Source organism: Borostomias antarcticus, assembly GCF_949987555.1.
Source record: "Borostomias antarcticus genome assembly, chromosome: 9".
NCBI lineage: Eukaryota > Metazoa > Chordata > Actinopteri > Stomiiformes > Stomiidae > Borostomias > Borostomias antarcticus.
The window spans coordinates 26,918,869-27,063,047 of NC_140242.1; the positions used below are offsets into that span (position 1 = coordinate 26,918,869).

The 144,179-nt window shown below is 44.8% G+C and overlaps 9 protein-coding genes and 1 long non-coding RNA gene across 10 annotated transcripts in view; 6 read left to right on the forward strand and 4 right to left on the reverse strand.

The window, feature by feature from the left end:
* Nucleotides 1–22,430: 22,430 nt before the first annotated feature.
* On the forward strand, nt 22,431–31,309 carry LOC311312953 (thioredoxin domain-containing protein 6-like; the record flags this gene model as incomplete). The annotated part of the gene is made up of 17 exons (XM_084442961.1): nt 22,431–22,470; nt 22,692–22,795; nt 22,962–23,033; nt 23,710–23,826; nt 24,051–24,129; nt 24,271–24,353; nt 24,559–24,651; nt 25,341–25,495; nt 25,872–26,068; nt 26,326–26,470; nt 28,086–28,193; nt 28,329–28,480; nt 29,091–29,235; nt 29,864–30,120; nt 30,225–30,323; nt 31,019–31,153; nt 31,260–31,309. The coding sequence occupies exons 1-17, from the start codon at nt 22,446–22,448 to the stop codon at nt 31,307–31,309; spliced, it is 2,016 nt and encodes a 671-aa protein (XP_084299087.1). The 5' UTR covers nt 22,431–22,445.
* A 1,045-nt stretch (nt 31,310–32,354) lies between these two features.
* Nucleotides 32,355–46,757, reverse strand: LOC311313134 (SWI/SNF-related matrix-associated actin-dependent regulator of chromatin subfamily A-like protein 1). Its single transcript, XM_084443189.1, has 17 exons — nt 46,113–46,757; nt 45,553–45,919; nt 45,378–45,428; nt 44,735–44,995; nt 44,548–44,598; nt 43,953–44,136; nt 43,071–43,221; nt 41,238–41,399; nt 40,372–40,437; nt 39,780–39,920; nt 37,510–37,728; nt 37,234–37,304; nt 36,393–36,492; nt 35,331–35,513; nt 34,782–34,882; nt 32,897–32,993; nt 32,355–32,745 (listed from the first exon to the last, which is right to left on the reverse strand). The coding sequence occupies exons 1-17, from the start codon at nt 46,431–46,433 to the stop codon at nt 32,566–32,568; spliced, it is 2,706 nt and encodes a 901-aa protein (XP_084299315.1). The 5' UTR covers nt 46,434–46,757; the 3' UTR covers nt 32,355–32,565.
* A 1,473-nt stretch (nt 46,758–48,230) lies between these two features.
* Nucleotides 48,231–56,735, forward strand: LOC311313566 (E3 ubiquitin-protein ligase MARCHF4-like; the record flags this gene model as incomplete). The annotated part of the gene is made up of 4 exons (XM_084443721.1): nt 48,231–48,674; nt 54,123–54,278; nt 54,779–54,971; nt 56,350–56,735. 4 exons carry the CDS (start codon nt 48,231–48,233, stop codon nt 56,733–56,735), a joined length of 1,179 nt encoding a protein of 392 aa, XP_084299847.1.
* Nucleotides 56,736–61,021: 4,286 nt separating this feature from the next.
* LOC311312954 (collagen alpha-2(VI) chain-like) lies at nt 61,022–75,973 on the forward strand (the record flags this gene model as incomplete). The annotated part of the gene is made up of 24 exons (XM_084442962.1): nt 61,022–61,193; nt 61,423–62,039; nt 62,174–62,194; nt 62,298–62,363; nt 62,463–62,516; nt 64,346–64,390; nt 64,502–64,528; nt 64,628–64,654; nt 64,846–64,890; nt 65,002–65,055; nt 65,174–65,236; nt 65,530–65,592; nt 65,727–65,780; nt 66,281–66,343; nt 66,889–66,951; nt 67,082–67,132; nt 67,328–67,426; nt 71,480–71,542; nt 71,834–71,869; nt 72,007–72,052; nt 73,362–73,514; nt 74,182–74,634; nt 74,726–74,764; nt 75,375–75,973. The coding sequence occupies 24 exons, from the start codon at nt 61,022–61,024 to the stop codon at nt 75,971–75,973; spliced, it is 2,973 nt and encodes a 990-aa protein (XP_084299088.1).
* A 917-nt stretch (nt 75,974–76,890) lies between these two features.
* LOC311313558 (X-ray repair cross-complementing protein 5-like) lies at nt 76,891–92,755 on the reverse strand. The gene is made up of 21 exons (XM_084443706.1): nt 92,718–92,755; nt 92,228–92,341; nt 91,940–92,123; nt 91,751–91,799; nt 91,077–91,199; nt 90,398–90,586; nt 88,683–88,797; nt 87,875–88,013; nt 87,504–87,616; nt 87,321–87,383; nt 86,256–86,393; nt 84,723–84,813; nt 84,106–84,236; nt 83,442–83,638; nt 82,501–82,588; nt 80,172–80,241; nt 79,882–79,991; nt 79,598–79,694; nt 77,829–77,896; nt 77,400–77,477; nt 76,891–77,011 (listed from the first exon to the last, which is right to left on the reverse strand). The coding sequence occupies exons 1-21, from the start codon at nt 92,733–92,735 to the stop codon at nt 76,997–76,999; spliced, it is 2,190 nt and encodes a 729-aa protein (XP_084299832.1). The 5' UTR covers nt 92,736–92,755; the 3' UTR covers nt 76,891–76,996.
* A 1,936-nt stretch (nt 92,756–94,691) lies between these two features.
* On the reverse strand, nt 94,692–95,914 carry tmem169b (transmembrane protein 169b; the record flags this gene model as incomplete). The annotated part of the gene is made up of 2 exons (XM_084443167.1): nt 94,692–95,323; nt 95,641–95,914. 2 exons carry the CDS (start codon nt 95,912–95,914, stop codon nt 94,692–94,694), a joined length of 906 nt encoding a protein of 301 aa, XP_084299293.1.
* A 6,073-nt stretch (nt 95,915–101,987) lies between these two features.
* Nucleotides 101,988–109,603, reverse strand: fkbp7 (FKBP prolyl isomerase 7; the record flags this gene model as incomplete). Its single annotated transcript, XM_084443637.1, has 4 exons — nt 109,491–109,603; nt 103,896–104,047; nt 102,662–102,789; nt 101,988–102,149 (listed from the first exon to the last, which is right to left on the reverse strand). Exons 1-4 carry the CDS (start codon nt 109,586–109,588, stop codon nt 101,988–101,990), a joined length of 540 nt encoding a protein of 179 aa, XP_084299763.1. The 5' UTR covers nt 109,589–109,603.
* Nucleotides 109,604–118,381: 8,778 nt separating this feature from the next.
* On the forward strand, nt 118,382–120,611 carry LOC311313219. Its single transcript, XR_014630606.1, has 3 exons — nt 118,382–118,398; nt 118,577–118,668; nt 120,483–120,611. It is a non-coding gene; the product is annotated as an uncharacterized lncRNA (long non-coding RNA).
* A 3,388-nt stretch (nt 120,612–123,999) lies between these two features.
* itgb2 (integrin, beta 2) lies at nt 124,000–132,979 on the forward strand (the record flags this gene model as incomplete). The annotated part of the gene is made up of 13 exons (XM_084442963.1): nt 124,000–124,069; nt 124,820–124,990; nt 125,091–125,329; nt 125,428–125,586; nt 125,719–125,814; nt 126,468–126,557; nt 127,876–128,016; nt 128,311–128,495; nt 129,418–129,650; nt 129,867–130,044; nt 130,671–130,879; nt 131,072–131,238; nt 132,378–132,979. The coding sequence occupies 13 exons, from the start codon at nt 124,000–124,002 to the stop codon at nt 132,441–132,443; spliced, it is 2,004 nt and encodes a 667-aa protein (XP_084299089.1). The 3' UTR covers nt 132,444–132,979.
* Nucleotides 132,980–142,729: 9,750 nt separating this feature from the next.
* Nucleotides 142,730–144,179, forward strand: part of vil1 (villin 1) — a gene marked incomplete at both ends in the record, with an annotated part of 18,029 nt that continues 16,579 nt past the window's right edge. Inside the window, 2 exons of the mRNA XM_084442768.1 lie at nt 142,730–142,810; nt 143,170–143,244. Of these exons, the coding sequence (XP_084298894.1) occupies nt 142,730–142,810; nt 143,170–143,244 (156 nt within the window). The remainder of the gene's footprint in view (nt 142,811–143,169; nt 143,245–144,179) is intronic.

A 144,179-nucleotide genomic window follows, 5' to 3' on the forward strand; every position in this document is an offset into this window, starting at 1 on the left:
CAACAATCCATGATCGTTCAAAAACAATTTTGAGGCTGTTTCGCTCCTCTGAATACAGTAGCTTCCGCTATGTATCTATGTGGTCCGTAGCATGCGTACGGGAAGGGGGGATTTAATGGCACCCAGAAAGAAAGACATTTCTGAGGGCATACTGTAGTGTTCTGTGATCCTAAACGTCCCTGCAGAGTCAACTTGCAACTGTCAGCACACACAGCGTCAAGCTGCTTCACGTTGAGTGATGACATCACACACGATGGTTACACGTTAACGACATGACAAAATGTCAGGGTCATCTGTGTGGGTTGACGGGAAAAACAACACGCATCTCATACAGGCAACATTTCTTTCGTTCTTTTTTCACTCAGAGACATGCGTAGGCCTATACGGCACGCTGTAAGCCTGCACTGTTATTAAAGTGTCATGTCTGTCCGCACTTTGCTTCCTCAGTGATAGACAGCTAGCCTGCTTGGAAGTGTAGCTAGGTGTCTACCGCACACAGTCAAATCAACACAGCTTGACCTTTGTTGGGAGGCTGTCTAATCAAGAGTTCATTCTCTTCCGTGGCGGAGGGTAACGGCTCGGAGACAGAGAACGAGCGTCGCTTCTCCATAGCCACAGGAGTTCGCTCTGGAAATGGAGATTTCCTGTCTGAGAATGATGGCTTCTCAGAACTCTAATGGAACATTGGGCTACCGACAGCGTCACCGAGTTCATCCAAATCTCTGGGTGAACAACAACAATTGGCCTGAATGACTGTATACCAGGCTACAGCTCTTAGACAAGAGATGAGCAGGAATACTATCCACCCACACACACACACACACACACACACACACACACATATAAAAATCTGTTTATATATATATAAACTGGATGAAGATTTTTTTTTTCCTATATTATATATATATATATATACATACATACATACATACATACATACATACATACATACATACATACATACACACACACACACACACACACACACACACACACACACACACACACACATATATATATATTCTATTATAATATAGGAAACATTTTTTTCTTCATCCAGTTTCAATCTCTAACAGCCTCACAGCCTCAGTACTCAGGGAGGCTGGTGACTGTCACTATTATCAACGTCTTGCACAAAGCCGGGTTATCCTGCCTGCCTCAGGTGGGAGTGAGTGATTGGCTTTCTGAAACAGCCTCTAAGATGGGGGGGATCAGAGCACAGACGCTTTGTACGCCAACACCGTGAGCCTCAAAGCCTTACTATACTGGATGCCTGCTATATATTCTCTTTCTTTGAAATTCTACACATCCAACATGACAAAGAAAAAGGTTTCCAGCGGTATACAGGATTTGACAGCTGGAGGTATGGAGACTGCACACTTATATTAGTAGACATAGAGTTGTGTAGTAAGTAAGTAAGTAAGTAAAATGTATATTTTTATACAGCACCTTTCACAGAGCAGGGTCACAAAGGGCTTCACATGTACAAAATAGAATGAAGTGACAGAGAGACTACAGAAGCCTCATCCCACTATAGCACACACATTCATCCCACTATAGCACACACAGTCATCCCACTGTAGCACAAACAGTCATCCCACTATAGCACAAACATTCATCCCACTATAGCACAAACATTCATTCCACTATAGCACACACAGTCATCCTACTATAGCACAAACATTCATCCCACTATAGCTCAAACTGTCATCCCACTATAGCACAAACAGTCATCCCACTATAGCACACATTCATCCCACTATAGCACACATTCATCCCACTATAGCACACATTCATCCCACTATAGCTCAAACTGTCATCCCACTATAGCACAAACAGTCATCCCACTATAGCACACACATTCATCCTACTATAGCACAAACAGTCATCCCACTGTAGCACACACATTCATCCCACTATAGCACACACAGTCATCCCACTGTAGCACAAACAGTCATCCCACTATAGCACAAACATTCATCCCACTATAGCACAAACAGTCATCCCACTATAGCACACACATTCATCCTACTATAGCACAAACAGTCATCCCACTGTAGCACACACATTCATCCCACTATAGCACACACAGTCATCCCACTGTAGCACAAAGTCATCCCACTATAGCACAAACATTCATCCCACTATAGCACAAACATTCATACCACTATAGCACACACATTCATCCTACTATAGCACACACAGTCATCCCACTATAGCACAAACATTCATCCCACTATAGCACAAACATTCATCCTACTATAGCACACACAGTCATCCCACTATAGCACACACAGTCATCCCACTATAGCACACACAGTCATCCTACTATAGCACACACAGTCATCCTACTATAGCACACAGACAGAGCCATCCCACCACTAAAGCACACACACACAGGCAGAGTAAACCTATTAAACTGTGTTACCTACAGCTTCTACACCTCTGGTCAGAAACAGAGGGTGGGCTAAGGACAGTGTGAAGGTGACGGGTAGTGTGATGTAAGTCTCGTCAGGTGTCTCCTGTCTGTCCTGACCAGATGGGGTGCTGGAACACTACCTTCAGACCGGCTGCTAATATCCCATCTGCTGGTCTTTTTCAGCACACTAACAAGTACCTTGTAGACATAAGCTGTATTTTTTAAAGGTGGCGTTCAGATCACAACGGCGAGCTGTGGCATATGGCGTCCTGGGATGAAAACGAGGAGAGAATTTATGGGTGGTGCATCTATTTGGGTGTAGGCGTGTTGCATCTATTTGGGTGTAGGCTAATTGTGTAATTGCCTCTGGACACAATTGGATAGACTTACAGCCAATCAGAGCAACAAAACGTGGGTTAGTTGTCGTATCATCCAATCAAAGGGGTAAAGTCGTTTTTATTAAACCCACCCCCATATTAGATAAATGGTTGTGATTGGCCCGGCAAATACAGTATCTGTCGGGTGGAACTCGATCTGAATAGGACCGTGACCAGACTGATCTGAATATGAGCTCACGTGATCAGGATGGCGAAGCCAGGCTAATTGTGGAATTGGATGAGAAAGTTTGAACACAAACACGAAACGTTCACTGGCGAATCTACGATGTCGTAAAGAGTCATGAAGCATCTGTCCAGGAAATTGGCCTAAGCAGTAGCTTACATGCGTGCATTTGAAAACAACAGATGCGACAATTAGCCTACATCGCAAGGTTGCCACCGCTTAATGAATTTGGAATTTGTGCCCTGAGACGGGTTTAATTAGCTGTACGCACACACACGGACGTACGCACACACACAGACACACCGATTAGTCCTGGCGATGTTCTTCATAGATCTCCCACCTATCAGGAGTCAGCGGCTTCTCTCAGCCCGCGTCGACAGGTTCAGAGGTCGTCCAGCCTCTCCCCGCGGGGGGCTGTCCTGTAACAGCAATTGTAACAATTAGCAATATTAAAAACATGCAGAAGATCAGATGCTCTTCAGTCCTGTCCCTGACCAGGACCTGGACTGAGCACTTGAACTTGGTCCCTGGCTGGTTGCCCACTGCTCCTGGCTGCCGCTGCAGGAGGACAGCTTGGGTGGGAGAAATAGAGAGGATAAATTCCACCAGCGACCACTGCATGTGAATCATCCAGTAATTATTATTATTATAAAAGTTGCTCGGTTGTTTAGTAGGGCTGGCGTCATGGCGAATCTCAAGGAGGAATCTATAATACACCCCAGTAAAGTGAATCAGCGGGTAATTGGGCAAATTTTAAAGATTGATTTTAAAGGTCTGAAAATTGAAATAAATAATGGGAGAGATGTATAGTAAATGTGTGGATAGTGCAGAGAGAGCCTCCCCCCGCAGGCATGAATGTATTGTGCGAAAACGTCAGAACGTTAACTAGCAACATGTGCCACTGAGCTAACTTAGCTGTGTAACGTTATGGGCTAGCTAAAGCTGCCTTGCAAAATGGACACATTTGGGGGGTTGGGGGGGGGGGGGGTGCAGGTGTGTCACTGTTTTCAGAGGGTGGGCCAACATTGATGGAGTTTGGGAACCCATGCTGTAGGGAAAGTGCTACCAAAAAACAATTAACTCTTTGGCCTTCATTGGGATAGGCTAATTACCTAATTCTAAGTGAAATTCATATGCATAAAGGCCTAACCCCCCCCTCCCCGCCTGCACCAGCCTCCCAGCCCCCTTGAAGACCAGCTGGGGAGCGTTTAAGAGTGAGTGAAGTTCCTCCACTGCTCTAATGAGGCCTGGCAGGCCTGTGTTTGATTACTGGAATAGAGGCGGGGGTCCTCAGAAAGGTGACTTAAACACACGCACGCACACACACACACACACACACACACACACCACCACCACCACCACACAGGCTTTGAAGGTCGTACTGTTAAACCTCCACACACTACATGACTTTAATTACATTTTTCCCCCATTAAAATATTCCCAGCAGGTACTTTTCTTGATTAGTGGATTTTTATGAAATAAGTTCCATGTTAACATGTTGATGTGGTGCACAAGGTAAATCAAAAGCTCTGTCTATTACAGACTGCTCTGCGTTTCTCATTGAAACAGTCTTTCACTACAGAGCTCCCACTGTTGCTAAAAAACGGTCAACTCCGTTGGTCCGGGCACGCTCTCTTGAAACCTGTCAACTCTGTTGGTCCAGGCACGTTCTCTTGAATCCTGTCAACTCTGTTGGTCCGGGCACGTTCTCTTAAATCCTGTCAACTCTGTTGGTCCAGGCACGCTCTCTTGAAACCCGTCAACTCTGTTGGTCCGGGCACGTTCTCTTAAATCCTGTCAACTCTGTTGGTCCAGGCACGTTCTCTTAAATCCTGTCAACTCTGTTGGTCCAGGCACGTTCTCTTAAATCCTGTCAACTCTGTTGGTCCAGGCAAGTTCTCTTGAAACCCGTCAACTCTGTTGGTCCGGGCACGTTCTCTTGAAACCTGTCAACTCTGTTGGTCCGGGCACGTTCTCTTAAATCCTGTCAACTCTGTTGGTCCAGGCACGTTCTCTTGAAACCTGTCAACTCTGTTGGTCCAGGCAAGTTCTCTTGAAACCTGTCAACTCTGTTGGTCCGGGCACGTTCTCTTGAAACCCGTCAACTCTGTTGGTCCAGGCACGTTCTCTTGAAACCTGTCAACTCTGTTGGTCCAGGCACGTTCTCTTGAAACCTGTCAACCCTGTTGGTCCAGGCACGTTCTCGTGAAACCCGTCAACCCTGTTGGTCCGGGCACGTTCTCTTGAATCCTGTCAACTCTGTTGGTCCGGGCACGTTCTCTTGAAACCCGTCAACTCTGTTGGTCCAGGCACGTTCTCTTGAAACCCATCAACTCTGTTGGTCCAGGCACGTTCTCTTAAATCCTGTCAACTCTGTTGGTCCAGGCACGTTCTCTTAAATCCTGTCAACTCTGTTGGTCCAGGCACGCTCTCTTGAATCCTGTCAACTCTGTTGGTCCAGGCAAGTTCTCTTGAAACCCATCAACTCTGTTGGTCCAGGCAAGTTCTCTTGAATCCTGTCAACTCCGTTGGTCCAGGCACGTTCTCTTGAAACCCATCAACTCTGTTGGTCCAGGCACGTTCTCTTGAAACCCATCAACTCTGTTGGTCCAGGCACGTTCTCTTAAATCCTGTCAACTCTGTTGGTCCAGGCACGTTCTCTTGAAACCTGTCAACTCTGTTGGTCCAGGCACTTTCTCTTGAAGCCAGCCCTTTCACCCATCAGTGACTTTGATCATTGCACTGTGCACACGGACAAGAGGCTTTGAAGGGCCTGACATTATTGAGCCCCCACAGGCTCTTTAAAAGGAGAACTCTTCTGCATTTACTAGTCCGATGGAGATGATTTGCATGCAGGATTTTAATTGCGGTGGGAGATGTTCGAGGGGATAAGCCGCCCCACAGAGGTTGCACATCTCATCTGCATATCTGACTGATGAAGAATGATTTCCCCTTCCGAAGGCCTCCCGAGTTCAGAGGAAAGTAGTTGGGGGGTGAGGGTTTGGGTGGGGGTGGGTGGGTGGCAGCTCACCAGGCTAGAGGTACTGTAGGGTGCACTCTTGAGGTTTCAAGCGCTTCAGTCGGACCACATTCAAAGCTGTAAGAGAGCCTGTTTAAAATCACGACTTGATTCGCTGGACAGTTCGCGTTCATTAGCGATGAACGCAGGACTTGACAAATTTATTGCCGATTTAATGCAATTGCAAGGGGATATTTATTTTATTTTATTTAACCTTTATTTATACAGGTAAAAAAAACACGTTGAGTTCAGAGGACTCATTTTCAAGTGTGACCTGTTCACAATCATTCAGCACTCGTTACACTTATCAATCAATCAATCAAAGCTTTATTTGTATAGCGTATTTCATACCCAGAGGCAACACAATGCGCTTTACAGAGAACAAGGGAGGTGGGCATACGACCCACCCCTACATATTCCAGAGGGAAGCAAAAAAAACAGTAATCACCCGGGGGCCAGATAAGTGAGCTGTAAAAATTATTCCCTGACCCCTCTCAACAAGGCGATCGAGCAAGCTCCTGGAGTATGTTTGTCTACCGGCTAAGAACATTTATGAAGCAATACATTGCATTGAATTACATTTCAGAGTGAGAGAGGCTAAAAGCATCATAGGAGAAAGAATATTCTATGGACATGCTACATCATCCACAGCAGACACAGGGGTATCTATCGGACTTCGTGAGGTCTGCTGGTGACAGTGGGGCATCCACTGGACCTGGTTAGAAGATAGGAGGGAGAGAGAGAGGCACTAGGGAGAGGGAAGGCAGAGGGAACGCAGAGCAGGGTTAGTAGCACATAGAGCCATTCAGACCACACAGATATTGAAACAGGCAACCTGGGGCAGGCTCCTGGAATATATTTGTCTAATGGCTAAGAACATTTAAAGAACAATAAATAATATTAAATTAGGTTTAAATTAAGTTTTCGGAGCAAGAAAGGCTAAGAGCATCAGGTCCAGGCCTAAGCCGGATGTGGACTGATGTGTGTCTTGTGTGTACGTGTGTGTGTACTAACTACTACGATATCCACAGCTCCGCAGCTGACACTGGACCTGGTTAGCGGATAGGAGGGAGAGAGAGAGACACTAGGGGAGACAGAAAAACGGTTAGTAGCACACTGAGTCATTGAAGCAACACACTACTTGATATACATACATTAGATAGCAGGACAAGTATCAATGTATACAGAGGATTCACAGGTAGGTTTGAGGCTGCCTTTCTGTATCTCAAGGTCCTAGCTAGTGATTGTAGGCTAGGTCGAAAAGGTACGTCTTGAGGTCTCGCTTGAAGACCTCCGTTGTTTCAGCCCTTCTTAAGCACTCCGGTAGGGTGTTCCAGAGGTTGGGGGCATAGAAACTAAAAGCTGCCTCATGTTTCTTGGTCCTGGCTTTTGGAACTGTTAAAAGTTCAGTGCCTGAGGATCTAAGTGGTCTGTTTGACATGTACTTAACAAGCATGTTTGAAATATATTCTGGTGAGTGACTGTGGAGAGATTTATAGACTAGTAATAGTATTTTAAAGTCTATTCTAGAGTTGACTGGTAACCAGTGTAGTGATTTTAAGTTACAAACAACAGGACAGAATAACATAAAACATACAGGACTATGTGTAACAATAACAACAATAAACGTCGGAAGTCTAAAAGTGCAAAGTGCATGGGGGATGAGAACAGGGGAGAGTTATCTTAGAGTGCAAGAACATGACATTGGCACACTCACTAAATCAGACAATAGTCGCTTAAACCTTGTGAGAGAGATCAAATTGGACAACTTAAAACTCAGCTGTAAGGAGTTCCAAGAGGAAGGGGCTGCATATGAGAATGCTCTTTTGCCTCTCTCAGTACGGACCAGGGGGATGGAGTACGTTATGATGTCCTGAGAACGAAGGCCGTAGGTGGAGTGTTTGCGCGAAAGGAGAGTGGATAACACAGGGCTTGAAATAAGCACTGGCCTGGTGATGTCTTGAACACCTCTGGGCCAGTAAATAAAACGTTTGTTTTACTATGCTTTCCAGGTTGAACGGCTCAATCAGCAGTGTTCCAACACACCACCGTTTAACGTTTGCTACATTTTGTCGGGGCTGAAGTTCAACTCGCCCCAGCTGTAAGCTTCGCGTGACCAAAAAACAAACCTCCGAGCCTTTACTCTGATTGGCCGTGGACCGCGAGAACTTGAGCCAGCCGAATACCTACCTTGTACATAGCCGCTAATCAATAGCTGCTAATAAAATCTTTCTCAAGGCACCTGCTGACGGCCAAAAACCTGGCAAAAAAACAGCTGAACCAGGCCAGGTCCAGCCTGGCTTATGTGCGTGGCTGGGTTGTTTCTGTTCAGGACTGGTAGGACGGAAGCTAGTCATCTCACTGAAATAGCTGTGAATTGAAATTACATGAAATAATGTCTATTAAATTAAGATAGGTCTTGTCGCCTGGACACATCAACGGGTTGATTTTGGTGTCCTTCTTCCAGTCCCTAGTATGGGTTGGGGTTAGAATAAGGGTTGGTGTTGGGCCGGGATCTGACCTATAAGGTAAGGGGTAAAGGTCAGAGTGAAAGGATGAACATGTGGAGGTTTGGGGTATAGTCCCATAAAATCCTCCCCACTGGGGCCTTGAATCCTGATCTCCCGCGTGGGAGTCCATTGCTTTCACTGCTACTCTACTTGTGCAGTGAAGGTCGGCGGGATGAATTTGGTGTCCTTCTTTATTTTGGTGTGCTGGGACTACTGCCTCTTGTGGTACCAACAGAGAAATGCAGGTCAACATTCAACAGAGGGAGGGGGTGATAACCTGACAAATGCTATACTAGGTGCGCTGGCTTACTGCCACGCACAAAAAAGAAACCACCTTTCACCAGAAGCACTGCGCGATAATGACAGGAAGTAGGCCTATGGAAAAAAAAAACGAAAGAGAGTTTTCCAGCCTCACTGCCAGATCGCTGGCCTTGGCTAGGGTATGATGAGGAGAAGGGAGAAGTATTTCGCAAGCTTTGCCGACAAGTGAGTGAAAACATTAGCCAGCTCTTAAGTGAAATAGCTAGCTAACTAGCTAATATGCTTGAAGGGCATCACATTTTACAGTGCAACTTTCCACAAAACTCAAAAAAGGGGTTTAAGATGCATCATCATATCTAATGTGAAGCTACCGTTGGCAGAACGTTCCTCGGGTGCCTGCGGTGACACTGTTCTGGAGAGTATCTTGAACTGCATCTAGTCTCTGAATAATGTATGCTGGGCAACCGCACGTAGCAGCACAGCCCTCTCTGCCCTCTCCCCTCACAGCAGGACTGCCGGCTCCCCATCAGCACCGCACTCCTCCATGCAGGGCTGAGAGGCCAGCATGGCGCAGCGAGAAAACTCTGCAACCACGATACAAGTACTGTAGTTATGCGAAGGAAACCATCTGCATGTTCTTTGGGAAAAACAGAACATCTGATCCACCTGATCCAGATGCGTACTGTATGTTGCTTGTGGGAGGCTCTGTCAGGCCAAAATCTGTCCGGGGGCCAAAATCTGTCCGGGTGACGTAATTGCTTATCGTTGCTGTGGAAACGCATGACGCGATCGCATTCCTGAGTTGCCTGCGGTCGCTGTTGACTATGGAGCTGCTGCTGTCCTTGTAAAAAATATTTTTCTCAGAGATATCTTAGTTAATACATGATTGAACAAACAAGCTAATTTTATTTATATTATATTCAAACTAGCTAGCTAAATTAGACGTTAGCTAGTGCTAGTCCGAGGATTTATTTTCATATTTTATTACAAATACATTAGAAACACAAGCTCGCGAAAGAAGTCAGGAATGTGATCGCGTCACGTTTCCACAGCAACGATAAGCAATTACGTCACCCGGACACATTTTGGCCCCCGGACAGATTTTGGCATGACAGCTCCATGTGGCGACAGATTTTAAATATCTTGGAATCATCTCAGACTCTAATCTCACTTTTTTTCTTTTTTGTTTAAACACATGAAGGTCACACAAACAGTCAAGTTCAACTTGGCCAATTTTAAATACATCTGAAGTTGTCTGAGCACTAAAACTGTAAAATTCTACTTCAATGCAATGATAATATCTCATTTCACATATTGCCTCACCAGCTGGACCCAGACCTGCAAAACAACTTTAAAACCAATTCACTTAGTTTACAAACAGGCTCTGAAGGTTCTGGATATGAAACCCATTCGCTACCACTAGTGCAGTATCCTAGACAAGCAAGTCTTTTTAAGCTGATACATTATAAAGCTCAGTGATGCCAGCCTGGTGTTTTTTAACTCCTCCAGGTTCCGGCTACACCACCACTCTCTTCTTTCTGAGCAGCAGATTCACCAGATCAGCAGGTGATTTTATCAGCAGCAGCAGATTCACCAGATCTGTTGTAGCAGGTGATTTTATCGTACCACTGAGGAAAAGCTCATTTAGCCAGTCAAGTCGTCGCAGTGAGAGTTGCCAAGTCCTAGAACTTCATACCGCCACACATCCGCAATATTGAAACACACAGATCATTTAAACACATTTTCAAAGCATGGCTGAAAGATCAGGCATGTGAACATAACAATTAGCCACTGTCACATAACCCTGTCTGCCTGCTTGCTTGCCCGTGAGCTGCCTGGATGTCTGCTTGCTTGCATGTCTGCATTTTGCTTGATCGCATTTTGTCTTACATTGTCCTTGCACGTTGTCTTGTATTGTCCTCTCCCCCTGCCAATATCTACTGTAACCTCATAGCCTTTATGTTTTTATCTGGCACTTTTTATCCGGAACCACAAACTCTGTCTGTCTGTCTGTCTGTCTGTCTGTCTGTCTGTCTGTCTGTCTGTCTATTGTAATGGAAATTCTGTATTCTGTATTACCATGACCCTGCCATACCAATTCTCTCTGTCAACAAAACAGGAATGCATCTGGGGTGGGGGTAGAAGGGGGGGGGGGGCTGGAAGCGACTCAGACACCAAGATTGCTCCTCTTGACAGTACAGTATGTTTACTGTAACTCATAATTGGGCCGCCGCTTCTCACAGTGTGAACTGCCGTGTGCACGTAGCAAACTGAGTTGGACAGTCCCCTACTGCAGTTGGGTTTTGTACTATACTGTTCTTTGGTATTGAACTTTGTCAAACTTAGAATGTTGGCATTGAATCTCTCCTGAACAATACTTTATCACTGAAAACTCCACAACACTGTCTGTCTGTCTGGGGCACGATTATCTCGAGAACCGGGCAATGTATGAAGTTGACATTCGGGCGGGTTTATTGCTCGGGACCGTAGGACATGCCATGGCACTTGTGAAGTTGTTTAGATCAGCGTTTTTTGAGAAATTGGTGGTTGCCGAGGAGGTTGGGTGGTGGACTAGATGGTTGTTGAGGAGGTTGGGTGGTGGAGTAGGTGGTTGTTGAGGAGGTTGGGTGGTGGACGAGATGGTTGTTGAGAAGGTTGGGTGGTGGACTAGATGGTTGTTGAGGAGGTTGGGTGGTGGACTAGGTGGTTGTTGAGGAGGTTGGGTGGTGGACTAGATGGTTGTTGAGGAGGTTGTGTGGTGGACTAGATGGTTGTTGAGGAGGTTGTGTGGTGGACTAGATGGTTGTTGAGGAGGTTGTGTGGTGGACTAGATGGTTGTTGAGGAGGTTGGGTGGTGGACGAGATGGTTGTTGAGGAGGTTGTGTGGTGGACTAGATGGTTGTTGAGGAGGTTGGGTGGTGGACTAGATGGTTGTTGAGGAGGTTGGGTGGTGGACTAGACGGTTGTTGAGGAGGTTGTGTGGTGGACTAGATGGTTGTTGAGGAGGTTGTGTAGTGGACTAGGTGGTTGTTGAGGAGGTTGGGTGGTGGACTAGACGGTTGTTGAGGAGGTTGGGATGTGGACTAGATGGTTGTTGAGGAGGTTGTGTGGTGGAGTAGGTGGTTGTTGAGGAGGTTGGGATGTGGACTAGGTGGTTGTTGAGGAGGTTGTGTGGTGGAGTAGGTGGTTGTTGAGGAGGTTGTGTGGTGGACTAGATGGTTGTTGAGGAGGTTGTGTGGTGGACTAGATGGTTGTTGAGGAGGTTGGGTGGTGGACTAGACGGTTGTTGAGGAGGTTGTGTGGTGGAGTAGGTGGTTGTTGAGGAGGTTGGGGTGTGGACTGGACGGTTGTTGAGGAGGCTGCGTGGTGGACTATAGTTGAGGTGGTTGTTGAGGAGGCTGCGTGGTGGACTATAGTTGAGGTGGTTGTTGAGGAGGACTGGATTCTGGGGTTGGATTCGGGTGCTGTAAACTGTGCTTCAGCCTTGCCGTCTAGGAATTTCTTTTTGAACCAAAGTTTCTATTTTAGTCTTAGTTAAGATTAGGTTGGTATTGAAAAACACACAGTGATGGTCAGAAATAGCCGTTTTGAGTGCTAATACATTATTCATGTTTACTGTAGCCCTGTTATTACTCAGTCCAGAGTGTTGCCATGCTGATGAGTGGCTTCATTTACATGTTGGGTAAACCTGTTCAGTAGATTAATAAGTTCCATAGCTTTGGAGTCATCTTTCTTATTAATATGCATGTCCAGGTCTCCATTAGAGATTAATCTATAATATCTAGTGATATCAATTGAGATCAGCTCTGATAATTACTTTAGAAATACTGATGGATATCTTGGTGGCAGATAATAATGTACTGTAATCATGAGCACTGATAATTATGTTTTCAGCTCAAGAGCAAGATTTTAAAACGATGTAGATTCATTCAGGTCAATGTCATTGCAAACTGAGTAGAGAAAATAGCTGCAATTCATCCTTTCTTGTTTTGTCTGACTGACTGATAAAAATGATAGTTTGGAGGACAAGTCTCTATCAGTGTTGCTACGCCGGTAGAGTTGTTTAGCCAGGTCTCGACTAAAAACATGCAATGCAAATTATTTTCAGTTATCGGATCATTAACCAAAAAGGATATGTTAGACAGAGATCTGACATTAAAAAGAGCTCATTTCAACTGGAGAGATTCTGTGACAGGACAGGGGACTGGCTGTGGTTTAACATTGGCACATTTAAGATTACTGAGACAGACACCAGGTGGTGTGATGATGTGTCTGACCATGCCACCGGCTGCTTAAGATCACATAACCACCACTCTCAGTCTAACGGACAGAGGTCTCACCTGGAGTCTTCTCACTGGTCTCATTTGGAGTATTTTGTAGTCTCACTCTGATTGTCCTGCAGTTGTCCTTCAGTCTCAATTTCTTCCAGTGAGTGAGCTTCTTTCAGCTCTTAGTGTTGTGGGCCCGGCTCGGTCTTCGGGTCCAGTCCGGGAGTCGAGTCGTAGGGGCAGTGAGGCGCACGCTTCGAGGACGCGGACTCCACCCCTTGCCGGAGAGGCCGGCTCCGCCCGGCAGCAGCAGCAGCAATCACCGACCAACTCGTTGCAGCTGTTGCCTGTTAGCGGAGCCACTACAAGAGGACGCTGGAACCATCGCTCGGGGCTCAGACGTTCCTAGCCCTCATAGGGTAATCAGACGAGCCGGCTATCGCCCTAATCTATTTTCGAAGTTTGCGATTCGTCTAACCATTTGTTTCCCCTGTGTTCTGTTCCCTCCTTTGTTCCCCCCGGAAGGTCCAGCGTCCTCGCGCCTCTCCGGCCCCCGCGTCCTCCCGGCCTCCGCGCCGCGTTTCCCTATCGCCTCCTGCCCTCGACTCTCCCCTCCCGGACTCCGCTCCCCGCACGCCTCCTGGACCTCCCTCGCTCCGCAGGCCTGCCGCCGCTCCGCCTCCTCTCGCCACCAGAGACCGCCAGTGTTCCCGGACCCTTCCCGCCACCTCTCGTAGGCCCTCGCAGCACATTCACATACACATTCCGGCTGATACCCATACCACACACACCGCACCCACACACCCCTCTTTGTTTCCCCATCTCATGTACATACCACACACACGCATCCATACATACCCCCCATTGGTTTGCACCTCCCCCATTTTGTTGTGGCACCAGTTCTTCCCCATTTTATTATTTATTAAACGGCCTAGTGCCAACCACTCCCCTCTGTCTGTCTGTTCTGTCCGGGGGTCTCACTACACGGGTCCAGGGTCCGCGTTCCGGCCCCTGACACTTAGAGTGTTGTCTTCTTTAGTTTGTCTTGACTAAGAACAGCTGCTAACTTTAGATTTGTGGGTGTTGGTTGGCGTTGGTTGGGGTAGTGTGTTTGGTTGGTTGGTTGCTTTGTTAACAGGATTACACAAAAACTACCAGACCGATTTTCATGAAACTTGGTGTAGAGGTGTAGCATGGGCCAACTTAAAACCCATTAAATTTCAGAGTCATCCGAATCAAGGGGCGGTCCACAAGCTGCCCAAACACGGCCGGCCATTCACCTCCATTCATTTTTTTGACTTTCCCCCATTCATTGTCAATGCAGGGGGATTGAAACGGCCAAACTGTATCTCAATATGGGAAGGTCACAGAGACACAGGGTTTGGACTGGCATAAAGCTCTAGACCTAATGAATGCAGCAATACCAAACATGTCCTGCTTGCACGCATGTGTGCACGCAAAGTCTTCATGAAGTACTACCACGATCCTCCCGCTTAAGCACCTATTTTATAGTGTTCTTGCACTTTGCCTTCAGCACAAGATTATGCTCTTAGTCACGTGTTTAAGAAAGGAGATGCACTTGTGAGTTCTGGCAAGTAGTAGTACATTGGCTTTTCCTACGTTAAATGCAATTATTGTAAGTCGCTTTGAATAAAAGCCTCAGCTAAATGACTATAATGTAATGAAAAGAGACACAAAATGCATTGATGGGCGGAGGTCTGTGTTCTCCAAGCACCAATTCTAGTTTTATGATTAGTGTACACTGATATCTTGACTATTATACCTTTAATCATTGGGTTTCTTCAACGCCCTCTTGTGCAAAAAGCATATAAAATCCTAGAAAGTGTGACCAGCCACCATGTTAGTCCTTAAATGCTGGGCGAGGGGCTGGAGGAGGCTGCTGGGACGGGTTCTCGGAGACCGATGCTACTTGTCAAACTCATGAGCATTGGTTATGGTAGGAAAGCTCCTCTGTGCTGAAGAGGAGAGCACTAAGGGATAGTATAGTGTAACATACACATTCAGGTAGAAACAAATTTCAATTTCAAGAATTTAAATGGATGATGACAAATGTGTAGAGTTGCATAGATGTCTGGCTCCTAAACAACTTGCTGAGAAAGGATAGTGGAATAGTTTGTTGTTTTTTTTACTAGCAGGGGATTTAGAGCTGATAACTAAACTACAACCGACAGCAGGGGAAAAACAACCATTATGTGTAATCATTTTGGAGGCAATCTCAGACGGGACCTTTAAAGAACAATCCTGCAATTCTCTGCCGACTGTCTCCGCGATAAGATTGGTTTTCAATTAGAGCCTATCTGACAGTGAAAAAACGATAATACTAAAACCAATTACACGGCGTCCTGTGTAGATAACTCTTAATCCACTTTATAACTTTTCTTCGACTCTGCTGTCTGCTACTGACAAATATTTTTTCTCTGTTTTTAAGGTATGTTGAATTATTAATATTGGGGGTACATTCCTAGGAGGTTCAGTAATGTCTTTGACTTTTCCAGTGTCAACATCATCCTTCCCCTCCGGCTCGCGGAGAAGCTCCAGGCTATGCAGGTAGACCACGACACGGTGGCCTGGGTCACAGACTACTTCAAAGGCAGGACACAGTAAGTCTGTCCTGTCATGGGCGCCCTCAAGGAACTGTCCTGTCACTTTTCCTGTTCACCCTCTACACCTCCGACTTCAGCCACAAAAGAGTGTGCCACCTCCAGAAGTTCTCTGACGACTCCTCTATTGTGGGCTGCATCAGGGCAGACGATGAGGAGTACAAGGACGTGGTCAGGAGATTTGTTGTATGGTCTGAGGAGAACCAACTCTGACTCAACATCAGCAAGATCAAGGACCTGGTGGTGGACTTCAGAACCAACAAGAGGCCTTCAACCCCCATCACCATCCAGGGGGAAGAAGTTGAGATGGTGGACTCACACAAGTTCCTGGGAGTGCAACTGGACAACAAACTGGCCTGGACTGACAACACTGAGGCCCTCTACAGGAAAGGACAGAGCAGACTGTTCTTCCTCAGGAGGCTCAGGTCCTTCGATGTGTGTAGCAGGCTGCTGCGGATGTTCTACCAGTCTGTGGGAGCAGCACACTGTTCTTTGCCATCGCCAGCTGGGGAGGCAGCATCAAGTCTGGGGAGTAAATCAAGCTGAACAAGCTGTTGAGGACGGCCGGCTCTGTTGTGGGGTAACAACTGGACAGCCTGGAGTCTGTGGTGGAGAGGAGGATGAGTGACAAACTGAAGTCTATTCTAGACAATCCCTCCCATCCCCTCTATGATGAGCTGTGGCAGATGGGGAGAGGTTCAGACATTCTTTTATGCCAGCAGCCATCAGTCTGTATAACAGTGCCTGAGCGGACATGCTGTACATATTTTATAGATACTACATACTACTTTGTATCTAGTGTTTTTTTTTCCAGCCTTGCTTGCCTGCCTATCTATCTATCTATCTATCTATCTATCTATCTATCTATCTATCTATCTATCTATCTATCTATCTACAGTATATATCTACAGTATCTATCTATCCATCAATCCATCCATCCATCTATCTATCTATCTATCTATCTATCTATCTATCTATCTATCTATCTATCTATCTATCTATCTATCTATCTATCTATCTATCTATCTATCTATCTATCTATCTACAGTATCCATCCATCCATCCATCCATCCATCCATCCATCCATCCATCCATCCATCCATCCATCCATCCATCCATCCATCCATCCATCCATCCATCCATCCATCCATCTATCTATCTATCTATCTATCTATCTATCTATCTATCTATCTATCTATCTATCTATCTATCTATCTATCTATCTATCTATCTATCTATCTATCTATCTATCTATCTATCTATCTATCTATCTATCTATCTATCTATCTATCTATCTATCTATCTATCTATCTAGTCAGGGTTTTGTATTTCTGTGTTGAAGGCCGGGTCAGAGGCTAAGCTGTCATCAATAGCCCCAGGAGTTCACACGTTGTTTACAGTTCAGCTTTCCACCTCCTATACTTCACATCACATACTCTTATCATCTTAATGAGCACGGTTCACTGGGTTCATGTTAGATTGCAGTATGGCCTTCCCTTTGTCGCTCAAGTGAAGTGGTTCATGCAAACTATTCACATAAATCCAGGGCGCTGGAGCTGAATAATGCAAGGACTGTCATGGCCGTGGCCTGGCTAACATGATTAATCAGCTGTCTCAGTCCCGGCAGCAGACCTAACCTCCAGTCTCACCACATGGTCACTTTTACATTGATTATGGAAGACGGAGAGAGTTTGAGGCTTTGATGAATCCCTGCCATGACAGCATTAGGGGTTTGGTGCAGTAACTTGTCATGGTCTTGTGCAATGTCCCCCCAGGGATTAATACAGTATCTACATACCTATTGCATCTACCTACCTACCTACCTACTGTGTCTACCTACCTACCTACCTACCTACCTATCTACCTACTGCCCACCCTCCCATTGCTCTCTGTAAAGCGCATTGTGTTGCCTCTGTGTATGAAATGTGCTATACCAATAAAGTTTGATTTAATTTGATACTGTACCATTCTACAGTATCTACCTACCGACTGTGTCTACCAACCTACCCACCTACCTACTGTAGGCCTACATATAGTAGCCTAAATATGGTACACCATTTTGCACCATTTGCCACTCATGCTGTAAGAGCCATTCAGATTAATCATGAAGTACTTGGAGGTAATCCAAGTATTCCATGATTAATCAAAATGACTACATCCTGACATGGTTTTTGACAAAAGCCATTATCTGAAATGAAATATATAACAATATATGCTTTAATATTTTCTATTTTCCAAATCCTCTGAACAGGATGTTTCGAAACAAAATCCTTTGTTTCGCAACATATCTTCCTGCAAAAAATACTTCTCTAAAAGAAAAACACCCATCTAGCTTGAGACTGGTTTGTTCGAATGAATGAAAATGAAAGAAGCAATGGGTGCATTTATCAAATTTGGCAATTTGCTTAATGGTGTCTGACAAAGCCGGCGGCTGTCTTTATTTAGATGCAGATGACTTCCTTCATAGCGGGCTTCTCTGCTGCTGCCCGCGGGCGCAAAGAGAGCTCCGTCTACGTCTGGGGAGAGACAGTCCATCACTGTGTCTCGCTGTTTCTCCTCTCTCTTTCATCTGTGGTCTTTCAACCACCCTCACCCTCTCTCTCTCACTCTCCCTGCCTATCTAAAGGGGCTCTTTTCTCCAATGATGCGAAAACAGATGGACAAATCATCTCATTTCTGAATTACTGACAGTGGGGTGGTTGAGCATGGCACTCAGAGCTGGGAGTGATTGAAAGTACAGAGCTGAATAGAGACGGCTTTCACCGTGGCAGTTGGCAAACAAAATGAAAATCTCTAGGCAGATAGACATCATGAGTCAACTGACAGGTATCTTTTAGTCAGGCGTCAGTCAAGCCTCGTGTCACTCGACGGTGCATCTGCCTGTAGATGCACCAGCCCGCTGAAACTTCTCAGGCCTCCATGAGATAATGTTGTGTTTTATTTGAACTAATGGTCAGTTATGGTCTGCAGGGGATGGCGGCATGGACAGCTCAGAGAACAGGGCTTTCTCTGTGTTACCATGTGAAATGCTGCAACACTGCCCTCTTGTAGAGAAGTACAGAAGAGGTTACTGCTACTCTCTGCAAGCTGAAGACAAGCTTTCTGTGTGTTTTGCACTACCCAGAGAAACGAAATTCAGACCTGTGATAATAGCAAGCTGTAGGGGGTGTTGTCTTCATGGACAGCATGTACTGCTTATGAATAGTCTATAAAGATGTCCCAATGTAAGTTATCATCGACAAATGGATCACACAGTGTGACACAGACTTGGGAGATTACCCAGCGTCCTCAACTCCAGTAGAGATGTTAAGTGTTCCCTCTCATCCCCTTGGGGACACAGGCCATGCTAAGAGGCTGTTCCTATAGCAACAGAGCAGTTTGCATAAACTAACTAGCTACAAGCCTAACAAATGAGCCACGACCAATAGCCATAAATATCACATTATTTCTCTTTGTCTATTTGGAATAAACTAATGTTTGGAGCCAGGATCTGTGCTGACTGCGATAATAAGCACTTACAGTAATGCAAGCACTCAACCAGCAAGTTTAAAAACGTTGAATGGTTTGAACTTTCAAGCATCAAGCAATAGAAATTATCTACTGGATAAGAGAAAATGTAGCTGCTGGTTGGAACAGGATGACACAACATGTGAGGTGTCCACCCATTCATCATCTCAACATGTGTGAAGGATCGACTTATTGATCTGGTCAACAACACAGGTCTGCATGGCATGGTATCTCATTATGACTTCGGGTTTTAGATGCTGAACTGGTCCGTCCTGTACTGTACATTCTCATAGGAGAGGATGACCATGCTCTTTCGTCTGCAGGAGCTCTCTGCTGCCCTGGAGTTTGCATAATACAGTAGATTAGTCCAGGCACAGGTGGGGTGAACAGATACTGATGATACAGAGAGGGAAAGGCATAGAATTAAGTTTCTCCTTCGAATCAATTGATTTTCTGTGCCCTCCAAATGGCAGCTGTTCTATGCAGGCCCTATTGGCAAAACCAGCCATATCTGGGCATTCATTCTGCAATCTGATTGTATGGATGAGTCACAGTGGCAGTGCCCTCACGACAACGCTGCTGGAGGCTGCCGACCCCAGCTGGCTGGCTAATGAGCACAGTCACACAGGAGCACACCCAAAGGGACAGGTCAACTAGGGGCTGAAAAACAAATGACATGCTTGTTTCAACGGCACAAGGGCCCATCCATCACCGAGCCTCTCTAAATCCCTACTCGCCCCGGTCTCAGCATGCTGAGTTTGATTAAAATGGCCCATTTGAAAATGACTTTAATTGTGCAATTTGTTGGACTTGGAGCCATATTCTTTTGTGAAGTTCGACAGCTGAAGTAGCTACTGCAGATTTCAGCTTATTGAAATTCATGTGTGGTTTCAATGAGCGGATGGGATGAATTGGCTGCCGTGACAGCTTTACTCTCAAGTTACTCTCTATTTCACAGTAAATCTACTATAGGCTATTTGTGAATTTTGAATATGGGTGCAGCTGTTAATCTACAGCAACGTTACACCGAGACACAGAATGTAGGTTTTTAAAGGATAAATTCACTATTTTGGAATTTAGGGCCTATTCACAAGTGTTCGAGTGTACAGTGGTGCATAGTCAGTTGTCTATTGTATAGACAAGGTGCAAGGTGTCACGTGTTCACTTGTTGGTCCAGGGGGTGAGGGCCTATGTATAGTACAACCAGAGTACTATAAACAACTGACTCTGCACCACTGTACACTCGAACCAACACCTGACAACACTTGAGCAATTGAACACCTTGTCTATACAATAGAGAACTTACTCTGCACTACTGTATACTACTGTACAGTATACTTGACATGTTATGTAATTGCACTGCCTGTATCATGGACACAGTCACAGCGATCCATGATCAGATACTGCTGTCTGGCCATGTCCTGTCCAGGTGGGGCTTGCACCTGAAGACCATCTTTGGGGGTGCTGGACATAAGCATTTGTTAAAATAGACACTTTTGCTTAGTTAAGTGAAGTTTCATGTTTATCTGACACTTGTAAATATGAGCGCCTCTCCTAACTAGGCCGACACCGATTTATTTTGACGGCAAAGTGAATGGACCAGCAGAGGACTGTTGTCTGGCATGAGCGAGCGGAATGTGACAACGGGACTGAGAAGGGCTACATTTCAACCAGACATTCCAGTGAAACTAGGTAGTCAAAATAACTTACCTGATATAAAATGGGCACCGCAAATGCGGGCATTTTTGATGATGTCCTCAGTGAGTCCGTACGCTTAATAATGGCGATTTCGTCTGTCTTCCTCTGCTACTGTTTCAAGAATGCGCACGTATACCTGTGCTGACTAGGCTGTAAAAGGGTCTATAATTAACAAATATGACCCACGCTCGTTACATAACTTCTATAACATCCAGTGACAAAATATGTCATGGTACCTTGGTATATCCACACCAAGGATTGAACTCACAACCTTCGCAGTGATAGGCAGCAATAGGCAGCGCACTATCCACTCAGCCACCGCTGACCTGGGAAATCTGTGGAGTCTTTTTCTTTTGATGTTCTGGGACCACTGCCTCTTGTGGTAGCAACATAGAACTGCAGGTCAACAACGCCAACAGGGACGGAGGAAGGGAGGAAGGGAGCGACAAAAAGGATTCCCTCTTCTTGGTATGTCGGCTTACAGCCAACACACAAAAACTGTAGCCATGAACATGTTAAACAAACAATTGCCTGTCAGAATCTTTGGGGAACCGGTGAAAGGCAAGCTCTGGACATGTACTCTGATAGTTCAGACACTTTATTGCGGAACACTGTTTTCGTTTTTCCAGAGTTTTTTTTCGGCAGCTGATTATGGTCTTCATGTTGACCTCACTGGATGAACTTGGCAGCAGATGACAGTCCATATTGGCGGAAACGCTACATGAGCACCCTCTGCAGGCGGGTGCCAAAAATTCACATAAGTGCCCCCTCTTGGCATTCCATAGCCTACTCTTTGGTATAACTACTCTGTAATTTCGAGGATAAATAGCACTAAAGCTTGAATGAATAAGCCTACCGACTTAACACCACTAATGTAAAAACTGTTCTGCTACAGTAGCCTATACCCACTTCGTTAGTCACCACTACAACCCGTTGGTAATGAACGTAGAAAGGAAATAACGCAATTCAGACCTGGAAAGATTTAGATTGTGATTCTTGCACTTTGCCTTCAGCACTAGATTATGCTCTTAGTCACTTGTTTTAGAAAGAAGATGCACTTGTGAGTTCTGGCAAGTAGTAGTACATTGGCTCTTCCTACGTTAAATGCAATTATTGTTAGTCGCTTTGGATAAAAGCGTCTGCTAAATGACTGTAATGTAATGTAATGTAATGGAAAGTGCACAGGGCCAGTGATGACGGAGGAGGCGGGAACAGCGACATCCACAGGTGAGCGGATGGAACTAGCGTTGCTTAGCAACGAGGAGACAAAACAAGCTCGCGCTAGAGTAGAGTTGTGCAAAGAGGTGAGCGAGAGTTTTCCACATTTCCTCCAAGTTAGAGATTAATTGTCAGTACTGCATTCTGAAGATTTACTTTCCTACCCACCCAATAAGTTCTCTGAACTCATATCCTCCTCAAATGGCCGGTAAAAAGAAAGAAGTGACCCTACAGGTTGGTCATGCATAGGTCTACTCTACAGCATTCATTTGTGTAAGAGGTAGGTGCAAACATAAACCATGATTTTAAAAAAAAGTTTGCTTTGCCCAGGTGTCTGTTACAAACCAGGAGCAATGGGAGGAGATGCTTGCAACTAAAGGGTTAACAGGTAAGAATAATTTACTGATTTATACGGATCTAATAAATTCACTGATGAATAACCTCAAATACCTCACATTCAACATATCACTAGTTAGTTGTCGGTCGAATCCACTGTATTCTACTGCCTCACTGTGGCCGTATTAATTACTGCTGGGTATCTGAAGCACTTGCAGTGCCGGATTCAGTAGTATAAATATAAAACCTGTTGTTTTCATTCAACTCCGCCAGTTGTGGACGTGTATCAGCAGTGGTGTGGTCCCTGTCGGGCGGTCGTCAGTCTCCTCAGAAAAATAAAGAACGAATTGGGAGATGACCTGTTACATTTCGCCGTGGTATGGACCCAGGGGAAACAATACAGTACAGTAGCATGTCAGAGAATATGTGTGTGTGTGAGTGTGTGTGTGTGTGTGTGTGTGTGTGTGTGTGTGTGTGTGTGTGTGTGTATTAATAAAAGTGTGTGTTGTTAGTGAGCAACATTCCACCGGTTTTCCCATGCAGGCAGAAGCAGACAGCATCGACGCCCTGGAGAGATATCGAGGAAGATGTGAGCCTACCTTCCTGCTCTATGGGGTATGTGTGCTAACCTAATGAGTGTGTGTGTGTGCGTGTGTGTGTGTGTGTGTGTGCGTGTGTGTGTGTGTGCATGTTTGTGTGTGTGTGTGAGAGTGTGTGTGAGTGTGTGAGTGTGTGTGAGAGAGAGTGTGTGTGTGAGTGTGTGTGTGTGTGTGTGTGTGTGTGTGTGTGTGTGTGTGTGTGTGTGTGTGTGTGTGTGTGTGAGAGAGAGAGAGAGAGAGAGAGTGTGTGTTTGTCCGTGCATTGACATGTTAATGCTGCAGAACATCCAGTCCATACAGTCTGCTGTGTGTGGGCAGGGGGGAGCACTGGTGGCCGTGCTGAGGGGGTCAGTCTGCTGTGTGTGGGCAGGGGGGAGCGATGGTGGCCGTGCTGAGGGGGTCAGTCTGCTGTGTGTGGGCAGGGGGGAGCGATGATGGCCGTGCTGAGGGGGTCAGTCTGCTGTGTGTGGGCAGGGGGGAGCGATGGTGGCCGTGCTGAGGGGGTCAGTCTGCTGTGTGTGGGCAGGGGGGAGCGATGATGGCCGTGCTGAGGGGGTCAGTCTGCTGTGTGTGGGCAGGGGGGAGAGCTGGTGTCCGTGCTGAGGGGGTCCATACAGTCTGCTGTGTGTGGGCAGGGGGGAGAGCTGGTGGCCGTGCTGAGGGGGTCCATACAGTCTGCTGTGTGTGGGCAGGGGGGAGCGATGGTGGCCGTGCTGAGGGGGGCGAACGCGCCGCTCCTACAGAGAACCATTCTGGAGGAACTGGCCAAGGAGAAGATGGTGCTAGAGCAAGGAGGAGAACGCAGGGTGGTGAGTCACACACACACACACACACACACACACACACACATAACTCACCCCCCCCTCTCTCTCTCTCTCTCACACACACACACACACACACAGAACTCACCCCCCTCTCTCTCTCTCTCTCTCTCTCACACACACACATACACACGCAGACCCCCCCCCTCCCCCCCAGACACACTGATTAGATCTCTGCTTATTGAATAATTCAGAATTACTTTGACCGACAGGTAGAAGATGAGGGCCTAATAGACGAGGAAGAGGAGGATGAGCTCTCCGACCAGAACCAGAGTGATGAAGATATACTTGGTAGCCCCTGTAGGCTGAAAGCAGACCACTTTAACTCCTGTTGTCTGAAAGCAGACCATTATAACTCTGTTTTTTAACTATCCTTCTAATTATCAGTTTAGTTCCAGATGGTTGACACACATGACTCTTGTCTCCTGCCAGTTCCTGCCAGGAAGTCCTACACGGTGGCTATCATCAAACCAGATGCCGTTGCACACGGCAAAGCCAGTGAGATCATAATGAAGGTACAGTCGTGAATGTCGCCATCGCCGTTCGCTCTCAGTCAAGATAATAGCATACGACATCATCTGCCTTGCGCACAATTCAATTCATCAACAGTTCTCGAGCGATCAGAGATGCTATCCTCATAGTATTGTTAACAGCAGGCTTTCGGTTTATGTCTTTTTGCTTGCGTTTATTATTGTCACAAGTTTCTCTTCCCTGGGTCAGATTCAGGAGGCTGGCTTTGAGATCCTGGCCCATGAGGAGCGTACCTTGAGCAAGTCTGAAGCCAGAGATTTCTACCAGCACAAAGCAGAGGAGGTAAACAGAGCCAGGTGGCGTAGAGCTCAGTGCACGGGTGCAGACAGATGGAAGTCAATTATCAGCCCACAGTGTCGTAGTCAAGATCGCAGGCAGGCATCACCTGCAGTAGAACAGGCCTGACGACGGGCCAATCCACTCAGCGTACTCAATGTCACTCTTTCAGATGTCATTCAGTGCACGTCTAAAAATAGAAATGCAAACAAGTGTTGTTTATTTTGTTGCTTACCTTGCAGTCAGTGATGATAACAGTTAATACACAGTAAGGTTCAGAAATACCAATTAGAAAAGGAGTTTATATACAGAAGGAGCAAATGAAATAATTGCAGTATACAGTATCTACAGTCTACAATGGACTTTCAAGATAGATAGATAGATAGAATACTTTAATTATGCCCAATGGGGAAATCCCCCCCCCCTGTTGTAGTACATGAACAACATGAACAACACAAGACACACAATGCACAATAAAACAGTAAAAAGATATCACACAAGAACATTAAAAGGCAATCAACTATCACTATCAAAATAAAAAAGTGAGGTAGAATATAATAAAACTAAAAGGATTGATGGTCATATATCTCGATTTTGTGTGTGCGCGTGTGTGTGCACACGCATGTCTGTGTGTGTGTGTGTGTGTGTGTGTGTGTGTGTGTGTGTGTGTGTGTGTGTGTGGGTATTGATGGCAGGACTGCTATGAGGAGCTAGTCCAGTTCATGTCCAGTGGCCCCTCCCACATCCTGGTGTTGTCTCAGGGGGAGGGCTCAGCCAACGTCGTCACCGCCTGGCGGGAGTTCATTGGTCCGGCAGACATAGAGGAAGCCAAGCGGGAAAAGCCAGAGAGGTGCTGTAGCACACTGACAACATGACACACACACACAGACGCAGCACAAAAGCAACACAGTACACAACTTTCATCAGTAAACAAACAGTATAGCATTTTTGGAAGACTCTTTTCAGATGTCTAAAAAGCCTTTTCCTTGATTTACTTTACATACACCTCAGATGAATCTGTGTCTCTCATTAATGCTTTGTGTTCTGTCGATGTATTCCGTCGCGGTAACAAAGCACGAGCGGCTAACATATTGTAGCGCCATCAGACGGCGTTCGGCTCCGCTCCCACCAGACCCCAGCTGAGTCACCATCTGGCCCCGCTCCCACCAGACCCCAGCTGAGTCACCATCTGGCCCTCTCCTCCCCCCCCCCGTGGCTCCCTGCAGCTTGCGGGCTCAGTACGGCACGCAGACGCTGCTGAACGCGGTGCACGGCAGCGAGGACGGTGACCGCGCCGGCAGGGAGCTCGCCTTCCTCTTCCCCGGCTTCAGAAGCGCCTCGGCGGCGGAGCAGGATGGGGAGGAAGGTCGTGTGGAGAGGACGCTGGCTCTCATCCGGCCCGCCGCCGCCAGGGAGAGCCGAGGTAGCGCTGCCAGTTACACGCACGCACGCACATGCATAACACAGATTCACATACTGTATGGTACGGGTACACAGGTACACAAACACACATTCACACAGACTCACGTACCATTCACACACACACACACACACACACACGTGTGCGCGCACACACGTCTATGTCATAATTCATCAAAACAAGCCTACATAAATCTCTTGACCAAACACTGAGAGCAAAAAAACAAACAACTAATAACTGAAACTTGTCTTATTTCTCAGACGAGATCCTGTCTAGAATACAGGAAGCTGGCTTTAGGGTCGCCCTCCAGAGAGGGATGGTGTTGTCAGAGGACCAGGTGAGACTGTTCTACAGCCAGCACGCTGAAGAGGACTGCTTCCCCGCTCTGCTACGAAACATGACCAGGTGACTGAAACATGACGGGTGACTGAAACATGACCAGGTGACTGACTGAAACATGACGGGTGACTGAAACATGACGGGTGACTGAAACATGACGGGTGACTGAAACATGACGGGTGACTGAAACATGACCAGGTGACTGAAACATGACCAGGTGACTGAAACATGACCAGGTGACTGACTGAAACATGACCAGGTGACTGAAACATGACCAGGTGACTGACTGAAACATGACCAGGTGACCGAAACATGACCAGGTGACTGAAACATGACCAGGTGACTGAAACATGACCAGGTGATTGAAACATGACCAGGTGACTGAAACATGACCAGGTGACTGACTGAAACATGACCAGGTGACCGAAACATGACCAGGTGACTGAAACATGACCAGGTGACCGAAATATGACCAGGTGACCGAAACATGACCAGGTGACTGAAACATGACCAGACTGAAACATGACCAGGTGACTGAAACATGACCAGGTGACTGAAACATGACCAGACTGAAACATGACCAGGTGACTGAAACATGACCAGGTGACTGAAACATGACCAGACTGAAACATGACCAGGTGACTGAAACATGACCAGGTGACCGAAACATGACCAGGTGACTGAAACGTGACCAGGTGACTGAAACGTGACCAGGTGACTGAAACGTGACCAGGTGATTGAAACGTGACCAGGTGACTGAAACGTGACCAGGTGACTGTCCTTCCAGAGAACTGCTGCATGTGTCCATACGAGATCACAAGTACACATGAGGATACACACATGGCTGTACCTACAGAGTAGATATACTGTATACTACATATGATCACAAGTACACATGAGGATACACACATGCTTGTACCTACAGAGTAGATATACTACTACATATGATCACAAGTACACATAAAAATACACACATGCCTGTACCTACAGAGTAGATATACTATATACTACATATGATCACAAGTACTCATGTGGATATAGATTCATAATGGGTGCAGATTCAAACCATAAAGAATCAAAAATGGGGGAAATGTAAATGCTGACGAAGGTCAGAGGGCTGAAATGTTCTCTGCTATGCATTAGAAAAAAAAACAGAATTCAAACTTATTTTGTGAGTGCGGACGTTCCCCTTCATTCATTTTGAGTTATACTGTATATTATACACTCATACCTATCATACGCACACACACACACACACACACACACACATACAGGTACAACCCTCTGGGGTCTTTGAACTCCGGTCTGTCTTCCCTGAGGCAACCACACCGACCACAGTCCCAAGAGACACCCCTGTCTAGGAAGCGCTAGCGTCACTAGTTGAATACAAAGGCTGCACAGTAGTGCTCAGTATACTGGTGTGTGTACTGTACTCAGTATACTGGTGTGTGTACTATACTCAGTATACTGGTATGTGTATTATACTCAGTGTACTGGTGTGTGTACTATACTCAGTATACTGGTGTGTGTACCTGTACTCAGTATACTGGTGTGTGTATTATACTCAGTGTACTGGTGTGTGTACTGTACTCAGTTTACTGGTGTGTGTGTAACTGTACTCAGTGTACTGGTACAGTATGTGTACCTGTACTCAGTGTACTGGTGTGTGTTCTGTACCCAGCGGGCCGGTTCTGGCTCTGGTTCTGTCCAGGATAGGAGCTGTGGATCAGTGGAGGAGCATGCTGGGACCCGCAGACGTCAGCCGGGCCAAAGAGGAGAACCCTGACTGGTGCGTCGGTCTCCACCAGACAAACTCATAGTAGGACTCTTCAGTCACAGCCAACGAGTCGTGCACTTGGTGCTGTACCGGTACCGCTAACACGGAGTACGTCTCCCCCCCCCCCCCCCCGTCCCGTCCTCTCAGCCTCAGAGCCCGTTTCGCGGTGGAGAACGAGCCCCTCAACCAGCTCCATGGCAGCGGGAGCGCCGAGGAGGCGGAGAGAGAGATCAGCTTCTTCTTCCCCCGCCAGCGGACCCTGGCTGTCATAAAACCCGACGCCATGGAGGAACACAGAGGTGCACTCCTACAGCCCTGGTCCATTCTGAGGACATGTCCTAGCCGTTGGAGCTGGCGCTGTTTAAAGTCGCACAGAAACGGACGTTTGAGATCATCTAACTTCCGTAGTTTGACGTATTTCCAACGCAAACAGGAAATACGGAAATAGAGGAATTTGATTGGAACATTGACAAGTGGACGGGTTTTAAGAACTTAGAAGAGACAGATTCGATAGAAGGATAGCGTTGATTGACGGGTGGATGTCGTGAGATTATCGGCCTAAAATCGAAGGTACCTGTTGTCATCATTGCACGTGACCTACCGTTTTCCAGGAAGTAAAAAATTATATACTTTGATATAAGATTACAACTAAAGTAGAATTTTGTAATTTTTTTGGCATACATCGTTGAATAGGTGAACACTATGACCAATTATGTGAACCAAAATGGGACAGAATGCTTTTTACATTTCAGTGCGACTTTAATTTCCAGCACCACATTGCGACAGTTTGTGTTTTTTACACAGGTCCTCATTGGAAACCTGTGATCTACTGTATAAAGCATAACGGTTTCTGTTCAGCATCCTTGACACTAGTCACGCCCCCCTCCCCTCCCCCCCCCCTCCCGTCAGATGACATCCTGGAGGAGATCCGGCAGGGAGGGTTCTCCATCACCCAGCAGAGGGAGACCATTCTGTCCAGGGAGACGGCCGAGGAGTTCTACAAGGAGCACCAGGACAAGCACTTCTTCGGTCAGCTGGTGGAGTCGATGTGCCGGTCAGTCTTGTCTTCGGAGCTTTCCCGGCTGACCTCGCTGACCTCTCGGCAGGCCGGCCGCCCCACACTTCTTCCCTAACGCCACCTCGCTCTGCCGCAGCTGACCTTTCAGCTCACGCTAATCTAATTGCGGGCGGCCTCGCATTAAAGGCAGTCTCAGGCAAAGGGCGGAGAAGTCCATCTCAATTTCCAGTCTTATCCTCGTTTGTCATCTGTGGTTTTGGACATGTCTTCCACTCAGATTAGATCCTCCATTGAGTTTTTGCATTAGTGAGCGGATACAGAGAGCAGGGAGATGGGCGCCGGGGTCTGGGGAACTTCGTCCGCTGTCCTTCTCATTTACCATCACGGGAGCCATCGTAGAAAAAAAAACAACAGCCATGCTAAGTGCCATGCCACGCTCCAGATGACTGCAGATTGGAACAGATTTAGATCATCTTATGGTATTTTGGATGGATGATTTCAATTTCATAGTCAATCCCAGCCAAATGGATTTCCCCAGTGCGGGATAATACGATTTACTACACTAACTGTAGGTTGACCTGAGATGACTGTCTGACGATGCTCATGGAGGAACGTACTGTAAAAGCCGTTTATCACATGCAGAGCCATGTCTCCTTGAGCCCAGGGGCCCCTGCGTGATGCTCGTTCTGACCAAGGAGAACGCTGTGGAGGACTGGAGGGCCACGATGGGCCCTGTGGATCCCGGCCGGGCCAAGGAGACGGCCCCCGGGTCTCTGAGAGCCCGATTCGCGTCCGACGTCCTCCACAACGCCGTCCACGGCTCCTCCACCCAGCAGCACGCAGAGGACAACATACACCTCCTCTTCGGTGACGTCCCGTCAGACGGGGGGCTTAGCAGTGACAGGGAGCCCACCCACCCAGGTAGGCGCATCCAGGAAGTGAAAACCGTACACGGTTTTCCCTGTAAAATGTATAATTGACTGTGTTGACAGTGATCAGAGTATGAGGGTTTTATAACGTTCCAGGGACAGAGCAAGACAGTTTTTCAGATATGAGGCACTCAGGGATGTCCAGATCCCCGATGGCAGAACTTCAGAATCTGATGGAGCCCAGAAGTCCATCAGGTACGCTAAGCTGGAGCGATGCATCATAGACCCTTGCTTAGACTTGGTGTTAGGGATGAGATGTTTGGGATGATCAGATCACAGGTGGACAACAAGACACATCGCCGTTTACACCTGTGTCTAACATGCATATCCGAATCTGTCCAGATGACCACTTGTGTTCATATAACTAAGCATAGTAACTCACTCACTCCTGCCTGCGTGCGTATCGCACAGCTGATCCATGTAAACAAATCAATAATCAGTCGGTTTGACTTCGAGCAGATTTTAAAGTGCGCATGAAAGCAACCGAAGATGTTTGAAGAACTAATGTACATAATAGGACTATTCAAACTGTTTCCATTGATAGGACAAAGTCATTTGCGACTTGCAAAAGAGCGCAGTATAAGACAAAAAATAAGAAATATTCTCCTGCATTGATGGCGTGTTTTCCTGCTACGTCTTTGTCGGGGACGCATCAGAAGGCATTAGCGTTTAGACCACTAAAGATACGTGGTCAGATGCGTCCCAGACCACCTCGGCAAGTGGCTTGAGTAAACGTTTCACAATGCGTTTTGGTGGCTGTTTACACTTGTATTTAGCGCTGTCCACTTGTGATCTGATCGTCCAAAACACATTTTAAAAGCGAGTCTAAACAAGGTCATAGTAACCCGTCTTCCACTAGGCCTGCACTAACATGTGCTGCTCCTGTGCAGAAACGGCATCAGCTGTCTATCTGAACACAGGCGTTTCAGACAGTTACAACGGGCATCCAGGAGTGACCACTTCTGCTTCGGAGGACACTGATAGGGCGGACACTCGCAGTGGCACCAGCAGCCCGGAGGGGGAAGGTAAGAAAGCTGGCACTCCAAAACGAATCTATATGCTAAATACTGGACGGACATTTGGGGTAAATTCTTTTTCTTTTCAACAGACACCTGTCTCAAACCCTCGTAGTCCTCAGAACATGGAGATGTAGGACCCTGACAGCCAAAGTCAAGGACTGAGCTTTCTGGAGAGCAATGTTCAAATCCATTCTGCTTATTTGTATACAAGAACTGAACAGTTGCAATTCAAATATAGGACTTTTTTTTATTGATTTGAATATTACGTGAAAATAAAATCTAAATCTCTTTGATGTACAGTGATATTTAAGTATAAATACAGCATTGATGTTTCAGTATTGACAACAATATCAACAAATTGAGCAATTTTAGGATATCCCTACAGTCCAAAATTGCTCGGGTTTTTTGTTGATTGGTACATAATTATGATCTGCTCTTCCTCTTGATATTAGTGAGAGTAATCTTTGACTTTATACATTTATGCCTGTCCTTCCCCTCCTCCTCTGGTTCTTCTACCGGTTATTCTCTGGAATGTTCTCTGGTTCCTCTCCAGTAATCGTGAGACTGAGGGTTGAGGGTCCTGGATTAGTTTGTCTGTGGACTCGTTGCTCAGAGCACCAGCTTCCAACAGCAGCTGAATATCACAGCCAACAACATTGTTTTCTTATGAAAAAGAAAAGGAGGACAACTGAAGTAAAAGCTTGTAAAAGAACAGCCTCTCGTGGAGCGCTCCCAGAGGCACGGTGGATTCTGGGATGTTGGAGTGCCCAGTCACCTGCAGAGTGAACAGATGGGACAGAGCAGCTTCCAATCCAATTCTACAAGATACAGTATGAATGGCAGTCCACATATTAGGCCTACTGTACTTCAAGTTCAAAAAAGACAAGAGGCCTCTCACAGTTGCCTCTCAGTCTCGAAAATGTTTTCTTTGAATGTGCATCCTCTATCCCCATGGTAACCATTTAAGTCCTGAGCATTCCATGGAAGAGTTGCCATGTGAATTCTATAAAGGTGAATATAGGCTACTGTACCTTCAAAAATACACTAGGCACTTAAATGTGTGCCATCAAAAGGCATTCTGTCGCTACTGCAAGTGTAGTCTAATAATACTACTAATAATAATAAGTAATGTTTCAACCAAAACTGCACAACTGAGACAACTTCAACTTGCGAGTGAACGCCATTTATTTATTTTGCATTTCGGTTATAAATTAGATAATAAAAGTAAATTATCTACAGAAAATATCTACAGAAATAACAAGGCAAACATTCTTAAACATTATGTTTGTAGACCATGATTGTTTCAAGTATACACTGTATGGGGGTGTACCGATAATTCTGCAGTCGTCTACATTAGCCTGGTTTTCTGAGAAGTAATGTTTAAACAATGTACACACGTGGGACATGACTATAAACAACTAAACTATCCGCCTCCATTTGCTCGGGCCTCCTGAGACGCAGCCTCCTGGAGGGCCGGAGGTGCTTCCTGGGTCAGTGTCCTCCCAGGCAGTGACGGCCTCCAGTAAGGCCGCCTCGTCCTCGTCCTCCTCGGTGAACGACCTCTGGAACATCTCAGTGATCCTCCTCTGCTGCGGGTCCTGAGGAAGTCACACAACTCACACCGTCAGTTACATTAGTGAGTTTAGGATGAACACTGACTTGCTTGTCAATGCAAGTCAGTTGTGTGGTGGTGTTATTTTTTATTTTTTAAACAAATTTGTCTGTACACTAAACCCCAGAATGGCTCACCTTTGAGTGGAAGCTGGCATTCAGTGCGTTCTCTGAGAGGTTGGATTCTGATAGGCCCACCTGCTCCAGGACGTTCATTTTCTCCTGGATCAAGGGCCTACAAAACAACACAACTCCTTTCACCTAGAGAAGTGCTCATTCTAAAACAGATCTGTGATCGTGAAATGAGTGTGTGAATGCGTGTGTGCGCGCACATTGAGGAGGCCGCCAAAACATCTTCTCCAACCTGCGCGGTGACAACCTGCTTGGCCAATAAAGTCTCTGATGGAGCGGTGGCTTCTCAAAAAGAAGTTTGCCAGCTCAAGAACACGCAGACCAAGAAGAGATGTTTGAGGGTGAGCCACCTGGAAGTAACGTTACACCGTCGTCAACTGGAAAACGCAAAGCACCGGAGGATCGGAAAGATTCTTGTTTTTGCCTATTCAGCTTGGAAAGCTGTTGTGTCGCCTCGTTCAGAACGAGTTGCGCCGTCGGTTCTTGCATAGACTTAATTTGGAAACTTGAAGAAAAATTGAGGCCAAATGGATTAGAAAAAGTATTTGGACTGTGCTTAAAGGGCAATGCTCGTTTTTGACAACCTGGACCTTATTTACGACATATTATAAGAAGTTTGACTCACCGAGATCACTTTGGTGTAGTTCGGAGGCCTGTAGAAGAAATTTAAAATCCAGCGCGAGCCAGTATATCCATGTAATGACGGTGATCGGGGCACCAAGAATGCAGTTTCTCAAAATCTATTTTCGGCCGCTAAACGGTTGTTTTCATCAATCAGATTGGATGAATCGACAGTTGAGATTCCTCAACGCGAGGCATTGTTGTCGTTTTCAAATACGGGGTCTTTAGCCTCTGTAATATGATCTTTACACGCCTTTCCCCACTTGCTCCAGCACGCATGCGCACAGGCCAGCGCGCAGACTGACTATTCTCCGGCTCACATTCTCTGCGCTACGATCGTTGTTGGTGCCGAGAATATTGTCGTCGTCATTCGTCAGCAACAATCCGATCGTAGCGCAGAGAATGTGAGCCGGAGAATAGCCAGTCTGCGCGCTGGCCTGTGCGCATGCGTGCTGGAGCAAGTGGGGAAAGGCGTGTACGACAACAATGCCTCGCGTTGAGGAATCTCAACTGTCGATTCATCCAATCTGATTGATGAAAACAACCGTTTAGCGGCCGAAAATAGATTTTGAGAAACTGCATTCTCGGTGCCCCGATCACCGTCATTACATGGATATACTGGCTCGCGCTGGATTTTAAATTTCTTCTACAGGCCTCCGAACTACACCAAAGTGATCTCGGTGAGTCAAACTTCTTATAATATGTCGTAAATAAGGTCCAGGTTGTCAAAAACGAGCATTGCCCTTTAAAGCCCTTATACAGGCCCAACCACCCAGCGTATTGGCCCGTTTTGTCCAATTTCTGTTATTCAGCTTGAGTGGAGAATTGAACACTGTACAGTAATTAAAGCCAAATTGACCAGTTGTTTTGTGTGTGCGTTTGGTAGCTGTCATGTGCGATGATTACCCCTGGCACAAATGAGTTGAGAAGCTTGTGTTTGCAGGAAACAGGAAACAGACTAAATACGCACAGAGCTCTGTGCTGTGAGCGCCTGTGTGACAGAGCCAACAGGGCGCTATATACATTTAAATTATTATTATATTCTCATTACTCCATTACTGTCTCTCTTCCATCCTTCCTTCTGTCCTTTATTATATTGTATAGCGAGTCACTGCAGTGAATTTCAAGGGTGTCGAGAGGCAGGGGTTGTGAAGCTCAGCCTACATTTTTTGGTGGGTTGCGTCTGAAAAAGGTTGAGAGCCCGACAGCAGAGAACACTGTGTGTATGGAGTCGGTCTCCGAGCATACTGGGTTAGAGGATCATATTTACCACAGGTAGTCATCGGCAGTTCCCTTGGCCACCAGGTAATGAATGTCCACGTTGCTGGTCTGTCCAATACGGTGGACTCTGTCCTCTGCTTGGATGAGCACCTAACCAATCAGAGAGGAGATCAATTACACCGCACAAGAAGCAATGTGACAAATGTTGCAACCTATCAACCTGACGCAGGTTTCAATGAGACAACATAATGGAGGGACTATGACAAGTTCAACAGCCAAGACAGCCACGTTTTAGAATGTCTGTAGTCTTAGACTGTCTCTCAGTTATAAAATTGAAGATAGAAAATTAGAAGAAAATTGTCTTGAAGATTCAAAATAAAATCTTCAAGATAAGATGAACTTTCCCAGTGGTTGGGAAATTTTAGAACTAGTTTTAGAAATGAGAAGGCAAATTCTAAATTCTTAAAATTCATTCTAAAACTGCTTCAAACTTCAAAGTCCTGGCCGTTGTGTGTGAAGCCAGCTGGAGTACGACTGGCGTATTGAACCAGGATGTGATGAGACCACTGGTTAACAGACGGGTCAGCTAGGACCTCACCCCTGGGTTCCAGAAGAGCTCGGCGAACACCACCAGGTCAGCAGAGTGGAGGGTGAGGCCCATGTTGGCGGCCGTGATGGACAGCACCGCCACACAGCTCTGGTCCGTCAGCTGGAACTTGTCACACAGCTGCTGGCGCTCTGCCGACGGTGTGGAGCCATCTATACGGATGTAGTTGATTTTCTGCAGGGTGGTGGAGGACAGAGGGGAGAGTTGAACTGATGTAGTTGATATTCTGCAGGGTGGAGGACAGAGGGGAGAGTTGAACTGATGTAGTTGATATTCTGCAGGGTGGAGGACAGAGGGGAGAGTTGAACTGATGTAGTTGATATTCTGCAGGGTGGAGGACAGAGGGGAGAGTTGAACTGATGTAGTTGATATTCTGCAGGGTGGTGGAGGACAGAGGGGAGAGTTGAACTGATGTAGTTGATATTCTGCAGGGTGGTGGACAGAGAGAGTTGAACTGATGTAGTTGATATTCTGCAGGGTGGAGGACAGAGGGGAGAGTTGAACTGATGTAGTTGATATTCTGCAGGGTGGTGGAGGACAGAGGGGAGAGTTGAACTGATGTAGTTGATATTTTGCAGGGTGGAGGAGGACAGAGGGGAGAGTTGAACTGATGTAGTTTATATTCTGCAGGGTGGAGGACAGAGGGGAGAGTTGAACTGATGTAGTTGATATTCTGCAGGGTGGAGGACAGAGGGGAGAGTTGAACTGATGTAGTTGATATTCTGCAGGGTGGAGGGCAGAGGGGAGAGTTGAACTGATGTAGTTGATATTCTGCAGGGTGGAGGACAGAGGGGAGAGTTGAACTGATGTAGTTGATATTCTGCAGGGTGGTGGACAGAGGGGAAAGTTAAACTGATGTAGTTGATATTCTGCAGGGTGGTGGAGGGCAGAGGGGAGAGTTGAACTGATGTAGTTGATATTCTGCAGGGTGGAGGACAGAGGGGAGAGTATATAGAGGTATAGAGGTACAGCCAGCCGGTTCCTACAAGGGAACATTTCTGCCCATGAAATAAAGAAGCGTGGGAATGAGGCCGTGAGTCAGTTCAGGTTCACCTTCTGCGTCAGCTCACTGGTGATGCTGTCCAGGACCAGCTTGTGATGGGCGAACACCAGGAACTTCTCCCTGCTCTCCAGCATGTCCATGATGTACTCCCTTACAGACAGACAGACAGACAGACAGACAGACAGACAGACAGACAGACAGACAGACAGACAGAGAGACAGAGAGAGACAGACAGAGACAGAGAGAGAGAGATAGAAGCCTTTATTTAGACCGGGAAGAACATACTGAGACCAGGTCTCTATTACAGATTACTGCTTACAAAACATATACTGTACCTGTACAGTAATTCAGTGGCAGAGTACAGAAAAGTACAATAACAGTGACAGCATGCAGACAACAATGACAATCACGATTACAGTAATACAGTAGCATAGTGACAAAGTACAGGGGTACAGTGTGGAATAATTCAGTACAGTACAGTAAAGCAATGACTAGCATCAATGGCATTTACAAACTACAGTCCCAAAGCATCAGTTAATAATTAAGTGTAAATAATAAGTGTTTGCAGCGGAATTAAGGATGGAAGCTTGTTTTGTTTCTGAAAGGAGTTATAGAGTTTGTGGCCCGCTATGGGAAAAGCAGCGTTTCTCCCAATTCATTCTAGCGGCAGGGACGTGTAATGCTAGTGGCGTGTGTGAGCTAGCGTGGGATAGTTCGAAACATCGATGAAATGAGAGGCTAGAAAGTTAGAGGTGATTTGGCAATGAGGGCTCTATAGACAAACACAGGAACACAGACGGCAGAGCCAGAACACCGAGCCGGTTGGTAAAAGCAGGAGGTGTTATCAGAGCGCGGTGAAAATTATTATGTTTCTGGGAACAGGCCACTCACATGATGGCTCGAATCTTGGCCTCCGCCGTGTGGTTGAAGAAGATGAGCAGAGCCTCTTTCTCCTTCTTTTTCTGTAGGTTTCGGGCGGCGTCAAAAAGGAAATATGATTTGATTTGGCGCATTAAGTGCAGATAAACACACACAGTTCAGAGGAGCACACGCTTGATCTCGATGCTGTCCAGATGCCCGAGTCGTAAGAGCTGTAGGAGAAGTGGCCGTCGGGTTTTCCCCGACGCAGGAAAAGTAAACGAACGTTACGCGCAGGCCGTTCCTTACGTTGTTCTGTCCCTTGGCCAGCTCCTTAGCCGCGGCCGAGAGGGCCGCCTTGGTGCGGCTGTTGACCCCGTCCGTAGTCACGGTGACGACCTTGCGCTGCTTGGCGGGGAGCTGGGCGAGGACCTCGGACTTCAAGCGGCGCAGCATCAGACACTCCTCCAGCAGCAGCCGCAGCTCCGCCAGGTGGGAGGAGCCGGAGTAGTCCCAGCCCCACGGCAGCTGGACACCAGGGGGGAGAGGAGGGAGGGAGGGAGGGAGGGAGGGAGGGAGGGAGGGAGGGAGGGAGGGAGGGAGGGAGGGAGGGAGGGAGGGAGGGAGGGAAGGATAGAAGAGAGACAGTAATGGAGGAATGAGAACAAGGGAGGGTGAGGGAGGGAGAGAGTAAATCACTGTAAATCTACTGTAGATCCACTTGGGAGCATACAGTATTGATGGACCACGAATACAGTGAATTCGGAAAGTACTCACACCCACTCTCACCACTTTTTATGTTATTCAAAAATTGATTAAATTCATTTTTTTTCTCATCAATCTACGCACAATACCCCATAATGACCACATTAACTGTTTTAGAAATTTCTGCAAATGTATTAAAAATAAAACACTGAAATATCACATATACATAATATTCACACCCTTTACTCAGTACTTTGTTGAAAGACCTTTGGCAGCAATTACAGCCTCAAGTCTTCTTGAATATGATGCTACAAGCTTAGCACACCTATTTTGGGGCAGTTTCTCCCATTCTTCTCTGCAGATCCTCTCCAGCTCCATCAGGTTGGACGGGGAGCGTTGGTGCACGGCCATTTCCAGGTCTCTCCAGAGATGTTCAAGTCTGGGCTCTGGCTGGGCCACTCAAGGCCATTCACAGACTTGTCCCGAAACAACTCCTTTTGTTACCTTGGCTGTTTGCTTCGGGTCATTGTCCTTTTGGAAGGTGAACCTTCGCCCCGCTCTGAGGTCCAGAACGCTCTGTAGCAAGTTTTCATCAAGGATCTCTCTGTACATTGCTGCATTAATCTATTCCTTGATCCTGACTAGTCTCCCAGTTCCTGCCACTGAAAACATCTCCACAGCATGATGCTGCCACCACCATGCATCACCATAGGATTGGTATTTGCCAGGTGATGAGAGGTGCCTAGTTTCCTCCAGACATAGCACTTAGGATTCAGTTCAGAGTGGAAACAGGATGCACCTGATCTCAATTGAGTGTCATACTAAAGGGACTGAATACTTGTACATGTGATTTTTTTTTTTTTTTTTTTTTTTAATACTTTTTTTTTTTTAATATATTTTCAAAAAATGCTAAAATACTTTTTTCCCTTTGTCATTATGGGGTATTGTGTGTAAATTGACGAGGAAAAAAATAATTGAATCCATTTTGAAATAAGGCTGTAACATTAACTAAATGTGGAAAAAGTGAAGGGGTGCAAGTACTTTCTGTATGCACTATACACACTGTACAGTGCCAGAAAGAGGAAGAGACTCCACAATCCACTCTACTGACAATCCCCTGTATGTTTGTACAGTATAACTATGTCTCTGAGAGCTGGACATATAAGAATGTAAACAATCGAGTTGGGAGGAGAGGGTTTAATCCCATCCCAGCATCCGCTGTGTAAACAGTCTCTCAAACCGGTGGATCCCAGCCAATCACAAAACTAATACTACAGCTAGAAATGGTGCTCAGAGAGCACAGACCTCTGCCCCGAATGTATGTTGTGGCTCTGTCCACACCAAAATTGAATGGGTTCTAAATTAGCCCATGCTACATCCCTCCACCAAGTTTCATGAAAAGCAGTCTGGTAGTTTTTGCAATGTCCTAGTCCAAGAAATGAATGGCGGTGAACGGCCAGCCCGGCCGTGTTTGGGCAACTCGTGGACCCGCCCCGTGATTCGGATCCACTCCAGGATTGAATGGGTTGTTAGTTGACCCATGCTACACCCCTCCACAGAGTTTCATGAAAATCAGTCAGGTATTTTTTGCATAAACCTGGTCTAAAGAATGAATGGAGGTGAATATGGTCGGCCATGTTTGGGTGGCTCATGGGCCTGCCCTGCGATTTGGATCTGTTCCAAAATGGAATGAGCTCTAAATTGGCCCATGCTACACCCCTCCACCTTGTTTCATGAAAATCGGTCGAGTAGTTTTTGCGTAATCTTGCTAACAAACAAACCAAGAAATGGGCGGGTGTAATTATCCAGTACAGGGTGTCGCAGCGGAGGCAGATGTGATGTACTGGGGTCAGGGTTTGAGCCACCTACTGTACCTGTTTGGCAGCGCAGTACCGCACCCCGAAGTCATGGAAGCGCGGGAAGAGGGTGGGTCTGACGGCCAGGATCTGCGTGTAGAGCTCTGAGGGTCTGGACATGGCCGGGGTCCCGGACAACAAGATCACCCTCTTCGCTGCCTGACAGAGAGAGAGGAGGAGGACGCTGCTGAGAACACAGAACAGCCTAGCCACTAACTGTAGAGGACATCGTAGATTACTGAGAACAGCCTAGTCTAACTGTAGAGGACATCATAGATTACTCAGAACAGCCTAGACTAACTGCAGATGATATTGTAGATTACTGAGAACACAGCCTACTGTAGATTAACTGTAGGGGATATCTTAGATTACTGAGAACACAACCTAGACTAACTGTATTGGATATCGTAGATTACTGAGAACACAGCCTAGTCTAACTGTAGGGGATATCGTAGATTACTGAGAACACAGCCTAGACTAACTGTAGGGGATATCGTAGATTACTGAGAACACAGCCTAGACTAACTGTAGTGGATATCGTAGATTACTGAGAACAGCCTAGACTAACTGTGACCCATTCGTAGATACTGTGGTCGGTAGTCAGAAGTACCTTCAGCAAAGGCAAGGCAGCCTTGCAGCGAGCAGTCTTCATGTTCTTCAGGAAGTGGGACTCATCCTAGAGCAGCAGGACAGCACAACCAACATCATTTATAGAGTCTTTATTTCCTGTATTCTGGTGACTTTTAAAGAATGAAAATAACAAAATCGTGAAACATATACCGAAAAGTATACTGAAACAGCATGTTTACATTAAATATCCTTTTTTAAATGTTGTCTTATGGTAGAAGACAAGGTCTTAATGGAAGCGTTGCAAATTACATCCTCCAATGCAGCTACAAGCTGCCATCAAGAGGCACAAGAGTTTCTCACATCCAGGACGTATCTGCACAACCTGAATATGTTGCTCAGATAGATAAATGAATAAATAAATATATAAAACAATATATTGACATCTAAAGAGGCCTTTTGTAATGTCTAGTCAATACTCTACTCATCTGCTACAATAATGTAATGCATTTTAATTGAAATATCTTCATTTGGGGGTTTTTCCCAGTCAAAAATGATATATATGATTAATTAGATTAATGAATTACAGATCATGTAATTAATTTGATTATTCTTTTTTAAGCGATTGACAGCCCTATTATACTGTGTGTGTGTGTGTGTGTGTGTGTGTGTGTGTGTGTGTGTCTGGACCACTCACCATGATGAGCACGTTGAATGGGCTGGCCGGTTGCTGCTTGTCCGTGTGTGTGTGTGTGTGTGTGTGTGTGTGAGTGTGTGTGTGTCTGGACCACTCACCATGATGAGCACGTTGAATGGGCTGGCCGGTTGCTGCTTGTCCGTGTGTGTGTGTGTGTGTGTGTGTGTGTGTGTGTGTGTGAGTGTGTGTGCGTGTGTGTCTGGACCACTCACCATGATGAGCACGTTGAATGGGCTGGCCGGTTGCTGCTTGTCCATCTTGCTGAGGAGGTCGTAGCTGACGATGTTGACCAGGCCAGAGCGCAGGCTATCCTTCCCCTTCACCACCACATTGATACTGTCCGGCCCCACCGAGGGCAGCCAGCGCTGGAACGCCTGCACCCACCAACGCATTTACACTGAGTCTCTTCCTCAAATGAGCCCCGTATTACTAAAACAATAGGGCACACATAAATATAATATACACAATAAATAATCAATAAAATGGTGAGTTATGAGCTGCCTGGCTGTGCCGTGTAAGGTTTGGACTTTGGATTTAGCTGCATGGAAGAGCTTTCTTCACAACGCCCTCAAAACAGAACGTTAAAATGCAAATAACCCGTACAGTCCCTATTAACAATGATTTCGGTGAGCAGTTCAGCAGAAAATGTGTGTGTAATATCACCAATAACTAACACACGGCCCGAGACCGCGGCGTCTCACGAGCGACCGCGCGGGGAGAGAGATGGCACACTGCAAACTGTTCTGCACTTGACAAGATTTAAAATATTAGATTTGGAAATATGAGATTAATTATCTTGGTTTAAAAGTTATTTTACTAGTTTCTATCTTATTTCTGGATTCACACCAGCTTATTTTAAGATTTATTATCAAGTAAAATTATCTTGCTGCATGGACAGATAATTTCACTAGAATTAAGTCATTTCTCCTCAAATTCAGTATTTATTTCTTGTATTTTAACTAGTGTTTTTTGGAGTGCATTCGGCAGCCTAAACACTTTTGACAGTCCACTTCCTTCCACTCCATTTCCTGTCAAATCAACGCAGCTTTAGCTCCCAGCAGCCACCTCTCCGAGCGCATCTGGCCCAGTGCGGAAATAGGAGCGGAGAAGATAACAAGGACAAATAAAACATATTTAATGGCCTGGCCTTGCTGGGGCTCGGCTCTCCTCGTATGATTGGAGAACAGACTGGGCGACTGAAAGCAGATGCACCCATTTAGAGGAAATAGTCCTTCAGTATGACAGCAGAGCCCTTGCCGGCTTGTCTGGAAACATCACGATTCCCGCTGTGAAACCTCATCAAAGTGAGCCCAGGGGAAGAATGATGATGGATAATCGCAAAGTGGGGGAAACCTGACGTGAACTGTCCGACATGAAGGAAGACCGGGAGGACGAGAGGCTTTTCGATGCCGAGAACAAAAACGTCCACACACTCGGATCCTCATATAATAGCCGGTTATCGCTTAGTTCCAGATAATGCCACATTTCTCAAAGTTTCGGGCTGATAAATGCCCACGGAATCTCTTTAAAAGAAAAAACCTCGTCAGTGTTTTGATAAATGATTCATCGTTCAAATTACCTGCTAAACCCTAGAGACAGAGGACTGGATCTGTGAGATTCAATATTGCCATCCTCCCTCCTGAAGATGAATTACCTACCAGAGAGCCAACGGTCTACAGGGATCCTTCAATACTTTAAACACCACTTTAAGCAAATAACTTTCCACTTAGTTCCCCTACCCTTGAAGCTCACCCAAACACGGTGGCAGTAGAAAGTGTGGAGGGTTTCGCACCCCCTGGGTCTGAGCCTGCATCGCAAGTATCACGCTCCACTTCCTTTAGGCTACTGAATTAATGCACAGACCAAAGATGGCATCTGGCCAGAGATAACAAACAGATTAGATTTCCCAAGAAACCGCTGAAGAAAGCTAAACCAGCACATCAGAAATTATTCCAATAAGTGACATTTAATCTACGGCAAAGAGGGAAGAAAATCAGTCAGCATCACAGAGGGCGTGTCCTACTGGCGGGGTTGGAGCTCGCTACCTCTGCCCAGGTGAAGCGTACGGAAGAGGGAGCGACCACCAGCAGCGGCCACTCTTTCCTGTAGTAGGCGGCTATGCAGATTGCCTGCACCGTTTTCCCCAGGCCCATGTCGTCAGCCAGGAGAAGACGGCCCTCTTTGGCCACCGCATAGCTGTGGAGACAGCAGAGAGGAAGGGTCAGAGGCACTGAGGAGGACCAGCGTGGAGACAGCAGAGAGGAAGGGTCAGAGGCACTGAGGAGGACCAGCGTGGAGACAGCAGAGAGGAAGGGTCAGAGGCACTGAGGAGGACCAGCGTGGAGACAGCAGAGAGGAAGGGTCAGAGGCACTGAGGAGGACCAGCGTGGAGGCAGCAGAGAGGAAGGGTCAGAGGCACTGAGGAGGACCAGCGTGGAGGCAGCAGAGAGGAAGGGTCAGAGGCACTGAGGAGGACCAGCGTGGAGACAGCAGAGGAAGGGTCAGAGGCACTGAGGAGGACCAGCGTGGAGACAGCAGAGAGGCAGGGTCAGAGGCACTGAGGAGGACCAGCGTGGAGGCAGCAGAGAGGCAGGGTCAGAGGCACTGAGGAGGACCAGCGTGGAGACAGCAGAGAGGAAGGGTCAGAGGCACTGAGGAGGACCAGCGTGGAGACAGCAGAGAGGCAGGGTCAGAGGCACTGAGGAGGACCAGCGTGGAGGCAGCAGAGAGGAAGGGTCAGAGGCACTGAGGACCACCAGCGTCGGATCCAAAACTCAGATCTGTAATATCAGTAGGTGATAGCAGGACTTTCTCCTTTGTTGACCTGAGTGTGAGTAGGCTAAACCCAGATCAGTGAGTGCTAAAGCAGAGAATATGTGGACCATCAGCGCAGGGGGCAGGGGGGGGGGGGGGGGGTCGCCACGTACTTGACCCCGTCCCTCTGGAAGGGCATGAGACTGCGGGTCAGTGAGGCGTCGACGCTGGACAGGTCGGCTTCAGAGACCTCTGGACAGAAGGCCTGGCTGCCTTCGAAGCTGGCTGAGAAGGCCTGGATCACAGCCCTGGGGAGGGGCTCCACCTCCACGGCCGCCATCCCTCCGAGAGCATCCACTAGGCATGGAGAGAGAGAAACAACAGGCCAGTAAGAGGGGCCAGCAGGCAACAATTAGGTACAGTTTGATTAAAATTAATTATAGAATTGTTGAAATGTATTCCAGTTAAAATTCAAATAAAGGGTTTTCACAGCCGGCCATGTTAGAGGTTTAAGCTTACAGTAGGTTTAGGTTAACTACTGTAGCTAGATAGATAAATCAATCAATATACTGATAGATAGGCCTATCTATCTAACTGGCTATTTACATTCAGTAGCCTAAAACCTCCAACATGGCCGACTGATGACAGACTGTGAAAAACCCCTATTGACAACTGAAACTGAATTGACCCCAACATATACAAATACACATACAAACAAAAACAAACTGTCAGTAATACTATCAAAAGGATGTCAAAGACAATACTAACTGAGCCTTTTGTAATCCTCCAGTGCGAAGCTCCACTTTCTGGTCTTCATATCTGAAACCCCAAAAAGCATGTCAAGCTTTAGAGCAACAAAGGAGCCCAAACTGTCGCTGAACACAGGACAGGTACGCCTCGACGACGACTAGTTTACAACGACGACTAGTTTACGACGATGACAGCTCACACTGACCGTAATTCTTGGTGGGCATCTGCTTGAAGGCGGCTATGACGTCCACATGGTAGACGACGTCCACCTCGAAGCGCGAGCGCGACGCCAGGCTGCAGTGGCCCTGGACGGCGGCCCCGGGCCTCTGCCAGCCGCTGCACAGCCTGATCAGAGCGGCCAGCGCCGCGCCGTCCCGGGCGCCACGGGAGGCCGCGGCCACGTCCAGCCCCTCCACGCCCTCCAGAGGCCTCAGGGACACGCAGGGGATGACCCCGGCCTTCTCCACTGGGAGCACGGCAGGGAGGGAGGGAGGGGGAGAGAGAGGGAGAGAGAGAGAGAGAGAGAGAGAGGAGAGAGAGAGAGAGAGAGAGAGAGAGAGAGAGAGAGAGAGAGAGAGAGAGAGAGAGAGACAGGTCAGCAGAACCACGCTTCAGAGCAGCCAGGCATTATGAGAAGGTAACAACAGAATTGAAGTCTGCCTATTGAGTGTCTTTTTAATTTATTTTTTGTTTAACCTTTATTTAACCAGGAAGGGAGGGGGGGCTCATTGAGATTAAAAATCAATTTTACAAAGAGGGTCCTGGCTAAGTCAGACAACAGCACAGTTACAAGATAATAAACATAAAACAAATATATAACAATTTAAGTCAGTGTTATCTAAACATACTTAGCTGACTATAGTCTTCAAGGCTGAAGTTCCACATCTTTGTACCAGGGTCTATCAGAAAATATACATGGACATAATAGCACAAAGGGCTCTCTGTTGAACCAATGGGAAAAGTAGTTCATGTATAATCAATACAGCAAATGCCTGCAAAGTCCAGATATCGTGGGGATCTTACCGTATTTCCGAGAAGGGATGTTTTTGAAAACGGCGATCAGCTCTGCGTTGTAGCCCACCTCGACTCTGAACCGCTCTGCCGACTGGGAGACACATTTCCCTCTCACCGTGACGACGGGGCTCTTCGCGGCCACGGCGCCGACACCAGAGGTCGAGTTTGAGGACGGTTTCTGTCCCGTGCTCTGGACAGGGGTTGCACTACTTCCTGGTTTGTAGAAGGTGCCGGCATTACTCCTAGAGGTGCTGGAGAGCACGCCAGGTTTCTGCTCAAACTGCCTCTTCAACCCAGAGGAGTCTCCTCGGGAGAAATCTAACACTTTCCCAGGTAGCTCTCCTTTTGGACGAGGAAGAGGATCTATTACTTTAATCTGCAGAGGGGAAGGCAGAATGATTTAGCAGATGAAGAAGAGGATCTATCACTTTAATCTGCAGAACGGAAGGCAGAATGACTTAGTCTGTTCATTCAAAACATAATCACTGCCAGGCACCAATAGGGACTGAAGATACATTTTAGCACTTCACAACAGACTGTAAAACACAACTTAAACTGCCAGTTCTCACCTGTTTTGTATAGGTTGTGTTGAGAGAACTCTTACCAGCCTGGCCAGAGAACAGTTGATTGGGCCTGACGACCTGGCCCTGTGGTATGTGATTCTGGGGGACATGACTTAGTGTGGCAGGTGGTCCTAGTCGAGGAACTGAAGCTGGGGGTGTCCATGTCTTGTTCGAGGCACTAAAGTGAGCAACAGCAGGGGCGTGTTGATGAAGGCCTGGTGATTCCTGATTGCTGGTCTGGGCAAGTCTCTGAGCTCTCTTTGCTAAAGCTTTCTGCCTGTTCTCCTCAATCCTTCTCTTCTGCTCTGCCGTCAGAGAGTTAGACATTGCTGTAGCTATTGTCGGGCTTGCAACAGTATAGCAAGTGAGCTCAAAAGCTTGCTAAGCTCACTCTCCCCGACCATCTGAAGAACCTTTGAGAACCCTGATCAGGTTCTCGAGCTCGAGCTACAACTTGCAGGACTATCTCACGGCTAACGTTCACTTAACTGAAGCTAACTATAGCTGCTCGCTTCAAACGGCGAAAGTTAATAATGTTATTAAACGTTGGGGTAAAGGCACAATCTTTAACACGCTGAAAAAGAATATAAAGTGATCTGTATCTTTCTGTTTTAATGCAGGCGAGGTTAGCTAGCTACTGTGCTGCTATCAGGGCAGCGCGTGCCTGGTTTGCTTCTGCCAGGAAATGACGTAGAGCAACAAACAACAACAAACAGGCACGTGACAGGCTAGACATCCGTTCTGATGATCCGAAGGATCCAAAAACGCTTGTTCTGTCAACATGAGTGAACTAGCTGTCAAAGTGCACTTATTATTTTATATCGACCGGTTGCTAGAAAATAGTTGCTGCTGTGTTGTCCCACTAGGGGTTTATATATAATCCCCCTATAATAATAATAATAATAATAATAATAATGATAATAATAACCCTTTCACCAACACCTCTCTGACTTGGGAAACCAAGTGGTATGTAGAAGGAAAGCACATTCTCAGTCAGACGTCTAAACGAGATACAGTACAACTACCGGGAGGCTGGCTCGCGCGCACCCGGTGCTCGGTACCGAGTTGAGCTCGTGAGATATCCTGGCTCGCGCGGTGACGTGCCGCGCCTGGGAGCTGTCCCAGCAGCCGTGGTGCTGAAGCTGCAGCAGCTAGTCTGCAACCAATGATCACAGATAGGCTAATACACCGAGCCTCAGTGCAAAGAATTGCCTACAATCACCTGTCAGGAGGAACGCATTCATCCACTATGAGAACACTCTGAAAACCGGGGTTGGATTGAATTTATGGAAACACACGTGCTGATCGGTTCTTTGAAATTTGGAAACTCGATGGACGACTGTTGAAACAATAACACATCATGCCAAAGACAGTAGTCTGCTATACAATTGTGTGACATGGGATTTATAAAAAACGTGCAAATGAAAAGGATATTTTAATATCACTGTAGTTCATCACCAGGTAAGACCTTGCGCAGTGACAGAGATGGCAAAACATCCAGTTATTTGAGCGATGTCATTGAAAATATGTCGACACTAATTGATTGAAAATGTTCAGATTTCGTTGATAATTGGAATATCTCGTTAGATCGACACTTATGATATACATTTATTAGCAATTGATTACACGGGCTGATGGCATGCACCTGAACATCTAGGACTCAATCACGGGGTTTACCATGGAGAAATTGGAGGGAAAAGACTGTATTGCAAAATATATAAACCTACTCCATGCTACTGTAGATACAGATACCATGGCCGATTGCAATGACAAGTCAAGGTACAGATTTAGAAAACTGGAAGATATTTTGGAACCATAAAGGTAGAGCAATTTGACTTATTCCCTTTTAAATGTTGTTTGTGACCCAATGGCTTCAGACACTTGTTTGCATCAGTGTAATACGTTGTTTCTGAGGGAAAGGCTCCAAATCAGCTTTGGCTCTGGAGTGGCACAGTAATTGTAAATAACCCCCTTGGAAACCGATCAATTCTACAAATATTCAAGATTTATTTAGTTTCTCTAGACAAGGCATTTTCTTCTACTTGTAGGCTTATATGAGGTGCGCCTGTTTGCCCGGTGTATCAGTGTCTGGCGCTGTGAACGACTCGGAGACAGACTGATGCAATGTCGCGCGACCAGGGCATGCTGAAGAGCCACTGTTGCGTCTTGCTCAGTGACCTGAAGGTGCTCCTACTGGGGCCGCCGCTACCGCCGACTCCACTGCCGACACTCACCTCCATGAGTGGACAAACCCTGGACACCCATGAGAGTGAGAACGTCCTTTCAGATGTCAGCGTTCCTGACAACAACAACACGGCACTGAGACCCCATCAGCAAGCAGAGGACTGTGGTTCCCCGCCAGTAGAGGGCGCCAGCGGGCCTGGGGCAAGCAGAGACAGGGTGGCAGGATGGGTGGATGCTGCAGAACTGGCGGCGGCGTTGCGTCACAGCCGGTCCTCAGATGACTACTCCAAGGCCAGGCTGGAGGAGAGGTTCTCCCTCACCAGCTACTCAGAGAGTGGCTTCAGGACGCCTTTATGCAGGATCTGCTTCCAGGGGCCAGAGCAGGTAACCCCCTTCCCCTCCCCCCTCACACACACACACACACACACACATACACACGCACACACACACGCACACACACACACATAAGGCTTTCAGTCACATTGAGGCTTGGTATCTCAACCACACTGTGATCACCTGCTGACATGAGATTGCAGTCATCGTTCTCAGCTGCATCAGAGTGATCTCGCGCTCATTCCTCTTCTGCGTCTCAACTGATGGATCACAGGCTTCCTAGTGTGCTCATCCCTCTGCTCCGGTGTCCCCAGTGAGGTTTCCTTCTGTGGCCAGCCTTCAGCGAGCTGTGACAGGGGCCCTGCACTGCTGGGAGCATGATAGACAACCTGGTCCCCTTAACTGATTCATGTGGAAGGCAAACGCTGAAACAAATTATATTAGCAAAAACACCGACTGTGAAATACGGTACCATCCACACAGTAGCAATTACATGCATGAGAAATCAAATGTCTCTCGAAGCGCTACCCACACACTGCCCCAAACAGTGCAAATTAATAGGAACAGTAGACGTTAAGAGAACGGCGTTTTGTGCCGCTCTCTGTTATTGCTTCACTTATCAGCGAGGCAATCTAATACACACATGAAAGAAGAATAAGTTCTGGCAGTGAAAACACATCCACAAACATTACCCTTCATCAAACTCCAAATCCAGAACAATTCTGTTTCATGATATTGTATTCTGAGCCCAGTGGCCCTCTTTATGTTTGCGTGGTCGTACCTGCCTATCTCATTATTATTCCTTTTACTCTAACAGTAAATTCGAATATTATTCAGGATAAAAGCATCTGCTAAATTACTAATGTAAAATGTAATATATTCTGCCATGGGGTTTCACACTTTTCAAAGCACCGCTGACAAGGGACCGAGTTATGAGAGTGTAAAATGAGGCTTCAGGTACTTGTTATTTCAATAGCCTGCTATTTCAGTAGCTTGCTATTTCAACACAGTGGCTGGCTAGAGCCAGATACAGTCCTACAATGCATATAAAATACAAAGGTTTCTGGTGATTTACTCCATCTTCTCATATCCTCGTACACCGTCTACAGCCCCCCCCCCCCGCCCCCCCCAAGAGACCTTCTACAGCCACTCAATAGCGCTTGATTTCATACCACTTTTTCTTTGCACCTAACTTCTTATCTGTCAGTATCCTTCCTTATCGCTAAGCTTCCCTCTGTCGGCTGGACGAGGTCCAGATATGGATCTCTGAGGTGTGAATGCGTGTGCGGCACCTCCGTCCTGTTCAACAGTTGGGAGGAGATGAGTGGTCTCTGTGTGACTGTGTGATAGGGGGAAACGGGGTAATCACTTATCCTCTGTTCCCTCCTAGCTGGGATGTCACTTATATCAAGGCAGACGCTATCTGATGCGACAATGCCACTCCAAGCCTGCAGCATAGATAGTCAAGAAAATGTGTTTAGGGACGGGAACTAGGAGGCCGAAAATAGCATCGCTATAGTGCTGGAAAAAAGCATACTGTAGGCCTATACACCGTAACAATGATGTGCTGTACAGTATGCAATATATTTCTGGCTGTGTAGTGATCAAACGGTGTGAAAATAAATGGACAAGTGTGTCTTCTTTGCTTTGCACAAAGATTCTCTTGCATCATAAAACTAACTATTTATTTTTTCCTGGACACGGGTCACCAGGATCCTGGCGTCGACAGCCTGACCTCGCGAACTCACATTTGATTTCATTCCGCAGGTCAGTCTGGACAGAAATGTGTTCGTGACAATCACAACCGTTTCTAATACGGGGCGGGTTTAATAAGATGATGGAACAGAGGAGCGCCGTAGAGGCGTTTTTGCTGATTGGTTGTAGCCCCACAGCTGTTCACAGCACACAGTCACCATAGCACCTAGCCCACAGAAAATAAAGAGTCTCCAACAACAGGAGATAGAGTGGCACTTTGAAGCCCCAAGGGTACATCCCATAATGAATGCATGTCTGCCGTACTCCCCCGACACCCCAAACATCTCACTGAGTGTCTAAAAAGGTACCTTAATGCTTTTTTTGAACCCCTTACAGAGTCAGTATTCAACATGGGAAAAGAGACAACGCAGAGGACTAATTTTACTCCGTTCATACCCACCCTTGATGTGATTCACATTGGCTGATCGCAATGAGCCTAGTTTTACAACATTCAGAGGTGAAATAGTAGTGGTAGTACAGTAGTAAGTGTAGGCTACTTTGTTTATCCCTGGGGGGGACACTGCACAAACTTATCCTCATTCATAACTCCACAGAGAAACATCCCTCTGTGTCTTGCTCTGATCATGAATGCAGTATCAGTGGAGGTTATGTGTCCTGTCCTTCATGTTGGCTATGCTAGTGTCAAGGGGGTGGAGCCATACTAGATTATTTCCATGTTAGGAGCGTGAAGGCTTACGTGAAGGTTCTTTCTCCAGCTGTCCCCAGTATTGCTGCTCGTGACCTTCGGGGGTAAAATGCTTTCAGCGTCCCCATTGTTCTTGGAGCAGAATGATAAGAACCTGTGTCTCTGCTGCTTGGAGTGGAAGTCGGCCTTTATTCCCAAATCATAACACGGATAAAGCCCTTGGACACTTCATTTTTCAGAGGGACAATGGAAGCCCTAGAGGGACAAGCTTAGCCTATCTCTATCTCTCTCTATAGGGTCCCACAGCACAGAAGCACTTATGTTTTTTTTTTTGCATCTCACGCAGTTTCTACAGGCAGCATTATCCAGAAGCAGACACAAATTATGTACAAAAGGGCTGTGAGATGTTTTTGGCCCTTACTAAGTCTATTGCCAGGAATTATGAACTCATAAACATTGAATCTCAAACTTCACTATGTCTCCTCCATTCAATTAGTCCTTATTTGGGTCATTAAGCATCCTTAAGGCAATACTCTTAGAATAAGCAATGAGCTGACACAGAGGACAGTACCAATTTAACTTAAAGGGTTCATTATGGTTAAATAAATGTGTAACACCCCAAAACAAAATTAAAATGATTTTACTTCTGATGTCACTTGCCGGGGGTTTTGATTGATGACTTTATTGAGCAGAGCGTTAAAACAACAGTTACATCTCAAACCACATGGGGCCACAGTACATGATTATTAAAACACTTCTGCCGAGGATATAAACACAAAAAAACCTAATGGGTTTATTTCCATTGTGGTCCTCTGGCAAGTAAGAATCTAAACAACCCTGTCAGCATTGAGCATAGTAGTAACTATCTACAATGTAATAAAAAGTAGTTGTAGAGTAATCTACAATGGATGAATGTCAATGACTGCTTAAATTTATTCTCAGGATGGAAAAGGCACTGTCATCCAAAACCCAAGTACAGAGCACTGTAAAATAAGTTGCTGTGATGTTCCTCGGCGAGCTGCTCAATTATCGAAGTTGTGTGTCCTCATCGACCGGACTTCATGGAGTTTACAAATTTCACACCCTGGAAATGCAACCCTCATTAATGATTCATCTTTATGTCATTACAGTAGCCCGGGTTCTCATCCTGCCGAGGCGTACTGTGAGAGGTTGTGCACCCTCGGAGCTGTAGGAGTTACAATAGTACACAGATAATAATTACTATAATGATGATCTGAATAAATGACACAAAACACAGTGCCGTCTGAGACAATGAAGTACAGGGGGCGTCTTAGTCTGTGTCTGTATGCGTGGGAGGCTCCATCGCTCGCTCCCCATACGGAGGTGGCCGGAGGGTTCAGTTCTTGGCCGTGACGAGTCTGTCACAGCGGGCGGTCCCCCCGTCCCTCTGGACAGGCCAGAACTCCGCCGGCGCCCCTGCCAACTCGCCCCCATCAACACCATCTGTAGACCGGCCCTTTTCTGTTCCATCCCTCCCCTCGTTTCCTCCCCGCGCTGCGAGCAGGGCGCTGCTCCTTCTGTCGGGAGATGTCGGGGCATCGGTGGGAGGGATGGAGGGAGGGAGACCTTATTTGGAGTCTCTCTTGTGCTTATCTCCTCCCCCAATCACTGCCTGGAGTCTACGAGTGTGAGCCGGGGATGGAGGAGACTAGGGGAGTTTACCCAGTTCAGACTAGATCAGTGGGGGGATGAATCAGCATTAATTCTGCTTGTAAACCCAGTTCAGACTAGATCAGTGGGGGGATGAATCAGCATGAATTCTGCTTGTAAACCCAGTTCAGTCTAGATCAGTGCAGGGATGAATCAGCATTAATTCTGCTTGTTGTTCACAGGAACACGCCCGCAGCACTCTGACAGACAGGCCTCAGGGACTCAGTTAAAAAGGCTTTATTCTGTATCACTTTGACAATTCAGTCTGATTCAGCCCAAAATGCATTCACATTTCTTCTGCGTGTTATGTTTAATAGAGTATCTGTGGTTTATTCCATAAAAAATGTATATTCTTGCATAACATGGCTCTGGATTCAAGTACTTCATTCGACTGAAACATTATATATAAAATGACTAATTAAAGTGACTGTAAAGTGAATTCCGAAATTTGCTTCTAAACACATTATACGTGTCAGAAAGCAATTGCTCAAAATACGTGGAAAGTCTGTGAACGTAGTACTGAATTGCGGAGATAGACTGGTAAACTGTTTTTCTGCATTTTTATTTTTCTGTTTTATTTAAACCGGGCTCGATGATGTCATCAGGCCCTATTTATCATGGTGAGCATGCATTGTGATGCGTGCAGTGATGCGTTGAGACTCCATTAGAACAGTCTTGAGAAATGCAAATGGTCTAAACAACAAAATGAGCTGTTTTTGAACTAGGTTCTCTAATCATTCTGAATGTTTATTTTCACTCAGATTGTTGTGGATGCTTAACGAGACACTACACTTTGATATCATATATGCAGTTTTACTGTTTCAAACCAAGTTTACAGTCACTTTAAAGGCAATCAAGGAGTATTTAAATAAAGAAGGAAAGCAATGACCTGACAATGATATGAAAAACTACTGTACATAAGACCAAACCATTGTTGTGTGAATCTGCATCTCATCTCTCTAGGCTTTGTGCCACGATAAATATACCTCAAATGGCAAATCCCACCTGTTCACAGACACATGACTGCTGACTAGGTGTGAGCAGAGTTGAGGGCTATTGAGAGAGCAGGCACTGGGCACAAGGGGAGCTGTGTGTGTGTGTGTGTGTGTGTGTGTGTGTGTTTTCTGACTGGCCTTGGTTTGGGAAGCCTCAGAATGGGACAGACCATACAGCAGTACTGTAAAATGTGCAGTGATGCTCAAATCTATAGTCTGTTATTCGCAACAACAGCCTTTCCACCTGTCTGGGAACAGAGCAAGCTAATGTAACTAACCATGCTCCAAACCACGGACATTAGCATTTATGAAATAACTATAAAAAATAAAAAAATAAAAAAACTATTTAACGCAGATTGTGGCTTTTAAAGTGATCAGTGGAGTTGACCTACTAAGATGAAGACACTATTGACTGTGGACACCGTCCTGCAGGGGGAGCTCCTGAGCCCATGCCGCTGCTGTGGGTCGGTGCGCTGCACCCACCAGCCCTGCCTTATCAAGTGGATCAGCGAGAGGGGCTCATGGGCCTGTGAGCTCTGCTACTACAAGTACCAGGTCATCGCCATCAGCACCAAGAACCCACTACAGGTGGGTCGCCTCCACCACAGCCAGACCCCTCAGAATGTGTTCAGTAGGTAGATAAGAGCTCCATTGAGTCACTTGCAAAGTGACCTGCTCCCTCATATTTTGATTCCTTGCTTGTAAAGCATACAGTGTAATGGTGGATTGCAGCCAACAACACCTCTCTAAGTTATTATTAGTTTATTTCTCACTTTATGCACGTTACTCACTTTTTTATCATGGGCTCACATTTTACGACATTTCGATTGACTGAATTTGCCGTCTGTCTGTGTTGTGTATTGCTGTATCGTTCTATGTTGTGCTGTGCCGTGAACTATTAGATGCATAGAATTTCCAATCTATCTATCTATCTATCTATCTATCTATCTATCTATCTATCTATCTATCTATCTATCTATCTGTCTGTCTGTCTGTCTATCTATCTATCTAATTGTATTAATCACACACTGTGGAAAATAAAGACTAAAGGGATCTGCGTTTGTTCCTGCGTTTGTTCCCCCATACAGTGGCAGACCATCTCCCTGACGGTGATAGAGAAGGTGCAGATCGCGGCGGCCATCTTGGGCTCCTTGTTCCTGATGGCCAGCATCTCGTGGCTGGTGTGGTCGTCGTTCAGCCCCTCGGCCCGCTGGCAGCGCCAGGACCTGCTCTTCCAGATCTGCTACGGCATGTACGGCTTCATGGACGTGGTCTGCATCGGTGAGACTCCGCCTCCATATCAGTCCTACCAGTCTACATGGGCACAGGTTTAGGATGCTCTATCAGTCTGACAAGAGGGTGCGATGTAGAACAATCGGTTACAAAAGCAGAACCCTCTGGTTCCCGAATATAGAACCCCTTTCAGGTTAGGAAGAATGAGGGTTCCAAACAGTGCCTTACCGAGCTGAGAAGGGTTCTAACTTGGGGGGGGGGGGGGGGGGGGGGTTCTACATACACCTCTGGACTACATACTGTAAATGTATGGTTCTACATAGGCCTTGGTTCTACATAGGCCTACACGTCTGGTCCCAGATCTCTGTGTTGTTAAAGCCGACTCCTACGACCGTTGTTGACTAACTAGAATGCAGACAGTTGCGGGTCCCCAGACTGGCGGTGCTGTTTCCCTTGCTGTGTGACATTGTGACAGCCTCTCACGTCGAGAAACCTCCCACCAGACACTGCTGTCTGCGAGGGAGAAGCAAGGGACGAGGAGGAGGACGAGATTGATTGTCTCCGGCGTGGAACGGCCGCCGCGCCCGCCCGCGGAGTCGTTAACTCCACACTTTACAGAGATTAACTTGTCACCTGGCGGACATTAGCGAGGAAAGAGCTGACCGTTCTGTTTTCAGCCGACAGAGACAGAGGAGGAGACAAACACAGAGTTCAGACCCAACTTCTTTTCATTAAAACTCTGTTAGCGGAGGAAGGAGGCGTTATGGACTACCCAGAACCTCCTCATCCTGTCTGCTCGCTCCATGTTATCGCTTTCTAATCAACTGGCACGGAGAAATAAATAAAACAGGTCATTCTGCTTAGATTGGATGTCAGTGCCAATGTACACTCCGCAGGGGGACACGTTGCACAAAAAGGATTTTTGTTAGATATTTTGTTAGAATTAGTTTATACATAACAGACAATTCACAGAGTATAATGTTTCCATTGGCAATGATGCACTATGACACAAACATCCAACACAATCAAAGGTTGATTGATTTCAATTTTCCAGCGCGCTGAGCTCAATGAGGATGAATCAATAAGCAATTTTGAACTCTGATAAGATATTATCGAAAAACACACTGAACGAATATTTCATTGAAGAACCGAAAATGCCATATCTCGCCATTTCATCCAAGTTGTACTGTGCTCATATTTTGATTAAAAAAAGATCTGGCCTTGGTACCTGGCAATTATATCAGATACAATAAATGTGTAACAGATATGGTTCGGTTGGTTGCGATGGTGGTATGTAGATGACCCAGGTTTAAAACCTGTTCACACATCAACATGGTTCTGAATTCACATGTGCTGTGAGCTAATGCCATTTTGCAGCAGGCCTAGTGCCAGTGAATTTGTCTGACAGATGTTGTCATCTCCACAGCACTGATCGTCCATGAAGGTCCTTCAGTATTCCGCATCTTCAACCGGTGGCAGGCGGTCAACCAGCAGTGGAAGGTCCTGAACTATGACAAGTCTATGGACAGTGAGGACCTGAAGACTGCTATGGCAGACAGGACTCTCTCCCAGCCCGGCCAGGGCACCCAGGCTGGGGTAACGGTGTCCACATCCACCCCCTCTCTGGTTGTAGCCGCTGCCACAGCCCCAGCACTACCTGCCCAGGCTGACCAGGACAGCGGGACTGCCATACCAGACCAACACTGTCCATACAGCATCCTCCACCTCCTCAGCCACCTGAGGCAGTCGGAGGCACGCAGCCAGCCCAGCAACAGCACTCGGGAGCTGGTCATGAGAGTAACTACAGTCTGAGGATTCATTTGAGGCCTTATGGTGTGTGGATGTGGGGGATTTCTAAACTGACATGGAAGGACAATAAAAGGCTTTGCCTTAACAGGACAAATATAATTATCTTGTTTGTTTTAAATGCATCTTTGATGTCCTAATATGGATCAAATAAAAATGAAGTTGTTTGATTTGCAAAATGGAATGAAAAATGGATCTTTCCTTGGATGGTTTAGTCATTTTGATAATGACAATTCACATGACAGAAACATGAGTCTGTGTGTTACTGTATATCCCAGTGGTAATAATATTTTTGTTAGAATATGCAATAATAAAATATGACCCCAAATACATTAATCAAACCATAGATAATTAGTTCAGCAAATCATGCAGTTAGTTCTGCCTGTGCTCCTATTTACAGCACCATGCATTTGGAAATACCAGCCCTGGCCAAGAGGAGATTCCCAGGAACTGAAATAGCCTGCAACCTCCTTTCCTAAGAATCAAGTTTTTATGTCCCTGATAGATGTGTTTTTAAGGACAGACAACCTCAGGAAAAGCAATGTTTGCATTAAGAATAGAATTGTACAGTACTGTATGAGGTCCATCCAAGTCTCCATCTCCAAAGTGAAGCACACCAGACTGACAGCACAGTCTGGATATCTATCTCTGAGCTCATGAATACAGTGGAACATGTCCTTGGCTAAGTCATTCATATCCAACATTAAAGTGTTACATTATCACTTTTCTTGCCAATAGATATTACTCACTCAATAACTTTTAGCTACTGTATGGCATCATTCTGCTTATTGTGAACCTGGATGCTTTCATTTGGCTAAATTCCTAGATGTTGATAGTTGGCAAAACACTAAACATGAAAATCACATGGAGATTGAGAAAGTAGCCTAATACGCGCTTTGTGCCTTCTGTTATAGTTGGCAGCAGCATCCGCAGATATTCAGGTAGCTCTGTGGATTTCCGTTGAATTATTCAGACCATGAAGTGCTGAGGCCAATGGAGAGGAGGTACCGTACGATAGCTGATGGGGAGGACTGCGGAGGTTGGAGGGAGTTCACTATGAATTCATTTACCTCAGCTCTCCTCACTTCCTGTCTCTCTGAATCAACCACTTTCCTCAGAAGCTGATTTTTTGATACGCCCAAAATCTAAGGTAGCAGAAAACGCTGTCACAATGACCGCACTATATGAATATATTATTCAAATATTTCTTATCTGTTCTATTTAACGTCGAATATAGTTTGAAATGGCCAGTTTCACTTACGAAAGTAGCCAATGAGAAGTGAAACCAATTATTTCAAGATACTGTAGCTTTTGGGGCTTGATAGCTTTTTTTTTTAACCTACTTTCTATACAGTAAACTACTTATGTGGCTCAATGTATATTGCTGTAGTTTTTTTTTGCTGAGGAGAGGTCTTCATTGGAGTACGGAGCCGAAATAGATTGTCAAACCTCTGCTGTATCAGCACTCTTCAGAGCCGTCCCCTTCAGATCAGTTGAAGCTTCAGACTCCACCTGCTACTCATGCTTTCCCAAAGTCTTTCATGCATTTTCTCAGGTGGATTTGGAAGGTGTCTCGGTATTTTGCTGGAAATAATGATTCATTATCACTCACACCCATATCCAGCTCTCACATCGATACTTCAGAAGCCTGTAGACCAGCCTGGATAGTTCAGTTACGTTTAGAATTTGCTATGATCTTCCCTGTGAAAATTAGATTGGATTACATTACTATGAGCTGCAGTGCTTCCTGTGAGAATGTGTGGGTGTGTGCATTCCTCATCTCCCTCGAAACAAAGGGATCTTAAATCACTTTCCTGTTGGTTTGTTACTTCCCATTGACCAGTAAAATACTGAATATTTTCTGAAGTTTCCTGTGTTCACAGTTGCCTCCCTTTCATGTGGAAAAGACCACCACAGCGAATTAGTTTCCAAGGCTATTCTGAAAGAACATGAAATTTGGAGCTTGTAGCTGCCTTTCATTCACACAGGGAAGTCTCTGATCTCAAGTCGCATCATCCTGTATGACTCAAATGAATTCAGCACCACTCCCTGAAGCTATTATCCTTTCTTCTGGTAATGGAACAACAAGCCTGCAACCACCCAGTCTCTCTGCTAAGGCAGAATGGCAGCCATTACCTACTCTTACAGCATCTTAAATCACGCTCTGGTGAGGTAGCCCAGATGAGATGTACTCTCTGTGAGATAGTTTTATCATATTTCTCTCTGAAGTTCCTGTGCTTTGATGAGCTTCTAGACAGAAGTGCATGTGGCTTGGCAGATTGAATCTCAAACCATAATGTTGTGTTGGAGCGATATGAAGTATGAAATTAAAGTCCTTTGAAATGAAAGACACATACTGTACAAGAAAATAGGGGAGAATTGAGAAAAAATTATTTGATTTATTGTTTTCCTGAGGTGCTGGGCATACATCTCCAGAGTAATGCAGCCTGTATTGCCCCCTACTGGCGCCAGTGCAAGCTGCTAGTTACAGGCCACTACAAAGCCCATCCTGTGGCTATATGTGTTTCTCTGAACCAGACAATACCCCCTAGGGCTGCATATGTCTGTTAAAGCCCAACATTAGCACGCTTAATTCGACCTGGGCCTGTAGCCTACTATCATTATTCCTCTGAAAAGTTCAATCAGGGCTATTCATGATGGACTGCCTGGAGCAAAACAAATTTACAATGAACCGTTGGCTCGTACTGCATCATCTCCAGACTGAGGTGATGGGGAATGACCTCGCCGGTGTCACTGTGGCGGGGGAGGACACATAAATATCTCTGTCCTTAACTGATTAAAGCCGTGAATAAAACCAAAGAGGCGTGAAGAGTCAAGACAGGTCATTTGCAATGTTCTACTTGCAAGGTAGTGTCCTTCACGAGTTGAGAAATGACCAAGACACGATGTATTTATAGCCTAGGCAGTTCTTTTTTTTCCCCAGTTCATAAGTCAGTAGCCTACACATGCAGAAATACAGGCATGTTCTTGTATAAACCCTTCTATAAACCCTTCTATTTATTTATTGTTAAGTGCATTAATAGGCTATACCAGGAACATACTACTTCAGTAGGCCAACCTAGACACGCCTGACTCCCTGTGGAAGTTTAAACTTCCATGTAAGGATATAAACAGGGTTTTTGGCTGGGTTTGTATGGGGCTTCACAGGCTCAGTTCATCCATCTTCCTAAATCGAGGTGACTGGCAAACACTGTGCTTACAGGACACAGCTGCGAGTTGAGGAATTCTCCTTTCATCGTCAGATTCAAGCCCTCCGAAGAAGAGGAAAGAAAAACGATTGGAAAAAGAGGTGGGTAAATTGAACTATTAACTTTGATATGGATTCCATCGACTTTGTAGAGACGTTTCGCTCACATGTGTAAAAGTAGTCCACAATTTCAACTTCAGTCTCGGCTACCTGTTCTCTCCTCTCCGCAAGTAGCCTACCCACTGAGAAAAGACGTCGTTTAGACGTCGTTTTTTGTCTTTTTCGGACGTCCAAAGACATCCAATTAGGAGCCAGAATGAATGTTTTTTTTAACGTTCAGATATTGAACCCGTTCTGCACGTCCACAGACGTCTTAGAGGGGTCCAAGCCAGACGTTTGAATATTGAGGGGGTCCAGCAGACGTACAAACGGGGTTCAGGACCGACGGACGTTATTAAGACGTGAACTGAACGTCCCCCTGACGTTGCGTGTTTGCTGGGTCTGATTGAGAGCTGCCCTAATACATCCATGGGGCTGACCCATGAATTCCATCCTCCGTTAAGATATACTTTAAAGATTCACGGGGACTGCTGAATGTCCGCTAAATGTATCTCTTCTTTCAAGTTCGAAATTGAGTTGAAGATCTCAGACGATCCAGTTTGGATTTCACATCCTTTGGGTGAGTTCCCCAAACCCCCAACGATACTAAAGTTATTCTCCGTGACACTTAATAGCATAACAATAGCATCTGCAGTCAAAGTAGCAGAGCATGGAAGTAGACAGTTAATTAATGTAATTATATTATGGTAATGTATATATTGGTATGTATCGCTGTAAGGTAAATGTGTGACACTAACTGAATACTGATTTTATGATTAATGAGAAGTTATGTATACTATGCACTGACAGTCTATCAGAGATCTCATTTTTGGGAACTGCAAACATTCCAAAGCCTTCTTCTGTGAACACTTCTGGATGTGACAGCTGTTTCCTGCTATACTGTAACTGCAAAAAAAACATGCTCTGACATTTTCACTCACATCATCACATCCTCTGTCCTTATAGGGCTGAAAAAACGGACAACATGAAATCAGGTGTTATTTTCCTATGCGTCCTGCAAGTTGCACTGCTTCAGAACTTCTCTCCCAGAGGCCCGAGGCCCATCCCAGGGCCTCCCGACCCGGGTGATGACCACCTTGCCCAGGGGCCGCGTCCGTTCCCTATCCCACCTGACCTCCCTAACCCAGGTTGTGAGAGTGAGTGATGAGCTTTCAGCCCCTGAGCCAGAGCAATGATCACCTTTTAAAGCCAGTATATAGCCTTGATCATGACGAAGTGCATGATTGTTAGCTATAAATAACTGTGACTGTGTCTCATTGTCTGTGAAGATAAATAATCAGTCAGTGTCAGGGCTCATCTTTTGTCCTGAAACAGCTGTGGTGGTGGTTCAGACAACCAGAGTTACAATATAACGTATGGTTGCAGGAAGAATCGACTGTCCTATCCAGCTGTATTTCACCATCGATACGTCTGAGACCATCGCACTCCAGGAGTCTCCCCCGGGCGCCCTGGTGGACAGCGTCTTCGAGTTCACCAAGAACTTCACCGAGAGGCTGAAGGACGAGGACTATAAAGACAACGTCTTCATCCACTGGTCTGTGGGAGGCCTCCACTTCTCCCAGACGCAGGTGGTCTTCAGCCCCATCACCACCAGAGAGAGCTTCATCCGCAGCCTGGGGGGGCTCAGCGACAAGTACCTGGGGAAGGGCACGTACACCGACTGCGCCCTCACCAACATGACCCACCAGATGACCCGCTACCACTCGGGGAGGAGCAAGGCCGTGCGCTTCTCCGTGGTGATCACCGACGGTCACGTGACAGGAAGTCCCTGCGGGGGCATCAGGAAGTCGTCGGACGCGGCCAGAGAGAGCGGGATCCAGGTGTTCTCGGTGGCGGCGTCCAAGCGGACGTATGAGGCCGGGATGGTGGACATAGCCAGCAACCCTGCCGAGGTCTACCGAAGTGACTACTTGGCAGTGGACATCGATGGCGATCGACCGACAATAATGAGCTCGTCCATCGTTCGAATCATTGAAGCTATGGTGATTATCTTTCAGCTGCTGCCTTTGAATATCCTGGATGGAATATTTGCTGTAATGCCATGTCTGTCTTTTAAAAGTATCTTCAGATCAGCACCCTGTAACTTATTGTTCTTGTTGTTTTTTTTTAAAATCAGAAATATCAAGCCTATTTACAGGTAAGACTGTTTTTTTCTCTCTCAGACATAGGATGATGTAAGGCCTACGTTTGTCAACTCCATATCTAAATGTATGACTTATATAACTTTTCTGGCCATGCAGTGTTACAAAGAACAATGTGTGGAGATTGTTGGCAGCCCTGGTCCTAAAGGCTACAGAGGCCTGAAGGTGAGTGTCTAAAGAAAACACATTTGAAAAGATGTCATTTCTTATGTTGGTTTAACTATAAGACCAATGTGTTTGAATGTTTTGTTTTGTCTTTCATAGGGCACAAAAGGAGGAAGTGGCTTTCTAGGTCAAAAAGGTGATAAGGGTCGTCAGGTAAGATGCGGTCTTGACCAATACCAAGAACCAAGCGTATTTATCACGCTGAAATGTATCTGATTTAGATAGATATAGATAAGATAGATAGATAGATAGATAGATAGATAGATAGATAGATAGATGGATAGATAGATAGATAGATAGATAGATAGATAGATAGATAGATAGATAGATAGATAGATAGATAGATAGATAGATAGATAGATAGATAGATAGATAGATAGATAGAAAGATAGATAGATAGATAGATAGAATATGTTAATAATTGACAATGGGGAAATTCCCTTGTTGTAGCACATGAACAACATGAACAACATGAAACACGTAAAGCACAATAAAAACAGTAAAAAGACATCACACAGGGACATTAAAAAGGCACAATCAGCTAAGACTATCAAAATCAAGAAAGTGTGGTAGAATACAATAAACCCACAATCTAAAATCTAAAATGTCAGCTCATTCTAAAATGTCAATCTAAAATGTCACTTCATTCTAAAATGTCAATCTAAAATGTCATTTAAAGACCATGGAATGGCATCCCGCCATCCAGAGGATGTGTTAAAAAGTCTAATGGCGGCGAGTAGGAAGCACCATGGCAGGGTTAGTCTACCACTGGAGCTGCTCCTCTGCCTGGCCAGAGTGTCATGGAGAGAGTGAGAGACAGTTTTCCCAGCATCCTTCACTCGGCAACTACTGTTCCTGAGTCCAGGCCGACCCCTAGTCGGCCCTACAGAGCCTCCCCTCCTGATCGGTTTGTTCTATTAATACATCCATGGTTTGTTCAGCAAAGTTGACAGCAAAGAAGATGGCGCAGTGTGTTTCAAAAGCATAATCTTCGTGTGGAACAGAACTTCAAGGAGGCCAAAAAACGGTCGAATCAACAATTTATTGAACATGCCTAACACATGCTCTAGGCAATACTGAATTCTCACAGAAGGGCCGCAGCTTTTGAACTGGCTTCAGGCCAGGAATCACATGACACACACATTTGCATACAAGGAATGCTCATTAACACAGTTATGGTCACAAACGGTCAACTAAACTCTTCTTGAATGGTCTTTGCATCAGCTGAGCTCTTACACCCCTTCCTCAGACACGGGGGCTGCTTGGGTCCTCCTAGGATCATGTTACATGTTGGGGCGGCTGTAGCTCAGTTGGTAGAGTGGGTCGTTCAATGATCAAAGGGTCAGTGGTTCGAATCCCAGCTCCACATGTCGAAGTGTCCTTGAGCAAGACACCTAACCCCAAATTGCTCCCAATGAGCAGGTTAGCACCTTGCATGGCAGCTGCCGCAATTGGTGTGTGTGTGAATGGGTGAATGAGAGGCCATTGTAAAGCGCTTTGAGTGCCGCTAAGGTGGAAAAGCGCTATGTAAGTGCAGTCCATTTACAAACTGTAGGCTACTGACTCATTTGCTATCTTATTGACTCAGGGACAAAGGAATGCTGACTCAGAGACAAAGACCATCTGTGTACTCACATGTTAAACTCCTTATATTAGCACAGTTCTACCTAAAGTGAAGTTTATTCATTATTCTTAATAAAATGATTACTACATGAGAGTAATACAGATGTAATTAATGTAATACAGTATGATACAGTATAGAAATATACTACAATGGCGCCCGCTGCTACAGACTGGAAGAACATGTTGAGCATGGTTCTACATACTGTACTGTACACCAAAGGATCTGAGCCTCCTCCTCCTTTGTAATCATTATAAGGGTTTATAAAGCAGTCATGAATAGTTCAGTTCAACATTTGTAATTGCTTGTGTCTTTTACTCCAAACAGATTGTGGTTCATGCTCTCTTTACTCCCCCTACAGGGTGACTCAGGTATTGAAGGTTCAATTGGGCGTCCAGGTCAAAAGGTTTGTCGATTGTAATATTTCGATTATCTCCTGTTACACAGAGATTAGTCATCTCTTCCTTCCTTCCTTTTTCAATAGATACTAACCTTGAAATGCTTTGCTTTGTTTCAGGGGGGGATTGGGCCCAAAGGTGACAAGGTAAGAAGTTAAAGTTATTCAATGAATTAACAGTAAATTAAAAACAAAGTGAAATTGATTTACGTTATTCTGATGCTTTATTCTGATATTTTTTCACAGGGTGAATTAGGGCATGGTGGACGGAAGGTACTTTACATTGTGTGTTTTGTTTGTTTGTGTGTGTGTGTGCGTGCGTGTGTGTACGTGTATACTGCATGTGTGTGTCCTTGTGCATGTTTACTGAACACAGTTTGATGTTAGATTGCGCTATAAATATTTACTCTCATCACTTAGCAACATTCTGCGTTGTTAACATTCACTGTCTCTTCCGTGATAAGGGCACTGCAGGACTCCATGGCAAGAATGGAACCGATGGTCAGAAGGTACGTCCTGTCCCACACATAGATACGAAATAAACATCTAGTCTGAGCTAGTTTTGCACTCAGAAAAAGGACTTTTTCTTCATGGGACATTTTGTTTGTGGGACATTTCAGGGTAAGATCGGTCGGATCGGAGGTGTTGGTTGTAAAGGGGACCCAGGCGACAGTGTAAGTGACACACCGAACTGCCTCAGATCAGAGAACATCTGTGCTGTGATGCCGAGTCATGTTAAATGTTGCTATGGTGACCATGGCTTTCCTGTGGTGGCTGTGGTGTTGGTGACAGGGACTCGGTGGCTTCCCTGGTGATGCCGGGGACAGTGGACTACCGGGGACTTCGGGAGAGACGGTCTGTACCTGACATGCCCGCACACACACACACACACACACACACACACACGCACACACACACACACACACACACAGTAGAACAATCTCACAGATGTACTCTCTTGAGCGAAAACAAGACTAAGCTGACATGCCCGCACCCTCACTCTCTCTCACACACACACACACACACACACACACACACACACACACACACACACACACACACACACACACATCACTCTCCTTGTAGCTCTCCACTCTACCGTTCATGTTGTGAATTATTGTCTGTGTTATTATTGATGACTATTCCAGGGGGGACCAGGTCGCCCCGGGAGACCAGGGCCAAATGGCCTCGTCGGCGAGACTGGATCCAAGGTACCAGAATGATTACACCCCCCGCCCTCACCCCTAGAATGTTTCCAACGGGGGAGGATTGACTTGACTTTTCCAGGATGCTACCAGCACTGTGAGGTAAAGAGGCTGATGAGATCGTTTGTTTTGTCTTTTAGGGTGAAACGGGGATTCCTGGGTATCCAGGCCCACCAGGAACAAAAGGAATACCAGTACGATGTTATGACAACTTTATTTTATCAGATAATCCGTTCTTGTAATTCAAGCTGATTGATTTCAAGCTAACTGATTTAATTGCACTCTTGCAGGGGACAAACGGGACAGAGGGTCCAAATGGGGAGCTTGTACGTCAACCTCTATCACACTTTCTGAAATCCCCAGCTCAAAAAGGTACAGCCAACACTAGTACTGAATAAAACGCTCCTTGTCTTCATGTCATCAGGGCAGAACGGGAGACGTTGGGCCGAAAGGAACACCAGGACCCGATGGAGAAAAAGGAACCAAGGTAAACCTCCTGAAGCTCTCTCAACACATTCTCTAAACATGGTGTGCAGCACGGGACTGTGAATGCTGTCGGCTGCCTCAGCTAACCTTTCCAGTCGCCTTCACAGACAGTGTTGACATAATGTGCCTGATGTACTGTACAGTAGATAGAGCTCTACTTGTGTAAATATTTATCTGCGATGGCTGACGTCAGCGTGTACATCTGCAGGGGGAGGCGGGACCAGAGGGACTGAGGGGAGTTGGAGGGGAGGACGGATTCAAAGGGTCAAAGGTGAGGTCACTGTACACCGAGCTGAACCTACGGTACTGCGGCGTTCTGGGAAGACCCGTGGAGAGCGATCTGGAGTGTCTCAATGGTTGAAGATCCTCCTGCACTCCCCCAGAAGGCCTGATCTTCAGCCAAGAGAATCCTTGCATGTGAGGAAGAGTAATGGTGGATTAGCGAAGCCGACAGCAGAAATTAGAGTTTTCTTTCCTCTTCTTCAAGGGAGACGCAGGGCTGCCGGGACCACGGGGACATCCAGGCTCGATCGGGGGAACCGGGGAGAAAGTACGCTACAGTTGATCTACCGTTTATCAAATCAAATCAAATCAAACTTTATTTGTATAGCGCATTTCATACACAGAGGCAACACAATGCGTTTATGCAGCGCGAAGGCCACGATTCCCACATTTTCATTCCGAATATACATTTCAACAATACACAACGCATATTCCCTCCACACGACAAAAACATTTGTTGCATGAGGTAAGTGGGTTTTAAGATAACAGGCAGTTGTTGTGTGGTCAGTGGAGACTTATGTGGCTCTGTTCCAGGGCACTGTTGGAGAACCCGGAGATCCTGGACAGAGAGGAGAGTTTGGCCAGGCTGGACCCAAGGTGACTGACCGGTCCGACAGTGCAGAATACAGTACCGCTGTACATGAAATAACATGCATAAAAATAACATGCATAAAAATAACATGCATAAAAATAACATGCATCTGATCATCTTCTTTCTATTCTCCAGGGTGATGGTGGCAGATGGGGCTTCAGCTATCCTGGACCCAGAGGAACCACAGTACAGTTTGATATTTGATGCTGAAACCTCTTTCTCGTGTCAGCTGTCCCCAGTGTTACTGCTTGCTTTTGGACGGTGTCCCTGGTTGACACTGTCCCCAGTGTTACTGCCTGCTTTTGGACGGTGTCCCTGGTTGACACTGTCCCCAGTGTTACTGCCTGCTTTAGGACGGTGTCTCTGGTTCTTTCCTCCCAGGGAGACAGGGGAAGTAAAGGAGATCAGGGTCTTCCAGGCAGCAGAGGGGAATGTGGTCTCAACGGGACACCTGGGCCTAAAGGAACGCCTGGAGAACCTGTGAGTTCAGAGTTAGTTCATGTACACAGCTTAATGTCTACTGAAATGTCACGATAAGATAAAAGAAAAAGAAATAAGAAGTTTCAGCACATGGAAAGCTTTAACCCTCCTGTTACCCTCATAATCGACTAACTTCCCTTATCCTTGGGGTCAATGCTGACCCCAGGAATATAAATCTCTAGAACTTATTATGTGTGGGAGTGAGACACATTAACCAATTGACTTATTTGTGCTCCTAAGTCTCCTGAACACAGATAAACAAAGTTTTTTTAGTTTTTAGTTTATTGATTTATTTGATTCAGGGACATTGTACATTAATCAACAATTTTACAGTTGTAAATGTGCTAGGATTTGCAAACTAATTTTCACCTGTTGTCCCTGGCCTGATGTTAAAGCAACCTAAGAAGGATCAAGGCATTAAAACAATAGTGACAATTAAAAACATACAGCAAAGTATAAACACAACAAGGCAAAACAAGCAAAGCAGGACAGAAACATATAGCACATTTAAACACATAAAACAGAGTTATCCAAACTTGAGACAACATTTACAGACATTAGACTTAAACACATAAAACAGAGGTATCCAAACTTACAGACATTAGACTTAAACACATAAAACAGAGGTATCCAAACTTACAGACATTAGACTTAAACACATAAAACAGAGGTATCCACACTTGAGACAACATTTACAGACATAAGACTTAGGACAGAGCTCATAGACAACAGTAGCACAAGTAATATGTAAACACAGGACAACATTGACACAATAAAACACGCATAAAATTAAATTAAAAATACGGTACAAGCATGCAGAGAGACAGATCAACAAAGACTAAGACAGACAGATGCAGACAGACAGGGTAGGCATGACAAAGCTAGGCACAAGCACACACCTGGTTACTCAAGAGCCAGGTTTTGAGGTTGTGAGTGAATGAGCAGTGTATGGTGCTGTTTCTGAGGTGTTCAGGGAGAGTGTTTCTGAGGTGTTCAGGGAGTGTTTCTGAGGTGTTCAGGGAGAGTGTTTCTGAGGTGTTCAGGGAGAGTGTTTCTGAGGTGTTCAGGGAGAGTGTTTCTGAGGTGTTCAGGGAGAGTGTTTCTGAGGTGTTCAGGGAGTGTTTCTGAGGTGTTCAGGGAGAGTGTTTCGGAGGTGTTCAGGGAGAGTGTTTCGGAGGTGTTCAGGGAGAGTGTTTCGGAGGTGTTCAGGGAGAGTGTTTCTGATCTGAGGTGTTCAGGGAGAGTGTTTCTGAGGTGTTCAGGGAGAGTGTTTCGAAGGTGTTCAGGGAGAGTGTTTCTGATCTGAGGTGTTCAGGGAGAGTGTTTCTGATCTGAGGTGTTCAGGGAGAGTGTTTCTGAGGTGTTCAGGGAGAGTGTTTCCGAGGTGTTCAGGGAGAGTGTTTCTGAGGTGTTCAGGGAGAGTGTTTCTGAGGTGTTCAGGGAGAGTGTTTCTGAGGTGTTCAGGGAGTGTTTCTGAGGTGTTCAGGGAGAGTGTTATTGAGGTGTTCAGGGAGAGTGTTTATGAGGTGTTCAGGGAGAGTGTTATTGAGGTGTTCAGGGAGAGTGTTTCTGAGGTGTTCAGGGAGAGTGTTTCTGAGGTGTTCAGGGAGAGTGTTTCTGAGGTGTTCAGGGAGAGTGTTATTGAGGTGTTCAGGGAGAGTGTTTCTGAGGTGTTCAGGGAGAGTGTTTCTGAGGTGTTCAGGGAGAGTGTTTCTGAGGTGTTCAGGGAGTGTTTCTGAGGTGTTCAGGGAGAGTGTTATTGAGGTGTTCAGGGAGAGTGTTATTGAGGTGTTCAGGGAGAGTGTTATTGAGGTGTTCAGGGAGTGTTTCTGAGGTGTTCAGGGAGAGTGTTTCTGAGGTGTTCAGGGAGAGTGTTTCTGAGGTGTTCAGGGAGAGTGTTTCTGAGGTGTTCAGGGAGAGTGTTTCTGAGGTGTTCAGGGAGAGTGTTTCTGAGGTGTTCAGGGAGAGTGTTTCTGATCTGAGGTGTTCAGGGAGAGTGTTTCTGAGGTGTTCAGGGAGAGTGTTTCTGAGGTGTTCAGGGAGAGTGTTTCTGAGGTGTTCAGGGTGTTCAGGGAGAGTGTTTCTGAGGTGTTCAGGGAGAGTGTTTCTGAGGTGTTCAGGGAGTGTTTCTGAGGTGTTCAGGGAGAGTGTTATTGAGGTGTTCAGGGAGAATGTTTCTGAGGTGTTCAGGGAGTGTTTCTGAGGTGTTCAGGGAGAGTGTTTCTGAGGTGTTCAGGGAGTGTTTCTGAGGTGTTCAGGGAGAATGTTTCTGAGGTGTTCAGGGAGTGTTTCTGAGGTGTTCAGGGAGAGTGTTTCTGAGGTGTTCAGGGAGAGTGTTTCTGAGGTGTTCAGGGAGTGTTATTGAGGTGTTCAGGGAGTGTTTCTGAGGTGTTCAGGGAGAGTGTTTCTGAGGTGTTCAGGGAGAGTGTTTCTGAGGTGTTCAGGGAGAGTGTTTCTGAGGTGTTCAGGGAGAGTGTTTTTGAGGTGTTCAGGGAGAGTGTTTCTGAGGTGTTCAGGGAGAGTGTTTCTGAGGTGTTCAGGGAGAGTGTTTCTGAGGTGTTCAGGGAGAGTGTTTCTGAGGTGTTCAGGGAGAGTGTTTCTGAGGTGTTCAGGGAGTGTTTCTGAGGTGTTCAGGGAGTGTTTCTGAGGTGTTCGGGGAGAGTGTTTCTGAGGTGTTCAGGGAGAGTGTTTCTGAGGTGTTCAGGGAGAGTGTTATTGAGGTGTTCATGGAGTGTTATTGAGGTGTTCAGGGAGAGTGTTTCTGAGGTGTTCAGGGAGAGTGTTTCTGAGGTGTTCAGGGAGAGTGTTTCTGAGGTGTTCAGGGAGAGTGTTTCTGAGGTGTTCAGGGAGAGTGTTTCTGAGGTGTTCAGGGAGAGTGTTTCTGAGGTGTTCAGGGAGAGTGTTCCAGGTCTCAGAGGCTGTGACTGCAAATGACCAATTGACCATTAATATTAATATGAGGCTTAATATTCCTGGGATTGAGATGTCACCACGAGCTGTGGATCTGGTTAACCTGCCGTTCCTGGTTTTCTGGGTTATGAAGGTGGTAAGTGGGGGAGGTGCAAGGTCATGAAGGATTTTATAGATAAGGTAGGTATCGTGGAATTTACACAGGTTTTCCCAGCTGAGGAGATTGTATCTTGGCAGTATATTACAGTGATGATGTTTTCTGGGTTTGATATCTACTGACAGGCAGGACACAGTGGATCACGATGCAGATATTCTCTCTCTGTTCAGGGGATTTAGGTTCAGGAGTTACGTAAATCGCTGTTTTTCGCCATTCGCGGTGACATTCAAGATGGCCGCCTAACTGTATTCAAACAACGATAACTTGGTATATGATGGTCGGATCGACTCACAGTTTATTTCTCTGTGTTCAGGGGACTTAGGAGCACAAATAATTGCTTTCCTAGTGGGGGGTTGTGTGGCGGGCCGTAGTGTTCCAAAAAATCAATTGAACTACATTCAAGATGGCCACCAAACGGTATTCAAACAACGATAACTCGCTGTATGAAGGTAGAATCAACTCACTGTTTGTTTCTCTGTGTTCAGGAGACTTAGGAGCACAAATAAGTCAATGGGTTCATGTGTCTCAGTCCCACACATAATACGTTCTAGAGCTTTACAATTATGGGGTCCCCTAGGAACACTGATGAGGTCAAAGTGTGTATAGGAAGTTGAGAACATATCATCCTGTTAATATTATCTTTACCTATTTCTTAGGAAAACTCTAGAAATATGAGAACTCAAGGTGTTCTTGACCCCTAAGGTAACAGGAGGGTTGTGTAATGTGTAAACGTCTTGAGTAAATGCCAACGTTTTTTACCTTATTTAAGTTGTTTTATGTTCAGTGTTACATAAATGTTCAATGTTCAATGTAACAAAAATACAAGACATACTTGTACACAACACACACGGGTGGGGGGGGGGGGGGGGGGGGGGTCGGTGCAAGGCCAAAGTCCTGATGCTGTGTGTCATGGGTCGGTGAGACAATATTCCAGAGAAATTCGAGAGAAGGACGTTTCCAGTGAAGGGGTGTGTTTGTTCCTGCAGGGTGAGCCGGGCCCACAAGGCGAGTCGGGGAACAGGGGGTACAGAGGAGAACGTGGGATTGATGTAAGAACCGCAAGAGCAACGCCAAAATCAACTCCCTGTCCGCCTTCAAGAAAGCTGTGAAGGACCTGCAGTGGATCGCACCTGGACGCCCTCGGCTCTCCAGTTCACAGGCCTGGCCTGATCGTTTAGTTTGGCTTCATCGTTTAGTTTGGCCTGACAGCTGTGTGACTCACAGCGAGCTGTAATGTAAACATCCTGGAAGGCAGCGAGACAGTAGATATAGATCGCTTGTTCTCCATATCTCGTTATCTTCCCTTTCTCCTCCTTCATCTTCTCGTTTCTCCCTGGCAGGGTGACCTCGGGCCCGAAGGAGACCCTGGACTCACTGTGAGTAAGGCTCTCGCATGAAGACGTCAAACCCGTTCTCACTCGCTCATACCGTCGCAAAAATACCTACTGCAAAGCAGCGCTGCACGTGATGCTTCTGATTCATCGCTATAACTACGGCATTCCCTTCGATGCAGGAATGTGACGTGATGGGCTACGTCAGGGAGACGTGTGGATGTTGTGGTGAGTGTTGAGTGCTGGGGGAGGGGGCAGGGGGGGGGGGGGTGCAGAGGGGGGCCGGGGGGGTTGAGCGTTCAAAGCCGGAAGGTTGGAGTGTCTGAATGTCAATGTTATTTTATTTCTATAGCACCGTTCATACAAACCAGTGTGGCGCATAGTGCTTTACATTAGAAGAGATGGATAAAAACATAAATCATGTAAACACAATGAGAGCATATTTAAAAGAAACAATAACATTAAAATAATTAAATAAATAAGATTTTAAAAATGTAAATAGAGAATACAAATTAACACAAGTAAAGCTATGGTAAAAGTATTATTAAAAAGGTATGTTTTAAGATCTCGCTTAAAGGTTACCACGGTCTCAGACATTCTCAGGTCCTCTGGCAGGGTGTTACAAAGGCCGGGGGCATAAGAACTGAAGGCTGCCTCCCCATGCCTCTTAGTTCTGACTCTAGGAACCATTAAAAGATCAGTGTCAGAGGACCTGAGGGACCTACTAGGTGTATATTCTAAAAGCATGTCTGACATGGATTTAAGTGCATGATTATGTATGGATGTATACACTAGTAAAATAATCTTAAAATCTATTCTAAAACTTGACAGGTAACCAGTGTAGTGATTTTAAAACTGGTGTGATGTGAACCCTCCTTCTGGTCTTTGTAAGAAGACGACAAACCCATGAAGCTGAAGCTGACTGACTCTGCTGTCCTCTGTGAGATAGGATATACGCTGGAGTGTTTGAAGCTGACTGACTCTGCTGTCCTCTGTGAGATAGGATATACGCTGGAGTGTTTGAAGCTGACTGACTCTGCTGTCGTCTGTGAGATAGGATATACGCTGGAGTGTTTGAAGCTGACTGACTCTGCTGTCCTCTGTGAGATAGGATATACGCTGGAGTGTTTGAAGCTGACTGACTCTGCTGTCGTCTGTGAGATAGGATATACGCTGGAGTGTTTGAAGCTGACTGACTCTGCTGTCGTCTGTGAGATAGGATATACGCTGGAGTGTTTGAAGCTGACTGACTGCTGTCGTCTGTGAGATAGGATATACGCTGGAGTGTTTGAAGCTGACTGACTCTGCTGTCGTCTGTGAGATAGGATATACGCTGGAGTGTTTGAAGCTGACTGACTCTGCTGTCCTCTGTGAGATAGGATATACGCTGGAGTGTTTGAAGCTGACTGACTCTGCTGTCGTCTGTGAGATAGGATATATACTGGAGTGTTTGAAGCTGACTGACTCTGCTGTCGTCTGTGAGATAGGATATATGCTGGAGTGTTTGAAGCTGACTGACTCTGCTGTCGTCTCCCAGACTGTGAGAAGCGTTGCGGGGCCCTGGACATCGTGTTTGTGATCGACAGCTCAGAGAGCATCGGACTGTCCAACTTCACCCTGGAGAAACACTTTGTCATCAATACCGTCAGCAGGCTGGGTTCCATGGCCAGCCTCCCCTCCTCCGATACAGGTGCTGTTTACTACTCAGCAGCACGACAGTTACAACCAGGAAGTGTTCATTTTGTCGACGAAAACTATGAGGAAAATTATTAGTCAACGACCTTTATTTAGTTAGCGTCACGAGACGATAACTAAATAAAAACAAATATGTGGTGACAAAAACGAATTATATTTCTGTCAACAAATAAAAACTACACGAAACTGTTAGGGAGGGACGATTTGAGAAGGGATCCAATCAAAATGTTGAGATTACCAGTAAAGTCGTGGCTCACACTGAAAAAACTCGGGCACAGGTAAGGAGAGCACATAGTAATGTCATTCAGTAGCTTCGTCCATCAGTCTAATAGATGTTTCCTGCAAGGAGGATATACTGTATGAGTTTGGAACTTCTAGAGAAATGGTTAAATACAGTAATGCATTACACTTTAAACTAAACCGATTCGATTTTAGTCAACTAAATCTACTGTAGATTTAGTCGACTAAAATCTTAATGTTATTTAATCAACTAATACTAGACTAAAACAAAAACAATTCAGATGACTCAAATATGACTGAAAGTAAATAGCATTTTAGTAAAATAACTATACCTACAACTAGATCAAAAGTTGCTGTCAAAATTAACTCTGCATCCAGGGTAGGCTATTAATCATGTGTTTCCCGGCATGCTGCCTCCTCAGGGACCAGGGTGGGAGTGGTCCAGTACAGCCACACCGGAACCTTCGAAGCCATCCGTCCCGACGACGCCAAAATCAACTCCCTGTCCGCCTTCAAGAAAGCTGTGAAGGACCTGCAGTGGATCGCAGGAGGCACCTGGACGCCCTCGGCTCTCCAGTACACCTACGACCACCTGATCAAAGACAGCCGGCGGGCGGGCGCCAGGGTCTCCGTCGTGGTCATCACCGACGGGCGCTTCGACCCGGCGGACGACGACACCCTGCTCCCGTACCTCTGCGGATATGACGTGGACGTCAGAGCCATCGGCGTGGGCGATATGTTCGGCCACAAGGGGGAGAGCGAGAGCCTGGAGTCCATCACCTGCCACCGGCAGGGCCGCGTGTCCAACATGAGCCGCTTCGCCGACCTGGTGGCCGACGAGTTCATCGACCAGATGGAGACTTTCCTCTGCCCTGGTGAGCCTTTCAAACAGACTCGGGTTTGAGACTCGGGACACGATCTTCCTGAACTACAATTCACACCGATTCACTCCAATTTCTCTTTCAGAGCCTGTTATAGTGTGTCCTGACCTGCCCTGCAAACCAGGTATGATTTTGTCTGCCGCTACAATCAGTGGCGGGGATCTACGGAAGAGCATTAGGGCCAACAGCAGAGTTTTTATTTTTTTTAAGCTTCTGAGTTTAAAGTCAGAAATTCTGACTTTTTTCTCAGAAGTTAAATTCTGACTTTTTTCTCAGAAATTCTGACTTTAAAGTCAGAGATTCTGAGTTTCTTTCTCAGAAATTCTAACTTTAATCTCAGAAATTCTGACTTTAATCTCAGAAGTTATTTCTGACTTTTTTCTCAGAAATTCTGACTTGAAACTCAGAAGCTTAAAAAAATAATAAACTCAGTTGTTGGCCCTAATGCTCTTCCGTACTGTATCCAACTTTGGGGGGGGGGACATTTACATTGAAATTTTGCAAGAGTATTTTTTTGGGGGGACATCTTCCTACGCGGCTGTATGGTAATATGAATGCCACTCCCCCAATCTAAATATTGGGGGGGGACAATTTTAATGATCTCAAATATTGGCGGGGACATGTTCCCCCCGACATCCCCAGCATCCCCGCCCCTGGCTACAATTATCTCCCCTCTTCCGAGACTAGCGAAGAGCAGAGTGCTGAGAGTGTTATGATGCTGTCTGTGTCTCCAGAACCAGATGTGGCCGTGTGCAACCACCGACCCGTGGACCTGGTCTTCCTACTGGACGGCTCCGAGCGGCTGGGGGCGGAGAACTTCCTTGGCGCCCGTGAGCTCGTGGCGAGCGTGGCGCTGAGGTTGACGCTGGCGCGGGGCGAGAACGACACCACGAGTGCCCGCCTGGCGTTGATGCAGTACGGAAGGGAGAACGAGAACCAGGTGGCCTTCGGCCTCTCCCACGACCCGGCGGTCATCTCCCAAGGCCTGGCCACTATGTCCTACCTGGACTCCTCCCCCAGCGTGGCGCCCGCCATCCTGCATGCCATCAGCAACGTCATGGGTGGTGGCGAGACACTCCGGGCGAGGCAGAGGGAGGTCTCCTTCGTCTTCATCACCGACGGCGTTACGGAGAGCGCGGGTCTGGACGAGGCGCAGGTCACCATGCGCAAGGCGCAGGTAGTTTCCACGGTGATCACCACAGGAAGTGACGTCGACGAGGACGTCCTCCTGAAGCTGGCCATGGGTGACCAGGACGCCATCTTCAGAGGACTAGACTTATCTGATCCCTCTAGCTCCGCCCTCTTTGACCGTTTCATCCGATGGGTGTGTTAGGGGAAGGCCATTGTGATGTGTATTGTATTCACTTCAATCAATCGGAACAAAATCTTTATGCACTGCGGAGTAACGCTCACTAAATTCCCTCTAATTTTAAAATTTTTATTTAACCTTTCGTCAGGCAAGTCATTAAGTCACAAATTCTTAATTACAATGGTGGCCTGGGAAGTGACAAGAGCCATTTAAGGGGTTAGGTGGGGTGGGCTAGAAGATAAAAGGAAAAAAATACATCAATAATAACTAAGCAAAAACACGGAAAACATCGACAATAGCAGCCAAACAAACATGAATGCAACAGATAACATAAGCACATGAAGACACAAACAAGCAAACAACAGAGTAATGGGGATATGGAGAGAAGACATATGAATGTTATGGGGACGTTACATGGAAGGAAAAACAGCCGGAGTCAATGAGAATGGCTGAGATGGCATCTTTGAAGGCAGAAAGAAATCACTGCGAAGTTGAGCTATGTATGTTGTCTATGTATGTATGTGGGGCAGGATAGTGTTCACATGTATTATGCTATGTAAAAGTAATTGTACTGTAGAAATATGACCTCTGTTTCACTGAAAATCCCAAACTTTATTCGGACACTTGAAGATAATAAAGCAGACGTTTGTGACATTAGTGCCGTTTTCTGTCAGGTGAAGAACCAAGAGCTTTCGTTCTGGATATTATCCATTGATAAAAAAAACACCTTAATAACTGAGAAATTGTTTGACATAAACATGACAAATGAAAACATACGATGACATCAATCTACAGATATGCCTCAGACGAACCAAAATGGCTGAAAAGAACACTGTTGTTGTTGTTGCATGAAAGATCAGTGAGCCATGGTTGCTTGTCTGTCCAACTGCAGTGCTATCAGAACAAAGGCCCATCTGTAAACCGCAGGTGTCGGAGCCGTGGACGGCTGGTTCTGTTTGGTCCGGTTCCCTGGCGTCTGATTTCACACGTTCCCCCGCGACCTTTAACCCCCGACCGCCGTTCTCGTCCGCAGACACGCCCCCCTCCTCACATCATATCCAGCTGCAGCAGAACAAACGTGTTGAGAGAGAATCAGCCGTTGTTATGGGATACGTCTCTACGTTAGAGCACACTCACACTCACACACACACACACACACACACACACACACGATCTCTCTTCCCCTTGTAACCATAACTTGTAACACACACACACACACACACACACACACACACACACACACAGGATTTCTCTTCTACTTGTAACCGTAACTTGTAACACACACACACACACACAGTACTCTTATTCCCTCACACACACACACACACACACACACACACACACACACACACACGATCTCTCTTCCCCTTGTAACTGTTTCCAGATGAACTGTACTTTGCCCCCCCCCCCATAGAGGAATACAACAGTAGATCTCATCAGGTACTCATACCAGGTCGTCCACATCTCCGCCGTCCTCCGCCACAGGTCCGGCCTCCTCCTCTGCCTTCTCCTCCTCCGTCACCAGGAACTAAGGACATCATAAAGCGCTTTGGATCAGGGCAGGGAAGAACACCCCTCACACCAAGCATCAGCAGGACAACGTCCCACTCACCCAAACACACATTACACCAGGGGGCATTAACCACCAGGGGGCATTAACCACCAGGGGGCATTAACCACCAGGGGGTATTAACCACCAGGGGGTATTAACCACCAGGGGGTATTAACCACCAGGGGGAATTGACCACCAGGGGGCATTAACCATCAGGGGGCATTAACCACCAGGGGGCATTAACCACCAGGGGGAATTGACCACCAGGGGGCATTAACCACCAGGGGGTATTAACCACCAGGGGAGTTTGCTTTGTCCCCATAATACCTGATTAGCGTCTTGTTTGGAGAAGCTGCTTCCATCCACCTCGTCCTTGCTGATCAGGGTCAGGGCATCTGTCAATCAAACCCCCCCGGTCAAAAGTTCAACTCAGCGGCTACTGGCTACAAGAGACAGTTTCAGGTTGGGAGGGTCTATAGTGTGTCCTGTATGGGTTTCAGGTTGGGAGGGTCTATAGTGTGCCCTGTATGGGTTTCAGGTTGGGAGGGTCTATAGTGTGTCCTGTATGGGTTTCAGGTTGGGAGGGTCTATAGTGTGTCCTGTATGGGTTTCAGGTTGGGAGGGTCTATAGTGTGTCCTGTATGGGTTTCAGGTTGGGAGGGTCTATAGTGTGTCCTGTATGGGTTTCAGGTTGGGAGGGTCTATAGTGTGTCCTGTATGGGTTTCAGGTTGGGAGGGTCTATAGTGTGTCCTGTATGGGTTTCAGGTTGGGAGGGCCTATAGTGTGTCCTGTATGGGTTTCAGGTTGGGAGGGTCTATAGTGTGTCCTGTATGGGTTTCAGGTTGGGAGGGTCTATAGTGTGTCCTGTATGGGTTTCAGGTGGGGAGGGTCTATAGTGTGTCCTGTATGGGTTTCAGGTTGGGAGGGTCTACAGTGTGTCCTGTATGGGTTTCAGGTTGGGAGGGTCTATAGTGTGTCCTATATTGATTTCATACTGTGAGGGCCTATAGTGTGTCCTATATTGATTACATACTGTGAGGGCCTATAGTGTGTCCTATATTGATTACATACTGTGAGGGCCTATAGTGTGTCCTATATTGATTACATACTGTGAGGGCCTATAGTGTGTCCTATATTGATTACATACTGTGAGGGCCTATAGTGTGTCCTATATTGATTTCATACTGTGAGGGCCTATAGTGTGTCCTATATTGATTACATACTGTGAGGGCCTATAGCATGTCCTACATTGATTACATACTGTGAGGGCCTATAGTGTGTCCTGTATTGATTACATACTGTGAGGGCCTATAGTGTGTCCTGTATGGACTTCATACTGTGAGGGCCTATAGTGTGTCCTATATTGATTACATACTGTGAGGGCCTATAGTGTGTCCTATATTGATTACATACTGTGAGGGCCTATAGCGTGTCCTATATTGATTACATACTGTGAGGGCCTATAGTGTGTCCTATATTGATTACATACTGTGAGGGCCTATAGTGTGTCCTGTATGGACTTCATACTGTGAGGGCCTATAGTGTGTCCTATATTGATTACATACTGTGAGGGCCTATAGTGTGTCCTATATTGATTACATACTGTGAGGGCCTATAGTGTGTCCTATATTGATTACATACTGTGAGGGCCTATAGTGTGTCCTGTATGGACTTCATACTGTGAGGGCCTATAGTGTGTCCTATATTGATTACATACTGTGAGGTACTATAGCGTGTCCTATATTGATTACATACTGTGAGGGCCTATAGTGTGTCCTATATGGATTTCATACTGTGAGGGCCTATAGTGTGTCCTATATTGATTACATACTGTGAGGGCCTATAGTGTGTCCTATATTGATTACATACTGTGAGAGCCTATAGTGTGTCCTATATTTATTACATACTGTGAGGGCCTATAGTGTGTCCTGTATGGACTTCATACTGTGAGGGCCTATAGTGTGTCCTATATTGATTTCATACTGTGAGGGCCTATAGCGTGTCCTATATTGATTTCATACTGTGAGGGCCTATAGTGTGTCCTGTATAGTTGGTCGGGGGGGAATCCCCTCCCAGATCGCAAGGCCTGTGGCACCTTGAACTAGCAGATCCCAGAAGACCTGCAGGCCTCGTTCTGGAAGGTTCCTCTTCAGAGACTGCAGGTAGCCGTTGTACAGGTCAGCATTTCCTGCCTGCATGAAACACACAGTAAATTACCACAACACACACACACACACACACACACACACAGTAGAACAATCTCCAATCTCACAGATGTACTCTTTTGGGCGAAAACAAGACTAAGCAGTCGCTGGCGCACACTCAGGCAAAGATGTCCGGATGAATTAAGCAGACGTTGAGGTGACGTTGGACGGTCACCTTCACAGACTGCTCCCTGAAGGCCTGGAGGCAGGCCATGCACTTCATGTAGTAGTGGGTGCTCTTGTTGCCCAGCAACTGATCGATCCTGCGAGTCAGCTGTTGACACGCTGTGGGGGACACAAACACGGAGGTCGCGGAAGGTCAACGCGGGCGGATTGGACGCTCGGAGGGAACGTGGATGATTCCAGAGAAGGTGACCTCGGAGACTCAGGGAGTCATTCTGTGCAAAGGTTGAAATGCTAGAGAAAGTAAGCGATATAAGCACTATAAAACGGTGAACATCCCACCCTCTCCAAACGGAAGACTCTTCTGACGGATCAGACTGCGGAAATCTCGCGCTGGGTCCACGCTGCCCACCTGCCGTAGAGAAATAAGAGTAGATGTCGTGTTATTATACCGTGACCATGTTACACCGTGTTAATGAGATACATCGTTGGCATGTTAAGGCACAAGGAGTAGTCTTGGATTGTGTGTTGCACGGCCATGTTCTCAGTTACACAGACACAGTGTGTCTCTACATCCAGACCACCTCTCCTCTCCTCTGTCTCTACATCCAGACCACCTCTCCTCTCCTGTCTCTACATCCAGACCACCTCTCCTCTCCTGTCTCTACATCCAGACCACCTCTCCTCTCCTCTCCTGTCTCTACATCCAGACCACCTCTCCTCTCCTCTCCTCTCTCTACATCCAGACCACCTCTCCTCTCCTGTCTCTACATCCAGACCACCTCTCCTCTCCTGTCTCTACATCCAGACCACCTCTCCTCTCCTCTCTCTACATCCAGACCACCTCTCCTCTCCTGTCTCTACATCCAGACCACCTCTCCTCTCCTCTCTCTACATCCAGACCACCTCTCCTCTCCTCTCCTCTCTCTACATCCAGACCACCTCTCCTCTCCTGTCTCTACATCCAGACCACCTCTCCTCTCCTCTCCTCTCTCTACATCCAGACCACCTCTCCTCTCCTGTCTCTACATCCAGACCACCTCTCCTCTCCTGTCTCTACATCCAGACCACCTCTCCTCTCCTGTCTCTACATCCAGACCACCTCTCCTCTCCTCTCCTGTCTCTACATCCAGACCACCTCTCCTCTCCTGTCTCTACATCCAGACCACCTCTCCTGTCCTCTCCTCTCCTGTCTCTACATCCAGACCACCTCTCCTCTCCTCTCCTCTCCTGTCTCTACATCCAGACCACCTCTCCTCTCCTGTCTCTACATCCAGACCACCTCTCCTCTCCTGTCTCTACATCCAGACCACCTCTCCTCTCCTGTCTCTACATCCAGACCACCTCTCCTCTCCTGTCTCTACATCCAGACCACCTCTCCTGTCCTCTCCTCTCCTGTCTCTACATCCAGACCACCTCTCCTCTCCTCTCCTCTCCTGTCTCTACATCCAGACCACCTCTCCTCTCCTCTGTCTCTACATCCAGACCACCTCTCCTCTCCTGTCTCTACATCCAGACCACCTCTCCTGTCCTCTCCTGTCTCTACATCCAGACCACCTCTCCTCTCCTCTCCTCTCCTCTCTCTACATCCAGACCACCTCTCCTCTCCTCTCCTGTCTCTACATCCAGACCACCTCTCCTCTCCTCTCTCTACATCCAGACCACCTCTCCTCTTCTGTCTCTACATCCAGACCACCTCTCCTCTCCTCTCCTGTCTCTACATCCAGACCACCTCTCCTCTCCTGTCTCTACATCCAGACCACCTCTCCTCTCCTCTCCTCTCTCTACATCCAGACCACCTCTCCTCTCCTGTCTCTACGTCCAGACCACCTCTCCTCTCCTCTCCTCTCTCTACATCCAGACCACCTCTCCTCTCCTCTCCTGTCTCTAAATCCAGACCACCTCTCCTCTCCTCTCTCTACATCCAGACCACCTCTCCTCTCCTGTCTCTACATCCAGACCACCTCTCCTCTGTCTCTACATCCAGACCACCTCTCCTCTCCTGTCTCTAAATCCAGACCACCTCTCCTCTCCTGTCTCTACATCCAGACCACCTCTCCTCTCCTCTCTCTACATCCAGACCACCTCTCCTCTCCTCTGTCCTCTCTTCTCCTGTCTCTACATCCAGACCACCTCTCCTCTCCTCTCCTCTCTCTACATCCAGACCACCTCTCCTCTCCTCTCCTGTCTCTACATCCAGACCACCTCTCCTCTCCTCTCTCTACATCCAGACCACCTCTCCTCTCCTGTCTCTACATCCAGACCACCTCTCCTCTCCTCTCCTGTCTCTACATCCAGACCACCTCTCCTCTCCTGTCTCTACATCCAGACCACCTCTCCTCTCCTCTCTCTACATCCAGACCACCTCTCCTCTCCTCTCCTCTCTCTACATCCAGACCACCTCTCCTCTCCTGTCTCTACATCCAGACCACCTCTCCTGTCTCTACATCCAGACCACCTCTCCTCTCCTGTCTCTACATCCAGACCACCTCTCCTCTCCTCTCTCTACATCCAGACCACCTCTCCTCTCTTGTCTCTAAATCCAGACCACCTCTCCTCTCCTGTCTCTACATCCAGACCACCTCTCCTCTCTCCTGTCTCTACATCCAGACCACCTCTCCTCTCTCCTCTCTCTACATCCAGACCACCTCTCCTGTCCTCCATCTCTTACCGAGGTGACGCTGCCCTCAGTGATGTCCGCCAGGTTGAAGTCCTCGTCCTCCACCAGCTTGGCCTTCTTGGCGTCAGGCTCCTCGGAGCTGTGGAGAGGAGAGCCCCTGTTACACTAAACAACCACGACACGAGACACAACCTGAAAGACAGGGAAAGGTATGCGATGACAATGATTCCATTATACCACAAAGCTGTAGTTGGAGAAGCACTAGAATGACAATGATTATCTTGTTGAGAAGAAACGCTCTTGCACACTGTCTACTCATGCAAATAAACTTTGGACCCAAACTCACAAAGTTTTGGTCCAGCGACCTTCTTCAGGTGAACGAAAGGAAAGAAATTTGCATGAGTAGACATTGTGCTTGAGCATTTCTTCTCATCAGTGGCCCGTGGCTTCCTCCTACACACCGGTCACTTGACTGGTGTGCAAAAGGTTTTTCCCATCATTATCTTGTTAAAAAAAACAACAACAACGTATTGTTATGTTCAAATCTAATGTCCTGTCCTGTGCTAGCCCCGCCCTCCCCTGTGCTAGCCCCGCCCTCCCCCTGTGCTAGCCCCGCCCTCCCCCTGTGCTAGCCCCGCCCTCCCCCTGTGCTAGCCCCGCGCCCCCCTGTGCTAGCCCCCCCCCTGTGCTAGCCCCGCCCTCCCCATGTACTAGCCCCGCCCCCCCTGTGCTAGCCCCGCCCCCCCTGTGCTAGCCCCACCCTCCCCCTGTGCTAGCCCCACCCTCCACCGTGCTAGCCCCACCCTCCCAATGTACTAGCCCCGCCCCCCCTGTGCTAGCCCCGCCCCCCCTGTGCTAGCCCCACCCTCCCCCTGTGCTAGCCCCACCCTCCACCGTGCTAGCCCCGCCCTCCCAATGTACTAGCCCCGCCCCCCCCTGTGCTAGCCCCCCCACCCCCCTGTGCTAGCCCCGCCCTCCCCCTGTCCTCTCACCCTGTCCCGAACATCTGGACGCTGGTCTTCAGCTCCTTCTTCTTCACCACCTCCTTCAGGGGGAACCTCTTCTTCACCTCCTCCAGCGGGGCCTGGCAGCGCGCGCTCACCACCGGGGGGCGCTCTAGAGCCGCCTGCAGCCAGGGCTCTATGGAAGGCAGCGGGGCGCTGGGGTTCACCCCACGGTGGTGCAGGCACTGGGGTCAGGAGTTGGGGGGCGGGGGGATTATTAGTGTGGGGCACGTCAGGGCGACACACACGTATCAATCTTCTGATTCTACATGTCGCTGCTGTCAAAACCTTGTATCTCCAAAATGGCAGAATGCTGAAAAGAACATTTTCCATGTTTCTGAACATAGAAAGCACATATGATGAGCCGTTTAGAATACATTTCATTGGTCGCGGGGCTGGGAGGTGTTCCGAGGCTGTAAAGGGTAGTCCCAGCTTTCAATTGATACAAAGAACATCACCAAAATGGAGATACGAGGTTTTGACCTGATAGCAGGCATCTTCACTGTAGTTGGTAGAAGGCCCTTGCCCCGGAGTACAGTACCTGGAAGAGCCTCTGGAAGGCGGGGTTAGTACAGTACCTGGAAGAGCCTCTGGAAGGCGGGGCTAGTACAGTACCGTGAAGAGCCTCTGGAAGGCGGGGCTAGTACAGTACCTGGAAGAGCCTCTGGAAGGCGGGGTTGGGGATCTGGTGGACCTTGAACAGGTCTTCCTGCTCCCCGTCCTCATCCTTCTCCACCAGCATCATGGAGTCGATCAGAGAGTCCACCGCTGCCAGCTGAGCCTCTGGAAACAACGGAGCGACCGTCAGGGCTGGATCTGACCGCCGCCACGCCCCGCCCCCTGCTCCCTAGCTTGGCGCGACGGTGCACTTGTTCATCTAACAGCGCTGGGTTAGTGAGATCATAGCAAGGAGGTTTTACAGAGGAGCAGAGCATATGATGGAGGGAGATTTACCCACGTTACTTAAACCAGTCCGTGGATTTGATGGGTGGGTGGGTGGGTGGGTGGGTGGGTGAGTGAGTGAGTGAGTGAGTGAGTGAGTGAGTGAGTGAGTGAGTGAGTGAGTGAGTGAGTGAGTGAGTGTGTGAGTGAGTGAGTGAATGAATGAATGAATGAATGAATGAATGAATGAATGAATGAATGAAAATGAAAATGAAAATGAAAATGAAAATGAAAATATGAGGGAGAGTGAATGGGACGCATGTTTCAGAGACAGAGGAGAAACCGACCAGGGAAAACACCAGAAGCATTTGTGCTGAGGACAGCTACCTGAGGGAGTGAACTTCTTGTTGTTCTCCAGAGAGTTGAAGGGGAAGTGCCGGAGGTCCTCCATGAAGGGGAGCTGGACGTACATCAGACACTGAGGACCGGGACCATAAGGAGTTAGCTACGAGAGGCCCCCGAATGTAGTGATGGGACATTCCATGCTGGGGCGTCGACACTTGTGTCGCCAATGTGTGGCGCGCTGTGCCGAAGCGATGCGCCGGAGCTTGTGTCGAACGACGATGACCACCTGACTGATGATGTCCGAAGCTGAGTGCTGCTTCAAACGTCATCGACTTACTGGAAAAAGCTTTGAACGTTTTAGCACAACCTGCTAAAACTTTGACTGCATGCTATGACCTCCGCGAACCACCAGATGTCACTGTGCTCTCCCTTTTCAATGCTTCGGCTCTTTTTTCGGCACAAACAGGAAGCAGGCCCCAAAGGCTTTACAGGGATTTGTCCGCCCATCCCTACCCGGATGCTAAGGGAGGGGCTGGTTCCATTACCCTAGAGCCATAATTGCACTCAACACAACCAAGTCTTGAACACTCATCACTTATCTACTGTGCAATTATTTACTGTGCAATATGAGTCGTGCAATGTTTGATCAGCAGAATGTGAATGTTTATTGTTTTTCTACCCTTATGCCGGGCTCAGACTACAGGATTTTTGGTCCGATTTATCCCCGATTCACCCCTCCCGACAATCGGAGGAGAAATCTGGTCTGGAACGTTGGTCGGGGCCGATGATCGGCCCAGATGATCTTGTAATGTGAGGGGTTTACAGATCCAATCTTATACCTCCCGATCGGCTCGCAGACCCATCGGGGCGGCCCCGATATTATCAAACATGTTTGATCTTCAAGATTATTACGTCCCGACTTTACAAGTGAGACGGCGAGACCGAGAGCAGTGGTTCGTTGCTCCCTCGGGCACGATAAGATCCTGTAGTGTGTGCTGAGCCGTTATTTTTAAATCATGCTGTGTGTGCTTGGTTGAGATGCCCAAGAAGATTATCTGTTAAGATTCTCCTAATGTGCGTGATGTAACCCGATTTCGAAACTCGGTTAGGATTTAAAATATCCTGTAGTGTGAGCCCGGCATAAGTGTATATTTATTATGACTAGTCTTTTATACTTTAGATATACTTTTATTGTTCTGCACCTTAAAGGTTTGCTCTTCTAATTTCGTTGTACTTGTACAATGACAATAAAGACATTCATTCATTCATTCATTTGCCATAGTGGGACAGCCAAATATGGCCATGACTGAAAACACCTCATTAAAGAAGCTTATGGACTTTAATGGCTATTTAGGGCCTGATTTTATTAGCCTGATTTAATTGCTTTTCTCTGTACTTCGGCGACCGTGAGTGTCTCAAAAGGCATTACTTCTTGCACTATTATACATGTACTGGAAGCACCAACAGTCCAGAGGAAACTCCTAGTATGTGTGAAAACCTTTTTGGCTAAAATAAATCTAAATCTGGAGAGAAATATAATGTATTAATATAATGCATCATTATCTATGAGCTCACCTCATACTTCTGCTTGATACAGGGGAAGGCCGCCCCTACTTGGGGGTTACAGCGGCGGTCGTACACGTATCGGACGATCGCCACCATGTCCAGCTCGTCCAGCGCATGGATGAGGGCAGAGAGGGCCACGCCCGCATGCTGGTCACCAACAGAAGAACAGGGGGAATGATCAAGAGAACGAAACGACGTATAGAACGCCAACTTTGTTTTAGCGTCGTGGGATTTCTTGCCCCTATAGAATAACATCCTTCTTGATCCTTTCTGTCTAGTGAGGAGCACACTATGGTGACCTTTCTGTCTAGTGAGGAGCACACTATGGTGACCTTTCTGCTTAGTGAGGAGCACACTATGGTGACCTTTCTGCTTAGTGAGGAGCTCACTATGGTGACCTTTCTGTTTAGAGAGGAGGACACTATGGTGACCTTTCTGTTTAGTGAGGAGCTCACTATGGTGACCTTTCTGTTTAGTGAGGAGGACACTATGGTGACCTTTCTGTCTAGAGAGGAGCACACTATGGTGACCTTTCTGTTTAGTGAGGAGCACACTATGGTGACCTTTCTGCTTAGTGAGGAGCTCACTATGGTGACCTTTCTGTTTAGTGAGGAGCACACTATGGTGACCTTTCTGTCTAGTGAGGAGGACACTATGGTGACCTTTCTGTTTAGAGAGGAGCACACTATGGTGACCTTTCTGTTTAGAGAGGAGCACACTATGGTGACCTTTCTGTTTAGTGAGGAGGACACTATGGTGACCTTTCTGTTTAGAGAGGAGCTCACTATGGTGACCTTTCTGTTTAGTGAGGAGGACACTATGGTGACCTTTCTGTTTAGAGAGGAGCACACTATGGTGACCTTTCTGTTTAGAGAGGAGGACACTATGGTGACCTTTCTGTTTACTGTAGTGAGGAGCACACTATGGTGACCTTTCTGTTTAGAGAGGAGGACACTATGGTGACCTTTCTGTTTACTGTAGTGAGGAGCACACTATGGTGACCTTTCTGTTTAGTGAAGAGCACACTATGGTGACCTTTCTCAACTCTGCTGCTTTCCGTGGCTCGGCTCTCACCTCGTCATCCTTGGGGGCGAACACCTTCAGCACCTGACTCCCCATGAACTGGTGGCGATTTACCTGCAGCGACAGAACAGTGTTGAGAGGGTTCGAGGATGCGACGCACGGGAGCGCCAGCGCACAGTTCACCAAGCTCAACGTTATTTGACGTTAGACTGATTCTAGCATCTCGGCATTTACCAGGTTTCGTTTGGCAAAGCCCAGCACGGCGAAACACTTCCCCTCTGCCTTGTACTTCATCTGGTCCTGGTCCACCTTAGAGAAGGGGACGATGTCGCTGCCGTACCGGAACCCTGCAGAGGGGGTCGGGGGGCTAGTTTCAATCTCCACTTCACAGAACTATATTCTAGCACCTTCCATTGTGCCGAGTGGAGTTTTACCAGGAATCTTACAGTATATACAGAAATTAGAAGATGCAATGGACCACGGATGTTTCCTATTTAGAATTTAGCACTTAATAAGCCGGGTGGATGGGGGAAAATGACTTGACTAAACTTTATATCATTTATTGTCTCTGACTCCCGTGTCTTCTAGTCACATGGCACGCTCACCCTGGATGGTGTCGTCCTTCTGCACCTCGGTCTCGTTGTCGTCATCCAGACAGTAGACTGTGTCTTTCTTCACGTCGTCCTTCTGATTGGTCTGAGCGTCCACCAGCGTCCACGACTTCCTCAGGGTCTCATTGGTCACCTTCGGGACGCACGCGGTCAGATAGCCGGACTGACTCACATAACGCACAGACGTATTAAAACCTGTCACGTGTTCGGTGCCGCTGTTATCAGTACTGAGTGAATGCAGTTGTGGTGTCACCCCCGGTCCCCCTGAAGGATCAATATTAGGGATGCACGATATATCGGCAATCATATCGATATCGGCCGATGTTAGTCATTTTTTTTATATATCGGTATCGGTCCGATGTGCAAAACGAGGCTGATGTGAAACAACCGATAATTATTTCTGTCTAGCTGCTGTTGTGTGTGTTGTTTTTGAGAGGAAACAATGCAGTAAATCTAAGATTTATCAGCTTTTCCAAATGTTTTGGAAATAGAGACAGTGTTTCCATGTGTTTTCCAGTATGTATAACATTTGATTATCATAGAAACTTGTTTTTATACAGATCATATTGACATCGGTAAATATCGGTTATCGGCCATGACTGCAATGTTAATGGCCGGGTTTCCCGAAAAAGAACATTCTTAAGGAACCCTTCTTAAGCAACCCTTTGTATGGGAGTTAAGTATTTTGGAGTCAAGTGCTTCTTAACGGACAATATCGGTTATCGGTATGTTCATATCGGTGCATCCATAATCAATATCCACATCAATATCATTCATGATATGACTCCTCCTCCCCACTCACTGCTTTGTATCCAACAATCTTGATGGGCAGCGAGCTGCCGATGGTCATCTGACAGGGCCAGCCCATGGCCCTCCTCTCCAGGCACTTGAAGATGGCCAGCTTCTCGATGGCTTCGCTGCAGGACAGACCGAGACCATTGAGCACACAAATCAGAGCGGTCAAACCTCAGTAAACAAAAGTGTGTCCTCCCTCCCAAACATATTCTCGTAGATTTAATCAGAATCAGTTTTACACATACTGTACTAGAAATGTGTTCTGGTCAGTTGGTGCATAACACTGACGGATAGACAACAACAGACAGGGCAACGCAGAATATATAATAGCGCAGGGAGCAAAAGGCAAATACAATATGATTAGCAAAGTGTATATACTGTATACAGTATATGTGCAATGTGTTTTGATATGTATGTGCAATGTATTGATATGCAATATGTGTGCCTTGTATTATGGATGTGCAGTGAGATCCCATGTATAATTCAATCAAAGGTAAAAAGCAATTGATGAACTGAATATGCAGCAGTGGCATCTGGTGGGTCCTAGAACCGCACGATTTTTTGGGGGGTGCGCTTTCAAAGCATGCCCTAATGGGAGGTTTCACAGCACCAGAGCATTGGCATTTTTATGTAAAAACATACAGGAAAACTACAGTAGCCTAGGCTACTGATGTGTTTTTTTTTAACACATCAACAAAGGCCAATAATTTGAGAGCGACTGAATAAGAGGGCATTATATGACAACCATGGCCAAGCACCACGAAGAGGAATGACAGGACGATCAAATACAACCCCTTAGAGCACAGCACTCAATAGCCTACTCCCCTACCTCACTAATCAGTGTTTAGGCTACTAGCCTACTAGGCTACTAGGCTTATTAGCCCACCACTCCAGGAAGCAAAGTTCACGCTCTCGAGTGCTGATTAAATCTAGGCAAAGCAAAACGCACATCCATAACAACTGGTAATTAATCACAAAAGACCTACCTTATATCGAAACCCAAACTCGTTTAATCCACTTCATTTTGGAATCAACTTTCAACAAATACTCAAGATCTCCGTTTTCCATGTTCACTGATGCTGCCAGTTAGTTAGCTAGATAGCTAAAGTGGGTAACATGATTGACAGGTGACGTGAGTGACTGTAAGCACTTCGAGAACTACGCCCACTTTTAAGTATTTTGACAAATGACAGATTAGGTTACGTTTCGATTGATGACGACATTGTTCATGGTTTTGTATGTGTGGGCTAATTTGATTGGTTGATTTTCCATTTGGTCTTGATTTCCGTAAGCTAGAATCATTTTACCTGGCCTACAATGTTAAGTGAATGACGAGCTAGTAAGACAGCTGTCAACGGACTGTAATGTGGACTGTATTTTCATGAGGACTGTAGGGGGCAACGGAGCACTACCAAAACGCTAAACACTGATGAAAATGAAGCGATATGGCAGAATACAAGACGCATTTTAGTCAAAAACAATCTGAAAGTCGAATTTCGTGCCTTCTTTCACTGAAAGAAGGCGCAAAAATCAAGTTTTATTTGGATTTCTATGGGTAAGCCAGGCTTACCCTGGCTTATAGGAGCAATCGCCACTGATATGCAGTACATTTCTCTTCTGCTTGGGATTACACTACATCAATACTTTAGATCCATACAAAATCCCTTTGAAGGATTTGATTGGTAAATACTTTGGTACTGGGTAGAGATGGAATGTCCCTACCTGAAGGTGTAGACTTCGTCCAGGCCATCCTCCTCGTCCAGGGACTGCATGACCTGCTTGACCATCTCCAGACCTCGCCTCTGCTCCTTGGTCAGGACCTTCCCTCCGTGGGGCGGGTTCCTGGAGCCGCCTCCTCCTCCTCCTGCTGCTCCATCTCCCCCACCCTCCTCCTCCACAGGGAAGGGCAGGCTGAGGGTGCATACAGAGTCAGAGTCCGGAAATGTTACTCCAGGCCATATATGAGACTCATATGATACATTATGATCTGTAGTGCTGATAATGGTGTACTGTATAATCTGTAGTGCTGATAATGGTGTACTGTATGATCTGTAGTGCTGATAATGGTGTACTGTATGATTTGTAGTGCTGATAATGGTGTACTGTATGATTTGTAGTGCTGATAATGGTATACTGTATGATTTGTAGTGCTGATAATGGTGTACTGTATGATTTGTAGTGTTGATAATGGTGTACTGTAGGATCTGTAGTGTTGATAATGGTGTACTGTATGATTTGTAGTGCTGATAATGGTGTACTGTATGATTTGTAGTGTTGATAATGGTATACTGTATGGTTTGTAGTGCTGATAATGGTGTACTGTATGGTTTGTAGTGTTGATAATGGTATACTGTATGGTTTGTAGTGTTGATAATGGTGTACTGTATGCTGAACTACACACAAGAACTGCAGGGTGATGCCGGTGCGCTTCAGGTTTCCGATGATGATGTCCAGCTGGTCAGAGCTGACCTGAGTGTGGAGGTCAGTTAGGACGACAATGTTGAGACGCTCAAACTTCTTTCCTCTGGAATAATAACAACAGACATTGGGAAAACTTCAGCTACAGTTTTTTTCTGCACCATGGACATTTATAACTATAGAGAAAATAATCCAATAACATTTCGGTTTTATTACGATTTTCAGAGGGAATAGCACTGTCAGTAACTTCTTAGGACCCTTTCACACCTACGTTGTTTAACACGGACTTTCACACTTTCCAGTTTGATCCGAACCAAATTGACAGGTGTGAAACCTCCTGGACTACGGTGCGCGGGTCAAAGACTCGGTCTTTGGTCCGACCTCAAGAGGTGGTCTCGGCTAGAACCAAGGTTCGCTGCTGCCTAATGTGAAAACAAAGGTTCGCACTTTCGGATCAAACAGATGCGCGTGCATCCACAAACCAATCAGTGTCAAGTATAGGGAAACGCACCCCCATGCAAGCGATGACGACATAATTTAGGTCTGCCACCAAAAATCCTCAAATAAAAAATAACAAATGTGAAAGCGCCAAATGGGATTCTGGTTCGGACCTTGGTCTAGACCTTTAGGTGTGAAAGCACCCTTAGACAATCTTACAGAGATTCCTTTTGAAGCAGGTCCATGCACACGACAAGAGAATCCAGCCCTGGGTACGCTGTTAAGGAACTCACAGGCAGTCATTGTAAAGTCACACTGACAGAAGTACCACACAGTTGAAGAAGTCAATGCTGGTGAACCACACATGTGAGCATGTGAGAGAGTGCTTATTGTTGTGGGATAGGATACAGTCAGCTTGTTGACTACCAGGTTGTACTTGATGCTGAACCTCTTCCAGCAGCTCAAAATCTGGGATCATCAGATGACGATGAACGGTGATGTTCTGGTACTGGCCGTCGTCGGCCAGCGGGTTCTTCGTGGTGTCTGTGCCAAACAGCACCAGCCCCAACTCATCTTTGTTCTCAGCAAACACCTGTGAACGTAATAAAGGTTATACTGTATTTTAGGCGAGTGATAACGGAATTACTTTGTCGAGGAGCTACAGTTTCAACAAAGAACCAGAAGGGGTACTTTTACCTTGCGCTGAATAAACTTCTGGATAACTTTCTTGGCTTGCTCAAAGGATGGTTCTTGGCCAGGGGCAGAGTTGGACATGGAGAACCCCACATCCATGCAGAGCACTAACGCTGACTGCGTGGCAAAGGTAGGAGAGAACAATTAATACAATGCATTGATATGGGCAAAAGGATCATAGGATTTATTACATAACGCTACGATTTATCACAGAGCCAATTGGAAACAGTGTGTGTGTGAAGCAGCCACTGGCAGAGTGTCTTGACAATACTGTTTTGGTTAAATATGATACAATTTATAAAAAGCATGAATCATTTATTTTCAGTACGCCAGCATTGCCCGCCCAGCAGCCTCGGCTAAAATGAATTAAAAGTGAAGCGAATGCTGATGTGACATAGCTAATTATATTCAACTGACAATAAATTAATCACAAGGTTCATTTTCTATGGCTAATAGCAACTTAAATAACACATTATGTAAAAAAGGAACTTACTTTTGACGACCGAGCCATCACTTTTCCCTCTTTCCTGATTCTGTCTCACTCTGTTATGAGTTCGGAGAGGAATTGATATAATAGGAGGGTTCCTAGTTAAAAACGTTCCGTTATTCGTGACCTCCATTCATGGAATCCCGATGTATGAATGGTAATTATATGATTTGTTTTTTGAATAAATGCATCGTGACAAAATGTATTGCTAATTGGCTCGCCTCAATCGAATCTGTTTTTTTGTGCAGCTGATACACAATCAGAATGACATGACATGAGAAGTAGGTCAAACGCCCTCCCCCCTTCAGTACTCCGGCATGGAAACAGCTTTATGAATAATGACTGTGCATGCTTTGATTTACTTGCAGGCTTCCGTCCACATCCCCTGACCTGCTGGCTCATCGATTGTGCCATAGATTTGATGGTTTGTGTTTACGTCATGATGGCCTTTAACTATAACCCCATTATAGTACCCAAAAATAAGTTAATAGCCAATAATAGTTATTTGCCACCTTTAAACTATTGACCCAAAGAAAACATCGCATTAATAGCTTGCATGAAATCGTCCACATAATTCCAGTGATCTTTCTAATCTGATTGTGAAGTCACATTAGGAGCATGGTACCAGAAAACCCACTGCTAAACCCCCTGAGCTCCATTGAGAGCCATCTGTGTATCTGTATATGTAAATAGATGGTCTAGACAGAGCAGACTATGTAAATGTGTCTCCAAATGTATGCTTGTAGGCTATGCAGAGTTTCTTTCTATAACAAAGGTAGTTACATTTCTTCTCAGATCATTCATCAATGATGCTGTACGACCGGGTCCTCAGACCAATCAAATAATCCAATGACACCATGTTAAACTGTGAAAACCATTTATTTATTTCATTAATTTCCGTACATTGCATCTCATGGAAAGCAACATCCATGATGCTATTCATACTGACCAAAACATGTTCTACAACCCCAAGTTCATGCCTGTGAAAAAGAGCCTACAATTCCTTCAGTTTGCATACAAAACAATGAATAGAAGGAGATGTATTAACCTGTGGGATAGACTGAAGTAGCACATCACAGATGTATTAACCTGTGGGGTAGACTGAGTAACACATCACCGCCTTTGGCAGTACATTTGATTGAAAGCTAGTGGCATAGAGTGAATCAAATCAAATCAAACTTTATTTGTATAGCGCATTTCATACACAAAGGCAACACAATGCGCTTTACAAAACACCAATGTACAACACTTGGAACAAGAGTAGGTAAACTACCTATCTCAAAAGATATCAAAATAAATAACCAATACAATCTAAATGCTCATTTCACTGATGCATGTGAACTACAATGGTAAGGATGTTAGCAAACACCAATAATGGACTTTCAGCTGATGTGTAAATGTTAAAGTCACCATCTAAAACCAATATTAAAACCCTGGTTAATAATAAATAAAACCAATGTTAGCACACTGAACAGATGTATTTGAAATGTGTTTCCAGATTACAACAAACAGTACACGGTCATCACATAAATTAAAAGTGGTATAAATATGTACAAAGTGTAATTCAATGCAGAGAACAAATATCAGTGTGTGCAACAATGTCCATCGTCCTGTGGCTTTTCCAAGTCCCATCCTGCGTTGTGCAACTCAGTCTACAGCATGTATTTCTACTGCACAGCTCACCCTCACACCTGTTTTAAATTAACTAATTAGTCCATCACTTCCACACATAATTAATCTAAAACAGTGTGTTTGAGCTGGGCAAAATGGCTAATTCCTGCACACACTCAGTATCTCTCTCCAATAATGGGAGATGGAGTAGCCCAGGTTCATTTATAGTGGCCGGGTTTCCCGAAACCTTCTTAGGGCTAAGAAGCTCTTTGAGTCTTCTTAACCGAAACAAGCAAACGGGAGCCTTAAGAAGACTCAAAGAGCTTCTTAGCGCTAAGAAGGTTTCGGGAAACCCGGCCAGTGTCAGTTTCACACAGAGGAGGTCTGAGACAGCTCATTCAGAGCTTTGCCGTGTAGGCTCCCGGAGATGGTGTCTGAGTCCAGTAGCTCCACGATGCTGTAGGGGGAGCAGTCCTCCAGTCCCAGCTTGCCGCAAGCCCAGCCACAGAAGCCCTTTTCCAAGTCCCTCACCGACATCCACCACTCGCTGAAAGCCCAGGACACCTGCGCCACGGCGGAGTACAGCGCCAACGACACCGCCACCGCCATGATCAGCATGGGGTAGAAGATGATAAGGAAGGGACATACAGTGATCTTGTGCCAGAACGTCCGTTCCTCGTTGTACACCAGGAAGACGTTGTACCAGGTGAGCGTCCCGTAGTAGAAGGAAGTGATGAAGGAGAGGAGGAAGACCACGGGAGTGCAGGATAGACTCCACAGGACCACGTGGGGACCCTGGCAGACGCCCAGGCCGCAGGTGCGCTTGGAGCCCTCGCCCGCCTCGCACTCGGCGTCCAGGCGCTCCTTGGACCGGGCCATGTCCCTGAGTTCCCTCTCCGTCAGCGTGACGTGGATGTCCACCATCTGACCCTTCTTCTTCCCCCTGGTGATGGTGCCGGTCAGGGTCACGTAACGGCTGTCCGGGGGCAAGCTCCAGCCTCCTGTCAACAGCGCCAGGTCACAAAACAGACACCGAGTACTCTTCAGAACAATTCTCCATGACAAATACAGGGTGTGAGTGTGTGTGTGGGGGGGGTTGTGTGATATCAGTAGCACTAACACAGTAACACACATGTGCTGCTGGTGTTTCAATGCACTTGAAAGATGGTGTAGCTAATTCACCCTTCTCCATGGCCTGTTGTAGCCTACTGTAGAAGGAGCAAGACACATCCAGTGCATCACATTATTAATTGGCAGGTGCTCTCATGACAAGTGAATCTGACAGACTGAGTAAGAAAGTATCTGCAGTGTCTCTTACCTTCACCAGTCGGAGTGCAGAGGAATTTAGCTCCCTCCTCGGTGCTCCTCCCCGCGCTCTCCTCGCCACCCTGGTCCTCCCCCGGTGCCCTCTCTGTGTCGGACCGGTACACGATAATGGAATCTGGTCGCGCCTCCTTCTTCCTCTTCTTCCTCCGGGTAGCGGGTCGCGCCTCCCCGTCCTCCCCTACGTGGTTCCCCGACACGTCCGACCTCAGGGAGGTCATCTGGGGGCTGCTGTCCCCAGCCGCCTGCTGCTCCTCCGCCTGGGCCATCCCACCACGCCCTTACCTGGCTGGGGCCGGAACAACCTCAGTCTCTGTGGTGCCGCGCGAAGGGACTAGTAGCGATTTGGAAAGAGGTTCAGATTACATGCGTCCGTTCTCTAAGAGTGTTTCGATATCAGTGGCAGAGCAGTAGTCTTTAAATGACAAGTGTGTGTGTGTGTGTGTGTGTGTGTGTGTGTGTGTGTGTGTGTGTGTGAGAGAGAGAGAGAGAGAGAGAGAGAGAGAGAGAGTGTGGCAGTTAAATAAATGTTACTGCTTGTTGCTTGATATTGAATGTATATGGTTATGGTTTATGTCATATGCTTGCTTTCAAAATAAAAAGCAGAAACATATTGAACAGTTGTATCAGTCAGTCAAATTATGAAATCAAAACGTTATAACCCATTACAGTTCTGTATCATTGTATAATATGGGATGCAATGCACATATAATACGCCTTATAATGAATGCATATAGACTGTGTGCATATATATCGATCATAAACTCAAAACACAAAAACGCACGCTTTTAATTTAAATCCTTGACTTCGTGAGGATATTGTTTGATACCAAATTGCGTGGTACATTTTCCTACATCAGAGCAGAGCCGACACCCTTACTAGCGTGCAGGGTCGGTGCTGAACTATCAGACCGCAGGAAACCGGACAGAACGAGGGATTTCAACAATAATTAAAGCATAATAAGAAATGCAGATCATTCCGTTTACAAATATTCGCCATCCATATCAGGACAAAGGTTATCCTGCTATAAAATGTGCATTAACGTTTAATGAGACCGCAGATTAGGCTAGCCTGCTCTTTCTACAGCAGGCTACCCCTCCATAGCCCGTTCTTTTGTCTAAATGCTTACAGGCGTAGTAAATCCTTAAATGTAAAAAGCAGGCTGTTCTTACCGCGAATTGATTTCAGCGAATATGAGGTCAAATTGTATTACAGTCGCGTTTGTTATTTCACTCGACATTTATTCGAGGATCGAGCGCACTCTTCTCCACATCGTTCTTCCAGATGCGCTCCGCAAACTGTATTCCAGAATACCACTAAACCCGCCCCTACCTCTGTCAACCAAATGCATAAACATGAAACCCCGATTAAAACGGTAATCCACAAGGAGTCTCAGTACAAGCCTCACTGAAATCAACATTTCAAACCACTGTTAATCAGAGTAGGTGCGTCATTTTTCAGGGGTCATTTGATTTTGCTATAGGCCTAATTGGCATATGGAAGTAGCCTACAGCTAGGCCTGCAAGCCAAGGCAAGGCAAGGACCACACTTTCTTCCAAGGAATATTCTCTACAACACCATTCCAAAATGGGATTATATTAGGAGTAACAACAACAATATCATTCTGGAACAGAGCACGAATTATTCTGTTGTTAATCAGATTTTCTGATGAGAAACACAGCAGTGTTAGATAAATTGACAGAGTGAGTAAGCGGCCAAGGGAAACTCCATCTCTCAGTAGCATCATGATTCCAGAGGGAATTGCATCAAAGACAATTGCGTAGCCTACTCCTTGGCTGTTATTGGAATTTGGTATTTTCTAAGAAACTCGGAGTATCCGTATAACCTGCCGTTTGTAGGCTATAGTTCTAGTGCAGTTAGAATCAAGAGAATCGCACCAGCATCGTGCATGAGGAGTATGAGCTCCTACCCTCTGGGAGGAGGTTTAGAGACCCCCGGTGCATGAGGAGTATGAGCTCCTACCCTCTGGGAGGAGGTTTAGAGTCCCCCGGTGCATGAGGAGTATGAGCTCCTACCCTCTGGGAGGAGGTTTAGAGACCCCCGGTGCATGAGGAGTATGAGCTCCTACCCTCTGGGAGGAGGTTTAGAGTCCCCCGGTGCATGAGGAGTATGAGCTCCTACCCTCTGGGAGGAGGTTTAGAGGTTAAACCGGTTTCAGAAGTCGTTTATCCTGGTCTCAATAAAAATCCTCAATAGTGATAAATAGTGAGCAGGCTGAGACAGTAGGGACTCCAAGTGATATGCATCTTCTGCTCTATGATGTGTTTTTGTGTTTATTGTTTTTATCGCATATTTATAGTTATTTGTTGGTGCTTTGTGGCTCCTCATTAACAACTGTGTGTTGACTGTCTACTACAGCATGTGTGTGGCCAAGACAAATTTCTCACATTGTGAGACGAAGTGTACAGTATTCTGATTCTGATTCACCCAGTTTGGGATAAGCCCTTAATATTGTGCAGGGGGGCATACTGGAAGGCCAGCTGCTGCACCTCTCGCTTGGTGAGAGGGAACCCCCTCCCCGCCATCGTCTTCAGCAAGGCAGGCAGCTCCTTCTCCGTTGCCTCGGGAAGCTATTGTTTCTCTCCGGAAAAGTGCTCGGTGCCGGCTACCTTGCTATTCACCCTCCTTTGGTCCGGGGGAGATTCCATGCCCTTGCCAGGAAGCGCACACTTAATCTGACGCCATTGTCAAGTGCCTCCTGGTACTCTTCCATCGCCCCTCGCATCCTCTCCTCTACCCACTGATTATACTTTCCACCCTTGTGGACATCCTCCCCCCCCCCCCTCTTTTCTTTTCTCCTCCACTCCTCTCTGTTACTTTCTCCTCCTCCTCCTCTCAGTTCCTCTCTCTTATTTTCTCCTGCTCGTCTCCTGTCTGCTCCTCCTCCTCTCTTGTCTCTCTTCCTGTCTCCTCCTCTCTTCTTTCTCTTCCTCTCCTCTATTCTCCCTTCTTCTTCTTCGTGTGGGTTTTGATGTTTCCCTCCCCCCAGGCTCGGGGCCGAGGGGCTATCCTTTTACCACCCTGAACCTGGGTGAGGGGTCACCCGGGTTATATATCCGAGCACACCTCCAGGAGCCATGTCACCGTTTCATCATCCACAACCGTCAGGACATGCATTCCATTGGGTGTCCGATATATCGGATGGGTAAGTCCATCCCGGGGTTGGAAGGACCGGCGGCCGGGATGAAATCACGGAGTCTGGAGGTGTTTGCCTCCCATTCCGTACGCCAGGTGTGGTCCGCCCATCCTGCCTCGCTGATGAGGCCAGCGGACTGGATGCCTGCAAGGATGGGAAGGTTGTCCACAGGAGTGGGACGCAGGCATCCCGTCACGATGCGCAAGGCTTCATTGATAGGTGGGTCGATGAGGCGGGTGTGAGCGCTGCGACACCAGACTGGTGCGCAATATTCACTGGTGGAGTAGACCAGGGCTAGGGCTGCCATATGCAGTGTTTTTGCCCCCGCCTGACCGGACCAGCCTCATCAACGCCACACGAGTTGTTAACTTCTTGTGCAGTGATTCGAGGTGTATAGTAATAACTAATGTTGTTATAATATCGCATAGGCCTTTTTGAGTAGGCTAGGCCTAGCCTACATTGACTTATTATTTATATTGGGTTATTATATCTTTAAATTTGATTTAAAGTTATCAATGGTGGAACTCAATGTGAGGTGGGAGACTGTTCCAGAGCATGGGGGTGGCAGCAGTAAAAACTCGGTGGCCTCTGGTTTAAAGACGTGAGTGGAGGGCCAAGAGTGGTAGTTGTGACGATGACCTAAGTGACCTAGAGGCAGAGTCCACATGCCATCAATACTCTTGCAGTCAGCATCATGTTTATGGAGCCTTAAACAAGTTGGACATATTCTTGGAATATTGTGGTCATGTCACACCTTGGTCAGGTAATAACAAAAGATGGCAAGACACTGGGGACTGACCGTGTTAAAGTAATTCTTACTTTCGTTAGTTTTTGACAACCTGGACCTTACGGCATATTATAAGACGTTTGACTCACCGAGATAACTTTGGTGTAATTTGGAGGCCTGTAGAAGAAATGTAAAATCCAGCACGAGCCAAGTGTGTATGTGCATGTAATGGCAGCGGACGGGGCACTGAGAATGCAGCTATTTTCTGCCAAGAAACGGTTGTTTTCATCAATCTGTCTTTATGAATCGCTAGTTGTGCTTACATAGAGCAAGGGCTTGTTGTGGTTTTTCACATGCCTCTGTAATATGATCTTTAGAAACGTATTTAGAAACTGTCTTTGAAATCTAGAGTTTAACATGTTTTTGAATGATTTTTCAAGATGCCCACCCACATCCATTGTATGACCAAAACGGTGGTAGAGCAATTATCAACTTTCTCGAAAATGCTAGCTTTGTCAACGTTTTGATCTGAACCATTGTATATGATCATAAGTAACCTTAAAACAGGGCTAAACATGCATTTTCCCTTTACTACTCCTTTAATTGATCAAAATAAACTATTAACACTTCTAATTTTGGAAGCATTATTAATTTACTGCATTTTTCCACACCTGCCTAAAGCTTCCTCTCATCGATGCACAGATGGGGCTTGCTATCCTGTGCAGCGTGCAAGTATGGCGCTGAGCAACAAACCGCACAACACGTCATCCAGGACTGTCCCATATACTGTATCGGACACCCAACGGAATGCATGGCCTGACGGTTGTGGATGACGAAACAGTGACATGGCTCCTGGATATACAGTATAGCCAGGGTGACCCCTCACCCAGGCTTGGGGTGGTGAAAGGATAGCCCCTCGGCCACAAGCCTGAGGGGAAGGAGAGGATATATATCAAACCCATATGAAGAAGTACTGTATAATATAAAATATTGGATGTTAAATGAAGACTAAATGATCTTCCTGGCATCTTTCTAATGCTACTGTAACCATAATATGTGTATAAAGGGCCAAGCGCATGAGGTCGCAGAGGCTGGGGACCAGCATGTGATGTCTCCAGGAAGATCCTATTGATAAGATCTGGCTCCCTTTAAAGAGCTGTAATTCCCATCACTAGAATCCCTTTAAAGAGCTGTAATTCCCATCGCTAGAATCCCTTTAAAGAGCTGTAATTCCCATCGCTAGAATCTGATCATCTGCGTTTAGTGGGTTTTGGCCATAAGAGTACTCATAGTTATGGGCCACAGTTAAATATACACTGGTATACATTACATTACATTACAGTCATTTAGCAGACGCTTTTATCCAAAGCGACTAACAATAATTGCATTTAACGTAGGAAAAGCCAATGTACTACTACTTGCCAGAACTCATAAGTGCATCTTCTTTCTAAAACAAGTGACTAAGAGCATAATCTAGTGCTGAAGGCAAAGTGTAAGAATAGCAATCTAAAATACATTGCAATACAATACAATGAAATACAATAAGTGCTGGAGGGAGGATTGTTGTAGTACTTCTTGAAGAGATGAGTTTTGAGCCTGCGACGAACGATGGGCTGTCCTGACATCAGTGGGCAGTTCGTTCCACTACTGCGGGGCCAGGACAATGGTATATACGGACAAAGAAAAAGAAACATGCAACACACCACACTGCAATGGCGTTTTCCATTTTATTTTAATAGAAATGTAGAAAAAGAAATCATCTGTCATAACCAAGTAGTCAAATAGTTGCTTATCAAAAATGTTTGCTTTTGCAATTTTGAAGTTCTAACAACACTACAGTGGTATATAAATACATGTCTGAAAAATTGAAGTGCAGTTTTCTCTTTCATGATAGGTGAAACATTTACAAATTCCAGAAAAGTCCCACATTTGTTTTTAATTGTCTATTTTCACAGGAACGAACAACAAAATTAAGAACATGCAGCAAGAATGTTATTGTCATCAGTATACTGATGAATGAGTCCGGTGGTTCAAATTCAGCGAACAGAGACAAAAGTTTTCTTTGAGTGGGTCAATTTGAATTACTTTTTTAAGAACGTTCAAAATGGTTTGCATTAAACATAAAAATACATGGGGATGATGAGAACGTTTGTACCTATGGTTTCTACTCACAGCCACTTCTGTGATCAACAATGATTTTCTAGCGTGTTTACATCATATTTTGGATGTAAACACGCTAGTTCATAGCATGCTGCAACCTACTGTAACCTTACTGTAGTTGTGAGTGAAGGGCCTCCAGTATTCAATTCATTCATTCAATCGATCATACAATTCACGTTACCCTCAGTCCAGAATTAATTTTAGTTCACCGCAAACTACCCTGTCAGATCGTTCTCTTACGTTTACAAACGTCCGTCCGCCTTCTGCGCTGATTTTGAACGCACCTCCAGTGTTGGCACTACAGTTCATCATGTTCATAAACATTGTATTCCTTCACTGTAATGGATCCATCTCGATTGTGGTCAGAGGTGCGGAATATGTCAGCCAACATACTCTCATAGAAGGGCTCATCACGTCTACTGCCACCTTTCTCATACTCCCTCACCAAGTATGCTTTCATCTGAGAATGAAAAGAAAAAATAATTAGCTACAGAAGCATTGTGAGAAAATTGTATACCTCACAATGGATTGACAGCTCAAGAATGTAAACATACATTCTTGCTTATGTAGTTTCCACTCTCTTGCATACTGATTTAGCTGACAGCAGGTCAGTGAAATTGTTGGTCTACTGTAACACTTGTAATAATACTTCATGTGATAAAAGTGTTACTTTACCAAATTTGACTAATATTGACACCACACTACTGTCTCTTCTCCAGGGTTCTTAGTCTAGTCAGATCATGGTTGTGCCCTACCTAATCACATAAAATGTAGGTTGTTTTTGTATACACTTTACTTTAACCATCTTAATCCTGTGTAACACCTTGTATTTACATTATACTGAACTAAATATTACATGGAAAAATGTTGGCAATGCCCATTGATAAACACCTTTGAATCAAGCAATTTAATTTCAAAAGAGACTGAGAAGTGTAACCTGAGGTCTCGTATACCAGACTAGCATAACAGTACCTCTGCCTTTGTGAGAGTTCGGTCCTGATCAAGGTCTATTTCTCTGAAGGATTCCATGCTGTGTGGCCCTCTGGACACTCCGTAGAGTTCCACCTCGAAGATCAAAGTAGCATTGGGTGGGACTGGATCTATCAAACAAGAAAAAATATGACATCACAGGGCTGCCAACTCTCATGATGGCATTATGTTGCTATCTAGACATATAATAGTTATATTATTATGTTGCGCAACATAACAGCCTCGTAGGGGAGGCTATTAAAACGGTCTCTGTCTTTTTGCTTGTATGTTCGTTTGTTCAGTTATAATGGTGAGTAGCCCAAAGGTAGGTAGTTAGCCAAAGCCTTAATTTAACAATATAAGATAATATCCCAATGTTGTCTCTGATATCATATGATTATGATTTACCAGTTTGAATGATGTCCTCTTGGGACCTGCTGGGTTGCAACTGATCAGAATGATTAATGTTATTAATGCTCTAATAAGGTTCCACTTCATAAGAGCAATACATTAGGTAATAGTCATCAGTTGTTAACCTGACAGGCCAGATGGTTTGCTTTGCATCTGGGAACTATCCATGGAAATTGTTTGGAAAAGAGCAGGCGATGAAGGTGATTGGATGAACCATCTGTATATCACCGTCTATCACACGCTAACTTCAACCGCTCTTCGCTGTCGTCACACCTAAACCCGCCCTGTGTTGCTGTCTGTATTTACTCTTAGAACTCTGATTGACAAGATTGTTTTCCGATTTGGCACAAACTGATCTCTATGGAGAGTATCCAGACTGATTTGCGAGAGAAACAGAATGTGAGCTTGTGAGATCAGTATGTTACAGTGCATCTCTACAGATGTACAATTGCGAAGTCTAGCATCAAATGGGATGGATGTCTCTTCCATGCAGATTCCGGGCGAATTTCGCGTGGCGTCACGAGTCATAACTATCTGTACAGAATATATAGCCAACGGTGTAGTGCCTGTGGAGCAAATGCAGAATTTCTTTTTATTATGAGCGAAGCCGGCCGGCGCGGAACCTCATCCCCTGTATGGAGTGAAAACACCCACTTGTTTATATCCGATACGCTGCACCACTGCCCCATCTAGTGGCTGAAAAAAAATCGAACTGAGCAACTTTAAGCTTGAGCTGACAGAATGAAACTCCTAGGTGAACTTGTAATGTGAAGTCTCATTTGAAAACAGCTGAAGAGAAATTAGATGGCCCGAAGCTCCATCTTACCTTTGCCTTTTTCTCCAAATGCGAGTTCAGGTGGAATTGTTAGTTTCCGTTTCTCTCCAGGACACATGGCAGTCATTCCAATGTCCATGCCTTTGATTACTTGTCCAACACCCAGCACAAACCATTGAGGATTTCCAGCTTTCACTGAGCGACTGCAAGACAAAAAAGTGAATTAAGTTTCAAAACGTATTTCTCTTGTGTCAGCAACAGTGACACAAAATTCTAGCAGGAGGGGCCCTCCGGAAAAAAAATACTGACAGTTCTGTGGGCATGGCTCTGACAGTTCTGTGAACATGGCTCTGACAGTTCTGTGAACATGGCTCTGACAGTTCTGTGAACATGGCTCTGACAGTTCTGTGGGCATGGCTCTGACAGTTCTGTGAACATGGCTCTGACAGTTCTGTGGGCGTGGCTTTAGTTTAGGAAACTGTGCTTTTGTGGTGATTGGAAAAGAGGACTCCTTTACTTTTCTCATTTATCAGAAAAACAAATTCCTGGCAAATATGGCCGGTTACTCGCATTCAGGCTGGGAATTTCATGACCGCTGTCGTTTTCCCTCTGTCTGACCTGATGCTTTTTTGATGAGCATGGTTTTGTTGGGTAACGTTTTTTCTCTGTTGCTTGGGGGTACCTCTTCAAAATACAGGAGGGTGCCGGATAGAGATTCAGATATTAACCCCTTTATGCCTGAAGCCCAAATCCCAGAAATAGGGATTCATGAGATCTCATGAAAAATACTCAATTCAAACGCATCGAATTTGCGTTCTCCAATGGTTATTCATAAAGAAGTCATATACAATGTATTTAATTCCAAACCAATGAATATTAACCCTTTTAGGCCAGGCCAGCAAAACACACTTTTGATGACAATACGTGTTGTGCTGGATGAACTCATTAAGCCTTTGCACAAATAAAACAATTGCAGTGGACTGTGTGCTTCTGGAGGAGGGTGCACAATGTTGCACTGAATGGTGCTTCCACAAATACTGTCACTGTGCAGCCACTGTGCTGATGTAGCCTATTTCCTGCAAGCTGTACTTTGCGGTGTAGAGTTCACGCCGGTGATGGGTGTGGGGCCCAGGGTGTGGCTCTGATCAGGAAGTGGGGCATGTCGGAACTCACACAGTTCTGTGAGAAGTGTGCGTCAGTATCTTTACTCAAAAGGGATGAGGCATCCATCCAGACTTTAATACATTCCGGACTGGTCTGAAAGTTAAAACACTGTTTTAAAATATTGAAACATTCCCTATACATTGCATAGCAAAGACATTATAGAGCAAACAATACCTGCTTTTTCTATCCACTCACAGTTTATGGTCACAGTTTGTCATGCATTGTTGTGTGAAACACTTCAGATTAATAATTTAGTTTGAAGCTATGTACATGTGACGAAAATTGATATATTCAGGCCTGGGTGGAATTAAAATGTTTGGATCTCAATGAATTAGCAGCATTGGTTATCTTGGTTCTGTATTGGCACTATCTGCATTTCTGGAACTGATGTAGACAGTTATGGATATTTAAATCTCACTTTCTGGATTTCCTCCCTTGAAACCTCAAACTCTCTAGTTAGTGATTTTATTTTTAGCCCAACCTTTATACACATGCACACTCTTCACACTGAGCCTGCCGAGTCAAGCCAAGAATAAGGGCAAGAGACCAAAATGTTTAATGTCTGGATATCCAATAAACCATTCACTTGAACAAACAGCACAGCTGTTTTTTCCACAGTGCGCAAGTGATGCGAAGCGTTCTATAGAGTACTATTTCAGTCAAGTCACTCATGTACAGATACAGAGTCAGGCATGGACAGATACAGAGTCAGGCATGGACAGATACAGAGTCAGGCATGGACAGATACAGAGTCAGGCATGGACAGATACAGAGTCAGGCATGGACAGATACAGAGTCAGGCATGGACAGATACAGAGTCACTCATGGACAGATACAGAGTCACTCATGGACAGATAAGGAGTCAGTCATGGACAGATAAGGAGTCACTCATGGACAGATAAGGAGTCAGTCATGGACAGATAAGGAGTCAGTCATGGACAGATAAAGAGTCAGTCATGGACCGATAAGGAGTCACTCATGGACAGATAAGGAGTCAGTCATGGACAGATAAGGAGTCAGTCATGGACAGATAAGGAGTCAGTCATGGACAGATAAGGAGTCAGTCATGGGCAGATACAGAGTCAGTCATGGACAGATAAGGAGTCACTTATGGACAGATAAAGAATCAGTCATGGACAGATAAGGAGTCACTCATGGACAGATAAGGAGTCAGTCATGGACAGATAAAGAATCAGTCATGGACAGATAAGGAGTCACTCATGGACAGATAAGGAGTCACTTATGGACAGATAAAGAATCAGTCATGGACAGATAAGGCGTCACTCATAGGCAGATAAGGAGTCAGTCATGGACAGATACAGAGTCAGTCATGGACCGATAAGGAGTCACTCATGGACAGATAAGGAGTCACTCATGGACAGATACAGAGTCAGTCATGGACCGATAAGGAGTCAGTTGTGGACCGTTAAGGAGTCAGTCATGGACAGATAAGGAGTCACTCATGGACAGATAAGGAGTCAGTCATGGACAGATAAGGAGTCAGTCATGGACAGATAAGGAGTCAGTCATGGACAGATAAGGAGTCACTCATGGACAGATAAGGAGTCACTAATGGACAGATAAGGAGTCAGTCATGGACAGATAAGGAGTCACTCATGGACAGATAAGGAGTCAGTCATGGACAGATAAGGAGTCAGTCATGGACAGATAAGGAGTCAGTCATGGACAGATAAGGAGTCACTCATGGACAGATAAGGAGTCACTAATGGACAGATAAGGAGTCAGTCATGGACAGATAAGGAGTCAGTCATGGACAGATAAGGAGTCAGTCATGGACAGATAAGGAGTCAGTCATGGACAGATAAGGAGTCAGTCATGGACAGATAAGGAGTCAGTCATGGACAGATAACATACGGAGGCAGGTGCAACATAACTGACACATTCCTCATATGACAGGCTGCACGCACAATGTTCTATCTGAGATTCACGCTTGTTGTAAGACAATAATGTTAAAAGACAATAGGCTCTGTGCACCAGCTCCACTACTTCCTGAAAGTCACTTGGCATCTTTATTTCCTGTCCTATATGATTGGATTAAGTGATTAATCAGGTGTGTGGCAGACCCAGCGCACACCTGGTTAATCACTTAATCCAATCATATTGGACAGGAAATAAAGAAGCCAAGTGACTTTCAGGAAGTAGTGAAGTTGGTGCACAGAGCCTATTCAGTGCAACTGCACCTCATAAAATACATAAGAGATGTACAAGTACAAAGACCTCTCCTCTCGTTCACCCCTCTCTCATCTCCTCTCTCGTTTCTCTCTTTCTTCTTAGCTTGCCCCCCTGTCTTATAACACACCCTACAATATAATCCCTATAAACACCATTTAAACAAAACAAAAGTTAAATATAGGGAACTTACAGTGGAGCTTAACTGCCACCTTGCGGAATAGATTTTCTTATGATTAAAGGTACCCGTTAGTCTTTTTAAACGTTGACAAAGTAGGATTGCCTGAGAACAGGCCACGTTATCTTCTCTGATGGAGAATTTTATGGCTGTCTAAACTTTTTCGGTAGGCCTAGATCCAACAGAGAATCTTAGCTGCACGAAGCATTGTACTGTAGTCTTTAATACGCCATGCAGTTTATGCTTGAATAATAAGACTGGTGAAGTATCTAAAGACAACAATAACAATCAATCAATGATTGGTTGATTGATTGAACAATAACAATCAAATCTCATTTCAACTTTGAGTATTGATAACTGTCTGCACAATAATGAACTAAAAAACTAAAAAACTATTGTGGTCTTCTCTGGTCCTTCAATGCACTCTGGTCCTCAAATAAAGTTAGCTTTTAACCCTAGTTGTAAAATGCAGTAAATTAGGAACTGGATGTTTGATGTGCTGAAAGAATCAAGCTGAAATAGCTCGCTCATGGACAGATAATGAGTCACTATATTATAGTATACTATATTATTTTCTGGGATTTGGATGCTTCAGGTATAAACGGGTTTTAATATCTGAAAATGCTCAAGCGATATTTTGAAGAGGTAGGCTACCTCCATGCATCAAGAATAAGCAGGGGGGGTTAAACTTTACCCGACAAAACCAGGTTCAACACCATGGTTCCAGATATCATAAAACAGTAATATTCAGGGTTCAATATAACAAGTGACTCAGTGGAAGTTGCTAGCTCAAACTATTGGTGTTTTTTGGTTTAGAGCACCGGTGTCATGCACATTAAATGAACACTTAAAACATTCCATACATTCATATTCATGAAGAAAATATCACTTCTCCACTCTTTCCTTACCACAAAGGAGCATGCGTGGCCATTTATTTATTGCCTATTAATATATTATTTATTTATTTATATTATAATATATTAAATATATTATATTCATTTATTTACAATACCAATATAACAATAGGCCTAGACGCTGCACTGACATCATCCACGTCTCTGCCAGTCACACGCACGCGGACTGGAAACAGCAGCGAGCTAAACGATTTAAATTCCAACACACTTTAATTCAAGTGCAAAGCCAGCACAGACACTTAATGTTGCAAACGTGTCCGCCCAGTGTTGGTAATTCAAGAGAAAAGAGAAAAGTTAGGGCATAAAACGATCGGTCCATCAAGTGCTCAGATTCTCCTGAAGTGAAGTTCATTAGCCTACCCCTGATAGGTAGGGACATATTGGCCTATATGCTATCATGCACTTGGTTATTAAAACTCTGAGATGACTTTAACGCACCATATCCTGCGAGCATGTAGGCTATGTCAACCCTACAGACGGTCTGATTTGGGGATGTCCCAGACGAAAGACTCACAATCGTGGCAATATGTGGTCGTGGCTCCAAAACGGAGGTCCTACGTCCCACTGTCTGTGGAAGAGGTTGAGAGATGACCGATGCCACGGTCTTGCGACCAAATATAGCCTGCGACAAATATCCTATCTGACAGTGTGACCATCACCTCTTGTATTGACACGATTCAGAAGTGTCTCATCGCGCAGTGTAGCCTACATGTACTATGGTCGTACTCAATAGAATATAAGTCTCTTATAGATTCGGGTCGCACAGTGTGGCTTGCAATAAATGTATAAGATTACAAAAATCTCAGCCTGTAGGGGAGTTGAGGATTCGTCGTTCGACGTGATGGAATAGGTTGTCCGATGGGCGATGCTCGACAAACTACCCACTGAGCAAAGACACGTCTAAAAGACGTCTTTTAGATGTCTTTTTTGTCTTTTTCGGACGTCCAAAGACATCCAATAAGGAGCCAGAATGAATGTTTTTTTTAGATGTTCAAATATTGAACCCGTTTTGCACGTCCACAGACGTCTTAGAGGGGTCCAAGCCAGACGTTTGAATATTGAGGGGTCCAGCAGACGAACAAACGGGGTTCAGGACCGACGGACGTTATTAAGACATGATCTGAACGTCTACCCGACGTCGCGTGTTTGCAGGGTAGAATGAGGCTAGTATCTAATGTTCTTGTTTTCTAGCCTACATACCTGCAGTAGAACTGAGACCCGTCACTGGCGAGGTAGCCATCGTAATGCGCGTTGAGTAGATCTCCCTTTTTGCTCTTCTGTTCGCAGACCTCTGGCATGAATAAAACCTCTATTTTCACATCATCGTTTGATATATCAGCAAATGCAAAACTAGCGAGGACATAGATTTGTAAACAACTGAAAAGCTGAAGAATAAGCCTTGCCCTCGTCATCTTGCTGTTTTAAGTGTGTTCGTGGCAACTTTTTAAGCGCAACCGGGACACTGGAGGGGGGCCAGGATGGGCGTCAGCGTGATGTCATATAGTAGCTATAGCCTACAGTACGTTGGGATGAAATAATTGATTTGGTATTCATGGTATTCCCATAAGAGGTTATTATACTCGAAATCAAAGTATGAAAACCAAACAGAAATGACACATTTGAAGAGTGTGCCATTAGGGCCATATTCTGGCAGACCTTTAGGTGGGGTTCACTTTGGAGTATTATGCTTTTTAAGGTTTTAGGTTATTCTATAGGCCTACACATTTTCACCTGATGCCCGTTAGGCATTTTTCAATAGGGGTCTCTTTACATAAGAACACATTTCAATAGGGGTCTCTTTACATAAGAACACATTGTTTTTTGATGTTACAAGCATAACATTCGTTCTTATGGCAATCTTGATGATCAGAATCATAATTCGTTTAATTGCCATGCAGTGTTTCAACGTAGCCTACTACCTACTAGGAATTTGCTTTCGGCCGTGGTGCTTAACATGGTGACACCATTGGACAGGGTGCAGGGACGAGACAGGACAGTGCAAAGAGCAACTAGGCAACAAAAAGCTAATGCAAAAAAGGGTAAGATAAGAAAAAAGTACAAAATACAACCAGGCCAGGTCCAGCCTGGCTTATGTGCGTGGCTGGCTTGTTTCTGTTCAGGACTGGTAGGACGGAAGCTAGTCACGCCACCGAAATAGCTGTGAATTGAAATGACATGAAATAATGTCTGGTAAATTAAGATAGGTCTTGTCGCCTGGACACATCAGTTCCAATGCTTCCAATGCTAATCCAGCACAATAAGAGCAGGAGCCAGTTAGCTCATGAGCATTAATGGTAGCGGTCAGTGGCTAAAGCAGTTACACTGATGATTCCTGTAACGTTAGCTATTTTGCTGCAATAGGTTCAACCTCTGTTTCTGGACAAAGGTAAGGGATAAACCCAGATAACACAAGGCTAGCGGACCTACAGCGGGTCCCCGATGGACGAGCTGGCGGACCTCCGGCCAATTCCACTGGCGGACCTCCGGCCGAATCCACTGGCGGGTTCCTGTCCATTTGCACATCGAATGGCAAGCGGACCTCTGCCGGATTATTAGCGTCAGGGACAGCAGCCCGCTAGTAATCCGAAATGCTCCCGCTATTGCCTCCACCACCATTCCACCGGTAGTTTATTGTATAACTCTCTCTCCTCTGTCCTGATACTCCTAGACCTGTCAGCAGCATTTGATACGGTAGACCACCAGATCCTCCTCTCCACCCTCGAGGAGAAAGGCATCGCTGGCTCTGCACATTCCCTGTTTGCATCCTACCTGACGGGCCGCTCCTACCAGGTGACATGGAGAGGGTCGACGTCGGAACCGCGTAGTCTGACTACGGGGGTTCCACAAGGGTCTGTCCTGGGTCCTCTCCTGTTTTCCCTCTACACTACATCTCTGGGCTCTCATTCGCTCGCATGGCTTCTCCTATCACTGCTATGCCGATGACACCCAACTGGTCCTGTCATTTCCCCTTTCTGATACAAAAGTGGAGACAGGCATAGCTGGGTGCTTGGCTGACATCTCGGAGTGGTTGACGACACATCACCTCAAGCTCAATCTGGACAAGACTGAGCTGCTGTTCCTCCCGGGGAAGGGCTGCCCGCACCGGGACCTGGCCATCACCATTGAAGACACAGTGGTGACCCCGACTCGGACTGCGAGGAATCTGGGTGTGACCCTGGATGACATGAACTGTCATTTTCCGCACATGTCACATCCGTCACACGCTCCTGCAGATTCATGCTCTACAACATCAGGAGGATTCGCCCTTTCCTCACTAATGAAATGGCGCAGGTACTCATCCAGGCCCTGGTCATCTCCCGCCTGGACTACTGCAACTCCCTCCTCGCTGGGGCCCCGGCGTCAGCCATTAAACCTCTGGAACTTGTCCAGAAAGCTGCTGCTCGCCTGGTGTTCAACCACCCCAAATTCTCCCACACAACTTCCCTCCTCCGTTCCCTACACTGGCTCCCTGTAGCGGAAACTTTAAAACTCTGGCGCTAACCTACAGGGCAATGAAAGGAACAGCCCCCTCCTACCTCCAGGCCATGGTCAAACCCTACACCCCCTCCCGACCGCTACGCTCTGCTACCTCAGGGCGACTGGTTGCCCCGTCACTCCGAGGCTCCTGCGGTTGATCGACACGGTCACGGCTCTTCTCTGTCCTGGCCCCGCAGTGGTGGAATGAACTGCCCACTGATGTCAGGACAGCAGAGTCGCTGCCCATCTTTCGTTGCAGGCTCAAAACTCATCTCTTCAAGAATACTACAACAATCCTCCCGCCTAAGCACTTATTGTATTATATTATATTGCACTGTACTTTAGATTGCGATTCTTGCACTTTGCCTTCAGCACCAGATTATGCTCTTAGTCACTTGTTTTAGAGAGAAGATGCACTTGTGAGTTCTGGCAAGTAGTAGTACATTGGCTCTTCCTACGTTAAATGCAATTATTGTTAGTCGCTTTGGATAAAAGCGTCTGCTAAATGACTGTAATGTAATGTAATGTACTGTTTCAAGAAGGCGCACACATATTTGGGCTGACGTAGGCTGTAAAAGGGTCTAAACAAATATGACCCATGCTCGTTTATTTATGGGCAGTGGCTCTACCACATAAATTCAGTAACTGACATAGCACCACCAGGTCAATAGAATCGATGCATTTGATTGATCTGGACCTGGTGGCATCTGTAGTTCATTCTTTTGTTGCCAAAATGCGCACACTTAATTGTTTACCAACAGTAAAAGGGTCTATATATAATGGGTAATTACTGAGACACATATTGTAGGTATAATTTCAAAACAGGAGTATTTCAAATGTTCAATTACTGCACATAAATTCAATGACTGACATACAACCAACAGGTAACCGCATTTTTACATAGCTTCTATAACATCCAGTGACAAAAAACTGCCCACACTACAAGTTTTGAACCCACAAGTTTTATGGGTTTTGAACTCCCAACGTTCAGCACAGTAGACAAGCTCCTTAACCACTAAGCCACAGGAACTCTTGAAAAACAATGGTGTCATAGTCTTTTGTTTTGATGTTCTGGGACCACGGCCTCTTGTGGTAGCAACATAGGCTTACGCCTCGCACAAAAATGCTAAAAACATTTGGACAGGTTGGGTGGTACATTAATGCAGCCCTCACTAAGTCAGTGGGCCCTTTTCCTGGGAAGCACAAAACTGTCAATTATCTGAAAACTGGAAATTACCAATTCTATAGTGTTGGCGCACTGGTATTTATGAAATCTAGCCCCAACCATGCCCACATGTATTTTATTAGCTTAATCCAACCTATGTTACTACTACACCAGGGGTGCACTATCATCCTCAATCACAAAATTACTGAAATTGCGTTGGCCACACCTTAAAGCACCGCTGTCCTCACTTTTGTATCTACGTTACAGACAGCGTCGGATTCACCAAAATGGTGGCCTAAAACAAACAATTATGGCAATTGCATGTGTGTGTGTGTGGACTTAGTAGGCCTACTTATTTTTTTGTTTGTCAAATGTGTGTATTATGTTATATGTTGCATATGTGTGCTGTGTCGCAAGACCAATTTCAGCATTGCTGATAATAAAGTTATATCGTATCGTAATGTTAGTTAAAAACATGCACAGACCTCAACCTCAATTTCATTACCTCCGCAACACCGCAGTGTTTTCGGTGGCGTGAGTTGGTTTATTTATTTGTCCGTTAGCAGGATTATGCGAAAAACTACTGTAGATCCATTTTCATGAAACTCGGTGGAAGGGTGTAGCATGATCCAACTTAGAACCCATTCAATTTTGGAGCAGATCCGAATCACGGGGCAGGTCCACGAGTCGTCTAAACAAGGTCGGCCATTAACCTCCATTCATTTCGACATGGGATGATCACAGAGATGCAGGGTTTGGACTGGCATAAAGCTCTCAACCTAACGAATGCAGCAGTACCACACATGTCCTGCTCACACCCACATGCATACACACAGAGACACAATGCATTCATGGGCGGTCTGTGCTCTAAGAGCACCATTTCTAGTTAAAAGATTTTTTTTAAACTGCCCAAGGAGATTATAGCATCCAAGGCATCCAATTTGATGGTTTATTGACACTCATTCAAAGCAACCTGTGCTGTGCAGTAAATTACATACAGTATTTTATGTCTCTTCATACTGTACCAGATCAAGCCTTTACATCAGTGTCTGTTCTCCTTTACTGATAATAACGCATCAAAATACTTATAGACAGAAAACATAAAATAATAAACTGTGAGTGTATTGACTAAAGAGTTTTATCTGCTTCCTCTTTGCACGCTTCCTGTTACAGGGGTGTTTCAGCAGGTTTAAACTTCTGAAGCAGTCACCATTTTTAAAAGAGAAGGAAGGGTGTTCGTGGGAGCTACAGCATCTTGACTTTGGTGAGTAGCCTCCGTGCTCTGAAATGTAGGCTTTGTTTTTCACTTCTTTCACAGTCTTTCACTATCAAGGTTTAAGGACCAAAATATTTAATTTCAGGGTCCTCAAGTAAAGATTTTAGACAGTCATTGTTTTCTTAGTAGGCTACTTCCTAGATTGAAGGTCAATTGTGCAATCTTCAATTTAAATACTGGTTAAAGTCTGAAACACTTTGAGTCTAAAATTATAATCTGTCGCAATGTACGGTACAGTACTGTATCTGTACCATATTGGCCTACAATTTTATTTTTTACCAGTATTTCTTAAGCCAGTTGTGTAATATATGTAGTACGCAGTGTGCATTCCCAAAGGGGAACAAGAGAGAAGTGTGAAACTACAAGATATGGTACCACAAACTGGTAATAGTATAGTAATACTTTGCAAATCATCACATACTACAGTACATTCAAATAATATACATTATAGCCATATTCTAGTATAGGGTACTGTTCTACATAACTGCATACTGATAGCACAGTAAAGTGTAAAGTTCCCTTGGTTAGCTTTGCACTTTGGCTTTATCACTAGATTATGCTCTTAGTCACTTGTTTAGAAAGGAGATGCACTTGTGAGTTCTGGCAAGTAGTTAAACCCGTACCCGTACCCGTTAAATGCAATTATTGTAAGTTGCTTTGGATAAAGGCGTCTGCTAAATGTCTGTAATGTAATGTAATTTGACTATTTTGTTTAATAGATTATGGTTATTATCAGGAGTTATGGAATATAGATGTGTAGAATGGTGTAGCAGTACTGTACTATCCTCTCGGCTGCTGAGACTTAGAGACTACTTCAGCAGAAGTCAAAGTGACATATTTCACTAAGTTTAAGTTTCCTTCAAATATCAAAAATAACTGAGATGGAATTAGCATTAGGCTGTCAGCATGTTTCTGAACTCTACACTGATACATGCATTCACAGTTTGAATTAATATTATTTTATATATATTTATAAGTTGCTCCTTTTTTCATTCTCACTTAGTTCCGCTATTGTCTGACTGAGTAGGCTATGTGGAAGTAACTTTGCATCTCTCCGTGAGAAAACATTGGCTATCAAAAAACCAATGGAAACCAGAAGTATCCACTTATGGCTTTGGTTCCTCCAACTCCCTGAAGAGTGAAACCATAGAGGTTCACAGCATCTATTAACCCAAAATGCATTTTTATCATGTTTCATGAGGGTTATATCTGTATTGTTGTAGGTATGTTTATTTATTCATTAGAAGGACTTCTTGGCAAAAGGCGTGACCTTGTTGGCCACTTTTGTAAAGTAATGTGATGCATGCACTAATTTTTTCCATTGAATGTTGAATTGCATGTCACACCCACTGTGGTATGCTACATTTCTTACATTTCTAGTGTTACACAATATTTGTACTGTAGGTATTTAGAGGTTGTTAGATGATACAAGATCTGTTTTATTAGCCTTGTATATGCTTCACAATACTAGGAATTTGGCTAGTATATTGATACAATAATATAAGCTTGTTGTGTGTCATGAGCCGAGGGACGGATTACGAAATTGAATACACTGAGGAAGTGATTGTGTCACAGATGAATGTATAAAAAGAACACTCAGACTGGAGATTAACATCCACTAAAATGCATGGCAAAAAAGATGCATTTTAGTTAATATGCCATTATCTGTTTTCATATAAACTAATCACAAAATTAAGCTAAATTTGGGAGAAGAATTGTTGTACAATGCTTGCGACACTGGTTGTTTCCATTTCTGAAAGAAGTATTTTTGCCCATTGGTATTTGGCAGTGTTTGCCATCTAATAGAGACCAGGACAAATAATAATTAAATAAACAATTAACCTTAAGGTTCAGATGGTAATATTAATCTAGTAGACCAGAACCAGGCTCAGAGGGTAATATTAATACAGTAGACCAGAACCAGGCTCAGAGGGTAATATTAATACAGTAGACCAGAACCAGGCTTAGATTGTAATATTAATATAGGAGACCAGAACCAGGCTCAGAGGGTAATATTAATATAGGAGACCAGAACCAGGCTCAGAGGGTAATATTAATATAGTAGACCAGAACAAGGTTCAGATGGTAATATTAATATAGTAGACCAGAACAAGGCTCAGAGGGTAATATTAATATAGGAGACCAGAACCAGGCTCAGATGGTAATATTAATATAGTAGACCAGAACAAGGCTCAGAGGGTAATATTAATACAGTAGACCAGAACAAGGTTCAGATGGTAATATTAATCTAGTAGACCAGAACCAGGTTTAGAGGGTAATATTAATATAGGAGACTAGAACATGTCTTAGATTATAATATTAATCTAGTAGACCAGAACCAGGCTTAGAGGGTAATATTAATATAGTAGACTAGAACCAGGCTCAGAGGGTAATATTAATATAGTAGACCAGAACAAGGCTCAGAGGGTAATATTAATATAGTAGACTAGAACCAGGCTCAGAGGGTAATATTAATATAGTAGACCAGAACAAGGCTCAGAGGGTAATATTAATATAGGAGACCAGAACAAGGCTCAGAGGGTAATATTAATATAGGAGACCAGAACAAGGCTCAGAGGGTAATATTAATATACAGTAGGAGACCAGAACAAGGTTCAGATGGTAATATTAATATAGGAGACCAGAACCAGGCTCAGAGGGTAATATTAATATAGTAGACCAGAACAAGGTTCAGATGGTAATATTAATCTAGTAGACCAGAACCAGGTTTAGAGGGTAATATTAATATAGGAGACTAGAACATGTCTTAGATTATAATATTAATCTAGTAGACCAGAACCAGGCTTAGAGGGTAATATTAATATGCTTCCATTCTACCTTGTAACTTTGATATAAATCACTTTCACTATATTTGGATGGAATTAAATAGGCTAATGCATCAAGAGCCATTTGTTTGTTTTTTGTCTCTGTGAAAGGATTTTTTATCCTTGTTTAGTTAGATTGTCAAAGAACACGCTGAGTGGTCGATCAAGCTGGTTTTAAACAAAGTCAATAGTTTATTCTATTCCTACGATTCTGCAGAGTCGGACCCTCGCACCGGAAGTGATTCCAGGCAAGAGTGAAGCATGGGAGGAGGGGTCGTTGGTTTATACAGGAGAAGAGGAAGTGACAGTTTCAGGGGGAAGACAGGGAAGTGATGTCACACAGGGAGGGATTTGTAGTTCTGACAGACTGATCTATGAGAACGAACTACAAGGTTTAGAATTACAGTCCAGGGGGAAAACAGAACACTTTGTTGAGACTTGAAATTCATTCACATCTCCAAAAAAGCTAATTTTACCAGTGTGTTGTAACTTCCTTGGGGGTATGGGCGCGTCCCACCAGAGTATGGTAACTTCCTTGGGGGTATGGGCGCGTCCCACCAGAGTATGGTAACTTCCTTGTCCAACCGTTGATGGATGTGTGAACTACGTATGTGTGAAGTCCACAGGCATGGAGGTGTGATGGATTTGTGGTGGCTGTTGTTGAGGATGTTTTGTTCCTCTTTTGGATGGAGCTCTTGTTACATTCTCTTTCTTTACCTGGTGATTATGTGAGCAATATCATGATCAAGATCATATAATCCTCTGAACTTGATCAAACACTGTCATAAACAATTCAATTCAAATTACTTCCACTAGGAACCTCTGTGGAGTGGAGGACATAATATACCACATGATACAACACAGAACGGACACAGAATACATATCTATTACACAATAAACATTACATTTACAGATTGAAATATAACGCTAAATGATAAATAATAGTGTGTGTGTGTGTGTGTGTGTGTGTGTGTGTGTGTGTATGTGTGTGTGTGTGTGTGTGTGTGTGTGTGTGTGTGTGTGTGTGTGTGTGTGTGCATGTGACAGTGTTGGCCAGTAATGGCAGAGGCATACAGGATTAGCCAGTCCGTTGCCATGGAGTAGGGAGTGGTGGGTGGGTTATCGGTTATTTGTACCTTTTATTAATTTATTAGTTAAAGATAAGTTATAAGTTATTTGCTAAAAGCATTGCACAGTGTTATACAAAGTGTTTTGAATTCTGATTATTGTAGCCTTTTACAAAATGAAGTCTAAAGAGTTTGACCTTTCTGGTTATTTTTTGATTCTGCTGTTCCCCCTGTAAAAAGCAAATGGACAAGTGGTGGTCTCTTCAAACCCTTCTTCTGTTGCTGATAGCAAGAGATGGTAAGTCTGAAAAATGCACGAACATGATAACAGTCAAATGTTTCAAATCCATGACTTATCATGAACATCTACTGTACTATAAGCAACACATGTAATCATGTATACCCGAAACCCCCAAAAATGTGGTAGTGTTAGTTTTTCACTAATGTGTGTATTCGTTTCTTGTTGTCGTGCATAGTGTTTTCCGAGGAAGTATGCTCAAAGATGGTGATCAATTCCTGCAACGACTGTATCAGTTCAGGACCATACTGTGTGTGGTGCAAACAGCCGGTGAGGAGACCTGTGTGTGTGTGTGTGTGTGTGTGTGTGTGTGTGTGTGTGTGTGTGTGTGTGTTTGTGTGTGTGTGCAAGCTTGCAGTGTTAAAAATTGAGACGTGTGTGCCTTGAGCAAGGTGTGAATTCCAAGATTACTCTGAAATGTTTGATGTTGTAGATCATTGCCAACTTCATGCATGGTGTATGCATACAAAGCTGAGAATATGCCCGTATTACAGCTCCCTTGGCGCAAGTCAAGATAAGACAGCCGACTTTGTTAAATCGTCACACAGTCAATATTGGGAGTTGCAATATATATTCATCAAGATTAAAAAATAGTTATTTTGCAATTTTGGATACAGAGGCTAGTTTGTAGCCTACTTATGTTGCTCATTTCAAAATTTGCCTGGAAACAGCTGCACCATCATTCGCAAACCTCAAGAGGGAGTGGAACACTGTTTCATCCAGTTGTTCATGCAGGCCTCTCAGTGTGTTAAATGCAAGACTGACAACCAGGTGTGGGACTGGTATTAAGCCCGAACTGTTAACAAGTAAAGACTTGAAATGACTGTAAACTTGGTTCAAAATAGTAAAATGCATATATGATATCAAGACCAATCAGGAGTTGCCAATAGACTGTGTCAGTGACCCCCCCCCTTTTAGTTTGAGGGGGAGTTCCACCACATTAGCATTGCATTGTTAATTCCCATAGACTTATAAGGCAAGGGGTAAAGGTTGGAGTGAAAGGATGAACATGTGGAGGTTTGGGGTATAGTCCCATAAAGTCATCCCCACTGGGTCTTGAACCCCAGTCTCCCGAGTGGGAGTCCAATGCTCTGACTACTACTCTACTTGTGTAGTGGAGATTGGCGGGTTGGTTTTGGTGTCCTTCTTGATTTTGGTGTGCTGGGACTACTGCCTCTTGTGGTACCAACAGAGAGATGCAGGCCAACATTGTCGGGAGGGAGGGAGGGAGGGAAGGAGTGATAACCCGACAAACGCACAAAGAACGTCAGTCACTCAGTAGCCTGCGCCCAACCATCAACAGTGTACAAATTTCCATGGTAACAACACCGCTTGAGGATTGTGGGTAGTGTAGTATTTCTCAATGCTACCGCGAGTAAAATGTGATTTTCTAAAAACAAGGTTGATATCATATGGACTTTTGGCTTCTATCATAAGGACCTCTTATTAGCAGGGTTCATGACTGAATTCTCGACATATAAGGATTTTTTTAAAAGCCTATGGGAAATTAACATGCGATGCTAATGTGGTGGAACCTCACTGACACTCTGTACCGTTGCACACCAGCACGAGTGGGAAGCATGGCTGGCTTCAGACAGCTCTATCTCAAGAAGTATAAATGTCACACAGCTTAGCTGTTTACACTGTACAAATCATGGGAACAAAATTGAACATGTTGAGATATAATATGTCCGTGTAGCTTGTCACCACTCATACAGTTTTGAAGCCACACAGGCATATTTTAAACTACACAGACATCTTGAAAATGCTCTTACCTCATACCACGGTATCCATAATCTCCACATCCTTGACACTTACTGGGACAAGCTTAGGTCCCATTGTGGAATTAGAAATGTGTACATTTGAATCAATTGTAATATTTTATTTATGAAGCCTGAACATACAAGAGCCACTTATAGGAAATGCATTTTCACCAAATTATGGATAGTATAAGACAGAGAATTGTGTTTTACACAGAAACAGTATTAACAATCGAAAATTCATATTCCGTTAGTGAATCATGTAGTGTATTGCCTATGCTTTACATTGTACACCACAGTCACTAAACCATTGTTTACTCCTAGAACTTCACCAAACCCGGAGAGCAGGATGCAGCTCGCTGTGACACCAAGGCTCTGCTTATGAAGAAAGGCTGCTTGGAAGGAGAAATCATCTCCCCCCAAAATAGCTTCAGCAAGCTGGAAGACAAGCCGCTGGGCGACAAACCTGAGCGTGTCCAGCTCCAACCTCAAGCGGTCAAGCTGCAGCTCAGACCTGGTAGGTCACTTCTGGCTGAGTCTTGGACACTCGGCTGAGATGCATCAGCGGCAGACATTATACAAAAATACAATTCACAAGGCAAGGCAAGGCAAGGCAAGGCAAATTTATTTATATAGCACATTTCAGCCACAGGGCAATTCAAGGTGCTTGACATGAGACATTAAAAGCATTAAAACAAAAAGCAAGACATTATAGCCATTTAAAACAAAAGGCAGGACAAATTAAAAGCATTAAAACAAAAAGCAAGTCATTATAGACATTTAAACAAAAAGCAGGACAAATAGAATACAGGAATAAAAGTTACAGTGCAGTATACTGATAAACATAGCTCCTCTTAGAAAGCAGTGGCAAAAAGAAAAGTCTTCAGGCTTGTTTTAAAAGAACCAAGAGTTGCAGCAGACCTGCAGTTTTCTGGAAGTTTGTTCCAGATATGTGGAGCATAAAAACTGAATGCTGCTTCTCCATGTTTTGTTTTAACTCTGGGGACAGAAAGCAGACCTGTGCCAGACGACCTGAGGGGTCTGGATGGTTCATAGCATATGAGCAGATCAGAAATATATTTTGGCCCTAGACCTAGTGCTTTATAAACCAACAGCAGTATTTTAAAGTCAATTCTTAGACAGACAGGAAGCCAGTGTAAAGACCTTAGTACTGGTGTGATATGCTCCACTTTCTTAGTCTTAGGGAGGACTCGAGCAGCAGCGTTCTGAATCAGCTGCAGCTGTCTGATCGATTTTTTAGAGAGACCTGTATACATGCCGTTACAGTAGTCGAGTCTACTGAAGATAAACGCATGGACAAGTTTTTCCAAATCCTTCTGGGACATAAATCCTTTGATCCTTGATATATTCTTCAGGTGATAGTAGGCTGACTTTGTAATTGACTTAATGTGGCTGTTGAAATTCAGGTCTGAGTCCATGACTACACCAAGATTTCTGGCTTCGTTTGTGGTTTTTAGCATTACTGATTGAAGTTGAGCACTGACTTTTAATCGTTCTTCTTTGGCTCCAAAGACAATTACTTAAGTTTTATTTTTGTTTAGTTGGAGAAAGTTCTGGCACATCCAATCATTGATTTGTTGAATGCACTTACTCAGCGCTTGTATGGGATTATAGTCTCCTGGTGATGTGTGTGTCATCTGCATAGCTATGGTAACATATTTTGTTGTTTTCCATAATTTGAGTTAGTGGGAGCATGTAAATGTTGAACAGAAGAGGCCCCAGGATGGAGCCTTGGGGAACTCCACAGGTTATTTTTGTCAGCTCAGATTTGTAATTGCCTATAGACACAAAATAATCCCTGTCCTTTAAGTAGGATTCAAACCAATCTAACACTGTACCAGAAATTCCCAACCAATTTTCCAGTCGGCCTAGTAGTATGTTGTGGTCTACCGTGTCGAACGCAGCGCTGAGATCCAGTAATACTAAGACTGAGATTTTGCCATTATCTGTGTTTAAATGGATGTCATTAAATACCTTAATTAGAGCAGTCTCGGTGCTGTGGTGTGGTCGAAATCCTGACTGGAAGACATCAAAGCCATTACTTAGTGCCAGGAAGTTATTCAGTTGTTGGAAAACAACCTTTTCAATTATTTTGCTTAGAAATGGGAGGTTTGATATGGGCCTATAATTGTTCATTTGTGAGCTGTCTAGATTATTCTTTTTTAAGAGTGGCTTGATGACTGCAGTTTTCAGGGTATGTGGGAACACACCTGAAAGAAGAGATGTGTTTACAATTTGTAGTAAATCAGAGGCCATGCAGTTGGATACAGTTTTGAAGAAGTCTGTAGGTAGAACATCAAGGCAACAGGTGGAGGATTTCAGATATTGTATAGTGTCCCCCAGGGTTTTATGGTTGATCGGATTAAATTGTGTCATGGTATTTATTTTAAGTGGACACTGTGACGACACATGTCCTGTACCTGGAATGGAGGCACTAACTGCTTGTCTAATTTTCTGAATTTTGTCAGTGAAGAATGAGGCAAATTCATTGCAGGCCTTGGTGGATAGAAGTTCAGAGGCTACTGACACAGGAGGGTTTGTCAGCCTATCAACAGTGGCAAACAAAGCACGCGCATTGTTATGGTTTTTGGTGATGATGTCAGAAAAGAAGGTCTGCCGTGCATTTCTCAGCTCCATATTATAAATGCGAAGTCTCTCTTTATAGATGTCATAATGAACATGGAGATTTGTTTTTCGCCATCTGCGTTCAGATTTTCGACACTCTCTCTTTTCTATTCTGACCAGCATGGCGTTTCTCCATGGAGATCTTCTCTTACCAGAGACCACCTTCACTTTAGTGGGTGCAACGGCGTCAATAATGTTTGTAATTTTAACATTGAAATTATCTACAAGCTCGTTGACTGAGGACATATAGAGGGCAGGTGTGGACGAGAAAGCCTGAGTAAATATCTCACTGGTGTTTTCAGTGATGTGCCGTTTTGAGATAACCTCTGATTGAGAATTTGTGTGCATGGAGATAGTACTCTCAAAGAAAACACAGGAATGATCAGAGAGCACAACATCAGACACCTGAACCTTAGAAATATTCAGACCTTTGGTGATGATTAAGTCCAGAGTGTGCCCCTTGTTGTGTGTGGGCTCCGTCACATGCTGAGTCAGTCCATAGTTATCAAGGACACAACCTAGCTCTTTAGTCCCTCTGCCCTGAGGGTTGTCAACATGGATGTTAAAATCACCAACAATAACCACACAGTCAAAGTCAATGCAGACAAACACAGAGTCAGAGTCAATTCACAAACACAATTATAGATGAGTGAAACTCTGCCTAGTTATTATTTAGGGTTTTTAGTTAACAGGTTTTTGTGTTTTGATAGAAGCTTGTCTAGGGCAACAGACTGAATTGAAAACTATACAAGAAATAAAAATACTGAATTTGAGGAGAAATGACTTAATACTAGTGAAATTATCTGTCCATGCAGCAAGATAATTTTACTTGATAAGAAATTTTAAAATAAGATGGTTCGAGAAATAAGATAGAAACTAGTAAATAACTTAAACAAGATAATGAATTTCATATTTCCAAATCTAAGATTTTAAATGTTGCCAAGTGCAGAACAATTTGCAGTGTGGCGTCAAAACCACATCAAACGTTTGTTTACTGTTGGCCGTCGCCATATCGGGTTCTAGTTTCAAGCCTACTCTCAAACTAAACCAGCCTTCTATATGCTGTGCAGTGAGATGTGACAACAAAAAAGGAGCCCTGGAAATGTAATTCTATAAACTACCAAAACAACGCAACATTAACCAATGACGAAGTCCAGGCCTTTACCATTATGCTGAGGATGAAATCCGCAGTGATATGGTGTACGTGAAAATCTTCTCCAAGTTAAGCAAGCTGAACATTCTTCACACATTGAAACAGGCTCAGGGTGCCCTTCCGCTCTGCCTCAAAACCCAGAACATTTCTGGGGAAAGGGTTACAGGTCGAGCACGGGAGATCCAGGAGCCCTGGTAGTAGAGGTTAAAGGGGTAGTGTGCTATTTTACATTTAGCTCTATTTGTGGTCTGTCTGCCATGAGCCTGAAACATCGAGACCATACTTTCACTGATCGTTCCCGTATTGATCTAGCTGCAGTTTTTCTGTAGGCTCTCGCTGGGCTAACATGGATACAGCAAATACAAAACAGTTGAATTATTGAAGAATCCAGCTCTATAATTTTAGTTGTTCCCATGGCAATTTACCATAAACGTTCCACCCCTTTGCAACCCTACTTGTGATTCCTATGGAAAAGTCAGAACAGTGCCAACCAACCCAAGGCAAAAATTGTATTACATCGGACTACCAGTCAGAGAAAATATGTGAGTGTTCTGAGTCAATCAGAAGTCATACAAAAGAGATAAGTCACTATAACAACATCATCAGTTATGAGAAACATACATGTAATACCGAGAAAGTTGTGCAACTACGTTTTGGGGTTTTTCTTCACTTTACACTTCTGGGCCTCGGTATTATGTTGATCATTGCTTTGACAAGAAATAAAAAGAAAAAGTTTTATATGTTGCTTAGGACTTCCTCACACCTTTCAGCTCACATTTCGTAGAGTTGATCATTTTCATATTTTGTTTGTGACTGTCTCGCACATTTCCACTCAGTTGATCATTTTTATTCCTTGTTTTAGGACTGCCTTACACCTTTCAACTCGCATTTCGTAGAGTTGGGGGTTACCCCGTTGATCTCTACTATCTGATGGATCTCTCAAACTCCATGTCGGACGACCTTCTCCAGGTTAAAAGTCTCGGACAGGACCTCTTCAGAGCTCTGCAGGAGATAACAGACGATGGTCGAATAGGTGACATCTTGGATGGATTCGATTTGCTTTTGAAATCTAAAGGCATCAGTGATCTCATATTTCATGTTCATGACTGCCATCTTTTCATTTTGTGGTCTAGGTTTTGGCTCTTTCGTAGACAAGACAGTCCTGCCCTACACCAACACCAACAAAGACAAGTTGAAACATCCATGTAAAGAAAATGAGCCCTGCCAGCCTGCATTTGGCTACCGGCATGTTATCAGTATGACAAATGATAGTAGTAAATTTAACAGTGAAGTGGCAAAGCAAGAGATTTCTGGGAATTTGGATATTCCTGAGGGAAGCCTCGACGCTGTGATGCAGGCTGCTGTCTGTGGGGTAAGATTCATTTTCATTAATTTTAATGTAGAACCTGTTTATGGTTCTTATGTTCAACGTAGATACATTTATATGAAACCCCAACCTATATTCCACAGGACTTAATCGGCTGGAGGAAGAACAGCACTCGGCTGATCGTCCTGACCACTGACGCGGGTTTCCACATGGCAGGCGATGGCAAGCTGGCTGGCATACTGGAGCCCAATGATGAGAAATGCCACCTGGTGAACCAGCAATATACCTACGGCAATGTGATGGTGTGTAATTATCATCAGTAAGATGCAGTACATCTTTAAGATTAGGTTATTCATCAGCTTTGCTTGTGATAGTATGGCAGTGTGTGGACATACTGTAGGTCTAAAGCTGTTGGATTAATTGTCTGTATATAGGACTACCCATCGGTTGGTCAAGTGGCAAGACAGTTGGACAAGAACTATATTCAGCCCATCTTTGCTGTGACAGACGACATGAAATACGTGTACATGGTAAAATCTTTTTTTTCTCTTTATTTCTCTCTTTTGTTCTTCATTTACATGCCCATAAAAATGATTCATCCCCCGTGGACTTTTTCCACATTTTATTGAAAGTATGTTTTCTTGTTTATTTTTATTCAATGATAAACACAAAGAATGAAATAAACTCAAACTCAAACTCAAAGTACTTTATAATGTTAAAGTGAAAAAAAAATCGATGATTTATCAATGATTGATTGCCTAAGTGGAATACACTAACCAACAGTGGGATCACCCAAGGACAGGTGTATTTATTCTGAAATCAGGTGAAATATCTCAATTGCACACAGGTAGACCCTAATTATGTGACTTCTGAGGAAAATTGATTGTGTAAGAGCCTATTTAGGTGTGTCATACTGTAGCAAAGGGAATAATTATGCAATCAATTATTTTGTTTTTTAATTGTAATTAATTAAGAAACATGTCTATTTTTTCAATTTGTGTTTATCAGTGGGGAAAAAAATAAATGTAATCAATTGTGATTACATATTGCAATACATGGAAAAAAATCCAATGGGGGTTAAGGCTTTTCATAGGTCTTCCTTTTTTCCCACTCCTTATGTCCTGTCTATTTTATAATATACTGTTGGCAGTATGGTTATTGTTATGATTATTTTTTATCACAGAACCTTAGTAAATTGATCCCCAAGTCTGAAGTGGGAGTGCTGGATAAGAACTCCAAAAATGTTGTCCAGCTGATTAAAACTGCATACAATGTGAGTCATTCTCTGCATTCTCTTTTTAGTATGCTTACTGTAAGCAAGAACATTAGCCTACTGTTATTTTGCACAATCTTTATTATAATGCTTTCCTTCCACACACTTCCGCATCTCCTTTTAAACCATTTAAGCTATGATCACTGTTTTAACTTTGTTCAGTGCAGGCTGACATGCTATAGCTTTATTTTATTTTTGTTTTTTAAAACCGCCTACAGTAAATACCCCATAGACTCTCATTCATTTTTCTCAACATTTCAAGCTGGCCACTGTTAATTTAGTTTAGTTCCATCTCATGGCATTTTCAAATCAATGGGAGTACTTTCTTAAAGTCTCTGTAAACCCAAATCCACACTATCCTTCTAAAGCCTCCCTGCAGCCGAAATGATGGCCAAGACGTCTCCCAGCGCTGTGGATTAGCCCCGCCAACAGGACGCCACACGCCACGCACTCTACTGCACATTTACATCCCAACTGATCAGCATTATGACATCATATGTCGGCTGCCACCTTTCGTAAAAATAGTGCCAAACTGAATTCAACCTGGGGCGACATTGTCGGCTGCTGGCAGAACAACGCCAGTGTGCGTGCTTCCATAGAAAACAATGGGAGCTCTATAATTGGAACGCCGTTTCGTGGCGTAGCACTTTCGGCTGTGATTTGCGGGGGGCTTAACTATGTAATTTAGTAAGCATCTAAACATATAAAAAATTACTTTCAATCCAAATTCAAAATATTGACATTTAAGTGTTTGTACTGTTCCTGATAGTGGGGGTTTATTTGACATGGGTATAATCTATGGACATGTTTTGGCCTCTTTATTCAAAAGGAAACTCATCTAGCAATTTGAAAATGCACTTTGTTTATTTATTGAATTCTGTAATTGGCAATTCAATATGCAAAGTGGCAATGCAATCCTCAATCCAGTTTGAATTATTTTGATTAAAACTTAGAATGAAAGTTCAATCAATTGCATCTCATATTGCTGAGGTTTTTGGCCTCTTTATTCAAATGGTAATTTGTGTGCCAGTGAAACAGTGTGTGAAACAGTCTGTTTCATTTACATTTACCACCCTCTTTTGGTGTCAAAATTCAAATGGCTGTGCAATCAGAAGACCCGCCCCTACTCTGCCTATGATTGGTTGACTCTCACCCTAAGCTAAACCAACATAACCAATGAAGGCAATGAGTAGCAGCCAATCGAAGGCAGAGTAGGGTGGGTCTTCACTGATTGACCGAAGCACAGCCGTGCGGATATTCAGTATAACAGCACTCCCTCAGCACTCCCTCTGTGTGACATCACTTCATTCCACCACAGAAACTCTCCTCCAAAGTCACTGTGACCCATAGCAACCTTCCTGACAACGTGAAGGTCACATACACTCCCCACTGTCCCGGTGCGGTACCCCAAGATGACAGCGGGGCAGGGGTCTGTGAGAAAGTGGCCGTGGGAGACAAGGTAAGACTTATTGTGCAATGTCCTATACAAAACAATGTTAAACAAACAGTGTTTATACAAGATGATAATTTCCATGAAAGATACTTAAGGAAGGTATCAAATTGCATAGAAAATGATAATATTACACTTTATTTGTTTGGCACCTTTCAAGACACTAAAGATTATTTTTGAGATTATTATTTTTGTAACAAAAATGCGTATACTGGAGACCATTTATCTTAAAGATGCCATCCAATCAAACATTTTATTTTCAAATAAAGTTTTTGTCTTGCTTTCCTTTCAAATTCCTTCCAGATTTCATTCAGCATCACCGTGACAGCAGCTAAATGTATGGAAGAGACATCATTTTCTATTGGTCTGGACACCAATGATAAGCTAAATGTTACCGTGTCAACTCGCTGTAAGTGTGAGTGTGACGACCCCCTGGTTGAGAGCCCAGACTGCAATGGCAATGGCATGGTCACCTGTGGCATGTGCAGGTAGGCCAGGCATCAGTGCCCTTATTATTTGACAAAAGAAATTTATAAGATACTGTAGTCCAGTTGTCTACTTAAAGTGGCACTTTACAAGTGAATTCTGCCCATCCATGGTCAATTTTAAATACATACAAATTCAGTTGGGAGGACTGATTGACTGACTGATTATTCTTTGAATTCTAAAAATGGGTTGTTTTCACTGTCATCTTTAGACCCACCCTCCCTTTAGCCTCGTGAGACCATCCTGATCCCGCAAGCCCATATTTTGTTTCTCTCACAATTCAGTCTGGATTCTCTCCATAGAGATCCATTTGTGTGAGATCATAAAACGATCTAGTCAATCAGTGTTCTGAGAGGAAATACAAACAGCTACGCGCCCTCTGTACTGACAGATAAAAACTAACCATCAGAGTAGCCCATCAGAGTAGCACTCTCCTTAGTAGGCCTACATCCATCGATTAGACCATGGGTTCCCAAACTCCATCAATGTGGGCCTCCCCTCTGAAAACAGTCACGACCCGCGCCCCCCCCAACCCCCCAAATTTGTCAATTCTGCAAGGCAGCGTTAGCTAGCCCATAACGTTACACAGCTAAGTTAGCTTGGTGGCTATGTAAAGCCATCACATTCAACTTTTGAAATGTAAGTAAAACGCGAAAATGCTAATATCTTTTAACGTGAGCTTTCCTTCGGAAAATTGATTGTGGTACAGTAATGTGATATACGTTGGGTGACTAGTTTAATGAGATCAAATCATATTTAGACCAGTATGGTCCTTTAAAGCAACAAACCTTGTAGCTTTAACCAGGTTTATTTGTTAATATAGCCAATGAATTAAAATTTTATATTAATGTAGCCTCTTTAAAGCTGATTTAGTATACTGTAACATGAAGTGGGGGACATCTATTTTTTCCCATTTCCATGTAGGTGCAATGCTGGATTTGTGGGACAGAAGTGTGAATGCGCCATCGGGGACAGGGACACCAGCTCTCTGCGGGCGCAATGCCAACGATCTTATGGCACCGACTGTGAGGGGCGCGGGGACTGTGTGTGCGGAGTGTGCCAATGCCATGCCATAGAGGGTGGTGGCAGTTACTACGGTGAACACTGTGAGTGTGACAACAAGCAATGTGAGAAGTTCCAGGACGAACTGTGTGGAGGTACAGTAGAATTCTGATTACTTAAAATGTATGTGAATGACGATAATGAACATGAAATTGAGGGACAAAATAGAACTGTTACAAAAGGGTGATGGTTTACTATGATGTTCCAATGCTTTTAAATGAAATGGCTGCTGTCAATGTGTGATGAAATGGCTGCTTTTTTATTTTAAGGAAATGGGGATTGTGAGTGTGGCAAATGCAAATGCTACTCAGGATACGAGGGCCCTGCCTGTGAGTGTAAGAAATCGGATGAGCAGTGTCGCACACCAAGTGGATCTGTGTGCAGCGGCAGGGGAAACTGCAAGTGTAACCGGTGCGAGTGTCTGGAGGGTTATCAGCCCCCCTTTTGTCGGGAATGCCTTGGTTGTCCCTCCCTCTGCCAAGCCAAGGGGTGAGGGCTCTCTTTACTGACTTCACCTAATCTCAGTGTGCCTCATAAAATCTTTAATGTTCAATGATATCATTGTCAGTAGTTATTATTTGATGATAAGGCACACCAGAAAAGTACATTCAGGCAGGAACATTCACAAATTAATGTTAACCATTTATTGAGATGAAATGGCATCACATTTTGTCTTGGTGTAGATGGCTCTGCTCAGTGGGGCACTCCCTGCCTGAGGGATGAGACTCTCACTAGAACTGATTCAGAGCTCAGTGATATTCCATGTTTACATACATTTATGTAAAGATCAAAATCTGCAGTTCAATCCACTATTTTTACTGCACCTATGAATTCCAGTCAGTCTCTGTATGTCTGTCTGTCTGTATTTTGATTTTCCCAAGAACCGGGCACTGTAGGAAGTTGAAATTTGGCAGGTGTATTGCTCAGGTCCTAAGGACATGCAGTTGCAATCAATCACGGACGATGCCTTGAGCTCCCCGTTTGAATGAACTTTTTGTTTATACCAAATCATTATCATAGGAATCAAGGATGTTGGCAGTAAAGAGATTGAGAAAGCAGAAGAATAACCGCATGCACATGCTGTAACTCCCTGCTTCGTATCCTTCTCTTCACAGAAAGTGCATTGAGTGTCTAGGCTTCGAGACTGGCCCTTTCAGTAAGAACTGCTCTGAGACTTGCAAGGGCATCAAGCACAAGATGGTGGAAAGGTTGACAGGCAGTAATCTATGCACAGTGAGGGATGTGGACAATTGCAGGGTGTCATTTTTCATTGAGCAACAAGATGGTGTGGACAACTACAAAGCCCAGATACAACAAACCAGGGGTAAGGGCCACCATACGCAATGAACAAGAGTACGACTTTCTGTTAATCAATAAAACAATTTACCAAACAGAATATCTTGAAACCCCGCAAAGGCTCAGTGTCAAAGTTGACTATTTATGGACTAAGATCACTTGTATATCTCACAGATATTGTGAATTCTGTTTTATTTTTGATGTACCCCCATTTGTTTAGAATGTCCAGAGTTGCCAAACATCTATGCCATCATTGGTGGATCCATTGCTGGTGTGGCACTCATCGGCATATTAATACTGCTCCTCATAAAAGGCCTCATCCACATGAATGACCTGAAGGAGTTCAGGAAGTTTCAAAATGAGCAGAACAAATCACAGTGGGCTAAGGTGAGTGATATTTTCTCCTGTTCTCATCTGGAAGTCCCTTCTGGAAGTCTCATTTTGTAGGCTGCAAATGTACATTGGACCATTTTCTCATTATCTAGCAGTCGGTAGGATTGGTCAAATGGGGAGAACTATATTGGATTTGTTTCGATCTACTGAATGTTACTGTACCACCCCCAACTGATTTGAGTTTGTCATCATTATATAAGCACAGAGAATAACTGCCCATTGATCGCCATTCAGTTGGGAAATACATTTTCCCATTTATTCTTCATTATTCTTCATTATTTATTATTATGGCAGCCGTTTCGATACCTGTATAAGTGGGTTCTTGGGGAGCTAGGTCAACAATATTTAAATGTCTGTTATGTCTTTAGTTTCTACTCAGAACCTGCGGCCCACATCGAGCAAAGTTTGCGCAAAGACTGCAAGCCTCTGGTCACATGGTCAAACTTTAATCGTGGAAATAGGGAGTGCTTCATTGCCCCTTGTGACAAAAACCCCCTTAGACTCCCCTACCTAACAACATGACTGACTTTGTCATGGTTGGAAAACATATATGACCTAGCCATCTATCTCTGATCTATCCAACATGATCAAACAACCTAATTACTGTAAGTCATCTGATCTATAATATAAATATAATACAATGAGTATAACTAATGATAATTATACCCACAATGCACCTAACTCCGATACTAACCTATGAGATTCCTAACACTTAGAACAAGCACCAAAAGAGCTACTAAACACCTCAAGCTCTGAACTCTGTGGAATTAGAAAGCAGATGGGCTCCTGGGTAGAGCAGACTATACTCTTACTGAATACGTTTTTTTTATGTAAAAAAAAGAAACATTTACTTGGCAATGGGAAAAGGAACGTGCTCACTAATATACACGGATCAGTCTAATACCCCCCTCTCGATCTCATCGGGTGGGGGGACAATGAAATAGTAGATGAGAGTTTGCAACTCATGACAGCATTTTACTCAAGCAGTTAAGTTCTCCACAGTTACTATTATGTACCTACCATAAAAGTACACATAGATAAAAGCTAACATAACGCAGCAATAGACAGGTCAGACATTTTGCTCTATACAGTAGGTTACATTCTGATCATTTAACATTTTGTTCCCTCAACAGGCGGATAATCCCTTGTTCGAAAAAGCTACCACTACCGTGGCTAACCCACTCTTCACTGGAGAATGAGGACAAACGCAGATATCATTTCAGATTGCAATTTTAAAATAATGCATGTGCTTCAAATTAATATTGTATTCCAAGTTCTTTTCTTTAAAGGTATCCACTGATTTCTAATGCAGCTGAAATGCAAAATTATGTTTTATCAGTGAAATGTTAATTTTGAGCATCCTGCTATTTGGGAAATAATTGCTTATTGTTTTTACCGTATTGCCATCACTGTCTACTATGTACCGTAGCTGGGAACTACTGAAAAAGTGTGTGGACCTTCCTTCTCTTATTAATTATAAATTTTTTGGTTAAGCACCTGTTACAGGTACCTTTGCACTCTTGTATGTGCATGCATTACTCCATTACCACTCTAATGGATTCCTACTCTTAACCATCTCAGGTCCTATTTACACCTGGAATTTCATGATGATTTTGATTTGCATGATTTTGCACCTGTGCCTGTATTTACATCCGGGGGTTAAATTGGGTTTTGGGAGTGGGATGCCCTGCTTGGGTGATGCAATTCATTAAGATGTATTTTGTTTTCAGTAGAAATGTAGCCAAATGTAATTTTAATGAGCTTTAAATAAAGCTTTTTCATTAATTACTAACCAATTACCAATATTGGTTCTACCTGTAGATGTTTTGTGCATTGAGGGAATACTGAGTTATCAGGCTAGTTATGGCAACATTGGCTTCAAACATTCATTACATCTCTATTTTTAGCCCACTTAAATGTGGACCAGCTGAAGAAATGAACATCAGGGCTGATACATTCATTGTTTTGTGTATAATGGTGTTATTACATTGTTCATCTGGGAGAAACCTCTCAGCACTGCTGACTGCAAGAGTATTGATGGCATGTGGACTCTGCCTCTAGGTCACTTAGGTCATCGTCACAACTACCACTCTTGGCCCTCCACTCACGTCTTAAAACAACAGGCCACCGAGTTTTTACTGCTGCCACCATGCTCTGAAACAGTCTCCCACCTCACATTGAGTTCCACCATTGATAACTTACAATCAAATTTAAAGATCCATATTTTTTCTCTGGTTTTTAGTGCAATCTGAGGTTTCCCCATTGTTCGCCACTCTCAATTTACGTAATTATTTAACAATATCTTCTCACTGCATTTTTAATCTGATGATGATTTTTGCACTTATTTTATCTTAGTACTGTATTATTATTGTATCCTCGCATTTTACTCCTGTACTCACTATTCCAGTCTTTCTTTTACTCATTTTATTCCTTGTATACTTGTAACCAATAATTCCATCTGTTTCATACATTGTTAATACGGTATGTGTGTTGCACTGTGATTTTAATTTACAATCTGCTGTAATATTAACATTATTTTATTAAAATTAATTTTCTGTAACTTGTAACCTATTGTAATGACTGCTGTGGAAGGCACTTTGGCTCAACCCCTGTTCTTTTTAAATGTGCTATATAAATAAAGGTGACGACTTGAGTTACGTTTTAGAATTTGATTTCGGGCTGTCCTTTTAAGTCTCAATAGCTGTTGTTTCACAATTGAAAAACTGATGTTAAAAAGGTGACATCTCAAACACTCATTCCTGAGTGTTAGAACAGCATCATTCACCACTTCAACAGGGTTTTAACCTGTACAAGATCAAAGTCTTTACTACTAACAGGATTTTAACCTGTACAAGATCAAACCGTTGACTACTACACGCTCATAGATGTGTTACCAAGCGGGTGCAATTCACAATTATGGTTAGGTTTACTACAACAAGAAGCATTAGCTAGCATAGCTAGCATAATGCTAACTTTATATTCTGTATAAAGTATTTTGTAAGGTATTCTGAACTCGTAATAGCTCAGATTAGTTATCAACATATTAGTTGGCACATCTGGCGTTTCTTCCCAGTAAGTCCTGCATTTACAAAGCTCATTTATAGGTGCTGATGTCAAACAGGTACCTTTGCAGCCTGGGCTGAGAGCCCCTGTGGAGCTAAACGAACATTGCAGCCTGGGCTGAGCCTCTGGGTTATGTAAGAGAAGGCAAGGGGGCCAGAGTCTTCCTGGAGCCCCGGTTGCAGCCGCTCAACAAGAGCTGCTGCTCCGAGGGTCCGCTGGCATAAGCAACACGGCATCACTGAGGGCCTGGTTAATGAACGGAGGGAGCCAGAGGGAGAGTAAGTCCCAAGGGGGTGAAGTTCACTGGAAAACAAGCAGTTAAAGAGAGAGAGAGGGCGGCGGTGTATGTGGGAGAGAGAGCCTGACGCACCGGTGTCAAGGAGACACACCCACACACACACACACACACACACCACCTCCACCTGACACAGGGAAGTGTAAGTAGTGTTTGAATCTGATATTACAAATTGTTCTGTTTGATTTGTTGTGATCTGTAAACAAGCTTTGATTTTGTGTTGTCGTACGCAGTTGGAAAGTAAAGCAGTTGAACACTAGGAATGGAAAAAGAGAGAATGGTTCTATGGCATGTATGGGGAAGGTGTGGGAGTGTTTGGGCACCTGCCTGTCTTTGTGTGGAACATAATCAAATCATTGATGGGAACTTGGTTTAGTTTGCTCAGGTTGATGTAGCAACGCAAGTATACTTCTGGGTGTGAGACACTGGCTGCTTTGTGCTGGCAAGTTTAATTCAAGTGAAATCTAAATATTAGAAAAAGTTTGTCAGTGCACATTTATGTGGATACTTATATTTGTGGGTCTGTGTCTTTGTGGTTTTGAGTGTGTAAATTCATTTTAATGACATTGTTGGTATAGTATACTGTCTTTCGGTAGTGTGTGTGTGTGTGTGTGTGTGTGTGTGTGTGTGTGTGTGTGTGTGTGTGTGTGTGTGTTGAAAGCTGTGCTGACTTATCCACGACTGTTTGAGTCCATAGACCTTCCCATAACATGCCACACTCTGCATTTTCCCATGCCTCCCCCCTCCCTAATCAGAGTGGTGTCAATATAGCATTGCTGCATGACTTAAGTGGAACAAAAGCAGGACCCATTAAGGGTCAAACAGTCTGGCACAGAGCATCGCGGCCAGCCCCCCCCCCCCCCCCCCCCCCCATTAAATGGTTGGTTTCACTCTCTGAAGTGCCGACCCATTCCTTGTTTGGCCCAAACCTGATCCACATGCCAGTGAGGCCACTTCTTCTGGCCTGTGGTCTGTGAAACAGAGAGGCCAGTGTATGAGAAGTAATAGTTGAGCGTTTGGTCAAGGGAAACAAGAATGCAACACTTAATAATTGGTTCACTTGTTACGTTCCTTCATAGGATACAAATTAGGGATGTATAGTCATCTGGTGTGTTGTCTGTGTGCACCAACGTGTTCACAGAGCTTTCCGGAGCTCTCAAATAAGAACAATGAACAAATGGATAGAACTCAATGTACATTCCAATCCAGATTCTGGCTTGTTGTCATGGGATCCTGAGTGTGAGTAGAAATCCTGTTAAGCTGATTTTAAGCTTTACTGCCATTATTCATCCAGATGTGATGTTTGTGATGTGCAACAAATGAAAGACTCATGCTGAAATAGTATTATGTTTTCTTTCAAACAAGTGTGCTTGTCGAGGAAAAACTTGCCCTGTTAAGTTTTTCCACAATTTCCACGATTCAGTGTAGGGCAACAGCTACTGTACCCTGAGGGTGATTTCAAAAAGGCCTACACACAGAATTTAAGCATTTAATCCAAATAATATTAACTGAAACAAGGGTGACTGTGCCCCTTTAAGAAAGGTCCAACATATTGAACTCTGGCTACCTAACATATTCCAAGTTAAATTTACAACAGTAAATCAAATATTACTTAAAAACAACTATTTACCTATCCTGTAAGGATAAACATAAAAGCAACACAACAAATAGACAATTGTAATTTAATTAGTGCAATGGCAATATCTACACTATAATTCTTTTCAGGCACCAAGGGGTGCACACATGAGACATTACATCTGTGGTGTATATGACATGGCCTTTCTGTTCTGGAACACACCTGTATGCATATCATCTCTGCTTTCCATATATGAGCTAATGAACAATAAAAGGGAGTGTGCTGGTGTGTGCTGGTGTGTGTGTGTGTGTGTGTGTGCGTGTGTGCGTGTGTGCGTGTGTGTGTGTGTGTGTGTGTGTGTGTGTGTGTGTGCGTGTGTGTGTGTGTGTGTGTGTGTGTGTGTGTGTGTGTGTGTGTGTGAAAGTGAGAGAGACTGACCAAGAAAGGCAAAGTCCAGGTGCTATAAAGGCAGGTTTTAAGATCTACTGATGTGTGATAGATCCTAACATTCTCTCTACACTCCATTCCACATTTACCATCAGGTGAGTCCACTTTTCTACCACCAAATATCTAATGTACGGCATAATCAATTGTTTATTGAAAAATATGAAATGTGGGAATAAGATTTGTGTTCCTAGAACCTTAACCAAGAACAGGAGCTGTATGCTACATACTCTAGGTATATAGCTGGGTTCACAAACAACGTGATCAGACATTAGTTTTAGTCTGTTTTGTTTTGAGTCTCTCAATAAGATTTGACATGCTGAATCTTCAATACGGTAGTTTTAGAACTTTTGATGTCACAAAACAACTTCCGTTCTAAAATTGCTTAAAACATCATTGGCAGTTGAATGTGAACCTGACTCCTTTAAAGAGTTCTTTACACATCTGCTTGGAGAGCAGCTTGCTCTGCAGAGCCATGCCGTTTGCCTTATTATATTTTATATCTGATTTAATAGTTTATTTGTTGTATAAATGTATAAATGTATGTATAAATGATACATTAGTTAAACTGTGCACATATGACAATTATGAAGATGTAGTTGTAAAATTGATACCTTTGTTAATGGACTTTCTCATGAACAATATTTATATTTCAATGGTCCACAAGAGAATTCTATATAATAGGCCTCATTAAGGTAGAGAACTAGGGCGTGGTCTCAGACGCAGTGCCTGAAAAATGTGTATAAGACTATATTAAGCAGTGTTACAATCAGATCACATATGTGTCTTTTTTTATGCAACCCTCTCCACCTTATAAGCGCATTGTGTTGCCTCTGTTGAATAAGAGCAGAGAGGTTATAAAAGTGCAGCGCATCAGGCAGTCCGCATAAAGTGGCCAGAAACTCTCTCGAAAAAAGCAGATCTGCCCCCCTATTCTCCACACACAAACAAAAGCCCCAGCGTGACCATGGCCTAATAGGCTTCGTTGATAGTTTCTTCATTCTTCTGTCTGGTGTGAACTTGTGTCAGAGATGTGGATGTTATAATAAAAGGAGGGAAGGTGAAGTCTAATGAAGGGCCCTTGTCTGCCTTGCCCATTGCACAGTAGGTAATGTACAGATATGAGGGATACTTCGCCTTATTCACCTCAGCTGCGATATTGGTCAGTTTGACATAATTAGGGGTGCGGATGCGGAAGTGCCTGTTGCCTTCAATGTTAAAAGTTCGCTGTAAAAACACCACTTCAAGAACCAAAATAGTCAAAATAACAGGCTGAATACACTATCGGGGTTACAGACTCATCATTACCAGACTTGGAAATACATGGGAGTGAATGCAGCTGACGGCTAACTATGGCTCATTCACCTCCATGTATTTCCAAATGCGAAAACAACGGCAGTGAAAAACAAGCGAGTCTGGTAATGATGAGTTTGTAACCCCGATAATGTATTCAGCCTGTTATTTTGACTATTTCGGTTCTTGAAGTGGTGTTTTTACAGCGAAATTTTAACATTGAAGTCAACGGGCACTTCCGCATCCGCACCCCAGACTGACCAATATGGCTGCCAGGTGAATAAGGCGACTTGACACAGACCTATAGCCTGGCATCAGCAGCCTGACTGACCTATACCAAAGAGGCCATATCAGGCCACACTCTACTGCACCATAGCACACTGCCCTGCCCTTCACCATGTCTTCAAGATCAAAGGCAACCCTTATCACACTCCACTTACTAGGGAGGAGTACTACAATTTAGATATGTTTCTATCAATGCCAGGCATATAATTAAAATACTAGAGATCCATCTCAAGGTAACCATACCTTTGAACTGGGCTGATGATATACATAGATTAAATGGTGTTTCCTGGAGTGCCAGATAGCAAAATATAGGCTAATATTCACATAGTACTCCATACTTCTCTACTTCCAGTTTACAAATCTCAGCACGTCGTTGCTCCACATGCATCCTTCTATCAACTGTAGAACATATTGTTTTGATTGGCTGTCAATATTTTATCATGAGCAGCCATTCTTAATCACTCTGAAACAGTGTAGTTGGTTATGGGGGTGGCCAAGGCTATGCCAATTTTGGGGGGATATACTGTGTTAGAACTACACACGTCAGCATCAAGTGAAGAAGCCATGGCAACAAGCAAAAAGCAACAGACATTCTCTTTTTTCATTTATCTTCTGTTGAACAAGAGTTACTGTAATGTTAGCATTTAGACACATGCTGCATGTGGGAAATTTACCAAGGCCAGAGTCGTCACTCATGCTCAGTTCTTAGATCAATTATATTGCAATAAGTCCCCCTTCACTGGAAATGCTACTGTAGGCTAGGTAGCAACTTAAGAACCCACTGTTTCCACAAAGTCATCCAGTAGCATGCACTTAGAAGAATATTGTAAACCTTGTAGTGGAATTCTGTATGAGCAACATATACTTACAGATGGCTCGGTGCTGTGCCTTTAAGAACATACTGTAGTTTCAACGACAGAACCATGAGTTCTTTCGCTGATACACTACGTAAACTACGCTAACTACGTTACTGCATGCTGCAGATCTCTCTATAGGTCTGGGACACTTCATGCAAAAATCTGGTGCTCAAATCCTGGCAATTCATTGGTAGCGCTAGAATCCCAGTGACACCAATCAGTAACGACTTTCGCGATCAAGCGTTCCCACCTATTGATATGCCCCGCCCATCTAACCTGGGCATGCGTCTCTCATTTACTGCTACGACCTGTCACTCTTTCAATCTCCACCTGACGATACGCCCTCAGAACACCAGCTTGGGCAGCGAAGTGGCTCACACTCTTATATAGTATACGGACGTAATATTTGAGTCTGGAGAGAGACTATTAAGAACTCAATAAGACTGCTGACAACTGCCGCTCTGAAATATAGCTGCGCCTACAAAGAACACATGACTAACCATGCTAAAGCTATATAATTAAAGCATGAGACCCCAATGAAATACCTACAATGAATAAGAAAACAGTTTATATAAACAAATAAGCCCAATGTAAACCTTATGCATAAGTCCCATTTACTTGAGAATTACAAACTGACTAAAACATTGAACTGAGGGAAAAAGTAGGCTAGCGACTCCATTGTGGATACACATCGGCTAATCTAACTAATATTACACAACAATCTAACAGTACTGTACCGGTATGTGAAGGACTTACATTCATGGACGCACAGGTATAAAGACCAGGTGAAAGAACAATTTAACTTGAATAGTAACAGAATCGTAGAGGAAATCTAGTGTTCACCTTAATTCAGACTTTTTTCTCTGCTCACCCCAGAATGCTCTGTGCCAAGGAGGCGGGTCCAGCACAGCAGCATTCAACCAATTAACTACAGCTAACCATTGGCCCACATTGGTTCAATGGTGCTAATAAATATTCACAAGGAATTAACTTGTACCTAAAGGATCTAATTAATGATATGCTAATCAGCATTAAAGTGATAGTGAATTACATTTTAAGGTGGCACCCAGGGTGGCCAATCAGATATCAGGGTTGGCCAGTGCCCGTCTCTGCCAGTGACCTGAAATAGTGATGGACCCGAATATAGATATACGTTATTCAGAAAGGTACAGATAATGCTATGGAAACAGATATTTTTTTCCATCCAAAGTTACTTGTTATTATTCGAGGGGAAAATGTGTGTCATCTGCATTAGCATATTGTTATGTTGGTGAGTGAATCACAGCAAGGCGGTAAGAAGGACACATTTTCACTCAATCATTGTCAGATAAAGTAGAAAATCCAAGCGGCAAAGTTTCTTAATTCAGCTAATGTTAGCTGACCATTCCGTTTTGGTAGGTATGGATTTGAAAAGCCTGTTCCATTGCAGTAACATTATGGAACCGAAAATTATGACACCCTGTTCCTTTTCTTTAGACCAGAGTCTAAAAGTACAGTATGAGGATGTGGAAATATATTTCAGAACTAATAATATGCAAATATTAAATCATTCTGATGCATTATTGTAGTGTGGACACATTCTCTCAAATGACGTGGCACAATTTTAATATTTTTATAGATATAGTTTATGGATACCATTACAGTGTGGACTGCCCTCAATAGACATTTGGACAGCATTTACAGGAGAGGGAAAGAAGGCACTGATAAAAGCCTCATAAAGTCATTGTTATAAGATAAGCAAAGTGCTTACTGTGGTTAATTCAACAGCAGAATGAAAATGTATGAGTGCATAACTTATTGCAATATTGCTAGATAGTGTAAGACACTGTAAAATATAACTCAAATGATCCCCAGGAAGAAGAATTTGGGCATTACAGCAGCAGGAAGATAGAACAGAGCAGAAGAGGTACAGAATAAAATCAAGAGTCAATGGGTCATATAAACAAAATATGTGTCATATAAACAAAACAGAAGAATTATGAATAAATAACTGCAATAAAAAAAACATAATAAAATAAAAAGCCTAGCTGGTATAGTGTCAAGTAAAGTGACAGGTGTGGGGGGGGGCGGGGCTCAGGTGTTGTTATATAGTCTGATGGCCGCTGGCACAAAGGAACGCCTGAACCGCTCTGTCTTCCACCTGGGTGGGAGGAGCCTGTGGCTGAAGGTGCTCCCCATCTGCCTCAGCTTGTCATAGAGGGGCTGGGAGGGGTTGTCCAGGATGGACTTCAGTTTATCCCTCATCTTCCTCTCCATCACTACCTCCAGACTGTCCAGTTGTTGCCCCACGACAGAGCTGGCCCTCTTCACAAGCTTGTTGGTGTCGTCCGTCTTGATGTTGTCTCTCCAGCAGGCAAAGAACAGTGTGCTGGCTACCACAGACTGGTAGAACATCTGCAGCAGCCTGCTACACACATCAAAGGACCTGAGCCTTAGTTGACTCAGTAACAAACTTAGTTGTATTACATTTCACTACTTAGCGTTATGATCTGTCACCCTTCCCAGATAGCAAGCCGATCTGGGCCATATACAGGCCAGATCTGGCCCTTGTGGCTTAGTTCCGGCCCATATATGGCCCAGAATCATTACACATCCGCTTGCTATCTGGGTTTTAATAAAAAAATTAAAAATAAGAAACTATTCTGTACTATGACATACCAGGATTAATTAGCCTTTCCAGATGCTCTGAACAACAAGAGATCCTACAATGAAGCAACATTCAATAGAAAAAACAGCCTTATAATAAAACATGCTGGTCCACAATCACCCTGTTTAATGAGATGATGGACGCTGTCTGTATTTGTTTTGCCTTTATGTTGTGAATTGATTTTTAAGTAACGTGTTTGTATCTGTGGTTTGTAACAATGCTCATCTGTTTGGTTCACTCACAATATCAGGGTTGGACATTGGGTTGATGGATAAAACTAATAATAATAAACTACACAAGACATAATGCGAAAAAACCCTTTAAATAATTTTAGCATGGCTGCTGTTTGTTCTAGCAGACTTATGGAGCCAGCTGGGAAATGAGCGGTTAGAAGAAAGAGAGCAAACACCCAGTCCAACATCCCTTTATGGCTCAGCGGTCATAAAGTGTACTCAGCTTCCTGTGTGGTCTGTCAGTAAGCACTCAGAGAACTGCATGCTGTTCCAGAGCCTCCATACTCACAGGAAGATTAAAAAAGAATAGGCTTTGTGTTTCATTGTGTAATGTACGTTATTTTCAACTAGCTATTCTCAGAGGACATACAGTATTAATGCATTTCTCCACTGCCTTTCAAAGGGGGCACATGCATTTAATTATATTTATTTTTTAATGGTGCCTTTCTACACACCGAATGTCACCTTACATAGATGGCAGAAATACCTTTGGAAAAACACTTTATACATCTGATGGAAAATAAAGAAAGAATAATTCACATGCAATAAACATGACAAGAAAAAGGCTAGATTCATATTGAAACTGTAGGTCACCACACTCCATCCTTAACATTGTATTGGATATTTAATATTTGAATACATGTACTGCATGTTGTCTGTTTGTCTAAAGATGTAAATTATTGGTGTTACCTGTAAAATGTGTTATTTAATAATTCATTAATTCCATTATTTAATAATTTATTAATTCCATTCCCCTTACTTCTAGCTTCCCAGCAGGTTGAAACTGGCACCATGCCACAGGTCCAAGTAAAAACCCAAATTCCAAAGGCCCTCAATAAAACCACACCTGGGCTGCAAATATGGAGAATAGAGGTGAGTGAAAACAAATCGCCCCCAACTGGTGATGGATCTAGGACCGAGGTATTGATTTAGGTTTAGGCACGGTTGCCATGAAAACTTAAGTGAAAACTCTGATATGATATATGATTCCTTTCTTGAATATTATAAGTGTCTGGCTTGTTTGGCTACATTAATTCTTAGGCTTAAGAGTTGAATAATTTGTCAAGAAAGAATACAATCAACAATCTATGAATTTAATTTGTTTCAAGTAAAATATAAAGCTTCCAATTCATAGTAATTAGTGATTTTGTTGGGTGAGGGTTGCTGTTGTTTGTATTAAACAAGATGAAATAATGTTGATTGTACTGTATTTATATTTTCCTGTTGGTCAGGACATGGAGATGGTGCCTTTCTCTTCAAAAGCGTATGGACATTTTTATGAAGGAGACAGTTATGTCATCCTAAATGTAAGTCACTGTCATTTCCCATTGCTACTGCCTGCCTAATTATTTGTTACTGTGCATATCATCAAAGTATCTATCCCATCAACTATAAAAATACAATTGTACATTAAAATGTCAATTTACTTTTAAAGGCAAAGTATATGTATTGTGTCATTACAGTGCCAGAATTTGGAATGTGAGGTGATGCTGTCAAGCGCATAACTTATCATCAAAGCAAGCAGGAAGACAGTCACACTAGATTCAAAACTACATTCAGATTCAAATTTAATACAATAACATAGTGATACAATACAACATCTCTCGTGCCTTGTTGATGAGGCCAGTTGCTGTTGGAAAGAAAATAAACTGTTTTTGTGCCTTGAAGTTTTGAACCACAGCCTCTGGCCGGAGGGGAGTGGTTCAAAGAGTTTGTGACCGGGTTGGGGGGGGGGGTCGGCCACAATCTTTCTGTATGAGGCCTTTCCGGACAGAGGATGAGGTACTTTCTGTGAACTGTTGCAGTTTAGCTGTGAACCAGGGTTTGTGGTTGTTGTAGCTAATGCCGGGCTCACACTACAGGATATTTAAAATCCTAACCAATTTCAAAATCGGGTTACATCACGCACATAAGGAGAATCTTAACAGATATTCTTCTTGCGCATCTCAAACAAGCACACACAGCAAGATTTGAAAATAATGGCTCAGCACACACTACAGGATCTTATCGTGCCCGAGGGAGCAACGAACCACTGGTCTCGCCGTCTCACTTGTAAAGTCACACTTGTAAAGTCACACAATACTGTTCTCTAAATGTTGAAAACTTGCCACGCCGAGCAGGAAACAGAGGGACTTGGAGCAGTAGACAAGTACAACTGGATGTCATCGGCATAGCAATGGATATTTCATGCCTGCTGATGATACGACCAAGGGGGAGCATATAGAGGATGAACAGAATAGGG

Excerpts from the sequence above, each read along its gene's own strand:
- LOC311313134 (XM_084443189.1), bottom strand. The coding sequence starts at position 46,433 with ATGTCTAACTCTCTGACGGCAGAGCAGAAGAGAAGGATTGAGGAGAAC. Across the intron at positions 39,921-40,371 it reads CTGCCTTGCCTTTGCTGAAG|GCAGCGAAGAGGGTGATCTT; the intron begins GTACTTCTGACT and ends TCTCTCTGTCAG. Across the intron at positions 35,514-36,392 it reads CCAGTGAGCTGACGCAGAAG|AAAATCAACTACATCCGTAT; the intron begins GTGAACCTGAAC and ends ACCACCCTGCAG.
- LOC311313558 (XM_084443706.1), bottom strand. Across the intron at positions 91,200-91,750 it reads CTGCTTCAAAAGGAATCTCT|AGGAAAGAAGTTTGAGCGTC; the intron begins GTAAGATTGTCT and ends TTATTATTCCAG. Across the intron at positions 80,242-82,500 it reads CTGAGGGCAGCGTCACCTCG|GTGGGCAGCGTGGACCCAGC; the intron begins GTAAGAGATGGA and ends TCTCTACGGCAG.